Source organism: Rhinoraja longicauda, chromosome 31 (assembly GCF_053455715.1).
Source record: "Rhinoraja longicauda isolate Sanriku21f chromosome 31, sRhiLon1.1, whole genome shotgun sequence".
NCBI classification, from domain to species: domain Eukaryota; kingdom Metazoa; phylum Chordata; class Chondrichthyes; order Rajiformes; family Arhynchobatidae; genus Rhinoraja; species Rhinoraja longicauda.
The window spans coordinates 13,270,647-13,392,542 of NC_135983.1; the positions used below are offsets into that span (position 1 = coordinate 13,270,647).

Consider the following 121,896-nt stretch of genomic DNA (forward strand, 5'->3'; position numbering starts at 1 on the left):
TTGCACTGTTGCCGGTTCTCGACTTCTATCTTCCTGCGAGAGTTTTGCATCTGCCAACAATTACAAGGATAAATACTGGCAAAAGCCAACATAGCTCCTTACTCTTCAATTTACAACAAATTTTAAGGAATCGTCGTTATGAAAGGATATTAATTTTTGCAATAGTATTTTTCGCTGTATATTTTGGTCTACTTTAATTGAAAAATCATCAATTTTCGTTCTTAGAAGTCAACTTTGAAGATAAAAAGGATCAGCTAAAAAAAATTAAGTGATGGAGCTGGCATGTGTCCTTTGAAAGAATTGTCAGTGAACAGTACTGCGTAGAACACAGAACAGTACAACACAGGAGTAATCCACTTTCCATAACACACTATCCTCTGCTTCCCACAGTACACCTTCTTAAGACTGAAGCACCAAAGATGGCAAAACCATTATTTCTAATTCTGGATTGAAAAGGTAGGTGGGGAACTGGGAGGGACGAGGGGTGCATTGTGGAGAAGAGAAGACAATGGGTTGTGGATGATGTTTGAAAGAGAAAGGTGTTAGTCAGTCAGTAGAGTGCGTCAGATCAGTATATCAGGGTGCGGAGCAGACCCTGTTTGGCTGAGGGTAGCTGATGTTGGCTGGTGACTGGGGAGATGGGATGGTGTCAGACATGTTATTGAAGGGTGGTGAAGCCTTAAAGAGAGATTGGGGGGGGGGGGGGGGGAGTGTTGGGCAATGGTACCGGTGAGCACGTTCCACTGGTGGTGGACCATAACCTCAAAGGCCAGTTGGGCGATAGACGTAGAGTTGATGGTCATATTTAGATGGGGCGATTATTGCACTAACAAGCACGGACTCTGTGTCTATTAGGGTCTGGTTGGGGATGGGTATGGGTTTGGAGGATCTAAAGAAAAGTTATTTAGGATAATTTACTTAAATGGAAGGAGAATTCCCAGTGTATTTTGTGTATCCCACTTCTTGGGACTGGCTCAAGGTGGTCCTTTTCAACATCTGTCCAAACAGTCTGAATGAATGAATGAATGAATGAATGAATGAATGAATGAATGATACTTTATTGTCACACGTGACAAGTCACAGTGATATTCTTTGTTTCACATACCCAAGGTATGTAAAGAGTCACCACATAAAGGGCGCCGACAAAGTTATAAAGTATTCCATTTTAACTATTCTGCGAAGAGGTTTGTCATCCTGGGAAGGGATTGCAACTTGTACTCCATGGAATCACTCCTTCCACCCATTAGACACTGACTATGCAATCACACAATGCAGAGTTTACAACATTACAGCACAGGAACAGTCTCTTGTGCCATCCTGGGTGAGTGGTGGAAACTGGGAGGAGTTGATGGGATTATGGAGAGAATAAAATAACATTTGTGTAGATTGGTGTAGCTGGATGCCTGATGATCAGCACTGACTTGGTGGGCCGAAGGGCCACCTGCTGCAATTGTCTCTATTGCCTGCTGCAATAGTCTATATCTTTATGACTGAAATCCAGAAGCATTGTTCTTCACCTGTGGGATTAGTATTAGCTCCCCACGATTAGCTAATCTCTTTGTTCGACCCCACAGGAGTGCACAGCCTGTAACGAACTGTACTGAGGTTCTCAGAAGGATGACAGATTCAAATCCTTCAAGCACTGACCTGTTGCAAGGTGCCCAGTTTGCTGCTGTTGCCCCTGATGGATGGGTTTGGCCAGCACCCACCAACACCCACCCCTCCATCTCCTGGCTCATCCCAGAGAGCTTCAGGGGGAAATCTCCTGCAACATTCAGTCTGCAACACATACCATCATCAATGTCCTCCTAGCCCAATTGTACCATTAGAACATCGAACGTACAATGGTACAGCACAGGACTCTTAGGCCCACAATACATGTGCCGAACATGATGCCAAGTTTAACTGATCTCATCTACCTGTATATGATCCATATCCCCCTATTTCCTGCACTTTCAATGCCCATCAAAAAGCCTCATAAGCCCCACTATCTGCCTCCATCGCCACCCCTGGCAATGCGCTCAAGGCCCCCACCACTGTCTGTGTAAACAACATGCCCTGCACATCTGCATTAAGATTTCCCCTTCTCAGCTTATAGTTATGTCTAGTGTTGGACATTTCCACACTGGGGAAAAGAGTTTCTCTCTGTCTACCCTATCTATGACTGGAGCGACTAGGTTTGTATACACTGGAATTTAGAAGGATGAGAGGGGATCTTATCGAAACGTATAAGATTATTAAGGGGTTGGACATGTTAGAGGCAGGAAACATGTTCCCAATGTTGGGGGAGTCCAGAACCAGGGGCCACAGTTTAAGAATAAGGGGTAGGCCATTTAGAACCGAGATGAGGAAAAACTTTTTTAGTCAGAGAGTTGTGAATCTGTGGAATTCTCTGCCTCAGAGGGCAGTGGAGGCCAATTCTCTGAATACATTCAAGAGAGAGCTAGATAGAGCTCTTAAGGATAGCGGAGTCAGGGGGTATGGGGAGAAAGCAGGAACGGGGTACTGATTGAGAATGATCAGCCATGATCACATTGAATGGCGGTGCTGGCTCGAAGGGCCGAATGGCCTACTCCTGCACCTATTGTCTGTTGTCTATTGTCTATGCCTCTCGTAATTTTATATACTTCTATCGAGTCTCCCCTCAACATTTGACATTCTGGAGAAAACAAATCAAGTCTATCTAAACTCTCCCTTGTAGCCGAACCCCTCTAATCCGGGCAGCATCCTGATAAACCTCCACTGCACCCTCTCCAAAGCATCCACTTCTTTCCAGCAGCGGGGGCGACCAGAACTTCATGCAACATTCCAAATGCGGCCTTACCAATGTCCTTTAGAGCTGCATCCTGACTTTCATACTCAATGCCCCAGCAATGGTGAAGATAAAGCAGCGGTGTGTGACAGTTGAATAACAGCTGACTTCCCTTACTCTGAGGTGGTTACAAACTGTTCACATGTAGCCATTGAGGCACAAGGGGTCTGCTCTCGACAACACGAAGCGTTTCTACTTTGTTAAGAAGGGTCTCGACCCGAAACGTCACCCATTCCTTCTCTCCAGAGATGCTGCTTGTCCCAATGAGCTACTCCATCATTTTGTGTCAACCTTCGATTTAAACCAGCATCTGCCGTTCTTTCCTACACATTCCCTCCACTCCATTGCTCTCCAGCTGCTCTGCCGTATCATTGAAAGGTTCATTCAGTCTCGCAGGCAGCTGTCACCACGCCTCCCTCACTCAATGACCGGTCCACCATCCTCCCAGGGCATCCTCCCAACCACCCCACCCTTCCGCCAACATTAGATGAAGCTTTTCAAAGGTTTCAGTACAGAAATTCAGGGAAAGTTATTCCCTCTGGTCATTGAACCAGTAACTAGGGAGTTCACGCAAGATCATCATCAAAGTGAAGGAAAATCATCTTCCAGAAGAATTTTAGGATGTAAACACCCGACCAGAGAGAATGGACTGCAGTAACTCTTAAAGGCAGAGCAGATAAACATATGAGATTGCCATGTAATTATAGGAAAAGGAGACGGAGATTAAAACAATTGCATAAACGCAATGAGCTAAATTCCTTCTTCTGTGCAGCAAAGTCTGACTGTGAAGGAAGGGAGCTATCGGGCATTTCAGGTTGCATTACGCAAGATGAAGTCAGTGCTAATAATTAATTACTTTGTGGGCCCAGTTAATTTGACAGCCATCCCAGCCACGCTCAAATTATCAGGAGGGGAATAATATTTAAAGTCTGCTTGTTGATGTTATGAGGTGTCTAAACATACGTGCCCATTGTAAATTCAAAGTAGCGGCAGATGCTACCAATTTTAAGTCTGCCAAAATATTATTGCAAACAGATTTTACATAGTGCCCATCGGAATCTTCGGAGCATCACAGCCAATGAAAGTTATTTGGCAACTTATTCGATACCATGCTACAGTGCTGTTCTTCGAGCTTTTGACCTCGGGAGATTGTATTTCCTGCCTTACCTTTCCAAGTATTTAAAAGGCCTTTGCTTTACTGTTACAATTTGGCCCAAAACTATTCTATAGACCATATCTTCAAACAAGCAGTCGGATTAAGTAGAATTTAGGATTAAGGGAGATACAGGCCCTTTGCTTGGGTTACACCATTTAGTTTAGTTTAGAGATACAGCGCGGAAACAGGCCCTTTGGCCCACCGAGTCTGCGCCGGCCAGCGATCCCCGTGCACTAACACTATCCTGCACACCAGGGACAATTTACAATTATACCAAGCCAATTGGCCTATAAACCTGTACGTCTTTGGAGTGTGGGAGGAATCCAGAGCTCCTGGAAAAAACCCATGTGGGTCACAGGGGGAACGTACAGACAGCACCCACAGTCAGGATCAAACCCGGGTCTCTGGTGTTGTAAGGCACAACTGTACCACTCTGCTATCATGCCGCCCTGTGAACAAATAGAGTGGGTCCCTCAAAAGTCAGTATGAATCAGAGCCACAGATTTGTGAGCCAAATACCGAATGGTGTAAGAGATATAGCATTAGGACAATGGGATTGCAACTTTCCCAAAAGTTCCTGAGATTGTCTTAGTGCAAGGGATTAAGATGGAAGGGAATTTGTTAAGTGCAACTGAGTTTTCTGAGACCACATGCAGAGTCCTTTTAAGAAGGGGAAATATTCAACCTGATCCTGGGAAATGAAGCTGGGCAAATGGTGGAAGAGTCAGTGGGGGACACTTTGGCAACAGCGATCACAACCCTGTACATCTCCAGAAAATGATGGAAGGTTGATCCTCATGTATTGCAGTGGGAGAAGGCTGATTTCAATAGGGTTCAGAGAGGACCCGGCTAAAGCTGCAAACAAACAAACTGCGGGAGGAATTCTGCAGGTCAAGAGGCATCTGATGTGCTACAGTGAGAATTATATTCTGCACTCTGTATCTTCCCCTTTCCTCAACCTGTTTTACTTGAGTTTGACTTGGTTGTATTTATGTATATTATTATCTGATCGGATAGCATGCAAAACAAAGCTTATCACTGCACCTTGGTACACATCTCAATTGTAAACCTAAAATCTAAATTTGCAGGTGGGGGGGGAAGTGTATGGGGGAAGTGGGGGCTGCCATTGGTGAGGGGGGGGGAAGTTGGGGGAAAGGCATGTTGGCATTACCAGTCAAGGCCATGCTTCAGGATTGAAAGTGTAGGGAGAAGATAGCCAGTATGTAGAAGTGAGAGGGAGTGATGGGATAGCGGCCAGTGTTTGACAATTAGAAGCTGAAAAAGAGGGAAGATGGCAGAGGAAGCCAGGTGGAAGATGGGGTGAGTGGAAACTGGGATATCTTGAAATCACGTCCCACCAGGTTCAAAAACAGCTTCGTAGAAACATAGAAACATAGAAAGTAGGTGCAGGAGTAGGCCATTCGGCCCTTCGAGCCTGCACCGCCATTCAATATGATCATGGCTGATCATCCAACTCAGTAACCTGTACCTGCCTTCTCTCCATACCCCCTGATCCCTTTAGCCACAAGGGCCACATCTAACTCCCTCTTAAATATAGCCAATAAACTGGCCTCAACTACCTTCTGTGGCAGAGAATACCACAGATTCACCACTCTCTGTGTGAAAAAAAACTTTCTCATCTCGGTCCTAAAAGACTTCCTTCCCCCTTATCCTTAAACTGTGACCCCTTGTTCTGGACTTCCCCAACATCGGGAACAATCATCCTGCATCTCGCCTGTCCAACCCCTTAAGAATTTTGTAAGTTTCTATAAGATCTCCCCTCAATCTTCCCTGCTGTCCCTGCTGTCAGCTTCTTGTTTTGAAAAAAAACACGGAATTTAAGATTGCAGGTGGTAATTAAGAAGAGGTGACCCGAAACGTCATCCGTCCATGTTTTCCAGAGATGCTGCCTGACCCGCTGAGTTACTCCAGCACTTTATGTCCTTTTCTGTAAGAACCCACATCTGCAGTTCCTTGTTTCTACAATTAAGAAGATTAGTTAATGGGCGAAAATATAATTCCACTTTTACAACATCCTAGTTATGAATGCAAATTGAGTTTCTTTCATTGAGATGGCTAGAGATGGTATATATGTTAAAATTATTTCTCTGTTCTAGCTATCTGGGAGTAATTCTATAATGTGAGATATAAAACATGAAAACATGATTTGAATAACTCTTCCTGGATTTCCTGTGTCTTTTGACCTCAAAGTGTTGCTTCATTCATAAAAATGAATTACATTTACCCAGACGGCTTTCTAGCATGTGCTTTCAGAAGACAAAATGTCAATCTCCCTCTACCTCACAAGGGCAGGAGTGAATTGAAGGAACATGTGATGGCAGAGAGCATGAGAGATAAACTGAAAGATTAGTTGTCAAATCTCTGAAGTGAAGTAGCTGAATGACTGTGTCACAGCATCACAACAGACTGTCTGCTCATCTGGTTTAAAGTGATACATTTAATGTCAAATTATTCACTGAAAAATAATCTGTAAATTAATAGATATTTACATCTTTACTGGCAGAGAATTTCATACAAACTGTTCATTGTAAATCAGATTGATGATGTTGACCTAATCAAATGTGATTGGCATTGTAGAACAGTACAGACACAAAAGTACTGGGGTACCTCAAAGGGTAATATTTCAGGTCGGGACCCTTCTTTGGCACGAACAAGAGTCTCGACCTGATATATCACCTATCCGTGTTCTCCAGAGATGGTGCCTGAGCCGCTGAGTTACTCAAGCACGTTGTGTCTTTTTTTGTCTCCGTGGTAGAGTACAGCACAGGAAAATGACCTATGCTGTCCTTGCCGAAATGGATGCCAAGTTAAACTAATCTCCTCTGCCTGCGCGTGATGCATATCACTCCATTTCCTGCATATCCATGTGTCTATGTAAAAGCCTCAAAACACACCACTATCACATCTGCCTCCATCCACCACTATCCCTGGCTGCACATTCCAGGCACCTATCACTCTCTGTGTAAAAAAACTTGATCCTCACATCTTCTTTAAACTTTGCCCCCCCTCACAAAGCTATATCCTCTCGTCTTTGACATTTTGACCCTGGGGAAAAAAGGCTCTGACTGTTTACCCCATCTATGCCTTTCATGATTTTATATACTGCTATGATGCCCTCCTCCCTCTCCCCCATTCCATCAGCCTCCGATGCTCCAGAGAAAACCATCCAAGTTTGCCCAACTTCTCCATATAGAAAATACCCTCTAATCCAGGCAACATCTTGGTAAACCTTTTCTCCACCCTCTCCAAAGCCTCCACATCCTTCTTGAAATGTGTCCTATAAAGCTGCAAGATGACTCTTTTATTGAATGCCCTTTTGGTAAACTTGAATTCCAATGACTGGAGATGTTGGTCTTATGGTTCTGTGATTCCAGTGAGGAAAAAGGTTAATATTCATAGAACGTAGAATATAGAACATAAAACAGTACAGCACAAGAACAGGCCCTTGTTTAATAGTTATGCCTCTGGGTTAAGATGTGCTGAGTGAAACAAGCCTACGTGCTTTCCGAGAAAGGTGCTGGTAGTGAAAATCGAGGGTGAATCATGGCTATGAGATCTTGTGAAAGGATCAAGGCTATATTGACAGGCACATGTGTCCACCCTTTACATTTATGGACTATTGAATGAATGAGCAGTGACATATACCCAACGCCCACTCAAAAGTAAGTTCATGCTTTCAGAGATTGACATTCATGGAATAATTGGTTCAGTTAGTGAGGGCAACAACCTCAGAAACACCCATGAGCTCAGAAGGTAAATAGCGCCTAATCTTGTCAATAATCTGAACTGCTCCAGCTGCATAAGATGGCACCAGATACTGCCAGCCTTCAACCTTGAATGAAAGAACTAAACTGTTTGCTCCTTCCTCTCTGGATATTGATGCTGCCCTTCAGTGACATCACTCCCAAAACGCACCAGTTTCCTTATGGATGTTGACAACACTCAGTTGCACCTCATCACCACTTCTCTCAACCCCTCCAGTGTCTGACTTGTTGTGTAGTTCGTCCAATATCCAATCCATCATATTCGGAAGTCTGGCTAAAAGTTGGAAAAGATCAAAGCTTTGATCTTCAGCCCGTTCCACAAACTCCGATCACAAGACTCTAACTTCATTCCCATGTAAAATTCACTTTCCTGAATTAAAGAACAGAAATACAGTGTCTTACAACTCTAAATAAACTTTGTTAAGAAATGTAAATTCACAACGGATTTCCCAATTGGGCATTTTATTGAAGTGTTTCAATAACCAATTCACGAGCTGACTTTTTTAATGTCAAATATATACCATTTATGCTTATTCCTCTTCGGAACAACACTAATTCAACAACTTCATCTTCAGTGAGGCTTAGACCTTAGGTGCTGTCAGTTCGCTAATGAGGTTGTGACTGGCAAGATTTTCCCAGTTACTGCGACCTTAAAGCACGGTGTGGATAATATTGGCTGTGGCAATCATGGTGACTTGGTTCGATTGTATGACTGATTCCTTCTGAACTGCTGCTTGAGGTTTATAGAACACCTGTTGCACAAGGAATATCACCGAGTCTGTTTAATCTCTTCCTCTTTTGCATTGGTGGGTGGGCAGAGTAAGTCTGGGGGTGAGAATCTATGCTATTAGCTGATATAGTCAATTAGAGATATCATATTTTGTTGTAGTAGAGATGGTTTCTTTTGTTGTTTTAGCTAATATAAAATGAATGCTTATTTTAGTGGAAAGCAGTAAGATGGATGCTTGTGGCAGAAATGTTATCCTTGGGAACAGAATGTGTTTGTCCCTTTACGAATGATAAGGAGTGTACAGAAGAGATGGGGCTATTGTCCTCTCCCACTCTGTCTGACTGTGAGTGCTGTGTATTGAAACAGTAAAGCAAGGTCATGCAGCTACGAGATTGCTCGTCTATAGAGATAAGAAAGTTTCTTTCTTAGTAACAACTCCTTATTTGGGTGCGTGTGAAAGTAGGAAAAGTTTTGAATCCACTCTAGGTAAATTGATGCGTTTCTCTAAAAACATGTGACTTATATTAATGGTTTGGTTTCTGAGCATGTGACCTGTATCAATGATTTTGTCTTCTCTGTAACCATGGGAATTGTATTAGATGTGTAATTGGTCCTTGTATTAGATGTGTAATTGGTCCTTGATTTCTTTTTGTCACACCTCTCTTTTTCTGTATAAAAAGTAAACAATCGCGGAGAAGTTGTTCTTCCCCTCCCCTGAGTTGAGATCTTTTCAGACACTAGTACTGAGTCTGGAGATCCTCTTGGGGAAGAACCCCATGGTGGAATAAATCTGATGTGCTAATCCAGTATCACGTGTGATTAGTCAGACTGAAGGTAAAGAGCTTGATTTAACAGGGGGGGTTTCATGGTTTGCAGGCTTCTTCAGTTCCATCACCTGAAGAAGGGTCTCGACCCGAAACGTTACCCATTCCTTCTCTTCAGAGATGCTGCCTTACCCGCTGAGTTACTCCAGCATGTCGTGTCCATCTTCGGTTTAAACCAGCATCTGCGGTTCCTTCCTGCATATCACAACCGTGCGAACGTATCCATCTTTATGAAGTGAAGGGAATTCCGACCCGTCAACATCCTCAGGACGGCCGACTGTGTTATTCCTGGCAGTGAGCAAGACTGCGTTGTGCGGCTGTCATCTGCACCACCTCTGTTTGTCCTGGCGCAAGAAGTGAACGGTTGGCTTTTGGCTGATGAATTATCCGCAGGGACTCTGGTCTGGACCTCACGCACACAAGAACCACAGACCTACAATGGAATAAAAACAGAAAATGCTGGTGTTAATTTCGTGTTTTCCTCTCTGTATTTGCTGCCTGACTTGATGAATCTTTGTATTTTAGATTTCCAGTTTTAAATTTTCACTTTAATTTTAATTTACAATAGAAGCCAGACTACCAGAAGGGATCTTACGCACCACACCCGTGTGTCTTTGCTAAATCTCTCTCTAGCAGCACCATCCTGGGTGTGCATGGCAGTGCCCAGCGGAGTGAAGGTTATCACTGAAGATAGACACAAAATGCTGGAGTAACTCAGCGGGTCAGGCAGCGTCTCTGGAGAAAAGGAATAAGTAACGTTTCGGCTCGAGACCCTTCTTCAGACTAGAGTCATGGGAGAGGGAAACTTGAGATATACAGAGGTATAAAGAACAAATGAATGAAAGGGATGCAAAAGGACAAATCAAAGCCAGCAATGATGATCAAGGAAAGGTTGAGCCCACAATGGTGAAGATTTGTGACAGCCCACCGCATGGTGAGACAGATAAACAAGAGGTACAGGAAGAAGATGGTGGGGGTATGAGGGTGGGGGAGGAGTGACAAGACAAAATAGAAAGAAAGAAAGTCAAGGTCAGATAAATTGTACTTTCCCTTAGCCCAGTGTTCTGAGCTGTTTAATTGTGTAGATATTAAATGGTGGATGCATTTGCAGAATAAGTTTGAGAATAGATTTTGGTGTTTTTGTTTGATGTTGTATTTGTGTTTACACCAGGTTAGGACTGTAGGACTATTGGAGAACAGAAAATGCCGATTGAAATCAGTTATTGTTCTCCAATAGTGGCTACTAACAGAGTGCCAACATTGTTTCTTTCATTGGGTGTTTCTGCACCATCAACACTCCTGTGGCAAACACCATGAGTAGAAACAGTCAAGATGCTACCAACTCCTGTCCAGTTTGGAGATACAAGGTGGACACAGGCCCTTCAGCCCACCGACCAAACCCGACCAGCAATCACACGCACACTTGTTCTATCCTATGCACTTGGGACAATTTACAGAGGCCAATTAACCTACAAACCTGCACGTCTTTCAAACGTGGATGGAAATCGGGCCACCCAGAGAAAACCCAAGGGTGAACGTACAAACTCCACAAAGTCAGCACCCGTAGTCACGGTCGAACCGAGGCCTCTGGCATTGTAAAGCAGCAATTCTACCACTGCGCCACTGTGCCACTCATATTCTATAGAATAAAGGTATAAATTCAACGTTCCTGCTGACAAGTATGCTCATTTAATTCTCTTTTGCACCAGAAGGGGAAAAAAGCATTGAACGGCAACAGGGCAGAAAGTGCTAGAGTAACTCAGCAGGTCAGGCTGCATCTCTGGAAATAACGTTACCGACTGAGACCCTTCCGTGTGAGATGTCTTGGATGTGGGTGGGAAGGGACCGGACAAGGGGGGAGAGGATGGAATCGAGGTATGTGAAGATGAGTTCAGTGGGGCAGGAGCAGGCAGAGATGAAAGATCTGCCCAGGCAGTCCCGTTTGTGGATTGTGGGGAGGAGAAGGAGGCAGTTCGGGGCAGGGGAACAATAACGTTGGAGGCTGTGGAGCAGAGATGGCCAGAGGCGCTGAGATCAGACACTGTTTGGGAGATGATGGCCTGGTGTTTGTTGGTGGAATGAGGATCAACAGGCAGGTAAGAGGAAGCGTCCGAGAGCTTTTGCAATTGCAATTGCTGCTGTTTTCTGCTCTTTGCCATTTGCAAGGCTTTAAAACCTTCTTATTTCTTGTCACCCAGCAGCCCTCGATTAAGAGACTGCAGCACGGAGAAAAGATTGTTTTTCACTTCAACACTAGGAATGATGCTAATCCACTGATTATTGACCACATGGTCAGCTGATGTGCTTTAGATCCCTGTTGGAAATCGTTCAGTACGGTGGGCTCCTAAAAAGTAATTTAATCTTTAAAGTGCATGTGTGTGCCATATGTAAAACCCCAGAACCTGAAATAAAACCAATGAATGACATCTTACACCACAATGTGAATCAGGAATGTGCTAATAACCTGTTAAACTATCACCTTGCCCCTTCGGAGTTTCAAAGCCAAATTCCCTGAGTTAGTTCACATGGGAGGTCACTGGAAATATCAATGGGAGCTTAACGCATAAGTTTTCTTGGACATAGTGATTCGACAGGAGACTGGTAATGATGTATGTATTGCCTTTATGATTAATTAAACCACTCATGGTTATAAAAATCCTGAATTCAAGACCCTGAAAGTTAATTTTCCTCTTATTTCCTGACATCTGTTTCTTAGTGAATTATGTAAGAAATAATCTTGGTTTCTGCTCATTTCTTCTTGCAAATGGGGAGTTAATTCAGTAACCCATTCATTATGACCATCCCAGTCGGATTAACAGTTTGCATTCTTCGGCCTTGGCTTTTCATAACCTAACGCTTCAGACATTTATTGCACATTTTTCGGTGTATCAGAAAATGCATCAACGCTCTTGCTCCTTCCCTCTGGCCATGCATTGACTCAATGTGCCTTAAACGAGCTTTGTATCTTCTGATATTGACAATGATTCAATTGCTCTTCATTTGCAATGATTCCTCTCTTACTTTCTGTGTTGAACTTCCTTCTGTCTGCGTATCTCAATTAAAATGATCCCCATTTCCTTGTATTCCTGCTCCAACCTCGTGATCGACAAGGCAGCCTCTTCATAGCGAGCAATTAAAATAAATCATCATGCTCTTTTCCTCTTTCAAGTAATCTTCAACGTCTTATGAAAGACTCAAACTCCAAATTCAAAGATGTGTCCTGCAAAAGACAAAAGTGCTGGAGTAACTCAGAGGATCAGGCAACAGCTCTGGGGATCGTGTGTAGGTGAGGTTTCGGGTCGGGGCCCTTCTTCAGAGTATGAAGAAGAGACCCAACCTGAAATGTCACCTATCTATGTTCTTTAGAGATGTTGCCTGATCCTCTGAGTTACTCCAGCACTTTGTGTCTTTTTTTGTAAACCAACATCTGCAGTTCCTTGTTTCTACATGTCAAGTCAATTTATTTGTATAGCACATTTAAAAACAACCCACGTTGACCAAAGTGCTGCACATCTGACTAGGAAAAAAAAAAGAAACATACAGTGGCAGGCAGCCAAACACAACGGCGCGGCCATCTTGAACAAAATGTTAATTCAATCACCCACAGTCCAACAATAAAAGCACTAAACAGGCACCCAAATTACCCAACCCCAAAAACCCCCCAAAACACAGTCCAACAATAAATGCATTAAATAGGCACTCAAACCACCCAACCCCAAAAAACACACAAAAAAAGAAACATCCATCAAAGAAACATCCATCACAGTGAGTCTCCTCCAGTCCTCTCTCTCCTCACTGTGATGGAAGGCCACAATGTCTTTCCCTTCTCCCGCTGTCCTCGCCCGCAGTCAGGTTGTTGTGGTTGCAGGCCGCACCGGACGGTCCACATCGGGCCGAGCCCAAGGCGCGTCGCGTCGCAGCCGCTCCCGCAGCCTCCGAAAACGGCCGGCTCCGCCGATGATAAGTCCGATCCGGGGCGGGCGAACACGATGCCGCTGTTGCTGCACGTCGGGGCAGTCGTGGCTCCCGACATTGAAGCCCCCGCCCAGCAGAGAAATATCCCGCGGCCATCCTAGGCCGCGCCGGACGGTGAAATGTCCGCGCCCCAAGCCCCGCGATCCGGGGCGGGCGAACACGCTGCCGCTGCCGGAGCTCCCGATGTCGGCATCCACGCGGCCCGAGCCTAAGGCGAGTCGCAGCCGCTCCCGCAGCCTCCGAAGACGGCCGGCTCCGGTGATGGTAAGTCCGATGTCTGTCCTAATCCTGGCTATGCCATAGCATAAACCACAGGAAACAATTTGCTTGTCCTGGTACTCCTAAAGACATTGTAATTGATAAAATCCTAGTTGGGACACTTAGTAAGAGTGCAATAAAATAAAATAATTCAGGGAATACTGCACAGATCAGACAGCATCTGTGGATGATCAGCCATGATCACGGTGAATGGCGGTGCTGGCTCAAAGGGCTGAATGGCCCATTCCTGCACCTATTGTCTATTGTCTATTGTCTAAGAGAGAAATATATTTAATCTTTCATCATCTTTTATTTACTATGTGGAGGTGATATGGTATATTCATTTAAGATCTCAACTAGATAAAAATGTGCTATTTTTGTGGACCCACCCACCTGTCTAACCATCCTGATAGTGCTCATAGACCATCCAGACAGATGAGTAAGATTAAATTGTACATGATCTCCCTCATTAACCTATCAACCAGATAGTTTTAAAGTAGCATCTCCCCATGGCATCCTTGTCTTCACCCCATCCTGATATTTCCTTTGTCCTATCCATCACCCTGCCCTCTCTGCAACCTAAAACTAATTTGTTTTCTTGCTTTCCCATTTCTGAAACATTAACTCCACTCTATTTCTCTTTCCACGGATGCTGACTGACATGCTGTGTGTTTCCAGCATTTTGTGGCATTACCTGTTAATATTGCAAAAAAAACAATTAACTTTATTTCACAGACGAATGACAAATAGTGCATGTTATAAGCAATGCTCTGTGTCCTCGTAGTCTAAATATAATGAATCCTGGTTCTTCTGACTTCAACCAAACTTCCCTTGATTTATAAACTTCATTATCTGTCTGCATCACTGAGTCTGTGTTTAACTTCCCGTATCCATGTGCAAAAGAAAGATCTGCTAAAGTGACTCAAAAGAATATTATGGACTGGTAATCGCCCATTATCATGGTAGAGATGTTTGCAGGTTACCTGGAGAAGCCAGTGGGTGGTTTATGGATCACTGTCTTTGGAGGAAATAAACTGAAAGCCCGACTCGCTGGGAGTAAAGTCATCTCACAGTCCTTTATACTTATTAAAAAAAACACTTCTTACCAGTAGCTGTTGCCTCCCACATCATTCAAAGGAAAATGTATTGTATTGTGACTTGAGAGAAACAACAGCTGGTGAAGAATGTCGGAGGAGGCATGGGGAAAGGATCAGAGGGGAATGGGGAGTTTGGAAAACATCAAGGAAACAGTTGTTTATGCGTTGTTTATTTATTTACAGTCAAGGTATTGCATTCGTATAGATTTATTTAATATGCATCTGCAGCTGCTCAGCTGAGCTAAGTTCCATCGCACCTTACAAGCCCACAATCTCCACCACCAAGGACAATAAGGAGAAGAGTGCAGGTTCCCTTCAAGTCACAGAGCATTCTGACTTGGAAATATATTACCATCCTTTCATCGAAACTGAATTTAAACCCTGAAACTTCCTAACTAGCAGCATTGTGGAAGCACCTTCACAAGGAAGACAGCAGTGTTTTCATGGAAACAGCGCGCCACCATTTTCTCATTGGCAATTCAGGTGTTTAACAATTTGAGTACAAGGGATTGCAAATTTCTGCACTTGTTGACAAACAAGTCGAGATTGCCTTCTGCTAGAGCAAGCGTTCCCTGGGGGAATCAGCTCTCAGACAAGGCACCAGGTTGAATCGGGTGAGAGGATCTGAGACTCCATTGACCTCAATTATCGACATTTTGCCAAGAGGAGAATGAAATTGGAGGAACAGCATCTTATATTTCGCTTGGGTAGTTTACACCCCAGCGGTATGATCATTGACTTCTCCAACTTCAGATAGTTCCTCTGTCCCTCTCTTTCCCCTCCCCCTTCCCAGTTCTCCCACTGTCTTCCCGTCTCCTACCACATTCTATCTTTGTCCCGCCCCCTCCCATGACATCAGTCTGAAGAAGGGTCTCGTCCCAAAATGTCACCCATTCCTTCTCTCCTGAGATGCTGCCTGACCCGCTGAGTTACTCCAGCATTTTGTGTCTACCTGACATTTTGCCACGGGTGACTTTAACATGCAGAGGCACAGAGACTGCAGATGCTGGAATCTGGGGCAAAAAACAAAGGGCTGGAGGAACTCAGCGGGCAGGCAGCATGTGTGGAGGGAATGGACAGATGGCTGTTTGGGTTGGGAACCTTTGTCAATCTTTAGCTTCACTCTGCTCAGGATCATACCATTTTGTCTCAGCATTTTAAAGGAGTATTAACACCTGCCTCAGGACAAAATATCTATTTGTACATTTAAAACCTACTTAAAAGTGGAATTGCATATTATCAAAATATTTCACAATGAATTGTAGAATTTTAGCATTGAAGTATTCAGCCTGAATAGTGTCGTATTGAGAATATTTTTTTTTGGGAGGTGCGTTTTGTTCTCCAAATAATCAACAGTTAGATTTGTAGAGTTCTTTATTCTTCATTACAAACCTGAATTGAAACAATCGGACAGGGCGTTTTGACTAATAGAAAGAGACAAAGGGTCTTCTCTCTTTCTGCCACAGAACACAGCCAACACTCAGGCCAGAATGATTTCCTGTGCAGAATCCGAAGCCACTGAGCCGTGGCTGGGAGCGGTGGCTGCCCACTGACAGAGGGGAATTGTCCTCTGCCAAGGTCGTGCGCACTGCTCGAGACTTCCCGGCTTCCTGTGGTTGGAATGTCCTGGGGATCATGGGACTACATTTCCCACACACACTGTGGGTGGCTAAGGCTTCCTGCCAGCAGTAGATGCTCTTGCAAGGCTCCGACGGAAAATTCCTCTTTCACCAGAGGGTTTCTGCCCTGACTTCAATGACCAAAAAGATGTTTCCTTCAGCAACTTATTTACAGTGCAAAAGCACAGTGAAGCGTTTATGACCAAGGTTCCACAAGGATAAGTGATCAGGCTATCAAGGGGGGGGGAGGGGAGAAGAGGATATAAAGAGGATGAGCTAAGGTGATGATCCCTCCTGAATGCTTCATGACTCTGGCAGCGACAGAACTAGGCTATGTGCAAACGTGCAGACATTGCACAAATAAGATGCATCTGAGTTGGGACCCAGCCCTTGATTGAGGGAAGCAACATGCTCATTATAGAAACTTGGATGATGTGCCATGACTGAAAATTCCTGTTTGTTAGATTACAATTAAAACATATAGTACGTGCTATTACACCAGGATAATTGCTCCAACTAAGAAAACCATGCCCAAAGTCGAAGTACTGTTTAACTAAATATACCAACTTATGATAACTGTGTTCTGAGCCCCATGCTCTACTCCCTCTTCACACACGACTGTGTTCCTGCATTCGACACCAACACCATTGTCAAGTTTGCAGACGACACAACGGTGATCGGGCTTATCACCAACGGGGATGAAACAAACTATAGAGCGGAGGTGCAGAACCTGGCGGACTGGTGCTCGGATAACAACCTGTCCCTAAATACCACCAAGACCAAGGAGCTGATCATCAACTTCCGTAGGTCACATAACGGGGAATATGCCCCGATCTCTATCAACGGGGACAGTGTGGAGAGAGTGTCCAGCTTCAAGTTTCTGGGCACTCACATTTAGGAGGACCTAACATGGTCCAATAACACTGCTGCGCTGGTCAAGAAGGCACAACAAAGACTGTTCTACTTAAGAACACTGAAAAAGTCTGGTCTACCCCAACAGCTGCTGACGACCTTCTACCGCTGCACCATCGAGAGCATCCTAACGCATGGCATCCCTGTGTGGTACCTCAGCTGCACGGAGGCAGAAAGGAAAGCTCTACAGCGGGTAGTCCATAGAGCTCAGAGGGCCATCGGAACACAGCTACCAGACTTGGAGGGCATCTACAACACACGATGCCTCAGAAAAGCCACCAGCATCCACAAAGACTCTTCACACCCCTGCAACAGTCTGTTCGAACTCCTTCCATCGGGCAGACGATACAAGGCCTTCTACGCCCGCACCTCCAGACTCAGGAACAGCTTCATCCCCAGGGCCATAGCTGCTATGAACCGGTCCTGCTGAGCCGGATGGCCACAACGCATAGATCAACTTGCACTTTACCCTGTCTAAAAACTGTTACAACTGTTTCGTTTCGTTGGGTTGCTGTTAATTACTTAAATTATTGCATCGTATGGGAGGCGCATTCCCAATCTCGTTGTACCCCTGGGTACAATGACAATAAAGATATATTGTATTGTATTGTATTGTATTGTAAACAGCTACCTACATGTTAACAAGCTCATTAAAAAAAACAATTCATGTAGATGCAAGTATATAAGTACGCTCCATAGTTTACTAAAATGCACACACGTTTATGCACATGTGCACACATGTACACAAACAGATGCAAGCATATACACATGTACACACAATACATACCCGCACATGCATTCACATACACCTACACACATATATACACATGTAACTGCACACATGCACACAAGCACAAAATATGTATGCACATATGCACAAGTGCATGCACATGCACACACACACACACACACACACACACACACACACACACACACACATGCATACAATTATATACATGCCCACAAACATATGCATGCATGTGCATATACCCAATGTATTCATTAATAGTGTTAACCACTGAATGAAGGCAACTATTTTCAAATGAAGGAACAAGAGATTGCAGATACTGGTATCTGGAGCAGTTGCTGCAGTAACTCGGCAGGTTGAGCAGCATCTATGGAGGGGGGACAAGGATGACTGATGTCTTGTGCCAAGGCCGAGCACAAAATGGGTTGGCTGAATTATCAGGCTGGGAGGTAGTTCATGCTGAAAGACTCTCAGAATGGAAAACAGTGGTTGCTTGAAAAAAAAAAAAGTGTTGTCCTTTGCCAATGGAATTGTTTTTGTCTAAAATTATGTCTGTCCATGAAAAACGAAGACATTAATTTGGGTTTATGCTTAAACTGGATACATTTTCTGCTTGGTATTCATTTTAAATGACTGCTTACCATAGATGTAGAAAAGAGGCAGTACCTCTTCCTGATATCTGTAATTCAAAAACATTCAAAATTGTCAAATATTTACATATATTAAGAAATGTTTTAAATATTTTTAAAGTTTTATATAGACCCAATTGCTTACTTGTAATAGAACATAATAGAACATTGAGAACTATAAACATAAACAGCACATAAATACCAGTGATCTACAATCCAAAGTTATCTGTTATCCAAATTCCAATCAACCCCACAAATTTCCGATTTGAGATATTTTTCTGCAATAAAGTCCACGCTGACAATCCATTGTAAATATTTCGTTCAAAACTTTGCTACAAGTTTCTCGCAAGCATCTTAAGCATTTTTATTCTGCACCACTTGCAAAATATAACTTTAACAAAATAGTCATCATCGTTGACTCCAATCTTGTTTATCATTTTACGGTGGGTTCTTGATGTGGGGGTGTGGGGGTCTTGAAGTGGGGGTGTGGGGTGGGGAGTGGTTTCCCACGGGCACAGAGGTCCCCAGGAAGGGAACAATGAGATGAACCATGGTTGCAGTGAGCAGTGTGTGTAGACACACACTTTGTGGGAATCACTGATTTTGTGGGAATCACTGATTCCCACAAAAAGCCAGCAATTTGTGGCACTATGATCACAAACACGGAGCCAACCATCGACTTCTGCAAGAATTTCAAGTAATTGCTGCAATTGAGCACTTAAAGCAAATTATCATATCATATCATATCATATCATATATATACAGCGCGGAAACAGGCCTTTTCGGCCCACCAAGTCCGCGCCGCCCAGCGATCCCCACACATTAACACTACCCTACACACACTATTTAACCAAAAGATAAGGATGGTGCTTAAAGATGTCGGATCTTTTTTTATATGTTTCACAAATCATTGGCCCAGCTTGGAAATTCCATGTTATTTTTTTAAAGTTCTGTTAAAAAAGAATGAATTCCTTTCTTTTCCTTTAGTTTTGTTTGGCTTAATCTATTTTTTGTTTCCATCAGTTGTGTATTGCCCCATATTTCTGGGTGAATTGCCCCATATTTCTGGGCAAATTGCACTGCTCTACCAGTGTGAATGTCTGAAATACCGATGCATTTCATTGGTCCCTAAATTGCGTGTGACCTGCACACACACTCATGCTGCCAAGCATGCAGCAGTGGCATCAATTGTCACGTAACATGCTTTTGACTTCACCAGTGTAAGTCGCAGTGTGAACTGTCCTCTCTAAATAGCACGAGCCGCGATTGAAAAAAGCTGCAAGATGGCCCACTTAAGAGCTCCATTAAAGGACAGAGTGTGCACAGTTGAGTGGTTCACCAAGGAGGAGAAACAATGGATTCAGCTCTGATGCATCGAGGGAGCAGGCCCCTCAGCATTTTGCTGATAATTCACTGCACTTCTCCTCAGTTCCGATCCTCTTCCCAGTGGAAGATGGCACATAAAAAGCACGTGCTGTGTGATTGCCTGTGTGCTGTGAGTCCTGCTAGAATTATTTCTGGTTGGCATTAACGCGAGCTCATCATAGACACCAAAAGCATTGTGGGATGATTTCATTTGCAAACCAATGACAATTAATATATTCTGAGGCTGGCATTCTGTAGTGTAGATTTAGAAGTAGAAAGCATGTAAAATTAAAATGGATCAGCATCTTGTGCCAGGTATAAACTTAGACAGAGGTAGATGTATTATCTGAATCTAGTTGTTTCCGAACATTTCATGTTCGATTGCAAACAAGTTTATTTGAATATTCAAGAAATCAAAACAGCTCCATATTAAACATTCAAGGCAAATATATCCTTAATTATATATATATATATATATATATATATATATATGTGCGTGTGTGTATATATATATACATATAATAAATTGACTGAGCAGGAGATTGGCAGATTAATATAATGTCAAGAAATTCCTCCTTTTTTTGTCTGGACTTTTAAAAATCAGCTTTAAAATTGAGGTAATGTTCCATTTTGATGTCCAAAGGACTGGATGTTGAGGGATTTGTGTGGTGCCTGCAAAGCACAGAAGTACAGGCACAGAAAACGGAAATGCAAACATCATGTAGCTTTTTATTGTAAATTAATTGGAGTAGACAGTGAGGAAGTCTGCAATTTGGTCTCTTGCTAAGGAAGGGTGTACTTGGCTTGAAGAGGATATAATAGACCATTGAAAGAATGCCTCTTGTGATGAAGCATCCTGTGGTTCTTGAAATAACTGCAAATGTAAACTAAGTGTAATCTGCTCACTGTTGCCACACGTTGGCGTAGGATTACACAAATGACGGCATTTGAACTCTACCTTCCACAGAAGCCTAATTAAAATGAAAATACATTTTCAAGTATTGACCCATCCCCGTCTCTCTTTTCCAGCTTTCTTTCCCCTACTCTAATCAGTCTGCAGACGTGTCCCGACCCAAAATGTCATCTGTCCATTCCTTCCACAGATGCTGCCTGACCCACTGAGTTGCTCCAGCACTTAGATTTTTTGCACAATAACTTTAAAGTAACTGCAAAGACTGCAATAAAACAAGAGGCACAAATAATGGTTGGGAATTCCCCAAGAGTGGTAAACTGGTCACGCTTGGCCCTGTCCCATGTCGAAGTTCAAGATTATCTTTTGCAAATGTAGTCAATCTATTTCCTGACTGAACTCATTCCTTTCTTAAAGGTGACATAATATAATCTGCTGGAAGATCTCAGCAGGTCAGGCAGCATCTGTTGAGGCAAAGGGGTGGTTAACCTTCTGGATCAAGACCTGCATTAGGACTGAGATTGTAGAGGGATGGTAGTCAGTGTAAAGAGGTGAGAGGAGCTGGTGGGTGCCAGGTGGAAGCTAATAAGGGATGGATGGTGGACAGATGGGGCTAGATGGGGAAGGGCGACAAGGGTAGAAAAGGTGAACAAAGGGAGGGGAAACTCACGGGTGGATCAGTGAGTGTAGGAAAGAAACAAAGGGAGTGTGCACTCCCCAAAACTGGAAAATCCAATGTTTGTGCCACTGGCTGTAGATATAGATAAGGTGCATTCTCCTCTTAACCTCACTTTGACAACATTGGCAGTTAAAGCTATCGTAAGCACAACATTTTATGACTGCCCAGTTGCATCAGGACAAAACTTTTATTAGAATAGGGCACGAAGAAGGGTCTCGACCCGAAATGTCACCCATTCCTTCTCTCCAGAGATGCTGCCTGTCCCGTTGAGTTACACCAGCTTTTTGGGTCTACCTTTAGAAGTTTTCATTATGTGTGAGAAAAAAACATTTTCACATTTCCCCAGCGTTATTAGCTGATTCCGAGCATTTTCATATTCTGCGATTTGTTTATGAAACCTTGGCTGTGATTGTCTGAAGGAGGCAGGTGATAGAAGATGTAAAGGTATTTCTTTATGGTGCAATCTGCCCACAAAGATGTGAGCAGTACTTCACAAACCCAGTACAGCTCAGTGTTATATATTGAAGCAAATCTGGTTAAGCAATTTTGATCTATATTTTGAAATGTTCCCCTGTGTTCCATCATATTCCATGAAATATTTATTTTACTTCCTGTTCGTCTACTTCCTTTGCAGACTGGAACATAAAATGAAGGACAGGGAAAACTGCAAAATTAAGTTTTTTTAAAAACATGCATTAACAAAGCTTAAGGTACCGCAGCATTACAGTTGCACTGGTGCCAACAAGGTCCCAGTGTTCAATCCATGTTTAAAGACCCATTCAATCTACCTTTAGTCACTATCGATGATCCTCTGCTTCCATCTGCACAGGAGATTTCCATTCAATTACTGGACTGCTGGATACAGCAGGAATAGAAAACAAAATGTTTCCTCAGGGATGCCTTGTACTTCCATACACCATGTTGAAAAATATTTTACAATGTGGCCGGGATGTATGGACTTCAGCAATGTAAAAAATATTTCAAAACCGTTTAAACATATGCCCATAAATCTTCTCCAAAAACAACATCAAATGCAGATATACATGAGAAGGAAAGCAAATGCTCTTTGGTCACACAGTAAATGATGTCAAATTCCTCTTCATGAAGCAGGATTAGGTCATTCAAAAGCATGATGTTGGGCAATAGTCTGAACCTGATGATAATGCTTTGTAAAGTACTTCATATTGATTAGTACACGTGTCAGAGGTTACGGGGAGAAGGCAGGAGAATGGGGTTAGGAGGGAGAGATAGATCAGCCATGATTGAATGGCGGAGTAGACTTGATTGGTCGAATGGCCTAATTCTGCTCCTATCACATTGTGATCTATCATCTTTGCAATAAATATCTAGTACAGTCACAAATGGGCCCAAAATATCGTCACGGATCACAGAGTTGTACAGTGCAAAAATGGGCCCTTCAGCAAGTCACATCCATGCCACATGAAGCGGATAGAATTACAACTTTTAAAAGACATTTGCACAGATATATGATAGGAGGAGTTTCATTGAATATGGGCCAAATGCAGGCACATGGGACAAGCCCAGGGTGCCAAACTGTGCCTTAACATTCTGGCCCAGTATACCATGCCTTAGCAAAGTCAATAGACAACATCTACCTCCCTGTGTTCATCAATTCTCTGCGTTATCTCCACTAAAAACAATCAAATTAGTGAGACATGATTTCCCTTACACAAAACTATTCCAACTATCCCTGATCTGTGCATGTCTTTCCAAATATACACAATTCTAATCTCTTGGAATTCCTGCCTCTCCAATAATTTTACTTCCATTGATGAAATGGGCTGTTAGTTACCCAGCTTATCCCTGCTGCCCTTCTTAAGTAAAGGAACAATATTAGCTATCCTTCAGGCTTCTGGTACCTCACCTGTAACTAACAAAGATGCAAAAATCTCTGTCAGGGTCCAAGCAATCTCTTCCCTTGCTTCCCATAGTATCCTGGGATAGAATTTATCTGGCCCTGGGGATTTATCAGCCTTATGCATAACGTCAACCTTTGCCTGACGTCAAATATCAAAATTCTACCCACATAGCCTCAATGGATGTAGGAAAATAACTGCAGATGCTGGTACAAATCAAAGGTATCACAAATTGCTGGAGTAACTCAGCAGGTCAGGCAGCATCTCAGGAGAGAAGGAATGGGTGACGTTTCGGGTCTGAAGAAGGGTCTCGACCCGAAACGTCACCCATTCCTTCTCTCCTGAGATGCTGCCTGACCCGCTGAGTTACTCCAGCAATTTGTGATACCTAGCCTCATTGGATAATCCCTCAAGGACATTCTATATAAGAACTGCCGCGATGCCCTCCCTAAACAGCAGTGTAATCCTCACCCCACCCTTCCTCTTTAGCATCCCTCTCCGTCACGTGTGAAACATCTACACCCTGAGCATTAAGTGGCCAGTCCTGCCCCTCCCTCAACCATGTTCTGTGGTTGCAACGTAATGAAGTCAAACGTCCGCTCAGAAAACATAATTGTAATGAAATTAACTTTATTGATGAAAGGTGAAAGTCATTTATTATGCACATATAGTATAATTAGGAGTGGCACAGTGGCGGTGTTGCCTTACAGCACCAGAGTTCCGAGTTTGATCCTGACTACGGGTGCTGCCTACACAGAGTTTGTACGTTCTCCCTGTGACCATACGGGTTTTCTCCAGGTGCTCTGGTTCCTTCCCACATTCCAAAGGCGAGCAGGTTTGCAGTTAATTGGCTTCTGTAAATTATCACCAGGATAGAACTAGTCTATGGGTGATTGTTGGTCACCATGGACTCAGTGGGCCAAAGGGCCTGTTTCCATGGTGTATCTCCAAATTAAACTAAATGTGCAGATAATTTTTTCATCCTTGGTTTGAGCTTGGATGGAAACTGGGGAAAAGAGGAGGAGTGGGCAAATGGGAGTCGCCCAGAATGCCAACTTGGTCGGCATGGACTAGATGGGCCGATCAGCCTGTTCCAATGCTGCACAGTTCTATGATTCTATGGCTGTAACTCCATGTGCAGGGTCACTGCCAACATCCCAGGAACTAACACCTTGGTGGCAGTGGAATACACAGGCAGTTCAGATACAATTTTTAAATACTGACTAATATAAACTTTTCACCTATCATTGCTAACACTGAGTAAACATAGAAAGGGTTGTAAAGGGCACGGCAGTGTGCCAGTCAAGATCGGGCTGTTTAATGGTTTTTAATTGATTCCTGTTGGTCTATAAATGCCTCTCCAGGAGCGACCAGAATTTTCCCATCCACTCTCAAGCTCTCCATGTCCCCTGCCCAGAACTCCCTTCCCCTTTTAGTTCCCTCTTCCATCTGGCCTCCACTTCACTGAAGGCGTCAACACCTCCAGGGTGCCATTTATAAACGATGTCAGTGTAGTTAAAGCCACCCATTGATACAGAGATCAGAGAAACTGCTCTCCTTCATTTCCCATGACACAGTAGAGACCTACAGGCTTTTTCTTTATCAGCTTCTATTATTTTAAGTTCAGAAGGAAAATTTAAATAAACCTTTCTTTTACTGAAGTTCACCATTGATTTTATAATACATGGAGTTCGTTTTAATGACATTTGGACAATTTCAGAGAAAGGAAAATGGTTTTTTTTCATTCCTGCTAGTGGAGCCACTGCTTCACCACTCCAGCGGGCCCGGTTCAGTCCTCGTCTCTGTAAGGGCTGTGGGCCGTTTCACTCAGTCCATGGGGATTTCCCTGGGTGTTCTAGTTTCCTCCCACATCCCCAAAGATATGTGGGTTGGTTGGTTAATAGGACGCTGTACGGTACATCCAGTGTGCAGACGGATGGTAGAATCTTGAAGGAGTTGATAGGAATCTGGGGACCATAAAAAGAGATCCATGTAGTATTTATGTTCTATAGGTGGTTGGTAATTTGTATGGACTTCGTGGGCTGAAGGGCCATGCAGCATGAGTCTAGAAATGTTTCAACGTGGAATGCCTCAACCTCCAATTTACAATTGTTCAACATGCAAAAGACCTGTAATTGATTTTTTTTCTCATTTCTGCAGGTTTTATCCTTTTCTACCAGGCATCGTGTTCATGCTACCACGAGTGCATTCATAATATAAGGGCTATCACTGATGCCTTTCACTGGTTCATCACAGGCACACTGTAGGAGCCATTTTGCATTTATTAGTTATTTTTGGAAATTATTATTACCTTGTATCCTGCTGTAGTTTGGACACTATAGAGTTAATACGATGCTTACGTAGGGTCTGGGCGTGGCTAGAGTTACGGCAGTTTGGGTACGTGCTAGAAGTGTGTGTGAGCCGGGAGGGTGCTGACAGAGGTTCAGCCAAAGGCTCCGCCAAAGGATTCATTGGCCAAGATGTAATCGGTTGTAGATCTTATTGACAAGAAGATTAATACAGATCCCGCCGAAGTTATATCTGGCAGTTCGTATCAATCGCATAGACTGTGGTAAGATATGGAATTTTACCTAGCAAATCAATAACCAGTCGATGACAAGAGATATGCCAATATGTTTATTGCGCCTTCAAATAAAGAAGACTAACTATTCAAATGTCGAGGAGGGTCTCTGTTATTGATAGCTCGAGTTATAAGCTTATCGCTCACCCGGTCTATGCAGGTGGCAGCTTGGGAGCTAATTGATAGACGAGAAGCTGGCCGTTACATCGCGTAAAATTCCATATCTTACCACAGTCTATGCGATTGATACGAACTGCCAGATATAACTTTGGCGGAATCTGTATTAATCTTCTTGTCAATAAGATCGACAACTGATTACATCTTGGCTAATGAATCCTTTGGCGGAGCCTTTGGCTGGACCTCTGTCAGCACCCTCCCAGCTCACACACACACTTCGAGCACGTACCCAAACTCCCGTAACTCAGCCCAGCCCCCACGTAAGCATCGCATTAACTCTATGGTGTCCAAACTGCAGCAGGATACAAGGTAATAATAATTTCCAAAAATAACTAATAAATGCAAAATGGCTCCTACACACACCTCTCCCCACCATCGACAGCATCTACTCAAGGCACTGCCTACGCTTCACTGAAGGCGTCAACACCTCCAGGGTGCTATCAATGGGTGGCTTTAACTACACTGTCATTAAAACAATGCTGAAGAAGGCAGCCTCTATCACCAAGTATCCCCACCATCCTGTCCTTACTCCCATTTCACTGCTGCTACCGGGTGGGAGGTACAGAAGCCTGAGGTCCCTCACCACCAGTCAGGAACAGCCACTTTCCTCTAACTATCATATTTTTGAACCAACCTATGCAACCTAATCCAATGGAACACTGTGACCACTACTTGCACTACCATGGACTTGTTTTTTTTGCACTGATGTCCTGGGGGGGGGGGGGTTTCCACAATCTTTTTCTTTTTACTGCTCTGCAGAATTTCTGCAAACATTTATGTGTCATTTAAATTTTTGTGTGTGGTGTGGGTCTCTGTGCCTGAAATGCTGCTGCAAGAAAGAATTTGTATTGTACCTATGCCTGAATGTACTCACCTCTCTGACAATAAACTCGACGTGAATGAGTAGCCGCCTCGGCACTTTAACTTAAAACAATGGAGATTCCAAACTCAGCAGGTTTTCTCAAATTCCTACCTGTGCCTCACCCAGTGGAGCTTGCCTCATCCCCCAGCTCAGAGACAGATGTAACCCTCACCTTACCAACTCGCGAAGAACTTATCCCAGCTTTTCCATGTGTCGTGTAAGTAATGGTAGATACTCTTCTCCACCAAAGTGAGACCGAAGCTGGGGTGGAGGGTATCGCACCGAGGAGTCCCCTGCAACCTGTTTCTCTCGCGGTTCACAGACTCGCCAGCCGCCTGCCACTTTTGCGGGCCGGAAGGGTCTGTGTACCACGTGTACATGGAGTGTGTGAGGTTGCAGCCCCTGTTTCAATATATAAAGGGGCTGCTCCTTGCCTTCTGGCTGCGCTTGTCACCCACCGTCCTCATCTTTGGACACCCTGTGCGTAGCAGAGAAGGTAGGGCCGAAGATGCCCTGGTTGGGTTGCTCCTGGGCCTGGCCAAGCTGGCCATCCGCGAGTTGCGGCGCCAGGCGGAAGAGGGCTCTGCCCGAGCCAGCTGCCTGCCCCTTTTCCGGGGTTACGTCCATGCCCGGGTGGTGCTGGAGAGGGACTAGGCGCTGTCCATGGGCACCCTGGGGGATCTCCAGGACCGCTGGGCACCGCGAGGGGCGGGATGCATCCTGGATATGGATTGTAATATAGTTGTATAATAGTTTCATTTGGTATATTTATTTGTATTGTATTCTGGTGGTGGGTTCTGTTTTGTTTTATTGCATTGTAAATATTATTTTTAAATAATTGAATACATTTTTTGATTAAAAAAAGTGAGAGCAGAGCTGGAACCGTGAAAAATGGTGGGAAATTCTGGACACTTCCTGATTTTGTCCTGTGATGGTGTGGACTGAATCCGGATCTGTTTTCTAAATTGTATGAGAGCACAGACTTCCCAAAAAACTGCAGGTTGCTTCAACGTACATCGGTCCTTGCATACAGCTGTCTCATTCGCTCTGCAGGAGTAACATTGGCCAGTGGTACAGGATGCTGTAAACACAACAGCTTGAATTTATTGAGCTACACTCCTCTGAAGTCTTTGTCCAATATTAATGAGGAGATGCGGAGGAAGATTCCAGTTCCTGATCCAAATTGTATCGTTTTCCCTTTCAATTATTCCAGTGCACGACAGAACATCCGTGGGAATAGTTAAGGAGTGAAAGTTGGGGGTGGGGGGGTGTGCATGGTTTATGCAAAAAGCCGACAGAATTTAACTTTGTTCAGCTCTGTTTTAGACCTTTAAGACATGGATGGATTTGCTGATGATTCACTGCACTGCACATACTGTCATGTTCACTGTGTTCACAACTTGTAATGTTTTCAGTACTTCTAGCTACTGTTTGTATTTTCCTGCAACAATGTTAGGCAGTGTACCAGCAATTTGCGTTCCTTATAACACACTGCATATAAAATCAAACTGCATAGTTGAAAAGTAGTAATTTGGTTAAGAAAGTTATGATCAATCTAATTGATGGTAAAAGACTGATATAGAAATATAGAAAATAGGTGCAGGCCCTTGGAGCCTGCACCGCCATTCAATATGATCATGGCTGATCATCCAACTCAGTATCCCGTACCTGCCTTCTCTCCATACCCCCTGATCCCTTTAGCCACAAGCGCCACATCTAATTCCCTCTTAAATATAGCCAATGAACTGGCCTCAACTATCTTCTGTGGCAGAGAATTCCACAGATTCACCACTCTCTGTGTGAGAAAAAAAACTTTCTCATCTCGGTCCTAAAAGACTTCCCCCTTATCCTTAAACTGTGACCCCTTGTTCTGGACTTCCCCAACATCGGGAACAATCTTCCTGCATCTAGCCTGTCCAACCCCTTAAGAATTTTGTAATATATGCCCTCGTCAATCAGATTCAGATTTTGTATCTTGTTTTACTTGTATTTTTTTGTTAACAACAGCTAAAGGAAAATGCGATCCTCAATGACCGAGATGTAGTCTAGCACCAGTCTCAGATGGCCTCCAGTGAGCCAGAAGACACCACAGTCGCCCACTCCAGGGACACCTAGGTACTGACAGATGCTCAGAGGTGGGACAGGGCTACGAAGTCAGGAGTCAAGAGTGTTTACATGTCATACATCTCGCAAACGGAAAAAATGTGATCCGTACTCGGGTTTGTATACACAGTACTCATAGAAAACATAATAAACAAAATAACATTCAATAAATAAATAATTTCTGCTACAAGAACCTACTTGAAAAAAAAAGTGAAAAGACTCCTCAATCCCCTCAAACATCAGCTGGAAGTTCAGAAGGAGAAGTTGATTTCCGAAATCCTTCTACAGAATTGCCTTTAATGGAGGAACACAGGGAACAAATGGAAAAGTCAGTATTAGCTTCAGTCACTGAAGTTATCTCTAAAGTGATACGAGAGGAGAATCTCGCGCTGGACAAAAGCCTCTCTGAAAAAATTAAACAAGGTAATGATACGCTGATGGGGAAAATTGGTGACTTAACCAAACGTGTGGTCGAAGTTGAGGAGGATTTAAACAAGAAGATTAAGCGGGTTGATAAGGATTGTAATAAAAAACTGGATGCAATGCTAAAATCTACTGAGGCGTCTATGGAAGGAATGGACAATACGATAATTGAGATGGCTAAGGAGATAAAGAGATTAAAAAAGGAACAAGAAAGTACTGGGAGGGAGCTTGCTAAAATGAAGTATAAATGTACGGACTTGGAAGCAAGATCAAGGAGACAAAATTTGAGGTTAATTGGAGTAAAAGAGGGAAAGGAGACTGGACAAAACTTTCAGGAGTTTGCTGCCAATTTACTCAAACAAGTACTTGATCTGTCTGAAGCCCCGAGAATAGATATGGTTCACCGGGTCCGACGTAAGGCTCAAGCAAGCTTAACTTCCCCCCCAAGACAGATTATTCTGAAATTCTATGACATTTCAACCCTGGAAGGAATTATGAAAAAGATTCCATATGGGGTGAATTTGATGTTTGGAGAAGACAAATTAAGATTCTTCCGTGATTTGCCAGCCGAAGTCATGGAAAAGAGGGACAAGTTTACAAACACGAGAAGGCTACTGAAAGAGGTTAAGGGAGTAAGATATGGGATAGTATATCCTGCAAAATTGCGAATTACTTATAACCATGTTGAACGTGCATTCACGGATCCAGAAGAGGCATTTAAATATGCACAAAGTATCACAAAGGAGGACTACTGATCATTATGAGTTGGTCTCCTACAATAACACCGAGGAGAAACGACAAAGAAAGGATTGTGTTTCTGTTTTTGTTAAAATGGTGATTCTTCCTCGAGGCATTGTCTAGACATTTTATCTTTGGAATGTTAATTCAAGGTCGGATTTTATGTTTCATTTTAATAAAGGATAGACGAGGACGAGAAACTGTGGCGGGGAAAATAAATTGAGAATTGAGAATAAATTGAGAATATAGTGTAATATAGAATACTATTAGTGGACTTGTATATAGAAAATTATGATTTAAGAAACATATAATTACATACTAACATACTAACATAGAATATAATTAATAAAACTGTAATATTAAGGCATAGCTTAACTATAGATGATGTATATTTCATGATGTTAATTATTTGCTAATAAGAATAACGAGTTAAATATGATTGATAAGTATTAATAACATGCTAACATATTTTATGGATATAGTAGACTTAGTCTAGATTGTGCGTAAAGGGGGGGAGGAGACTCAGATACTTGGAAGACATCCAAGGGTCTGAATCTGGTTAACCCCTTGGAACCCGCTGTTGTCTGATACAAAAGTTTGAGACTTAATGGTAATAAATCTAGGTATATTGATAGATATGGATATATAAATAATATAATTACTGTTATATCTAAGTATATACTCAATGTTGGAAACCTCTTTGAAGATACATTCTAATCTAGCTATTGGAGTGCGTTTTATTTTATATATATATTTTTGAACTTTGTATCGCTCGCTCTTCCAATTAATAATAATTGGTAAAGGGGGCAGAGCGAAACATATAAAAACATCTACGGAAGTCAACAAGAATTTTTCTACCACCTGTTGGTGGTCTGTTTTTAATTATAATATCTTTATTTTTGGATATTATAATATCACTTTTTGTTTGTTAATTATCTTTCCACGACTTTACACTTTCTGGTCTTTTTCAAGGTTTATTCTGAAGGGGAGATGCCAACAAAACGTAACAGTTGGGGATGACCATCCTTCATCTGGAGTTATAAGGTTTTTGGTTGCACCATATGAAGTAAAGGTATTAACATGATTCATAATACAAGACGATAAACAAAAGAAAACTGGAGGAATCACATTTTGTAGTTGGAATATAAGGGGTGCTAATGAACCAATTAAAAGGGGTAAGATCTTTGCCCAATTAAAAGCCTTAAACAGTGACATTATTTTTTTACAAGAGACGCATCTGAAATATCAAACACAGATAAGACTGAAGGCAAATTGGATTGGGCAAACATACTACTCTTCATTTACTTCTAAATCTAGAGGCACGGCTATAATCATTCGTAAAGGTATACCATTTAAATTAAAGAATACAATAGCAGATAAAGAGGGGAGGTATGTCATAGTTACGGGAGAAATTTATTCTACTTCGCTTACTTTGATAAATATTTACGCTCCTAATTTTGACAACCCCCAATTCTTTAGTAAAATTTTGGATATAATTTCAGAACTTAACCATCAAAATGTGATAATAGGGGGAGATTTGAATTGTGTTTTAGATCCATATTTGGATAAATCAGCAAAACAAAAAAGGACTAACATAAAATCTAAAACTAGTGAACTCCTAAATACATATATGAAAAATACTAATATAACAGATGTATGGAGGATCGCTAACCCAGTAGGTAGGGAATATTCATTTTATTCAACAGTACATAAAACATATTCACGTATAGATTATTTCTTAGTGGATACAAAACTAATTCCATATACATATAATTCTAAATATCATAATAGTATTATTTCTGATCATTCCCCGTTAACTTTTTCTTTAAAATTAGAAGGAATGCCTGATAAAAATTTGTTTTGGAGGTTTAACCCCCAAATTTTAAACAACACACAAGGTTGTACATATTTAAAAGAGCAGATGATATTCTTCTTTGAGACAAATGATACACCAGATATTTCACCCTCCTTATTATGGGAAACCTTTAAGGCATTTATTAGAGGAACTATAATCTCATATCAAGCTTTCCAAAATAAAAAGAATAATACTGAACAATCGCAGTTAGAACAAGAAATTAGACAACTAGATTTAGAAAATGCCAAAGAGCCAACTATAGATAAACATAATAAGATAACAATACTAAAATATAAATTAAATAAAATTTTATCGGCCAGAATAATAAGATTATTTCAAATTACAAAACAAGAAAATTTTGAATTTGGTGATAAACCACATAAACTCCTAGCACGCCAACTGAAAAAACGGGAAACAGAAAATACAATTACTAAAATTAAATCAGACAAAGGGGAATTACTAACATTACCTAAAGATATTAATAAAAGATTTGCTCAATTTTATCAAAACTTATACACATCGAAAACCTCTGCAAATAATACTCAAATTACAAATTTCTTAGACAATTGTAATCTTCCAAAATTAAATATGGTGGAACAAGAGGGATTAGGAGCTCAGATTACACTACAGGAAATAGAAGAAACAATAAGTTCGTTGAAAAATGGCAAAACGCCAGGACCAGATGGCTTTAGTAATGAATTCTATAAAAGATTCTACGAGATAATTTCTCCACGGTTGCAAGATTTATATATATCCGCTTTTAAAGAAAATAAACTACCAGAAACACTAACTGAGTCAACTATTATACTTATACCAAAAAAGGATAAAGATCTAGAAGACCCAGGCTCATATAGAGCTATTGCACTCCTAAATACAGACCAAAAAATATTAGCAAAGACCCTAGCGAGAAGATTGAGTAAATATATTAGTAAATTAATAAATCCGGACCAAACAGGGTTTATACCAAAGAGATACTCATTTAACAATTTGAGACGGCTGTTTAATATAATGTACTCACATAATACTGAAGAAGAACTAGCAATTATTTCATTGGATGCAGAAAAAGCTTTCGATCAAGTAGAATGGCAATATTTATTTAAAGTATTGGAAAAATTTAACACGGGAGATAATTTTATCTCATGGGTAAAATTATTATATGATAAGCCGACGGCTAGAATACTGACTAATAATATATTATCCCCGAAATTCCAATTAGCAAGGGGCAATAGGCAGGGGTGCATGTTATCGCCCCTGCTATTTGCACTAGTGATAGAGCCTTTAGCTGAAAGTATAAGAAGTCATCCGAATATTTATGGATATAATACCAAACACTCAAATAATAAAATTTCATTATATGCAGACGACATATTATTATATATTACAAATTCGCAAATTAGCATACCAAATATACTAAATTTAATAGAGGAATTTGGTTCTTTTTCAGGATATAGAATAAACTGGAACAAAAGCGAAATTATGACGATAAAACCTCAAGAGTCGACACATTTGCTGAAATTTCCTTTTAGAATTACAACAGAAAAATTTAAGTATTTGGGCATCCAAATTACTAGGAACTATAAATCATTACTTAACGCAAATTATATGCCTTTATTAACTAAATTAAATGGGTTGATTAAATTTTGGAAAACACTGCCAATGTCTCTAATAGGCAGAATAAACGCGATAAAAATGATCTTCTTACCACAAATATTGTACCTATTTCAATCAATACCAATATACTTACCTAAAAAATTCTTTAAAAAATTGGATTCTGATATTATAAATTTTATATGGGATTATAAATCACACAGAATTTAAAAAAAACACTTGTGTAAATCTAAAGAATCAGGGGGACTGACACTCCCTAACTTATTGTATTATTATTGGGCAGTGAATATTAAAAATATAATCTACTGGTTGGACAGTTCTGCCCAACAGGTAGATTGGATAAGAATGGAGAAAGAGGATTGTTCCCCTTACAATATAGGAGCGATCCTTCTTTCCCCGATAAAACTGAACAATATAATATATAAGAAGAATCCAATTATTCATAGTATAATACGAATTTGGAAACAAATAAAACTAACTTTAAAATTAAGAAAATTATCGTTTCTTTCTCCAATAGCTAATAATCCTTCATTCAAACCATCTATTATTGATACAACGTTTATCCATTGGGAAAGAATAGGAATCAAAACGATGGGAGATATGTATGAAATGGGAATTTTTTTACCATTCCAACAATTACAACTAAAATATAATTTGAAAAGTAATCAATATTTCAAATACCTTCAAATTCAAGATTATTTGAAAAAATATATACAAGGATATCAAACCTCAACCCTAGACTTATTGGAGGAAGGAATGAATAGAAAGGCAGAATCAAGCAATTTAATATCTTACTTATATAATATAATTCTAAATATAGAAACACCAACGACAGAGGCAATTAGAAGGGACTGGGAACAAGAGTTATTGATAAAAATTCCGAACGATAGATGGGATAAAAATTTATTATATGTAAATAAATGTTCAATGAATGTAAGACACAACCTAGTTCAATTTAAAATTTTACATAGATTATATTATTCGAAAACTAGACTGAATAAAATATTTTCAAATGTTTCCCCCATCTGCGACAAATGTCTAACTCAAAAAGCCACTATAGCACATTCCTTTGTCTATTGTACAAAACTGTATAAATTTTGGAATGAAATTTTTGGAATTTTTACAAAACTATTTAACACAAAATTGAACCCCAGTACAGAATTGATTATCTTTGGATCAATGGAAGAGGGAAGTAAACTAACTATATTCCAAGAAGCTTTTCTTAATTACGGTCTAATAACAGCAAAAAAACTAATACTCAAATTTTGGAAAAACGCACCTACGCCAACATTCAAAATGTGGATTTCAAGCATGTCTGAAACGTTACATTTTGAAGAAATGAGATTCCTCCTATTAGGCAAAGTAGACCAATTCTTAAAGACTTGGTCTCCTTTTATCAATTTTTTGCAAGCATATGGTGCAACATAACATAACCTTAGAAATTAAACGGTTTAGAACCGGGTGACGGATGGGCAAAAATACGAGATAGGTAGATCTCCCCTAATCTTTCTTTTCTTTACTGTCTTCTTTTCTTTCAATCTTTTAACTTTTCATCTCTATCCTTTATTTCTTTTGCTTTCTGTTTCTACTCGCTTGACTATCTATTCCGACACTCTTTATTTCTTATTTCTTTCTTCTCTCACTGTTCTTTTATTATTAAATCAAAAGTATGAAGTTGTACAAGAATGGAAATATGTATTTATGTATTAGGTACTCAAGTACCACACTATTGTACTTACTTCTAACAAAAATAAATTAAAAAAATAAATAAATAAATAAATAAATAAATAAATAAACAATATTAGTGCAAAGCAAGACCTCGCAGTCCCTAGTGCACTAACACAGTTCATATTTATATTTTAATTGGTATTTGTAGTGTTCAAGAGCCTGATGATTGTTGGGAATAAACTGTTGCTGAACCTGGGTTTTTAGACTCCTTTAACTTCTTGCCGATGATAGGAGTGAAATGAAAGCGTGGCCAGGGTGGTGTGGATCCTTGAAAATATTGGCTGCCTTTTTCAGGCAGCGTCACCTATAGATTCCGTCAATGGTGGGAAGGACAGTACTCATGATAGACAGGCCAATGTCCACCACTTTTTGTAATCTCCTTCAAAAAGTGCACTGCAGGCTTTGTCTTTGCACTATTATGGTCTGGTTATCGAGTTTAACTGGTTATTAATTTACTGTATTATTGATTCATGTATATTTACATGTGTTTATTGCATAGAGAGAGTTAGACTTAACTCTTAGGGCTAAGGGAATCAAGGGATATGGGGAAAAAAACAGGAACGGGGTACTAATTTTGGATGATCAGCCATGATCATATTGAATGGCGGTGCTGGCTTGAAGAGCCTACTCCTGCACCTATTTTCTATGTTTCTATGTTTCTATTAATGTGCGTCTGTAGCTCCAGGAGGTAGGAATTTCATTGTTCCATTGCCGGATCATTTGACAATTAAAAACTCTTGACTCTTTGACTCTTGAAATTTGGTTCAGATGGACCACAAACAGTCTGGTGCCCAGATCTGTGAATGCCCACTTTGGCCTGACCCAGGAACACACTGACAACTGAGGAACTGTGAATGGAACTAGGGAACTGACCATTGTGCGATCAGTGAACATCCCCACTGATGACATTATTTAGTCTCGAGATACAGGCCCCACGACCCACCGAGTCCGCACCGACCAGCAATCCCCGCACACTAACACTACCTTACAACACACTAGGGACAATTTACATTTATACCCAGCCAATTAACCTGCAAACCTGTACATTTTTGGAATGTGGGAGGAAACCGAAGATCTCGGAGAAAACCCAGGCAGGTCACAGGGAGAACATACAGACTCCGTACTGACAAGCACTCGTAGTCAGGATCTCTGCCGCTGTAAGGCAGTAGCGCTACCGTGCCGATGGCAGCAAGATCATGGATTAGGCAGCTGAAGATAGTTGGGCCTTAGATTCTGCTCTGAGGAACCCCTGCAACTCTAGAACTTAATGTGCAAAAATAAATAGCTGCAAAAATAAATGATTGAATATTAAACAACCTCTATTTCTATGAGATGGAAGTTAAACAGGAATTCCACTTGAGATTTCAGTCTGTCATCTGGAAATAGATTATAAACTGTTACACATAGCAACCTAATTCAAAGATCAGTGACCCACTGTTAGAATAAACAATAGGTCAAAGTGGGGATGGCTCAATGTTAACTATTTAATTTCTACTTTCCTGACAGTGGCCTTGCCTTGATGTGCCGTCTAATCGAAATGTTTATGGCCGAGGAATCTTCTTCCAGGCACACTCAAAGATTTGTTGTTTAAACTGAAAACAGAATATGCTGGTAACACTTAGCATTTAACATTCAGAAGCTTGAGTTATTATTTTGTGCTTTGTATCATGCAGAGCCAGTTACGGATGTAGCCACAGAGAAGCCTAGAAATGAAAACATGATCCTGTCCACCTGGAACTTGTACTACACCAGAAGATACACGCAAAAAGCTGGAGTAACTCAGCGGGTCAGGCAGCATCTCTGGAGAAAAGAAATAGATGACGATTCGGGTCGAGACCCTTCTTCAGACCAAGAGTCAGAGGAGAGAGAACCGAGAGATATGAAAAGATACGTAGAACAAATTAGTGAAAGATATACAAAAAAAACAGATCAAAGCCAGCAATTACACTAGTACTATTGTCCGTAATATCATATCATATCATATCATATATATACAGCCGGAAACAGGCCTTTTCGGCCCACCAAGTCCGTGCCGCCCAGCGATCCCCGTACACTAACGCTATCCTACACCCACTAGGGACAATTTTTACATTTACCCAGCCAATTAACCTACATACCTGTACGTCTTTGGAGTGTGGGAGGAAACCGAAGATCTCGGAGAAAATCCACGCAGGTCACGGGGAGAACGTACAAACTCCTTACAGTGCAGCACCCGTAGTCAGGATCGAACCTGAGTCTCCGGCGCTGCATTCGCTGTAAAGCAGCAACTCTACCGCTGCGCTACCGTAATGTTAATGCCATTTAATTGCACGGACATTGTACTGTAATTTACAACATATATTGTTACTGAACAGGTTCCCTAATGAGAAAGAGTAGGAAAAAAATTGCAGATGCTGGTTAAAATCGAAGGTAGACACAAAATGCTGGAGTAACTCAACGGGTCAGGCAGCATCTCGGGAGAGAAGGAATGGGTGACATTTCGGGTCGAGATCCTTCTGAAGAAGGGTCTCAACCCAAAACGTCACCCATTCCTTCTCTCCCGAGATGTTGCTTGACCCGCTGAGTTACTCCAGCATTTTGTGTCTACCTTCCCTAATGAGAAGGTGTTTATACATTTATTCCTCTGGCACAATATTTAGCTTTGTTATTTGTGAATCCTTTGTCCTCATCTTTCTCCATTTTCTTCATTGTGCTTCCTTCTTGAATCAATTTAATTCTATTTTGAAATTACTCTCCCCCAAAAGCCAACTGTAAAACATCTCATGTTTAATAAATTTCATACCCCCTTGTGATCTGAACTCAAGAGAACAAAAGGATGGCTTGTATTCATACAATGTCTTTCACTTCCCTTTCAAGATGTTCCAAAGTACTTTACAAACAAGGATGTACTTTCAGAGGCACAAGGAACTGCAGATGCTGGAATCTTGACTAAATACAAAGTGCTGGAGGAACTCAGCAGGTCAGACAGCATCTCTGGAAGACATGGGTAAGTGACGTTTCAGATAGAGATCCTTCTTCAAGTTGTAGTGGGGATGCATCACAGCATGGTTTGGGAACAGCTCGATCCAAGACCGCAAGAATTTGCAGGGAATTGTGGATGCAGCCCAGACCATCACACAAACCTACCTCCCTTCCATTGACTCCATCTACACTTCACGCTACCTCGGCAAGGCCACCAGCATTGTCAAGGATGAGTTTCACCATGGTCACTCGATCTTCTGACTTCTCCTATCAGGCAAGAGGTATAGAGGTGCAAAAGCGCACACCTCCAGATTCAGGGACAGTTTCTTCCCAGCTGTTATCAGGCATCTGAACCATCCTATCAACAAAACAAAAAGTGGTCCTGAACTACCATCTACCTCATTGGAGACCCCCGGACTATCTTTAATCAGACTTTACTGGATTTATCTTGCACTAAACGTTATTCCCTTCATCCTGTATCTGTACACTGTGAACGGCTCAGTTGTAATCATGTATAGTCTTTCTGCTGACTGGATAGCATGCAACAGAAAAGCTTTTCGCTGTACCTCGGTACACGTGACAATGATAAACTAAACTAGTCGCTGTTGTGATCTAGGAAATGAAGCAGTCAATTTGCACACAGTGTATCCTCAAGAACTGCTGTGTAATAATAACCAAATCATCTTATGTCAGTATATCTGCATAAGAAATAAGTAGGACCCAACTCTCCTTCTCAAACAAGTGCCTTGTAGGATTTTTGATATTAAATAAACAGGGCGGCCCAGTGGCTCAGCGGTGGTGTTGCTGCCTTCCAGAGAACCAGGTTCGATCCTGACTATGGGTGACTATCTGTACGGAGATTGTACCTTCTCTCCGTGACCTGCGTGGCATTTCTCTGGCTGCTCCGGTTTCCTCCTACACTCCAAAGACGGACAGGTTTGTAGGTTAATTTGCTTGGCATAATTGTAAATTGCCCTTAGTGTGTGTAGGATCGTGTTAATGTGCGGGGATTGCCGGTCGGCGCGGATTCAGTGGGCCGAAGGGCCTGTTTTCGCGCTGTATCTCGAAACTAAACTAAAGACACTAAACTAAATCTCGAAACTAAAAGGACATGAGTTCAATGTCAAACCAGAGGGCAGCACTGCCAACTCATTCATTCTGCTGCACGGTGCTGGGGTGGGATGTGGATCTGCCAGGTCCTCGCAACAGAGGCTTGGTGTGGGGGCTTAATTCCACTCGGGCCACAAGGAGACAGAATGGACCCCTCACCCAGCTTTGTATTCCCAGCTACACCTCACACCATGTCCATGTGGGTAGAGCCATCCCCACCACAGCTGTCATGAATATCTCCTGGCTTAGAGTCATACTCATAGAGACACATAGAGTCATACAGTGTGGAAGCAGGCCCTTCACACTGACCAACATGTCCCATCTATAGTCCACCTGCATGCGTTCGGCCCTTATCCCTCTAAACCAGTCCTATCTATGTACCTATCTAAATGTTTCTTAAACAGGCGGCACGGTGGCACAGCGGTAGAGTTGCTGCCTCACAGCGAATGCAGCGCCGGAGACTCAGGTTCGATCCTGACTACGGGCGCCGTCTGTATGGAGTTTGTACGTTCTCCCCGTGACCTGCGTGGGTTTTCTCCGAGATCTTCGGTTTCCTCCCACACTCCAAAGACGTGCAGGTTTGTAGGTTAATTGACTGGGTAAATGTAAAAATTGTCCCTGGTGTGTGTAGGACAGTGTTAATGTGCGGGGATCGCTGGGCGGTGCAGACTTGGTGGGCCGAAAGGGCCTGTTGCCGCGCTGTAGAATCTAAATCTAAATCTAAATCTAAATTGCGATAGTCCCTGCCTCAACTATCTTCTCCGGCAGCCCGTTGCATACACCCACCACCATTTGTGTGAAAACGTTACTCCTCAGGTTCCTATTAAATATTTCCCCCCTCAGCTTAAAGTTTTAAGTTGCTTACTGCAACTGGGAAGCACATTGGCTAAAAGTTCCTCGTCAAACTACATTGGCTAAAGTTCCTAGACAAACAACACCGATGGTGTTGGATTCAACAAATGGTCACCCTCATCTTCATCTCAGCTTGAAGCAGACCATGGTACCATCCATGTTCCCATCACCCATCCCCACACTCCCACTCACCCAATCCCCACACTCACCTCAACACTTGCAGAATTTGACCTTGCTTATCAAACCTGTGCAAATCCACTTTGATTTAAAAAGCAAAGCCTTAAGTGTAATCAGATATTAAAATCTCTTCCTTGAAGAATAGTTTATCAGATTGTGAAACCTTATTAAGTTTCTCTGTTCCAGTAATAGAAAAAAACAAATATTTGTCAGTAACAGTAACTTCTGCAATTCTCCCCCACCCACTCCACCCATCAGCTCCCTCTTTCCCACTCCCTTCCCTGTCCCATAAATTCCTGGTAACATTTGAAACATGTTTATTGAAAACAACAAAACAATGAAGAAGTGCATCCTGCTGCTGAAGTTTAGGAAACAAACTTCTTGAGCAGAAATGAATAGGTTCACTGGAACATCAAAGATGTGTGGTGTGTGGTGGGGCAAGGGAGGAAGTAAATAACCACATCAGTGGCTCTTCATTGAGAAATACATTGGAAAGGATGCACACAAGAAAGCCAATGTTCTCCAGGGCTCTGCTTTTAACTATACACAACTCAACACAAGATGCTGAAATCTGACCCAGAATATTAATCAGCAGCTTTAGCAGCCTCAGGACAGTGCAAGATGTTTACCATTTTTTGACCCCATCTTGGCTTTTGGCAGAACAACTGTCCAATAAGGTGAAAACTTGACCCGTTTGAAACATAAGCCGCTGGAGGAACTCAAAAGGTCAGGCAGCATCTGTGAAGGCAAATAGACGGACAACGTTTTGGGTCAAGGTCATAAGGTTATTAATGTTAGGAGCAGAATTAGGCCAAGTCTACTCCGCCATTCAATCATGGCTGATCTGTCTCTCCCTCCTAACCCCATTGTCCTGCCTGCCTTCTCCCCATAAACCTTGACACCCGTACTAATCAAGAATTTATCTATCTTTGCCTTAAAAATATCCATTGACTTGGCCTCCACGGCCTTCTGTGGCAAAGAATTCCACAGATTCACTCCTGATCCAAAACATCATCTGTCCATTTTGCTCCACGGATGCTGCCTGACCCATTGAGTTCCTCCATCAGTTTGTTTTTTTGCTCAGGATTCCAGCATCATCTGCAGTCTCTTGTGCTCCCATTCGTAAAAGGATGCTTTCATGTATATCAATGGCAAGTGGTTACTAAATCCAGCTTATAAAGAAGTCCCCCATCTAACAATATGAACTAAAAGTTCAAGCAGATAGAAAGTCGAAAAGCCAAAATAAACATACAACAAAGAACCAAGCACATTTATCATTGATTTTCAAAGTAAGTTCAGCTGTCATTATCCTTGACACTAGCTAGCCCTGGGAGACGATGGAAAATATTAATCAGAGAGATTTGCTAAATGGCATTTATCTCTTGCAGCTGGTGTGAACATCTAACATGCTGAGGCAGGATACCTAATTTGTTCACAGCAGGGTAGCTACTAGAATCAGCAATTAGTGAGACTTTCCCAGGCACCCTTCAGTCCAAAAATACTTCTGCCCACCATTGTGAGGTCAGTCGCAACATGGCAGCAATGTTTGGATATTCACACATATTCCTCACTTGACATTTCTGCAGCATTTACCCATTGACCCCAATGGACTGAATCTCAGAGACAGAATGATACAACACATATAACGCCACTGAGAGGAAAAGATCTCTGAGGCTCTTAAGTGTGAATTGCTGATAATGAAACCTCTTTGAAAACTAAATGGAGAGCCTCAGTCCTTCAACTTTTCATTGGTGTTGGAGATTTTTTAAAATGTTTTAATTGACTTTTCAATTATGCCCTTAACTTTACGCTCATGGTCTCATCTTCTTTCCTCTTTATTTCTTTTTTATATCCAGTTTTGGCAATTGGGCATTGAACTCATGGATTCTAATTGAGTCTTTGCGCCGATAATTTCACAAACCTTCAGTAGATAGGTTCGGAAAATGGCCTCTTCACTCCGTTCCCAGACTCTTGATACCTCTTGCTGTTGTGTTGTCAGATTACACTTTCGTACAACTCGACAGCCCAAGAATTGAACCTCCAAAAGAAGCAATGGCAAACTCGGCAAGCGGCAGATGCTACAAGACTCAATCACGCACAGCCCAATGATTTGATTATGCTCTGTTATTCAAATAAAGGTGAACCAGAGTTATTCACTGTTATAAGAAAATAACTGCAGATGCTGGTACAAATCGAAGGTATTTATTCACAAAATGCTGGAGTAACCTTAGAAGGATGAGGGGGGATTTTATTGAAACATATAAGATAATTAGGGGATTGGACACATTAGAGGCAGGAAACATGTTCCCAATGTTGGGGGAGTCCAGAACAAGGGGCCACAGTTTAAGAATAAGGGGTAGGCCATTTAGAACGGAGATGAGGAAGAACTTTTTCAGTCAGAGAGTGGTGAAGGTGTGGAATTCTCTGCCTCAGAAGGCAGTAGAGGCCAGTTCATTGGATGCTTTCAAGAGAGAGCTGGATAGAGCTCTTAAGGATAGCGGAGTGAGGGGGTATGGGGAGAAGGCAGGAACGGGGTACTGATTGAGAGTGATCAGCCATGATCGCATTGAATGGTGGTGCTGGCTCGAAGGGCTGAATGGCCTACTCCTGCACCTATTGTCTATTGTCTATTGTCTATAACTCAGCAGGTCAGGCAGCATCTCAGGAGAGAATGAATGGGTGATGTTTCGGGTCGAGTCACTGTTCACTTATTCACTGTTATACCATTGCTAGGTTCCCGGGTGCCCGGAATCAAGTGGCATTTTCCTATGTTCGATTCTAATGAGGCCACGGTTGAAGTGGTGTTTTCAGTTTTGGTCACCATGCGGTTGGAAAGATGCCATCAAGTTGGAAAGAGCATAGGGAAGCATTACATGGATGTTGCCAGGACTGGAGGGAACGAGCTATAGGGAGAAATTGGGCAAGGTAGAGTTTATTCTTTGGAGCACAGGAGGATAAGGAGTGATCTTTTAGTGGTGTATAAAATCATGAGGTGCATAGAAAGAGTGGTATAGGAGAATGAAGAACTGGCGAAAACAGGTGTAAGGTGAGAGAGGAAAAAAAAAGGAACTTAAGAAGCAATTTTTTTCTCACAGAGGGTGGTAGATGCATGGAATGAACTGCCAGTGGAAGTAGTTCAGGCAAGTAGAATCAAGAATCAAGAAACTGCAGATGCTGGCTTACAAAAAAAAAGACACGGTGCTGGAGTAACAGGTCAGGCAGCATTCCTGGAGAACATGGACAGGTGACGTTTCCGGTCGGAACCCTTCTTCGGACTTTGTGGAATAGGAAAGCAGCAGGAATCACAGAGAAAGCAGTGAGAGAGAGAGTCTTGCAGAACTCCCATCAGAGAGAAGAGGAGAACCTCTTCACAGTAGGCATACCTTCAGGAGATTTTGCAGTGGATTAGTAAAATGTAGTAATAAGGTTTACAAAAGACTCTACAAATTGCTGGCGTAACTCAATGGGTCAGGCAGCATCTCTGGAGAACATGGACAGGCAAACGTTTCAGGTTGGGACATCTCTTCAGTACAATAACAACATTGAGAAGACTTTTCGACGGGTACACGGATAGGAAAGGTTTGAAGGCATATGAGCCAAAAGTGGGCACATTGGACTAGTTTAGATGGAGCATCTTGGTCAGCATGGAGGGGTTGGGCTGAAGGTGAGAGGTTCCTGACCTCGAGTTTATCACCATTCTGCTGCCTCTCAGATCACTTGCTAATCAGGGCATATTCAAACTGGCTATGGTTTCACCACAAGTTTCACAGAAGAAGGAAAATGAAAGAGAATCAGAAGGTTTCCGAAAATACATAGTGGCACGAGTGGGCAGCATAGTGGCACAGCTGTAGTGTTCCTGCCTCACAGCTCCAGAGACCCTTGGTTCAATCCTGACCTTGAGTGTTGACTTGGAGGCTTTTGTATGTTCTTCCTGTGACTCGTTTGCGCCCATATCCCAAAGACATGGGCATTTGTCGGCAGATCCATGCAGGAGTTTTCTAAAATATAATTCAGAATGCTTGCCTCTACACTCCTCATTGGAGACCTGTGATGTTTTAGAAAACTCCTGCATGGATCTGCACTGAAATATTTCTCCAGATGAAAGAATAAAGAAAGTGAAACAAAATTAGAGGAGAATACATTTTTTGCTTACACCTCACATGCTCTCCGTCTCCTCAATAACTTCCTTTTTCCAGGCCCCCACTCCCTCATCTTTACTATGGTGTCCAGCCACTCTACACCTCCATCCCCCACCAGGAGGATCTTAAAGCCCTCCGTTTCTTCCCCTCGACCGTACAACCAGCTAATTTCCATCTACCAATATTCTCCACCTCCTAGCAGAGCTGGTCCTTACTCTCAACAACTTCTCCTTTGTCTCCTCCCACTTCCTCCAAATCCAACGCATAGCTATGGGCACTCACATGGGCCCTAGCTATGCCTGCCTCTTTGTAGGGTAGGTCGAACATTCCCTGTTCCAGGCGTACACTGGCCCCATCCCTGAACTCTACCTCCGCTACATTGACGACTACATTGGTGCTACTTCTTGTACCCACTGACTTCATCAATTTCACCACTAATTTCCATCCTGCTCTTAAATATACTTGGACCATCTCCAACATCTCCCTACCGTTTCAGGATCTCACCATCTCCATCACAGGAGACAGACTAGTCACCGACATCTACTACAAACCCACTGACTCTCATAGCTATCTTGACTACACTTCTTCCCATCCTGTTTCCTGTACAAAACTCTATCCCCAACTCCCAATTCCTCCATCTACACCGCATCTGCGCCCAGGATAGGTGTTCCATACGAAGGCATCGGAGATGTCATTCTTAAGGAAACGGGGGTTCCCCTCTTCCGTTATAGATGAGGCTCTCACTAGGATCTCTTCAATATTCTGCAACTCCACTCTTGCTCCCCCTCCCCCCATTCGTAACAAGGATAGAGTCCCCCTTGTCCTCACCTTCCACCCCATCAGCCGTCGCATACAACAAATTATCCTCCAACATTTCCCTCACCTCCAACGGGACCCCACTACTGGCCACATCTTCCCATCTCCACCCCTTTCTGCTTTCTGCAGAGACCGTTCCCTTCAAAACTCCCTGGTCCACTCGTCCCTTCCCACCTAAACCACCCCCTCCCCAGGTACTTTCCCCTGCAACCGCAGGATATGCAACACCTGTCCCTTTACCTCCCCCTCGACTCCATCCAAGGACCCAAACAGACTTTCCAGGTGAGGCAGAGGTTCACCTGCACCTCCTCCAACCTCATCTATTGTATCTGCTGTTCCAGATGTCAACTTCTCTACAGCGGCGAGACCAAGTGCAGACTCCTCCGCTCACTGAACACCTCCGCTCAGTCCGACTCAACCAACCTGATCTCCCTGTAGCTGAGCACTTTAACTCCCCCTCCCATTCCCAATCTGACGCTTCTGTCCTGGGCCTCCTCCATTGTCAGAGTGAGGCCCAGCGCAAATTGGAGGAATAGCACCCCATATTTCGTTTGGGCAGTTTGCACCCCAGTGGTATGAACATTGACTTCTCTAACTTCAGGTAGTCCCTGCTTCCCCTCACTATCCCTTCCCTCCCCTTCCCAGTTCTCCCACTAGTCTTCCTGTCTCCGACTACATCCTATCTTTGTCCCGCCCCCTCCCCTGACATCAGTCTGAAGAAGGGTCTCGACCCGAAACGTCACGCATTCCTTCTCTCCCAAGATGCGGCCTGACCCGCTGAGTTACTCCAGCATTTTGTGTCCACCTTCGATTTAAACCAGCATCTGCAGTTTTTTATCCTACATATTTTTTGCTTAGTTTAGATATCCAGCATGGTAACAGGTCCTTCAGCCCACCGAGCCCATACCAACCAACGATCACCGCACATTAACAATTCCCAACACATACTAGGGATAATTTACATTTTATACCAAGCCAATTAAACTACAAACCTGTATGCCTATGGAGAGTGGGAGGAAACCAAAGATCTCTGAGAAAACCCACGCAGATCACGGGGAGAACATCCAAACTCCATACAGACAGCACTCGTAATCATGATCGAACCCGGGTCTCTGGCACTGTAAGTTAGCAACTCTACCGCCGCGCCACCGTGCCATCCAAATAATTCCAAATAACCTGTCTTTTAGTGACCGTCGTGCAATTGGTTTGGCAGTACAGTTCCTGTGAAGCTGCAGTAATTAATCATCTGATCTGGTTTCTGAATGCTTCATGCTTAAAAATGGCCAAAGGTGTGATTTAAGCTTGATTCTGAACAAAAGCTTTATAAGTCTGCCATCTTGTGGATTTCCCCTAATTCCAAGCAATATAATTTTTTGAATAAGATCATTCTACTTTGTATTTTGTTCCTCTCACGCTTACTTTGTCTGCCACTGTGTAGCAATGTCTGATCATTCGTTTTCTCTGAGGCAGCAGGGGTTATTGGGCCTTGCTGTTACTGTCTGGTCTTTGACAGGGGCCATTTTTCTCCGTTTGGATGGTGATAAGGAAGATTGCAAGAAATAATTAAATCTGTCTGACGGATAGAGCTCAGCCTCTGCCTCTTTCATCTTCACAATAAAATATTGCTGCAGAGGGTGTAAGTCAGCTTCAACTCTGGAAATGCCTCACTGAACGCACCAATGTGGTGTAAATACTAAACCTTTTGGTGTCTTGGTAATCCGGGCATGGTGCAATGGAGGGTAAGAGTGGTACCTGAATGATGTACCAAAGATGCAGCAGAACCCATGGAACCATGCCTCCACCAGTGTCGGTGCCTTAAGGAGAAGGGAAGAGAAAGTTGATAAGAAAGATCCACTGGGAAATTTCTGCAAAAGGACCTTTGGTTCAAGAGTTAGGTTACTGAGCCATCTTGGGATCCACCAATTTATGCCCCGGGCCTCCTCCACTGTCAGAGTCAGGCCAAATGTAAATTGGAGGGATGACACCTCATATTTGGCTTGGGCAGCTTACAACCCAGCGGTATGTAAATTGATTTTGCTAACTTCAAATAAACCTTGCATCCCCTCTCTCTCTCTCTGTCCCTCCCCCACCGTGGTTGTCGTACTAGTATTACTGTCGTCCTGTTGAGTTCCACTGCCTGTATTAACTCATTATTAATGAGATTAAAAGTCTGTAGTCCCTTTTTGCTCCGGTTTATTTCTCTCACGCGTTTAAACCGTAATGTTGTATTCTTAATGTGTTAATGTTTTATGCTTTATGCTTACTTGTTTACTGTATGTTCGTGTTGTGTCGAGCAGAGCACCAAGGCACGCTCCTTGCATGTGTACATACTTGGCCAATAAACTTATTCATTCATTACCTATCCCACAGTCAACAATGGACCAGTGTGGGCTCCACATTTCCATGATTATCATTGCTTTCTGCAAATATTCCATTCATTTGCCCTAAGTACTGTCTACATCTCTTGTTCCTCTTTCCCCTGACTCTCAGTCAGAGGAAAGGTTTCAACCTGAAACGTTACCGATTTTAGGTAATGATAGGAGTTAGTGGTGAACTTTAGGAAGAGAGGAACACCCCTGTCCCCTGTCTCCATCAATGGTGTGGATGTGCAGTTTACCAGGGAGTACAGGTACCTTGGAGTGTATCTGGACAGTAAACTGGACTGGTCCAGGAACGCTGAGGCCCTGAACAAGAAGGGACAGAGCCACCTGTACTTTTCGAGAAGGCTCCACTCCTTCAATGACTGCAGCAAGATGCTGCAGATGTTCTACCAATCGGTGGTAGCCAGTGCCATCTTCTTCGCTGCCGTGTGCTGGGCAGAAGGGCGAAGGCCACGGAAGCCAATAGGATTCACAAATTCATCAGGAAGGCTGGCTCCGTCCTGGGGGCGGAATTGGATTTATGGGAGGTGGTCTTGGAGGAGAGGATGCTCCTCAAACTGCGGGGTATCCTGGACAATACAGCTCACCCCCTCCATGACACACTAGTCAACCTAAGGAGTACCTTCAGAACAGACTGGTTCCACCAAGATGCAGGACAGAACACCACAGGAGATCCTTCTTCCCTTGGCTATTAAACTGTACAACTTCTCCGCCTTCGATCGTGGGGTAGACTGAGTCTGACTCCACCCCCCCACCCCCCAATCTTTGCACATCCCCAATCCTTTCCACTCGTTACTTTAATTTCATGTTTCATGTATTTTTATAACTGTTGGCAGATCAATTTCCCTCCTGGGATAAATAAAGTTCTATCGTGTCGTGTCGTGTCGTGTCGTGTCGTGTCGTGTCGTGTCGTGTCGTGTCGTGTCGTGTCGTGTCGTGTCGTGTCGTGTCGTGTCGTGTCGTGTCGTGTCGTGTCGTGTCGTGTCGTGTCGTGTCGTGTCGTGTCGTGTCGTGTCGTGTCGTGTCGTGTCGTATCGCGTATATATATACAGCCGGAAACAGGCCTTTTCGGCCCTCCAAGTCCGTGCCGCCCAGCGATCCCCGTACATTAACACTATCCTACACCCACTAGGGACAATTTTTACATTTACCCAGCCAATTAACCTACATACCTGTACGTCTTTGGAGTGTGGGAGGAAACCGAAGATCTCAGAGAAAACCCACGCAGGTCACGGGGAGAACGTACAAACTCCTTACAGTACAGCACCCGTAGTCAGGATCGAACCTGAGTCTCCGGCGCTGCATTCGCTGTAAAGCAGCAACTCTACCGCTGCGCTACCGTGCCGCCCACGTATTTATTTTCTCCAGAGATGCTGCCTGACCCGCTGAGTTACCCCTGGTTTTTGTGCAACATCTACACCATATTAGAGATCATTTGTAAGCTGAGAGACTGATATAATAATATCAATAATATTTTATGATTTATATTGTTCGGGCCTTGATATGGCAATGTTACAAAGCACAAAGTTTCAGTTGTGAAAATGATTAAATGGGCAGCACAGTGGAATAGCGGTAGAGTTGCTGCCATACAGCGCCAGAGATCCGGGTTCAATCCTGACGCCTGCTTGTCTCTACGGAGTTTGTACGTTCTCCCCATGACCTGCATGGGTTTCCTCCGAGATCTTCGGTTTACTTCCAAACTCCAAAGACGTACAGGTTTGTAGGTTAATTGGCTTGGTATGATGTTAAAAGAAAAATTGTCCCTAGTGTGTGTAGGCTAGCGTTAAAGCGCGGGGATCGCTGGTCGGCACGGATTCGGTGGGCCGAAGGGCCTGTTTCCGCACTGTACCTCTAAACTAAACTAATCTAAATATAGTTCAGTCATTGTGGATATGATGGCATTGTGGTTAAGTCACTAGGCTAACAACAGAGCCTTGGATGTTAATCAGAGACATGTCTATAAAATTAAAGACTTTTAAATTCACATAATGAAATGATTCTGGAATGAAAATCTAGTATCACTAATTGTGATCATAAAACTACTAGGTTGTTGTAAATATTTACCATTCAATAAAATCCTTCAAGGAATAAAATCTGCCATCAAAATCTGGTCCATTAATGACTCCAGATCATTGATGTTCTTCTCAGTTCAGAGGGATTTAGGGATGAATCACCTGGGCAAATGGGATGAGCAATGGCAAATGGAGTTTAATTCAGGTGAGTGTGAGGTGTGGCATTTTCAGAAGTCAAGCCAGAGCAGAAAATTCACAGTGAATGGTAGGGCCTTGGGGAGTGTTGTAGAGCAGAGAGACCGAGGAGGACATGTACATGGCTGCCTGAAAGTGGCATCACAGGGAGATAGGGTGGTGAAGAAGGCTTTTGATATGCTGCTCCTCATGAATCAGGAAACTGATTATAAGTTACAGCTTTACAAAACGTTGGTGAGGCCGCACTTGCAGTACTGTGATCAGTTTTGGTCACCCTGCCAGAAAGAGTGCGGAGAAGATTTACGAGGGTGTTGTCAGTACTCAAGGGCCTGAGCTACAGGGAGAGACTGGGCAGCTAGGATGTTATTACCTCGAACATAGGAGGATCAGAGGCAATCCTCCAGTGGTGTATACAAACATGAGGGGAATAGATCGGGTAAATGCACAGTCTTTTGCCCAGGGTAAAGCAATCAAGAATTACACAGAGGTTTAAGGGGAAAGATTTAATAGAATCTTGAGGAGCAACCTTTTCCACACAGAGGGTGATAGATATAGGGAATGAGCTGCCAGAGGAAGTGATTGAAGCAGGTACAGTAACAACATTGAAAAGACATCTGGACAGGTACATGAATAGGAAAGGTTTAGAAGGATATGAGCCAGGCACAGCAAATTGAACACGCTTATAAGGGGCATCTTGGTTGTTATGGATGAGTTTGGCCAAAGGGCCTGTTTCCGTGCTGTGTCTCTCTCTCTGACCTATGACTCTCGAAGTGAAAGGGCTACAGGGTCTTACTGGACACAGCTTCTGGAATTATGATTATTCTCTCCTCCACCATTTGACTCCATGCAAGCAACAGCAAATTTAGAACCAAAGTCCCTGAAGTCATGGTGTTTTACATGGGTAAATGTTGCTGCCGGCCACATGAGCTGGCACAACACATAGTTTGTGTTAAACTGATAATGGAAAAGAGGAATAAAGTTTTACGCAGAGGAATAAAGCTGAACGCAGAAGCTAAGCTGCAGCTTAAGACACATTCACATGTATGATTGGAAGCCTCCGAATGGAAGAGTTAAGCTGAGCTGACCATTGAGGAATAACCCAGTACAAATGTTGCTGCTGACACGAGTATTGTACCCTCATTAGGATTCCACGGGCGTGCGGGTGCTCCCGACAGTAAACACTCAGAACAAATCCTGTTTGTTTCTCATGTTGACAAAAATAGTCAATGGCTTCCTTTGTCTCCCTGTGGGGTAAATTGCTGCTTTGGATCAGGAGCTTTCTTTTTGGGCAGTTGCTTCAGTGAAACTCTGATCTGCACGTTAGCTGGACTAGATCTCGGGGCTTTATAAAAAAGCATGACTTGTGCTTTCCTACATCCTCCAAAGTTGAGAAGAAAGCGAAAGGCTTTGCTTTTGACAGCTCAGCTCAATAATTTAAGAATAGGATTATCTGTAAAACTGGGAAGCTCTCCTCCGTCTCTCTGGGTGCTGGCTTAAGCCTGATGTCAGCGTGTTCTTAAAGTAAATGCGGCCAAACTGGCTCATGGCCCTGGCTTGTGCCAATGATCTTACTCAATCAATTTGGCGCAGACTGCAAGCTTTAACATTACGACAATGTACTCAGCTGGGGCTTACTAATAATTCTGTTGGCTTTAAACCCCCTTTAAGGTGGCAAAAGCACCAATCATTTCTATGCAGAAAAATAATCAGCAACCCTGGACTCTGATAAAAACATGGAATATGGAACAGCCCATCACAGCAGCAGGCTCTTCGGTCTACATTTTGCCAAGCTAAACTGATCTGCTCAGCCTGCATGTGATCCATATCTCTCAATATTCTGCATATCAATGTTCCGGTCAGAAAGCCTCATAGACACTGTTGTTGTACTGGATTCCACCAGCACCCCAGGCACATTCCAGGAACCAACCACTCTCTATGTAAAAATCCTGCCCTGTACATCTTCTTTAAACTTTCCCCCTCTGACCTTAAAGCCATGACCTTGAGTCTTTGACGTTTCCTCCCTGGGTAAAAGCCTCTGACTGTCCTCCATATCTATGTCTCTCATAATTGTATATACTTGTATCAGGTCTCTCCTCAGTCTCCATCTCTCTAGAAAAAAAAATCCAAGTCTTTCCAGTCGCTCCTTATAGGTAATACCCTCTAATCCAGGCATTCTTCTGGTAAACTACTTCTGCATTCTTTCCAAAGCCTCCACATCCTTCCTGCAATGTGCCAACCAGAACTGCACACAATACTCCAAATGAGGCCAAACCAAAGTCCTGTAAAGATGCAACATGATAAATACTCAGACCTGTGAAATGTCTAATACATTCAAAACCTGAATACGTTATTTGTTGGTGGCATTATCTTGCATCACTTGATTTTTAATCATTCATATTTGTTTTTTTGGAGCTGCAGAATTACTCCCCTGGTGACTGGAATTTCAGAAAAATGTTACCTCTCTCTCTCTCTCTCTCATATTCAATAACTAGATACCTTAACCAAGCTGTTCCACAATATCCCAGGGCACCACAGTTGAATGAGCAGTCGAACGGGTATTCCAATGGAAACTAAAAGCATGACAGCATGGCAGCTGAAATGCTTTTGACTTGGCTTAATATTACCAGCAAACTAATGTCCACTGGAATTCAAGGCCAGTCAATTGGCAAGTAGATTACCAGTGATCAGCCAGCTTTAGTCCAATAATATATTCCTTTATTCGTCCCACACCGGGGAAATTTACAGTAAATTCCATAACTTACCCCTGCCAGCTTGCAACTAAGTTCCCTGGACATTGGTACAGGATATCCCTGTGGACAGACAATGCCCAATCGATTTTTCTTAAAAGTAAATTCTACCAAAGTGGAAAATTCGGAGGCACTTAAACAAATTGGTGGGTCATTGTGCACATCAGCTCATCAGCTGAAAATCATGGCTTTCTTAATCTTCAGCTTCATTACACACAGTGAGGGCTGAAAGTGACAGTAAGAGAATTGATGTCCTGAAAAGCTGTAAGTTGTAAAAATGACTGGAAACATTGAAGAGGAAGTACACAGTGAAAACACTGCAAAAATAATTGCAGAGGCTGTATTTTTATTCCCGTTTAAGAGGGAGTTTTAGATGTTCCCAGGAATGTTGTAAAATCTCTTGCTTATTTCTCTTCAATGTCCGCAGGAAGTGTTCGGACACAGAGTTCCACGTGGCCGATAAAATGTGGCAATAATTGAAAGTCTTTTAACAGAAGAAACAAATGTCTGTAATGCTGTCATTATGCTGCTACAAGCACTGATCCAGGGGCATTGAAACCTGATTTTAAAAAAGTGGAACAATGAGCACCCAAATTACATCAACCCTCATATACATTCGTGAGCATGGACCAAATTTTCCACTGACAGAAAGTTTTATTTTAATTCAGCATGATTTGGAAAAGTGATGATCAGCGGGAAGAAAAAACATATTCAATAGACAATAGACAATAGGTGCAGGATTAGGCCATTCGGCCCTTCGAGCCAGCACACCATTCAATGTGATCATGGCTGATCATTCTCAATGTACCCCGTTACTGCCTTCTCCCCATATCCCCTGATTGCGTTATCCTTAAGGGCTCTATCTAGCTCTGTCTTGAATGCATTCAGAGAATTGGCCTCCACTGCCTTCTGAGGCAGAGAATTCCACAGATTTATAACTCTCTGACTGAAAAAGTTTTTCCTCATCTCCGTTCTAAATGGCCTACCCCTTATTCTTAAACTGTGGCCCCTGGTTCTGGACTCCCCCAACATTGGGAACATGTTTCCTGCCTCTAACGTGTCCAACCCCTTAATAATCTTATATATTCCGATAAGATCCTCTCTCATCCTTCTAAATTCCAGTGTATTCAAGCCTAGTCGCTCCAGTCTTTCAACATGTGACAGTCCCGCCATTCCGGGAATTAACCTAGTAAACCTACGCGGCACGCCCTCAATAGCAAGAATATACTTCCTCAAATTTGGAGACTAAAACTGCACACAATACTCCAGGTGCGGTCTCACTCGGGCCCTGTACAACTGCAGAAGATACTCAACTCCTCTTGTTATGAAGGCCAACATTCCATTGGCTTTCTTCACTGCCTGCTGTACCTGCATGCTTCCTTTCAGTGACTGATGCACTAGGACACCCAGATCTCGTTGTACGTCCCCTTTTCCTAACTTGACACCATTCAGATAATAATCTGCCTTCCTATTCTTACCACCAAAGTGGATAACCTCACACTTATCCACATTAAACTGCATCTGCCATGCATCCACCCACTCACACAACCTGTCCAAGTCACCCTGCAACCTCATAGCATCTTCCTCACAGTTCACACTGCCACCCAGCTTTGTATCATCTGCAAATTTGCTAATGGTACTTTTAATCCCTTCATCCAAGTCATTAATGTATATTGTAAATAGCTGCGGTCCCAGCACCGAGCCTTGCGGTACCCCACTGGTCACTGCCTGCCATTCTGAAAGGGACCCATTTATTCCCACTCTTTGCTTTCTGTCTGCCAACCAATTTTCTATCCATGTCAGTACCCTACCCCCAATACCATGTGCTCTAATTTTGCCCACTAATCTCCTATGTGGGACCTTGTCGAAGGCTTTCTGAAAGTCAAGGTACACCACATCCACCGGCTCTCCCCTGTCAATTTTCCTAGTTACATCCTCAAAAAATTGCAGAAGATTAGTCAAGCATGATTTCCCCTTCGTAAATCCATGCTGACTCGGAATGATCCTGTTACTGCTATCCAAATGCTCCGTAATTTCGTCTTTTATAATTGACTCCAGCATCTTCCCCACCACTGATGTCAGACTAACTGGTCTATAATTTCCTGTTTTCTCTCTCCCTCCTTTCTTAAAAAGTGGGATAACATTAGCTACCCTCCAATCCACAGGAACTGATCCTGAATCTATAGAACATTGGAAAATGATCACCAATGCGTCCACGATTTCTAGAGTCATCTCCTTAAGTACCCTGGGATGCAGACCATCTGGCCCTGGGGATTTATCAGCCTTCAGTCCCATCGGTCTACCCAACACCATTTCCTGCCTAATATTCACAGGTCCATTATCTAGTGTAGTCACAAGGAACTGCAGATGTTGGATTACAAAAAAAGACACAAAGTGCTGAAGTAACTCAGCGGGTCAGACAGCATCTCTGGAGAACATGGACGGGTGATGTTTTGGGTCAGGACCCTTCTTCGGTCCCGACCGGAAACATCGCCTATCCATGTTCTCCACAGATGCCGCATGTCCCACTCAGTTACTCCAGCACTTTGTGTTCGTTCTCGAATGTGTTTGAAGCCCCCAGGTCTCATTGGCAAGGTATTGAGCAGCTGTGTACCCTTATTGGCCAAAATCAACAGTTAATCAGAAGGCAGCCGCAGATATTTGTGCAGAGGCCACTATTGACTCTGGAGGTTCAATGTCAGGTAGCTACATCCTGGTGGGATGGTTATGGCTGGTGTTGTACAATGAGCATAGCAGCACGTTGGCACAGATGGTAGATCCACCGCCCCACAGCTCTAGCGACACATGTTCAATCCTGACCTCAGGTGCAGTCTGTGCGGAGTCCTTGTGAGCAATATGGGTTTCCTCCAAATGCTCCAGTATTGTCCCACATTCCAAAACAATGTGGGCTGTTAGGTTAATTGGATGCTGTATATTGACACTGGTGTGTAGGTGAGTGATGGAATCTGACAAGGGTGATGGGAATGTGAGGAGAATAAAATGGGATTAGTGTCGGATTTGTGTAAATGCAAACTTGATAGTTGGTGCGGCCTCAGTGGGTTGAAAATGTTTCTGTGGTATATGATTCTGTGACAATGTCAGAATATTAGTCTCTCTTCCAAATTTCTCATTCCAATGTCTCAGAAATTGCTCTATCACCATGCTGGTGTAATATAGTTATTATAACTAAATGGTTGAAAATAACCCAGGGGGCAAAAACCCTTTCCTGGGTGGCAGTCTCTTCACAGGAGCCAGGCAAAGCTTCTTTCCAACTTATGCTTACAGGGATCACCAAAACCAACAATACAAATTCGAATGATGTCGATCAAGCTTTTGATGTAAACCTGTACAGAATAAGAAGCCTGTTCCCGAATAATTGTTTAAATATAGAAACATAGAAATTAGGTGCAGGAGTAGGCCATTCGGCCCTTCGAGCCAGCACTGCCATTCATTATGATCATGGCTGATCATCCAAAATCAGCACCCCATTTCCGCTTTTTCCCCATATCCCTTGATTCCGTTAGTCCTAAAAGCTAAATCTAACTCTCTCTTGAAAACATCCACTGAATTGGCCTCCACTGCCTTCTGCAGCAGAGAATTCCACAGATTTACAACTCTCTGGGTGGAAATGTTTTTCCTCATCTCAGTCTCATCTCATATATATGTATCTCTTGAAATTAAAAAATATCTACATAATAGGCCGGGAAGTATATCAAGTTGAAAATGTTTATCTCGTTGTGGGACTTAGATGTGGTTAACATTCTTGGTATTACGTAGTTCTCTAGCCTTGTGCGTGATGCCATCTGCAGGACCCATTCACAATAGCTCACAACTGACTGTATCTGTTGCATGACAAGGTGCTCTAGTACTGCTTTTTATGTGAAAAGGAATCGGAGAGTATTAGAAAATGTTCATCTCAGCGTAAGAATGAACTCTGTTCTGTTAATCAACTTTACGGCTTAAAATACTCTATGATGGCCAAAGGTATCTGACAGTGACATCTGCAAAGCTTATTCGCAATGTAGGTATAATTTTCCACAACTTTGTTGTGTAACACATTGGAAACTACACAAAGAGAAATCCTAGGGTCTTTGGAAACATTCAGATCACTGTGAGACTTACCCTCTATTTTGTTAATAGTCCCTCTAATACTAAGTACTCCACATCATCTACAGGCATCTAACGTTGCAAGCAGCACCATCCGCAAAATTCATTCGCATTGTGTGAATTAACCTCCATGAACTTTCCCTGACAGATTGTCAAGTATTTCACTTCATGTGAAGAGCTTTTCTGGAGTACTTGGAAATTGTAATCTCATTGTAATACTTAACAGTATTTACTGTAATCGATAGCCTTTGTATTCTAAAATACTCTGCATCATCTAAAACATCTATTGTGTGCCATTATTTGCTCGCTGGCCCACAATGTCTGTGCTGAACATGATGCCAAGACCGTTTCTTATCTACCTGCACATAATCCATATCCCTCCATTCCCTGTCCAAAAGTATCTTAAATGCCACTAACGTATCTGCCTCAACCACCAATCCCGGCAGCATGTTCCAGGTACTCACCACCCTTGTACGTCTACTTTAAACTGGTGAAAAGCAATTCCAGAATATTTGGACATGTTTACCTTGTTGTGAAACTGAATGGTTTTGCTTATAACCTTTCTACAGTATTATGAACGTGTTCTATATAATTTAGAGATATCTAACAGGTATGTGGCATCATCTGAAAAGTTAATTTACTCTGTATGAACTATCTCCCATCAAATGTTGAACAGATTACAAACTATTTCCTTTAATGTCAAGAGCAATTCTAGAGTAGAATTCTAGAGAAATGTGCATGTCATGGTTAAACTTAATTCTGTTTATTTAATAGTCTTGGTAGTAAGAAGTACTCTGTATTGCCCTAAAGGCTTTGCACATGCTACAAAGCTCATTTGCAATGCATCAGCTAAATCGATTTCTTTTTAAGCAATTTTTCTTTCTGTGGAGAGTAATAGTGGAATAGTTCTGATGAAGGGTCAGAACCTGAAACACTGATCGTTTCTCTTTCCACAGATGCTGCCTGACCTGCTTCGCTTTTCCAGCATTTTGTTTTATTCCAGCAGCTGGACTTCCTTTTGATTTTCATGTAGTGTTGATTTCACTGCCATTTTTCGTCCACGAATGCTAACCTTGAAGAAGTTCTGCTCTGCTTTCTGGCATGCTTTGCACCTGCCCGTTTTGCCTTCAGTCTTCGCAAAGGCATAGATAAAACTTTGCTTCCACATAATGAACGTCTCCGACCCTAACTCATTCCAATGGATTTCTATTCAATCCCCATGCTTCACAAGCTATCCGCTGTTTCTCCAGGTAGTTTTTTTTCACATTCAAATCTCAAAGCTTAATGCCATGTTCTGGCACATGCATATTCTTAACCTCGCTCTGATACATCACTCAGTCTATCTCAAAGCTGTAGTGGTCTTCACTTCCACTTCATTCTCCACCACTTTGTTGCAACAGATGACGTTTTCCTTCCATTCTAATGTCAAAGAGTGCAAATCTCAAAAACTCTTGGATTTCTGTACCCTTACTAATTCTTCTCTTCCTGCCCCTAATCTCTATCCCCCATCTTTCCACCCCCCCCCCCACTCCACTGTGCCATGTTTTAACCATCCCTTGTGGTTGGTTTCCTCTCTCTGATCCCAAACTAGAACAGAAATTCTGTCAAAGGGTTGCAAATCCAAAACATTGACTGCTTCGGCTTCCACAGTTGCTGCTTGACCTGCTGAGTTTTTTCCAGCAGTTTTAGTTCTTCTTACTAGAGTAGTTCTCATTGTTCATCTCATTGCAGGACCTCACTCTGTTTCAACCATTGAAGCACACGTATGTTATTAAATGAGAGAGCACAAACATATCCGCTAAAAAATGTCAGCACTTCCTGCTATGATCCTTGATTCTATTTATTATGTGATAAATTGTAAACTATTTCTCTTTGTGAGAAGGACTTTGTGGTGTAGTTGGAAACATTTATCTTCTTGACATAATCAATTCTGTTTGGTTAATAACCATTGCAACATGAACTACTCCATCTTATTGAAAGTAATTTAAAGGAGGGAATTGTAAAACTTAATGGCTATGTATGATAAAACTTCCATCACTTGCATCCAGTGGTTGTACAAGGGCCTGTCCCACTTAGGCATTTTTTTAGGCGACTACAGGTGACTAGGCTGTCGCCACACGGGGTGTCGCCTGTATGGTCGTGAGTAGTCTCCAAAGAGTCGTAGCGTTTTTCTGGTCGCCACTGGATTTTGAGATGTTTAGAAATTTTCAGCGACTGTTAGTTTGACGCCAATGATCGTAGCTTGACGTCTCCTGACGTAGGTGCTGTCGTAGGTTGTCGCCAAGTTGTGGCCAGGTGACGTAGGTTGTCGCCAGGTTGTAGCCAGGTGACGTAGGCTGTCGCCAGTGCTGACTTCGGTGAATTCCAATGGCGACTACCTACGTCAACCCATGTCATACGGCGACAGGTACCGGCGTCAAAACCAGAAGCCAAAATGACGTGAATTGTCTTCAGTTGTCGCCGACAGGGTCGTAGCTTGTCGCGGGTAGACGTAGGTTGACTTCAGTTGTCGTAGGTTGTCGCCTGTGTGGTCGTAGGTTGTCGTAGGCGCGGTCGTAGGTGGACGTCCTCAGTTGCGACGATTGGGTAGCCGGTTGTCGGTAGCTTGACGTCGACTAGGCGGTAGGTTGTTGTAGCTTGTCGTAGACATTGTCGTAAGGGGGGTCCAATCGCTGTTTTTTCGGCCACCTGCTACACCTTTAAGGGTCTGTCCCGGTTACGTGATTTTTAAGGCGACTGCCCGCAACTGTCAAAGTTGTAGCAGATCGCCGAAAAACTTTTTTTTTTACCCTACGACAATGACCACGACAATGCCCGCGACAAGCTACAACCTACCACCTAGGTGACGGCAAGCTGCAGACAACTGGCGACCCAGTCTTCACGACCTAGGACGTTCACTACGACAGGGACCACGAAGAGCTACGACAACCTGCACTTATGTGGAGGTGTCACAAGCACAACTCAACTCTTTCCAGGAAATAAAAGTGGACTGAAAATGGTAAGCCACACATAATGAATGGTAGAGTCCCAGGTAATATTAAGGAACTGGGAGATCTTGATGTCCATGCCTAAGGATACCAGAAGGTGGCAGTACAGATTGATGTGCTGAAGAGGCCACATGGGCTATTTGTCTTCATTAGCCAGAACACAGCCAGGATAGGGAGGGAGCGGAGAAGGGGAGGGCGTAGAAGTGTGGGGGGGGGGAGGGGATGAGGAGGGAGAGAGGTTAAAAAGAAGAGAGGGAGGGGTGAGAGGGGAAGGAAGAGGGAAAAGGGGGTAGGGAGAGATAAATGGGGAGGTGGGAAGGGGGAAGGGAGGAAGAATAACATGGAGGAGAGGTTTGTGGGTGCTATGGCCTACTCCTGCACCTATTTTCTATGTTTCTATGTTTCTATTGAGAAGATATTGAGGGGAGAAGGAGGCGTGCGGGGTTGGAACAGTCAGAGCGGGGATCTGGAGGAGAGTGGGGAATTGAATGGATGGAGAGGAGAGCAAGACTGGTGAGGTGAAAAGAGGAAATCAAGACTTGCTGAAATTTAATGTGGTAAAGGGGAGAGGGGAAATGGGGAGTGGGAGGGAGAGTGGGCTGGAATGAATGGGAGTGGAAGGGAAGGATCTCGATGGATGGTTGAAGGGGAGTTGTGGCTGTTGGACAGGTGGAGGGAAGTTGGGGATGGAGTGGGACTGGAGAGAGGGCATGGGCGAGGTTTGGAGTGTCTGGAGCAGAGGACAGTGAAATGCAAAAGGGGAAGTGGGAAGGGCCATGGAAGCAAAGAGTGGGGATAAATGGGTCCCTTTCGGAATGGCAGGCAGTGACCAGTGGGGTACCGCAAGGTTCGGTGCTGGGACCCCAGCTATTTACGATATACATTAATGACTTAGACGAAGGGATTAAAAGTACCATTAGCAAATTTGCAGATGATACTAAACTGGGGGGTAGTGTGAATTGTGAGGAAGATGCAATAAGGCTGCAGGGTGACTTGGACAGGTTGTGTGAGTGGGCGGATACATGGTAGATGCAGTTTAATGTAGATAAGTGTGTGGTTATTCACTTTGGAAGTAAGAATAGAAAGGCAGATTATTATCTGAATGGTGTCAAGTTAGGAGGAGGGGGAGTTTAACGAGATCTGGGTGTCCTAGTGCATCAGTCAATGAAAGGAAGCATGCAGGTACAGCAGGCAGTGAAGAAAGCCAATGGAATGTTGGCCTTCATAACAAGAGGAGTTGAGTATAGGAGCAAAGAGGTCCTTCTACAGTTGTACCGGGCCCTGGTGAGACCGCACCTGGAGTACTGTGTGCAGTTTTGGTCTCCAAATTTGAGGAAGGATATTCTTGCTATGGAGGGTGTGCAGCATAGGTTCACTAGGTTAATTCCCGGAATGGCGGGACTGTCGTATGTTGAAAGGCTGGAGCGATTGGGCTTGTATAAACTGGAATTTAGAAGGATGAGGGGGAATCTTATTGAAACATATAAGATAATTAGGGGATTGGACACATTAGAGGCAGGAAACATGTTCCCAATGTTGGGGGAGTCCAGAACAAGGGGCCACAGTTTAAGAATAAGGGGTAGGCCATTTAGAACGGAGATGAGGAAGAACTTTTTCAGTCAGAGAGTGGTGCAGGTGTGGAATTCTCTGCCTCAGAAGGCAGTGGAGGCCAGTTCGTTGGATGCTTTCAAGAGAGAGCTGGATAGAGCTCTTAAGGATAGCGGAGTGAGGGGGTATGGGGAGAAGGCAGGAACGGGGTACTGATTGAGAGTGATCAGCCATGATCGCATTGAATGGCGGTGCTGGCTCGAAGGGCTGAATGGCCTACTCCTGCACCTATTGTCTATTGTCTAAGAGAGTGTCAGGAGGTCGAGGAAGAGAGGTTAGGGCATTGGTCATTACTTGACCATGATATTGTTGATATCACTGAGGGAAGGCCAGGACAGCCACCCAAAGATTCCTGGTCATGACAGGGGAAAGATATAAAAGAGATCGCTTTGCAGAGTTAATTAAGAAATCCAGAGGTTAAGAAAGGGGGTGACTAGAAGGTGAGGTGTGAACAGCGGTGAGAAAAGCGAGAGGTGCGGAATGGAGGGCGTGGAAGGGTGGCAATGGTAGTGCAGAAAAGTAAGGAGGGGAGGGGAGGAGAATCATAGGTGTACAACGAAGAAGAGATTATAAAGAGATGTGTGAGGTAGAGAGAGGGGTAGCACAGTGGTGGGAGGAGGGGCAAATGTGGAGCGGGGGAGGCAGGGAGTGGATGGGGCGGAGGAGCAGGTGATGCGGGTTGGATGAGGATTGGGAGGTGGAAGTGAGACAGCAGTGTCAGGAAGGATGGGAGAGGAGAGGGGAGGATACGGTGAGAGGGTATGGTAGGATTGTCTGATGAAAGGCAGAGGAGAGCGGTTGGATGTTGGGGAGATTGGGACAAGAGGGAAGTTTAGGGGAGGAGCAAACGTAGATCAGAGGGAATGATGAGGGGGACGAGGAGGAAACGGACGGAGTTAGGGGGAGGGAGAGTTTGGAGGGTGTAAAGTGAGGATGAGGGTGCAAAATGGAAAGGGGTTGAGAAGGGGGGAATATGGAGGGAGGGAATGTGGAGGGGGTGATGAGGAGGGGGTGATGAGGGGGGGTGATGAGGAGGGGTGATGAGGAGGGGTGATGAGGAGGGATGATGAGGAGGGGTGATGAGGAGGGGTGATGAGGAGGTGATGAGGGGTAATGAGGGGGTAATGAGGAGGGGGTAATGAGGAGGGGGTAATGAGGAGGGGGTAATGAGGAGGGGGTAATGAGGAGGGGGTAATGAGGAGGGGGTAATGAGGGGTGATGAGGAGGGGTGATGAGGAGGGGTGATGAGAGGTGATGAGAAGTGATGAGGAGGGGTGATGAGGGGGGCTGGTGTGAGGGTGAGGATGGAAGATGAGGAGGGTGTGAGGGGGACTGAAGGAAATGTAGAGAGGGAGAGGAGCTGCTGAGGAGGAGGAGATGTGGGGGAGCTGAGGAGGGAGACTTGAAATGGGAAAAGAGGAAAATTAGGAGTAAGGAGGGGAGATGAGGAAGGGTGTGGAAGGGGAGATGAGGGATTTAAGGGGTGGGGATTGAGGAGAGTACTGGGATGTGATGAGGGAATGTGCATTGTGGAGAGGAGTAAATGGAGTGAGAAGAAAGTAGGGATGAAGGGGAACAAGGAGGAAGAGGAGGTATTGAAAGTTAGGAGAATTAAGGGAAAGGGTTGAAAGGGAGATGAGGGTGAGAGGAGGCGGAGTGGCTTGAGGACGAGGAAAGGGAAATAGGGTAGGAGTGAGTGAGGAGTGAGTGAAGAGGAATTGGGAAGGAGGAAGAATGGGAAGGAAGTGGGGGAATGGGGATGGAGGGTCTGAGTAGGAATGGGCAGGGAATGGGGAGGGAGTGTGGGTGAGTGGGGAGGCATGGAGAGGGAATGAGAAACGGGGAGGGAGTGAGGGGAATGGGAGGAAGTGAGGTGGAATGGGGAGGGAGTGGGGAAGAAAAAGGGAGTGAAGATAAGTGTGAGGGGAATGGGGAGGGAGCGAGGGAATGGGGAGGTGGGAGGGAGTGAGGAGCCAGGAGTGAGAGGGAACGGGGAGGGAGAGGGAGTGAGGGGGATCGGGAGTGAGAGAGGAGTGAGGGGGACAGGGAGTGAGTGAGGGGAGGGAGTGAGGAGGGAGCCAGGAGTGAAGGGGACAGGGAGGGAGTGAGGGAGATGGAGTGAGGGGGATCCAGTGTGAGAGGAGTGAGGGGGACAGGGAGGGAGTGAGGGGGGCAGGGAGGGAGTGAGGGGGGGAGGGAGGGAGTGAGGGGGGGAGGGAGGGAGTGAGGGGGGGAGGGAGGGAGTGAGGGGGGGAGGGAGGGAGTGAGGGGGGGAGGGAGGGAGTGAGAGAGGAGTAAGGGGGGCGGGGAGCCAGGAGTGAGGGGGCAGGGAGGGAGTGAGGGGGGCAGGGAGGGAGTGAGGGGGGCAGGGAGGGAGTGAGGGGGGCAGGGAGGGAGTGAGGGAGGGAGGGGGGCAGGGAGGGAGTGAGGGGGACAGGGAGGGGGGGACAGGGAGGGGGGGAGGGAGGAGGGGGGAAGTGAGGGGGACAGGGAGGGAGTGAGGGAGAGGGAATCCTGAGGAGTGAGGGGGACAGGGAGGGAGTGAGGGGGGGGGGGAGGGAGTGAGGGGGCAGGAGTGAGGGGGACTTGGAGGGAGTGAGTGAGGGGGAGGGAGTGAGGAGGGATCCAGGAGTGAAGGTGACAGGGAGGGAGAGGGAGTGAGGGGGATCCGGAGTGAGAGTGGAGTGAGGGGGGCAGGGAGGGAGTGAGGGGGGCAGGGAGGTAGAGGGAGTGAGGGGGGGAGGGAGGGAGTGAGGGGGGGAGGGAGTGAGGGGGGGGAAGGGAGTGAGGGGGAGGGAGGGAGTGAGGGGGGAGGGAGGGAGTGAGGGGGGGGGAGGGAGTGAGGGGGAGGGAGGGAGTGAGGGGGAGGGAGGGAGTGAGGGGGAGGGAGGGAGTGAGGGGGGGGGAGGGAGTGAGGGGGAGGGAGGGAGTGAGGGGGAGGGAGGGAGTGAGGGGGGGGGAGGGAGTGAGGGGGAGGGAGGGAGTGAGGGGGGGGGAGGGAGTGAGGGGGGGAGGGAGAGGGCAGGGAGGGAGAGGGAGTGAGGGGGGGGAGGGAGTGAGGGGGGGAGAGGGAGTGAGGGGGGGGGAGGGAGTGAGGGGGAGGGAGGGAGTGAGGGGGAGTCCGGGCCTGGAGCGGGGCCGAGGGGGTGGGACCAGCCGCTGGCTCACCGCCCGCCCGCCCGCAGGGGAGGCAGAGCTGCGGCTCGGAGCGGGAGAAGAGAGCGGCGGACTGAGTGAGGTACAGCGAGCCGAGCCGGGCCGGGCCGGGGGGGGGGTGGTGCTGGGCAGCGGCAGCGGCGACTCTGCGGGGTCCGGCCTCGGCGCCAACCAGCGCCCGGCTGTCGGGCCCGGGGTTCGCGGCTCCCGGCCGGAGCAGCGGCCTGCGCCGGGGCCTGCAGCCTGCCGTGTGGGTAGGTACTGCGGCCCGGGCTCGGCGCTGCTCTGGGGGAAGGCCCGGCGGTGTGTGAGGGGGGCAGCAACATCAACATGGCGGGGGGGGGGGGGGGGGAGGGGGGAGCAGGCCGGACAGCGGCCGGTCGTCATCAGCTCAGACTGCTGGAGGGTCGGGCACCATCTGTGGAGGGGACGGACAGGCGATGTTTGGGGTCAGGACCCTCCCTCTGCTCCATTTACACCTCCATTCCCCACCAAGAAGGTCTCAGGACCCACCTCCACTTCCTCCACCTCCACTTCCACCACTTCCTCCTCCACCACTTCCTCCACTTCCACCACTTCCTCCACCTCCACTTCCTCCACCACTTCCTCCACCTCCACCTCCTCCACCTCCACTTCCTCCACCTCCACCCCTTCCCAGGTACTTCCCCCCCTGCAATCCCAGGAGATGTCACACCTTTAATTAGTAATCCCAGGGAAATTGGTCGAATTACCCTCCATCTCCTCCCTTATCTCCATCCAGAAGCAGACCTTCCAGAGGTTCACAATGCCTCTCCTCCAACCTGGTCAGTCTGAAGAAAGGTCTGTGGACCCAACACTTCTCCTTTTCATTCCCTCCACAGGGTGCTGCCTCGCCCGCTGAGCTCCTCCAGCAGTTTGTTTTGCTTGAGATTCCAGTACCTGAAGTTCCTTGTGTGTTCCCAGAGGGAGAGTGTCTGTTCCCATCTCCCAGCCCAGGGGAGCACCAGGCAAACCTCTGGGATCTGTAATGAAAGGTGGAATAGCATGGACAGGAATCTGAGACTGAGCAGAGTCATCAAGTATTTACAAGAGGAAAATCACTGAAAAGGGTCAGTGTTGTTCCGGTCGCCCCAAGATGTGGAGGCTTTGTAGATGTTGCCTGGATTATAAACAATAGACAATAGGTGCAGGAGTAGGCCATTCAGCCCTTTGAGCCAGCACCGCCATTCAATTGGATCATGGCTGATCACTCTCAATCAGTACCCCGTTCCTGCCTTCTCCCCATACCCCTCACTCCGCTATCCTTAAGAGCTCTATCCAGCTCTCTCTTGAAAGCATCCAACAAACTGGCCCCCACTGCCTTCTGAGGCGGAGAATTCCACACCTTCACCACTCTCTGACTGAAAAAGTTCTTCCTCATCTCCGTTCTAAATGGCCTACCCCTTATTCTTAAACTGTGGCCCCTTGTTCTGGACTCCCCCAACATTGGGAACATGTTTCCTGCCTCTAATGTGTCCAATCCCCTAATTATCTTATATGTTTCAATAAGATCCCCCCTCATCCTTCTAAATTCCAGTGCATACAAGCCTAATTGCTCCAGCCTTTCAACATACGACAGTCCCGCCATTCCGGGAATTAACCTAGTGAACCTACGCTGCACGCCCTCAATAGCAAGAATTGAGGATTAGAGGATATTACTATAAGGAGAAGTTGGGAAACTTGGGTTGGTTTCTCTGCAGTGTCTGGGGCAGAGTGAGACCCAAGAGACATATATAAAATTATGATTGGCATAGGTCGGGTAGACGGTCAGGATTTTTTTTTCCAGGGTGGAAATATGAAAGACTAGAGGGCACAGCCTTAAAGTGAGAGGGGCAAAGTTTAAAGGTGATGTGTGGAGCAAATCTTCAATACAGATAGTGGTAGTCACCTGGAACATACTGCCAAGGGTGGTGGTGGAGGCAGATATGATAGTGGCATTTACAAAGCTTTTAGAAAGGCACATGGATACACAGGAATTGGAAAGATATAGATTAAAAGTGAGCAGATAGGGAGAAATTGTGTTGTCGACAAAGGTACAACACAGGACTTTGGGTAATGAAGTGGGAGCATACAAAATTGGGGTTAATGGAGTCACAAAAGGACAAGTTACAAGTGCAGCAAGCAATTACGAAGCCAAATGGTACGTTAGCCTTTATTACTGGACGATTTGAATACATGACTAAAGCTGCCTTATCACACCTGGGGTATTGTATGCTAATTTGATCGTTTCATGTCAAAATGAATATATATATATCATAAGGGGGGTTTATTTTGTTGGTGGTGGATTGTGAATGCTTGTGGATGAGGTATCTATCAAGTGGGCTGCTATGTCCTGCATGGAATCATTGTATCAGGCCACTTTAGTGTTGTTAAAGCTGCACTCATCCAGGTAAGAGGAGAGTATTCCATTGCACTCCTGACCAGAGCCTTGTCGATGGTGGACGGGCCTTGAGGAGTTAGGGGGTGAGTTAATTGCCGCAAGATTCATAGCCTCTGACCTGGTCTTGTAGCCACAATGTTTATATGGCTGCTTCAATTAAGCTTCTGGTCTCGTGTAATAATACCTAGGACATTGATAGTGGGGGTAATGGCATTGAAGGTGGGGTGGGGGGGATTGTGACAGATTTTCTTTTGTTGCACTTGTTTGGTGCCAATGTTACTTACCACCCTTCAGCCCAGGTCTAAAAAACTGAACATAATATTCCAAGTGCTGCCATACCAACATCTTTTACAATTGTAACATAACACCCCAACTTCTATACTCAGTTCCCCATAACCCTTAACACCCTTACTAATCATGAATCTGTCATTCCCCACCTTAAAAATACCCAATGACTTGGTCTCCTCAGTAGTCACTGGCAGCCAACCACAAAAAGCCCCCTTTATTCCTACTCTTTGCCTTCTGCCACTCAGCCAACCTGTTCATGCTAATATCTTCCCTCTCGTACCATGGGCTCTTATCTTCTTCAGTAGCCTCAGGTGCATTATCAAAGGCCTTTTGAAATTCCAGGTAAACAACATCCACTGACTCTCCTTTGTCCATCCTGCTATGTACTTACTCAAAAAATTCCAACAGATTTGTGAGGCAAGATCTCCACTTCACAAAGCCATTTTATGGCATCCAATACTTCCTTGCCTATAATACAGACTATCATCTGGACATCACCATTAATCCTAAAGGCATCGCTATTAAGACATCACCATCGTTATCTATGATAGTAGCCTGTGCTTGCTGTTTCAAAGGTACTGTTGGAGGGTTCAGTGGATGGGAAGAACGAGGAAAATAATGAGACCTTCCACCATTGACTCCAACTACACCTCACGCAGCATTGGGAAAACAGCCAACACAGTCAAAGACCTTTCCCAGCCTGGTCATTCCTTTTTCTCCCCTCGTTCAGCTGAAGATTTATGGAAGCTTGAACGTGTGCACAACAGACTCAGGAACAGCTTCTTCCCCTCTGTTGTCAGGCTTCTGAACGGTCCTTCCATAAGCTAAAGTACAGCTTGATTCTCCTCTGGCTCATTATGAACATTGGACTTTCTCTGGGGAACTGTTGTGCTATAAAACTGAGAACTATATTGTGCACTCTGTATTTTTCCCTTCGCTCTACCTATTGTACTTGAGTGTGGCTTGATTGTATTCATGTATCATATTATCTGATATGATTGAATAGCTTGCAAAACAAAGCTTTTCACTGCGCCTGGATGCACGTGACAATAATAAACCTAAACCTTGAAGAACAAAGCCTCGAAGGGAATCATCATCAAATTTTGACTGGGCTGTTCAGGAGTTGAATCTGCTGGCGCTTTTACCAAGGGAAGGTGGATATCAGGAATTAGTAGCTGCAAACGAACGGATGGTGGGGGCTGCGATATCTTGTGAGGCGAGAATTTTTGGGATGTTTGGGGTAGTAAAGCATTTAGAACAAAAGTAAATGAATGGAGTTGAGATATAGACGTGTCCTGGTCCAAGTAAACGCAGGAGCTGCCCAGATGGGTGAAAAGCCTCCTCTTGCTTTTAGTGTTCATAACATTCAAGGAAAAGCCGGGAGCTGGGGGCTGCATTTTGACTATCTGTATGATAGCTTCAGCTTGGCAGTAAGCCAAAGGCTTCTACCACTTCTTTTTCTGCAGCCGCAAGTACTAGTAATGCCTGTTTCCCAGTTTGCGAAATTCCACAGATACTGCTGGGAGGTGGGAGAAGGACAAGAGGCTGACACTGTAATTTGTGATGAACTTGGAGCAAAGAGAAGCAGTTCCATGACCTAAGCCATCTGTTCTGCTTTCTCAAGCCATATTTTTTGTCTTCTCGGAGTGAATTGTGCCTGAGCTCCAGCCAGACTACATTCAGAGTTTCAGCTGCAGTCAATTAGCCCACATCATTCCTCCCCCACCCACTCCCTGCAAACACAACTATTAACACTTCGATGCCTGAACAACTGCAGATAGTTTGTTCCAACAGCCATGACACCTTCTAAATGGAACAGAGGGTGAAGGATTTGCTTACGTGGACTAGCTGGGTTGTTCTTGCGGTAACAATGATTGAGAAGTTATTTCCTTTAGGGTAGCACAGTGGTGCGGTGGTAGAGTTTCTGCCTCACAGCGCCAGAGTCCCGGGTTTGAACCTGGCTATGGGTGCTGTCTGCACAGAGTTTGTACATTCTCCCCGTGACCGTGTGGGCTGTCTCCGGTTTCCTCCCACACTCCAAAGAGGTTTGTAGCTTAATCGGCTTTGGTAAAATTGTAAATTGTTCTTCGTGTGTTGGATAGTGTTGGTGTACGGGGTGATCATTGGTTGGCATGGACTCAGTGGGCCGAAAGGACCTATTTCCGTGTTGTATCTCTAAAGTCTACAGATACAAAAGCATGAATAGTTTTAATGGAGTAGGTAAGTGAAAAGCTGTTGGAATGGTTGGTAGCCAGAGTTACTGAGATATGCCCACCTTCAGCCCACCTCGTCCATGCCACCCATCTAGGCTAGTTCCACTAGCCCATGTTTGGCCCATATCCCTCTAAACTACACCTGTCCAAATGTCTTTCAAATGACCAAGGAAAGGTGTAGCCCACAATGGCCCATTGTTGACTGCGAAAGAGGTGATAACAAAGGGTTACAAACGGTGAAACCAGCAGGACGACGAGGGTGGGGGTGGGACAGAGAGAGGGGGAATGCAAAGGTTACTTGAAATTAGAGAAATCGTTATTCATACTGCCTGGTTGTAAGCTTCCCAAGCAAAATATGAGGTGCTGTTCCTCCAAATTGCGTGTCAAGCAAAATCTGCAAAGGGATAGTTGCCGTTCCAGGTCAATGTCCTAATGCAGAGTCTCAACCCAAAACGTCAACCATTTCTTCCTCCGCAGAAGCTGCCTGACCCGCTGAATTCATCCAGCAGTCTGTTTTTTTTACTCCAGCTTTCAGCATCTGTGGTCTCTTGTATCTCCAGAAGTGAAGGGTTGGCGGCATCAGAAAGGAGGGGAAACGATTAGACTGGGGAGTAGGGAAAGGGAACAATAAAGAGGTGGTACACAGGGGTGGAGTGGGGAACCGAGGGCATAATCTGGAATTTGTTTTGAGTTGTTAGGACATAGCTGAATAATGTGAAATGGGAAAGTAGAATGCCAGCAATAAATGCTCAGATGGGATGGACGGCATTGTAGAGGAGCCCGAGGATAAATTCAATACTTTGAATGCAACCCAACCAAAGTTTTATGAAGTTGCAACATGACCTCCAAATGATTATACTTAATTACTTGACCAATGAAGGGCTTAAGTTCTAAGTCTTCTTTATACTACCTGTACAGAGTTTGTACATTCTCCTCGTGACCGCATGGGTTTTCCCTGGGTGCTCTGGTTTCCTCCCACGCTCCAAAGACATGCAGGTAAATTGAATATCACTATACCTTAATTGGTACGCATGACAATAAAAGACCTTTGAACCTGAGGTTTGCAGGTTAATTGGCTTCTGCAAAAGTTTTAAGTTGTCCCTAGTTTTCATGCTGTATCTCTAAACTAGACTAAACTAAATTTGCTCTACCGACTGTTTGGAGGTGTATCGTATAATCCCAACAAAGAGATCGCACCCTTTTTATTTTTACACTCTACTCACTTGGCTTTATTTGAAGACCCTTCTAAGACATCCTGTACCATACAATGGCCATATCTGCTCTATCTACTGGTACATTAGCACTATCCAACACACTAGGGGACAATTTACAGAACCAATTAACCTGCAAACCTGTCTGGCTTTGGAGTGTGCGAGCGCCCTGGGAAAACCCACGCAGACGCAAGGACAACGTACAAAGCCCATAAAGACAGCACCCATAGTCAGGATCTAACCCAGGTATCTCGCTGTAAGGCAGCAATTCTACCACTGAGATCACGGAGAGATGTAAGAGGAAAAGGTTTACAGTAGCAGGGGATTTCAACTTCCCCAATATTAAGTCACCTCAGTGTGAAAGGATTAGGCGGGGAGGAGTTTGTAAACTGCATCCAGGTGAGCTTTTGTTGTCAATTTGTGGATGGACCTACTCAGGATGAGGTGTTGCTGGACTTATCACAGGAAAGGAAACTGGGCAAGTGGATGAAATGTCAGTGATCTGGCATTTGTCCATCATCTGCCTATCAAAACCCCCCTCACCTGTTTCAACCAGTTACCTGCCAGGCTTTGTACGTCCTTTCTTCTCCCTTCAGGCTTCCTTTCCCCACCTCCACAATCGAAAATCAGTCTGAAGAAAGGACTTGACCCGAAATGTCGCCTGTCCATGTTTTCCAGAGATGCTGCCTGACCTGCGAAATCACGCTAGCACTTTTGTGTCTTTTTTTATAAACGAGCATCTGCCGTTCCTTGTTTCTGAGTGTCAATGGTGATAGTTACCACAACTCTGTCACTTTCCATGTTGTCATGGAAAGGGGTGAGGATAATTGGGAAATGATGTGTCTGAATTGGGCAAAGGCCAATTTCAGTATAATAACGCAGGACCTCGCAAGTGTAGACTGAGAGCAACTACTTGCAGTTCGATCTACATTTTGGAAGTGAAGTCCTTTAAAAATGAAATAGTGAGAGTTCAGGGACAGGGTGTTCCCACAAGGGTGAAAGGTGAGTATAAGAAAATAACTGCAGATGCTGGTACAAATCGATTTATTCACAAAAAGCTGGAGTAACTCAGCAGGTCAGGCAGCATCTCGGGAGAGAAGGAACGGGTGACGTTTCGGGTCGAGACAGCATGTTTCAGGTGAGGACAGCATGTCCAGTGAACACTGGATGTCAAAGGATATCCCAGCGCTTGATAAACAAAAATGGAAGCATGTGGTAGATACAGAGCACTGAAAACAGGGTGACCTCAGGTGCTGTTTGTGTGGAACTTGCACATTCTCTCTATGATTGCTTGACTTTCTCTCGGGTTCTCTGGTTTCCTCCCACAACTCAAAGGGTGCTTTTTGGTCGGTTGATTGGCCTTTGTAAACCGTCCCTGGTGTGTAGGTGAGTGGTGGAATCTGTGGGGAGTTGACAGGAATGTGGGGAGAATGAAATGATGTTAGTGTAGCAGTAGTTAAAATGGTGGGCTTTGTGGGCCAGTGGGGCCTCTTTCAGTGTTGCACAACAATGTGATTCTATGACTTTAATAGAAGGAAGGTCAGATGAATACGTGGCAGAAGAGATGGAGCAGAGGGGAGAGTCTCAAATTCCAGGATCGCTTGTACCCTTTCTGGGGAAGGTGGGAATGGTTGGTACAGGCTGCATCAGTTGCATCTGAAGTGGAACAGATCCAACATGCTGAGGGGAGAGGGAGGTGTTTGTTAGGATTGTTGGGGAGGGTTTAAGCAAGTTTGGCAGTGGATAAGGACACAGAGTAGGAGTACAATAGGATGTGAGGAACAGCCAGTTATTGAAAGGAAACTAAGTCTGTCAAGCAGAGCATAAGCTAAGGAGGAGTGCAAGACTTGTCTGCATCGATTTTAAAGCAAAGATCCTGACTGGTAAAGCAGATGAACTGATACTGTTGCAGGTGCTGGAAATCTGGAATAAAAACAATCCAAGGAAGAATGTTTTCATCCAGAGAGTGTTTGGAATGCTTTGCCTGAAGCGGTGGTGAAGGTAGGGAATCTCTTGGCATTTTGAAATGTCAAAACATGGACAGCCCGGGATGATTGTGGAAAGTGGGTTGTATAAAAGGGATTTGATGACAGGCATGGCCACAGTGAACCAAGGGCCACTTTCACTGCTGTATAACTCTGTGACTCTACACAACGTGGAAGATAAGCAGTGGCTGGCATTATGGTTGATGTTTTGTAATTCTCAACAAAGATAAATTCCATTTGGAAATAAAGACCGCAATGAGGAAATTCTGTACTTGGCTAACCAGGGAAGTTACGGTCAGTGTCTAAATATATGCGTACATTGATGGGAAGATTTGTTGTAAACAAGAGGATTGGGAAATGTTTAGAAAACGGCAAAGGATGACTAAAATAAGAAAATATAAATTTTCAGACAAAACTAGCAAGTAACCAGTGGCCTTTAATCAAGAGGGGCAGCAGGGATGAGCTAGTTACTGGCCAGCGAGTTTAATGGCAGGTACGAAAGTTATTGGGGGGAAAAAATCTGAGGGATGGGATTAATCTACACTTGGAAAGGCATGGGCTGATCTGGGATAATCAGCAGGTATACGGCTTTGAAAGTTCAGCAAGGTGTGAAGGCCCGTTTGACTTGATTATTGAAGTACCACATTTTTTAGTGAGGGTGGTAGAAACAACGTGGAATTAAGTAAGACCTCTGACACCTCCCACGTGGAGAGCTGATCCAAAAGATTAGAACCCATGGGATTTAAATTGACATATTGGATCAAATGTTAAGAATATATACTCATACAGCATGGAGCCTATTGGCTTGGTAATTGGAGGCAATTGGGTGATGGTGGAGGATTGCTTTTGTGATCAAAATACTGTGGTACAGTGATATACCACAGGGATCAGTGCCGAGACCTCTGCTGACATTAATTATTTGAATATGAATGTAGGAGGTATTATTCATAAGTTTGCAGATGACATGAAACTCAGTGATGTTGGTGGTAGGGAGCAGTTGACAGTGAGAGGGAATAATATTGATTGGCTGGCAAATTGGGCAGTGCGATGACATATGGACTTTAAGAGAAACAAGTTGGTGAAGGTGGCAGAGAAAGGGGTGAAACACAGGAACTTGGCAGATAATGTGAAATAACGAATTAGTTAAGGGGACAATTAAGATTAGATTATGCTCTCCAGGATGTTCCTGAATTATGAGAAAAGGTTGAGCATACATTCATTGGAGTTTAGGAGCATGAGGTGATCTCAATGACACATACAATATTGTAAAGGGGCTGGACAGGGAGGATGGTTCCCCTTGTGGGAACTTGGGAGGGAGGGGGTGGGTTTCATCATTTCACATTAAGGGGTCACCCATTTAAGACACACTTGAGGGGGAATTGCTTCTAGATTCATGAATCTGTGGAATTTTTCTACCCCAGTGAAAGCTGAATTGTTGAATCTGTTAAAGCCAAGAGAGGCAGATATTTTGGACTACAGCAGAATCCAAGTTTGTGGGGGACAGGCAGGAAAAGCAGCTGAGGCCTAAATCAGATTAGCTTTGATGTTGTTAGGTGGCAGGGCAGACTTGGTGGGACAAATAGCCTACTTCTTCCATTCGTATAAGAAAATAACTGCAGATGCTGGTACAAATCGAAGGTATTTATTCACAAAATGCTGGAGTAACTCAGCAGGTCAGGCAGCATCTCGGGAGAGAAGGAATGGGTGACGTTTCGGGTCGAGACCCTTCTTCAGACTGAGGAAGGGTCTCGACCCGAAACGTCACCCATTCCTTCTCTCCCGAGATGCTGCCTGACCTGCTGAATTACTCCAGCATTTTGTGAATAAATACTTCTTCCATTCGTTCTGTTCTTGTGTTCATTTTGTCATATCTTCCTCACAGTGCGGCACGGTAGCGCAGCGGTAGAGTTGCTGCTTTACAGCGAATGCAGCGCCGGAGACTCAGGTTCGATCCTGACTACGGGTGCTGTACTGTAAGGAGTTTGTACGTTCTCCCCGTGACCTGCGTGGGTTTTCTCGAGATCTTCGGTTTCCTCCCACACTCCAAAGACGTACAGGTATGTAGGTTAATTGACTGGGTAAATGTAAAAATTGTCCCTAGTGTGTGTAGGATAGTGTTAATGTGCGGGGATCGCTGAGCGGTGCGGACTTGGTGGGCCGAAAAGGCCTGTTTCCGCGCTGTATCTGAAATATGAAAATAAATAATATGAAATCCTCCAACAATTGACTGATTATGACTAATTAATGCAGCATAATGCTACTTCAGCTATTAAGAGGGGTGAAGATTAGAATTTCTGTGTGTTGAAGTGCAGTGAAGTGGATGGCAAACTCAGCTAAACTTGTGCAGTGTTTATTTTCCATTACATCTGAGAGAGTCTCATTGTCTTGTGACTCAACAGCTAAAATGCCCAACGCAATCTGTTGTGCGGAAGGAGACATTGGGGTTAACAGAGAGATTATTTATTTGCAAACTGGCCTAAAGTATTGCCTGCTGATTTCATCCCAATGTGCAAGCCAAGGTCTCTTCACTCCTCATACTTGTTCGAGATTCATTGTGTAAAGCACGGTTTCGCACGTTTTTTTTTCTCTGGTCTGATTTCTGGGGTTCAGCAAAAGCAGGGTGAGTTACGTTCTCTTACAGGAGGTGACCGACACCACCAAATTGTCCGCGACCTTTTAGTTTACAAAGTGACATCAGTTTATTGGCAGAGAGAGAATTTGAAAGAGATCTTGCAGAGGAATTTGCAGCCTGCTGCCAAGTCCGTGCATGCACAGCATTGACCAGAGCTATTACATCCATCACTGAGTCAGGGGAGACTCAGGACTTGGGCAACACAAACACAAGAAGGATGAAAACAGAGCTTGTTATTGTACAGCTCCCTGGGTGCAGACTCAGAGGCACCCTCTGGCTTCTTGCTCTTTGGTTCATTTTCCGTGCAATTATTACTTTTATTCCTCGCTATTTTTTTTTCCTAGTATATTCTGTGCCTGATTGTTCCCTAGTATCTGTTCCTGGAAGTTTTTCTTTTTCTTTTGTCACTGATTCCCCCCGTTAAAAACGTATTTCTTTTTCTCTTGATGTTCCTGGTGACGTTCCCTCGTTCACATTCTTGATTAATCTCTACGATCTGTTCCTGTGGTTGATCTATTGCAAATGTCCACAATGATTATTCGATGGTTTATGTCGTCAGTGATAATTCTTTGGTTCCTATGTTTATTCTGTTTATTTCCTTTTACAGAGATGTGAACCTCCTTTGTAAGAAGCTCCTTTTGCTGCAAAGCCATATCTCTGAGCAGTGCCTTCCCGACCATAATGCTTTGGTGCTTCCTATTGATACTTCACTATTTTGGGAATTCAAACGCTCAAGTCAATCCTGGTAAGAAATTCTGGAAATCTCCAATGTTGAGTTGGTAATCTTGGTTCAGTAGATTTGAGGGATTTATTCGTGAAGGCGATTGCTTGAAGTCCAATTCTTCTGCTGGTAACCAAGCGAGTGACGTAGCTAAACAGTGAGAGAATGGCTGGGAGTGTCCATTCCCTGGTCAGCGCTGGTCTTATACATGAGGTGATACAGATCCTAAAGTGTCACAGATGGCTGTGAAGGCCTTCTTTGGGTATTCTTAAAGCAAAAATTGAAAGAAACTTGATCAGAAAGGTTGTCAAAGATTACGGGGAGAAGACAGGAGAATGGGGTTGAGAGGGAAAGATAGATCACCCATGATTGAATGGCAGAGTAGACTTGACGTGCCGACCAGCCTAATTCTGCTTCAATGACTTATAAATTTGCGTATGACCTGGTGACTCAGCTATAAACATTGAAAAACATAAATAAGCCTCTATTGGCATTCATCGTCCTATTATACATTTCCTGTTGGCAATTGCTGTCTGTGGTCACATGGGTAGAGTAAGGATTTGGATAAGCCAAGCCAAGGCTTCAAAGCTTGGAGCAGCAGAGAGGGAAGAGTTCAGAGTCTCAGAACACTAAAGAAGAGGCAATTGCACCTTTTTTAATTTTGGAAACATGGTCATTGCTGTTGAGGCTAGCAATTATTGCTCAGCTCCGGATACTCGGAGAAAAGCGGTGAGCTACTTGTATTACAAATAGTAGATGCAATTGAGAGAATTGCTGGGCAATTTCTGTGACTAGTCAACAAATCTCTGAGGGACTGCAATCACATATCACAAAGAAATTTAGCCCTTAGGAGGGTGCGATTTGATGCACGACATCCATGCCAGCCAAAGAAGCCATCTTGTGAATTTAATTTCCCACAATCTTGGGTCATCAAAGTGCATTTGAATTATAACCTGGGTTTCCTCTATTCACAATTCAGACAGTGAATTCCAAAGCGCCACGACTAAATGAAAAATTCTTCCTCAGCTTTGCTCTAATCCTTCTACCAATTACCCGGCACCAAGTCAATTGAGAAACTCACCTGGTCAGGATGGGGCAGGCATTTTCACCGAAGAATATTGATGAACCCTTTGGATTTTGTTCCAACAATCCACCTGGGTTCTGGGCAGAGAGTGTAGAAAGCTGGGAGTATGATTTTAGTGAATGAGGGGATTAGAGAAGTCAAGATGGTGGATGTTGCACCAGCAGTTAGAAATAAACGGGTTCGGAGAGGGTGGAAGGCTGGTGTGGAGACGGGAGAAGAGGGCTTCACTGGGAGATGAGGACTCCTTTCCATAGAAAAAAGTAAGGAGGCAGAGGTGATGGAGGAAGAGCTCTACAACATGGTGGGCCTGGAACTCATTGAGTGTGAGCGTTCTGCGTAGGTTATTCCAGGATAGTTTGCCTGGAATTGCCCAAAAGATTGAGAAACTTACATGGACATATATTTAGTTCCAACAACCATCTGCTTTAATTTTAAAATTTTTGGGGTAAGGATTGGGTCTAAAGCCTGGCTCGGTCAGGCTGGAGGGAGAAGTGTGAATGGCCACATGCCACAGCTGGACAAAGTGACGCCACCAGACCAAAAATCATAAGAGGGATAGATAGGGTGAATGCACAGAGTTTTTTACCCAGAGTAGGGTAAGCAAGAACCAGAGGATATAGGTGTGAGGTGAGAGGCCAAAGATTTAATAGGAACCTGAGGGGCAATTTTTAATCTGGTGGTGGGTATCTGAAACATTCAGATAGTTGAGGCAGAAACTATAATAATATTTAATAGACATTTGGACTTATACATGGACTGAAATTTTGAAACTTGGAAAGAGGTACTTGGTACTAGGAAAGGTTTAGAGGGATTTGGGCCGAACACAGGAAGGTGAAACCAGCATAGATGTGACGTGGCCTTTTAAGAAAGATCTCTGTGTATAACCATTTACAAATATTTTTTCAAACATATTTTGAAAGATATAATTTTAAGCCGCATCCCGCCCAGTGAGGGGATTGGCAGCGTTCCTTTTCTAAAATTGATTTTTACAAGAATTTGGTGGTTTTATGGTCGTCATCACTAATGCTGATTGATTTAATTAATGGCATTCTGCAGTTGTTGTGGTGGGATTTGAAGATGTGTCTCCAGATTATTTGTGTTGGAGCTGAACAATTATGCTACAGTACCCTTAGAATTAAGTTACGCAAATTTAGTGTCGTTAAACAATTATTACTTTATGCAATAAACCAATTTTCGCCTTTATTAGTAAAACGGAGCTAGATTGCATCCCTGAAATATATTGATTGGTGCAGTTTATGCTTGGATTGGAGATAGCTCTCACTTTTAAAAATTAACATTCAATTCTCTTTCACGGTCTGCAAGGGAAGGGAAGATGATTAGTCTCTTACATTTGGTTCTGCTGTACCATGTGTTTGCGGCTGGTCTGTGCACTCATCCCACATATCCTGTCCATGTCCCATATCATTTCATAGCTTCATTTAACGGAGTGAGGGGGTATGGGGAGAAGGCAGGAACGGGGTACTGATTGAGAGTGATCAGCCATGATCGCATTGAATGGCGGTGCTGGCTCGAAGGGCTGAATGGCCTACTCCTGCACCTATTGTCTATTGTCTATTGTCTAAAAGTTTCCAATTGTGGAGAGTTCCACGTTTCTGCCTCCCTCCAGTGTAGGTACTGCTGTTGAATGTTATATGGCAGTGGCTAAAATCTTTGCTCGAAATTTCATTGCATGGCACTTGTGTGTTATGAACTTATTAGAATCAACAGACAAAATGTTGGCACAAATGGGCAGTCAACGTTTTGGGTTGGGACCCTTCATCTTTTTCATTAGGCCTTGGGAGACTGTTATCCAATCTTAGATAGACACAAAAAGCTGGAGTAACTCAGCGAGTTAAGCGACATCTCTGGAGAAAAGGAATCGGTGATGTTTCGGGTCGAGACCCTTCCTCAGATTCCTGTTATCCAGATTTATTTGTGCTTCTTGACGTGAAGAACTGTATAAGGAAATTGACACTTCAATGATCAGTCTATATCCTCACTTCTCACCAGATGATGAAAGTGCCTTTCATTGATGAAGTCAATTAAGATTGTTGGGTGTGGAACACTCTGAAACCTCTCAAGTGATGTCCTGAAGCTGGAGTGATTGTTCTCCAATAACCACAGAACTCAGTCAACCATAGCACTGTAGTTCTTGTTAGGCACAGCCTCAGTCAAAGCAGAATTCTATATTGTCTCCAATCTTCAGTTTTATTCTTTGCCTCCAAGTGCTTTTGCGGGCATCTGAAGTTGCCCCATATAGGCTAGTTCCATTTGCCTGCATTCGGCCCAGACTCTCTAAACAGTTTCTATCCTTGTACCTGTCCAAATGTATTTTAAATGTTGTTATTGTACTTCAACTATTTTCTCTGGTAGTTCCTTCCATATACCCACCACCCTCTATGAAAAAGTTCCCACTCACTTCAAATCTGTACCCTCTTGTTCTGGATTCCCTTAGTCTGAAAAAAGACTGTACATTCACCCTATCTATTCCCCTCATGACTTTATACACCTCTATAAGCTCATCCCTCAGCCTCTTGCGCTCCTTGCCAATAAAGTCCTTGCCAGTTCAAACTATCCCAATAGCTCTGGCCTTCGAGTCCTGGCAACGTTCTGGTAAATCTTATCCACGCACTTTCCAGTTTAATGGTGCCTTGCCTCTCATAGAGTGAGCAAAACTGAACACAGAAGTGCAGTCTCACCAACGTCCGTACAATAATGACGTAAAGTCCCAACCCCCGTTCTTAATACCCTGACTGAGGTGACTCACCTCGGGTAGGCCCAGTCTGGCAGATGTGTCTTTCAGGCCTTGGCCAGCCATGGCACTACCAATGCTGGGTATTTAATACTTGCCTTCCACCCACCAGCCCTGGACTATATTCTGTACCTACTTTTGCACATGAACGTAAGCACATATGAATTAGGAATAGGTGAATGCTGCTTGAATCCTGGAATCTGCTCTGCCATTCAAGTAAGATTATGGCTAATCTGATTGCAATCTCAACTCCATGTTACTGACTATTTGCAGTAACGATTAGCCTCTCCCCACCCCCTGCACCCCAATTGCTCAGCAAATATCTGTCTACCTCTGCCATTAAAAATATTCCATATAGTGCTTGCACTGCCCTTTAAGGACGAATATTCGCATTGCCCTTTAAGGAAGAACATTCCAAAGACTCTCAAATCTCTGACAGAAAACATTTGCTTTATCTCTGCCTAGTTAGTAAACTGTGACCCTGGCTTCTAGATACTTACACAAGACAAACACTCCCCCCCCCCACCCCCGCATCAAGACTTCTAAAAATCCCCTATCACTCTTCCAAACACCAGTAGCCGGTATATCGGAAGCATAATTTTGTGTTCAGTTACCCTTGCAATAAATGAAGGTTTTCTTAATAATTTGTAACACCTGCCTTTAGCAAATCATGAACTAGGACACCTCGATCACCCCTGCATCTCGGAGATCTGCATTCTCTTACCATCTAGATAATATACTTTATATTTTTCCTGCTGATACGCACAACTTCATATTTTCCCATGTTGTACTCCATTTACCAGATCTTTACCTAGACACTCGACTTACCTTTATTCCTTTGTAGCCTGTCCTCATCACAACATACATTCCCACCTGTCTATGCGTTTCAGCATATTTAGCAATCATACCTGCAGTGCCTTTTTGCAAGTCATTGACAAGCATTGTAAAACGTTGATGACCCAGCACTGATCCCTGTGGCCCACTACCTTGGAGACACAAGAGACTTCAGATACTGTAATCTGGAACCAAAAAAACAAACTGGTGGAGGAACTCATTGGGCAGCATCTGTGGAGGGAAATGGACAGTTGACAGTCCTTTACCCAGGGTAGAGGAATCAAAAACAAGAGGGCCATGTTTAAAGTGAGAGGAGCAAGATTTAATACAAATGAGGGGCAATCTCTCACTCAGAGGGTGGTGGGTACATCATATGAGCTGTCAGAAGAGGTAGTTAAGAAGGCAGGTGCTATAACAACATTAAAAATACATAGCATTTAAAGTACATGGGTAGGAAAGGTTTAGAGGAATATGGGCTAAACGCAGGCAAATGGGACTAGCTTAGATAAGGGGTATCTTCGTCAGCATGGACAAGTTGGGCTGAAGGGCCCGCTTCTGTCCTGTATAACTCTATGACTACGACTCTAAGGCATGATATGGATTGTGGGAGAACTCCCAAGGTAAGTCCTGCTACCAACCATTCCATCACCACCATCGTCATCACACTTCCACCCACCACCTTGCTGACAGCAAACACCTTTGGCAGCCACCCAGTACCACGATCAACACATGTCAGACATCTGCATCTCATCCCAATCCTTTCTGGCTGCAACTCCAGCGGCCACGTTTACCTCACGGGAAAGTGCCCATTGGAGCTTCCATTCCAAAGCTCTTTCCGTCTGGAAAATATTTCAGAGGGATTCAGGTTCCCCTCCCATCTTGGCACAGAAATCTGTTGCTGTTCCTTCACGGCTTTGTCAAAATCATGCTGCCTGCCAAGACTGTGGAAGTAGCTTCATCCTTGGGCTGCAGCTGTCCGAGCAGGAAAGCTGCCAGGAACTCCGCAGGGAAATTGGGCTGGACGTTTAATGCTGGCCTTGTCATTGACATCCACTGATGAAATGAAGGAAATGGTAGCTTCATGTAATTCCTGACCATAGATGTGTGGCTAATTAGTTCCCTCTCTCGTCCATATCGAAGAGCTTAGGATAACTTGTTAAATAAGATACATTTAACACAGCAAAATGGTGGAAGCTATTGAAATGATCTGGATTGTACAGTCTGAAACGGTCCAGGTGGATGGGGTTTTCCAAAAGTTGAGAGATACAGCATGGAAACAAGCCCACCGAGTCCACTCTGGCCATCGACCAACCCTTCACACCACTTCTATATAATTCTATACAATCACAATATTTCTATTTCTCATCCACTCCCTGCACACTAGGGGCAATTCACAGAGACCAATTAATCTACAAACCTGCAGGTCTTTAGGTTGTGGGAGGAAACCGGAGCACCCAGAGGAAACCCACGCGGTCACAGGGAGAACGTATAAACTCCGCACAGACAGCACCCAAGGTCAGGATAGAATCAGGGTCTCTGGCGCTGTGAGGCAGCAGCTGTGTCACAGTGCCACTCTTGAAATATCAGCATTTGTATCCCAAATGATCGTCTGCTGTGCTCTAAGGTCCATGTAACACCGTTTCGTGACCTAGATTGAGGGGCATATTGTGCATTATTGATACATTGGGATTTATTCTGTGTGGAACTTAAAATGTAATTTTTCAGTCCTCCGATAGCCTTTTACTCTTTATTCCTACAACCTGCAGGTCTGTGCCGCTATGCATTGGGAATGCAGGATGGCACGATCCGAGATGAAGACATCACCGCCTCCAGTGAATTGCACGCGTCAACTGCGGCCCACTTTGCCAGGTACGGTCCCACTGCATCTTTCTGTTGTTCATTATTAATATTCATGATTTGGATGTAAATGTAGGTGGCATGTTTGGTAAGTTTGCAGGTGACACTAAAATTGGTGGTCCAGTGGGCAATGAAGAGGTTATCGATGATTGCACCAGGATCTTGATTTACTGGACCCATCGGCCAAAGATTGGCAGATGGAATTTAAATGGGATAAATACGAGATGTTGCATCTGGGGAGGACAGGTCAGGTTAGGTCAGGTCTGGACCTGTACCGTAAATGATGGGACCCTGGGGAATGTTGAGTAACAGTGAGACCAAGGGGTGCAAGAACATATTTCCATAAAATTGGTGGTACTGATCGGCTTAGACAATAGACAATAGGTGCAGGAGTAGGCCGTTCGACCCTTCGAGCCAGCACCACCATTCAATGTGATCATGGCTGATCACATTGAGGTGAAGAAGATTTTTGGCATGCTTGCCTTCATTGGTCAGCGTATTGAGTTGGCCTGTTACAGCTGTACAAGATGTTGGTACGGCCAATGTTGGAGTATTGTGCACTTTTCTGTTTGCCCTTCTTTAGGAAGGATACCATTAAACTGGAAAGGGTGCAGAAACATCACCGGTTCTGGGATTTTTGAGTTATAAGATGGGGCTGGATTGGCTGGGTCTTTTTTGCCTGGTGTGTAGGAGGCTGAGGGAAGATCTTTTGGAGGTTTATAACATCATCAGGAGGCATAGATAAGGCAAATAGCCATGGTTTTTTCCCTTGGGTAGGATGGTCTAGAACTTTTTTTTTTATTCGTGTCATCACACAACTGTTTGCCAATAGCGAGCAAATTTTAGTGCCACGTGGTTGGCCTCTGCAAGATCCTTTACAGTGCATGTGTCAGGCAGCATGTCACAGCTCAGGTGATGTTCTGTAGTCTGGATAGTGGTAGCAGGATTCGCAGATATTTGTAGAATCTTACAGGGACCGTGACGAGAACGCTCCTGCTACGGCCCCCATCTAGAACTAAATGTCATAGATTTAAATGGGAGGGCAAAGATTTAAAAGGGATCAACGGGACAACACTTTCACACAGAAGGTGGTGGTTGTATGGGACAAGCTGCCAGAGGAAGTGGTAGAGGCAGGTACATTTGTGACATTTAAAAGACACTTGGACAGTACATGGACGGGAGAGGTTTGGAGGGATACGGGCCAAGTGCAGGCAAGTGCGTCTAGCTTGGTTAGGCATGGATAAGTTGGGCCAAAGGGCCGGTAACCATGCTACACGGCTTTATGACTCCATGAGGTGATTCAAGCTGTGTTTTGCTCTCAGTTGCAGTTTGGTTAATGCAGTACTTTGCCACCTCCCGTTCATGGGTTATTGCAGTGCCTTCCTTCTCACTGCTGGATGAAGGCTGTGCCTTGTTTTTTTACTGTGGGTGGCTTTACACAGAACCATGCTGCCTGCTCACGAGTGGCGATAACCTGCGCGAGATAACCACTTATGAGGTGTTTGCGCAGTAATCAACCAGAACCAGAACCAATAGCATGCACGTTCAGTGGCGATTTGTAAGGCAGAGAAAGATAGATTCTTGATTAGTACAAGTGTCAGAGGATATGGGGAGAAGGCACGAGAATGGGGTTAGGAGGAAGAGATAGATCAGCCATGATTGAGTGGCAGAGTAGAATGGCCTCATTCTACTCCTATCACTTATGACCTTATGACATTGCTAGAATTCAGGATGATGTCGCCTTACCTCCTCCTTAAGATAATGCCCCATCAACTCCTGCAGATGAGTTACATTAACCCTTCATGGGAGCTAGCAAGGCTGTATTAACCTGATGGGTCAAAGTACTGTCTTGCGATCTCTCGGGATGGGTTAACGTAACCCAGTACCACTTCCTGCTGGGTTCATGTGGAATCTTGCAGCCTCCCGTGATCAGTTACTACAGTCCCAGCCGCCTCCAGCAGATGGCTAGTGTACAGCATTGACAAGAGTGTCTTTCATTGGTTTTCAGACTGGAAGAGGAGCGAGGGGACGGAGCCTGGTGCCCAGTCGTTCTGCTGTACCCAGACTGCACGGAGTACCTGCAGATTGACCTCCGCTCCCTCACCTTTATCACCCTGGTTGGCACACAGGGGCGGCACGCCTTTGGCAATGGCAACGAATTTGCTCGTGCTTACGAACTGCAGTACAGCCGGGATGGAATTCGCTGGATCTCCTGGAAGGATCGGTGGGGGCAGCGGGTGAGGAACCGGCCTCCTGTAGACCACTTGCTGCTTTCTTAGCACGTTGTATTTCTGTGGAGATGTTCAAGATGCCTGGAAAGCAATGAAGTACTTTTGAAATGCAGTCACTTGAAGCTAAAGGTTCCTTGAATAATTCCTTGCAGCGATGCTAACTTTTAACAGTGTGCTTCTAAGGGTTTTTTTTTAGCCTCTTTATAAACTTGCCCATTTCTTCCCTTTCAAATATTTATTCACTTTACCTTCATTCGTTATTTTTAAACCTGGTTTTGGATTCTGCACTCCAGACTATTGTTTGCTCATCGTGGCTGATGATTATTATATTATTAAATTATTATTATATTATTACATTCTTTCATATTATTTAAACGTGAGAGTTTACCAAACAGAAAGAAGAACACAGGAGCAGAGTTTGACTACCCACCATTTGAGCCTGTTCTCCCATTCTTGAAGATCACGGCTGATCTTCTTGCCCCCGTCGCCATTTACCAGCAATCATAGAGTCATGGAGTAAACTCCCTCGAGCCCGACTGCTCTTTGTTTATTCCTATCCAGATTAGTACTCCCAAAGAGCATCACCTCACACTTATCGGCATTGAGTTCCATCTACCATTGAACTCCATCTGAAGATCAAGCAAATATTCTTTTCCGCTCAGATTTGGAAGTCAAAGATTGTCATGAACTACTTAGGCAGAGGTGGAGAGGTGAAATGTTACTGCCAAGAGAGAGTAATGCAGAGTTAAAGTTGTGACCGGATCGGCTGTGATCTTATCAAAATGCAAGGCTGACTTCAGAAGCTGCTTGTCCTACTCATGCTGATCAGTAAAATACAACTCATTGATTCAATTCAATGATTCAATGAGACTTTATTGTCACATGTACCTAGGTACGGTGAAATTATTTGTTTTTGCATACAATCCGATAAAATCACACAGCAGACTTCACCTAGGCAGTACGCAAAGTGTTGCCAGGTTTCTGGCACCGACAAAGGTTCAAAAGCTCATTATAGCAACACTGAAAAAAAGAATAACGTGGCTTCTGCATCTTTTGCCAATTTACCAAAAACCATGGCTCTGTTTATTATCTTCCTTATTATATAATTTGATCATCTTAGTTTGCTCTGGCCCAAAGCAATCGCCTTAGAAAGAGCTCTGTGCTCTGCATCTCCTCCTCTGATTGGACCTGCCACCCCCACTCCATTTGCACCTAGTTGCTGTAACCCTGGCTGGGTATTTGTGGGAATTGCAGTAAGTTGTCGTGCTAATAACTTATTAGTGTTCTCCACCAATCCACTGGCGCTTCTGTATCCTCCCCTACCCCTGCAAAGCAACTGAGATGAACAGTGGATGATAGATCGCATTGTAGATCAGACACGATTGTGTCTATTCAGTGTTAGATGAAAGGTTCAGATAGAAGCCCCTTTTCATTGGGGACACTGGACTTGTCCTTGATCAATTGTCATCATAACCTGTGGACGTTCTTTCTACCCGCAGGTTATCCCCGGAAATGTCAATACCTACGACATTGTTCTCAAGGACATGCGGCCTCCTATCATTGCTCGCTACGTGCGAGTGATCCCGGTGACAGAGCAGCCCACCAGCGTGTGTATGAGAGTCGAGCTCTACGGCTGTGCCTGGACTGGTAAGTCCGAGTTTCCCCCAATATTCCCGTGACCTGCTTTGCTTTGGTAAGTTTGGGGAATGGATAGGAGCTTTTTACCTAGACCAGTTAACAGGGCTGTGAGATTCCCACATGGGTCCTGATAACAGCTGTTTATCAGAATTTACAGTTCCTCATATTCCACACAATCCTCTTTTCCTGGTGCCCCGTTTTCCACACTCTCCTATTATCTCCCTAAGAACAGTAGGGCGGCACGGTGGCGTAGCGGTAGAGCTACTGCCTTACAGCGCCAGGACCCGGGTTCGATCCTGACTAAGGGTGCTTGTCTGTACGGAGTTTGTACGTTCTCCCCGTAACCTGCGTGGATTTTCTCCGAGATCTCCAATTTTCTCCCACACTCCAAAGACGTACAATTTTGTAGGTTAATTGGCTTGGTGTGAATGTAAAATTGTCCCTAGTGTGTGTAGGATAGTGTTAATGTACGGGGGTCGCTGGTCGGTGCGGACTCGGTGGGCTGAAGGGCCTGTTTCCGCGCTGTGCTAAATTAAACTAAACTAAACTAAATTCCGGCTGGTTTCTCTGTTGAACTCAGTTATTTTCCTCACATAACTGTGTGCATCTCTGTCATCTCTCTACTCCAAGGAAAACCCAGAATCCAGCCTATCCAGTCTTTCCTCGTAACTGCAAGAGTGCCAGCACAGATACCTCTGGTACATTCCTAGTCACAGGATTCCTGTCACATAAGTAATCGTCTGCTATCACTCTCTGATCCTGTTTTGGATCCAGTTTACCTGTGCTACTGAGCGAGTCCAGCATTTTATATTTTTATTTCAGATTTCCAGCATCTGCAGCTTTTTTTGATTTTCCCGATCACACGATGTTCAATTGCATTTGTAACTCCTTAGCAAATAAACAACCCATCCCTGCATGTGGGCAAGACCTAGACAACAGTCTGACATGAACTGGTAAGTGGCAAGTAACATTTTGCCACAATGGCACCAGGCAGTGACCATTTCCAAGGGGAGAGGCACGGTGGCACAGTAGTAGAGTTGCTGCCATAAAGCGCCAGAGTCCCGGGCTCGATCCTGACTACGGGTACTGTCTGTACACAGTTTGTATGTTCTCCCCGCGATCTGCATGGGTTTTCTCCGAGATTTTCGGTTTCCTCCCACACTCCAAAGACATACAGATTTGTAGGTTAATTGGCTTGGTGTGATTTTTTTTAAATTGTCCATAGTGTGTGTAGGATGGCTTTAATGTGCAGGGATCGCTGGTCAGTGTGGACTCTGTGGACCGAAGGGCCTGTTTCTGCACTGTAACATTAAAACTAAAGGAGAGAGTCCCATCATCTATCGTTGACCTTCAATGGTATTAGCATTTTTGAGAAGTCACTATCCAGGTGTCAGGCCTCCATTGACCAGAAACTCAACTGGAACTCTACCTTATTTACTATGACTTCAACAGATCAGAAGTTGGATATTCTGCAGCAGTTAGCTCACCTCCCCACACCCCAAAACCTTTCTATAATTCATTAAGCATAAGTCAGGAGTGTACCTCACTTGCTTGGATGACGAATGCAGCAACAACAATTCTCAAGAGGCACAACTCTATCCAGGACAGTGCAGCCTGTGTGATTGACCATGTTAGGGCCAACAAACCCTAAACATTCATTCCCATCTCCACAGGTTCACGGTGACTGTGGTGCTGAGCTCTTTCCAAAATGCACTCTAGTTCCTTACCCAGGCTTTCTGAAAGCACCTCCCAAACCTGCAACCTCTAATACCGACAGGATTTGGTGGATGCAGATTCTCCTCAGAGTTGTCCACCACCCTCATTTTGAAATCACTGGGTCCAAAACCTGGAACTCTCATCAATAACATTGTTGGGGCACTTTCACCAGTAGGGCTGCAGCAGTTCAAGAAAATAGCTCACACACCAACTTCTGCAGGAAAATTAAGGATGGACAATAAATGTTGGCATTGCCTACAACACGTGAATGAGTGAAAAAATGTGGGTGGACAGCAAGCAATCTTTGCTCCTGTCCGCTGTCTTCAAGGCAGAGCAGAACGGTTTTTTTATCAGTACATTCTCAAGGAATAATGTACTCGAGATATGATAGCTCCAGCTCAAAACTGAGGCAGGATCGTGGAACTAATGATCATTCATACCTATGCCTAGATGGTCTCTATTCGTATCGTGGGCCCGTGGGACAAACTATTGGGAAACCAGGGTCAGCCATCGTCTACCTCAACGATTCCACCTATGACGGTTTCCAGGAATCCAGGTGAGAGTTACAATGTCGAAAAAGCAATGAATTTACCTGTTGTTTCTTGTTGACTTTCCCGCAGGCAGGATTAGTGCTGTTGCTAGTGTTTCTGCACACTGCAGAGATTATCAGGGGCCACCTTGCCCTGGATTATTCCTTGTGGAACACAAGAGGATTTGGTGTGGCCATACCCATCCTCGCCCAGACATGAATCCCTTATCATGTATCTATACACAGTAAATGGCTCGATTGTAATCACGCATTGCCTTTCCACTGACCGGTTAGCACGCAACAAAAGCTTTTCTCTGTACCTCAGTACACGTGACAACAAACTAAACTGATCTGAGATCAGAGCATTGTTATCCCTCCCATACAGCAGATCCAAGAATCATACGGCATAGAAATAGGTCCTTGGGACCCAACCCACCCATGTCGACTAAGGTGCCCCATCTTAGCTAGTCCCATTTGCCTATATTTGGCCCATATCCCTTCAAACCATTCTTATATACATACACCTAAATGTCTGGGCAGAAGAAGATATCCATTTCTGTACGTCTGACAGATGCAGACAGATGTATAGGAAGGAACTGCAGATGCTGGTTTAAATCAAAGATAAGAAGGATCTCAACCCGAAACATCACCCATTTCTTCTCTCCAGAGATGCTGCCTGTCCCGCTGAGTTACTCCAGCCATAATGTGTCTATCTTGATGATGCAGACAGATGTTTGTTTAACACGTTTCTTCTATCAGGAATAGGGTCTGGAAAAGCATTCCATCACCTGTGCTGCCTGCACCTCTGGTGCAGATGTGCCAGATATCTCTGGCCCAGGCTGAGCTGATAGGGACCCTCTGCTTTCTCCAGCAGAGGTGGGGGATTCCAAGTGTCGACACAGCTGATTGAGCACTGAGCAGGGCAGACAAAGTAACTGCAAGGTGACTGACACAGGGATTAGAATTAACAGAAACTTGACTGCCTCCCTCGGCCTTTCTGCTGCTGAATCATGTGGTCCTAAAGCCACTTGTTGGAGAACAGACAGGATCCCGTCCTGAACTCTTTGAAGCCTTTTAGTGCGTCCATCCTTTAGTGCGGAAGATGAGATGAATTGTGAGGGAGAAGAAAAACAGGAAGCAAAATGAAGCCAGTAGGGCAGATAGATGGGAGTAGGGGATGGATGGAGGTGTAGGTCAATGTGGAAGAAGGTGGTAACATTGCTACAGTGAAATATTCCTCCCTGCAGCAGAAGTGGCTTTCCCCCATTGCAGAGATTTCTAAAACTAGGGGACATAGGTTTAACGTCAGGAGTAGGAGGTTTAGAGAGGGCCTGTTTCTGCCCAGTGTGACTCTGAGGTGATGGGAGAACACTATGGGTGGAGGGAGGTGTGAGATGACAGTGGTGGCATAGTTCACAAGAGGATGATTCATTCAGGAGGGTGGGAGATGGGGGTGGAGACAGGTTTGTGGTAGAGTGAAGAAGATAATGGGGAGCAAATTGTAGTCAGTGTCAGAAGCAGAGAGTGGAGCTGAGGAGACAAAGAGGAAGGATAAGCAGGGGAGAATGATTGGGCCAGGGTGTGCAGTGGTGTTTGCAGTGGTTGGGTTATGAGAACGTCCAGGGAATGAGATCTAGACCAGAGTGCGGTTCAGGAAGATAAGCCAGTGTTGTTTCCATTTTGATGTTGGGCTACATTTGGGGAGTGGGAAAAGGGGAATCTTTCACGTTAATCCCACCGATAACCCCTCCAGTGCAGAATTGGCAGTTGACCTCATTGAAGATGTTGCCAGTCTGTATCCTGGCTCCATTCTTGATCCCCAGCTGAGTGCATAATGGCCATCATCCCACGACCTCATCTTCCATTGATGGAACGATGATCAGTAGGTGGGTGGTAGTGGTCTGAGTCCCCCCCGTTACCCAGGTTTCCATAGACCTATCCCATTGCAGGTTCTAATGTTGAAGGAACTGAAGCAAAAGGTCAGAGAACTTACCTCCTGTAATGTGCGCATGGTGCCTCTCTCGATGATGGGTGGCTGCGGAGATGGTTTGCTTTCACCTGCGGTTGACTGAGAGAGAGGCCTTACCGATGGCGTCTTTGGCTTAGGAACAGCTATGGCGGCCTGGGTCAGCTGACGGATGGGGTGCTGGGGCTGGACAACTTCGCTCAGAGCCATGAGTATCGAGTGTGGCCAGGGTACGACTACGTGGGTTGGAACAAGGACAGCTTCCACAGCCAATACGTGGAGTTGGAATTCGAATTCGACCAGCGTAGGAACTTCTCAGCCATGAAGGTCAGCTACCAAAGAGTACCCAGCATGGAGTCTGCATGACCAGTTGTTTGCCCTTCCCTTCCAAACCTGTCACCCATTCCTCTCCGAGCATATCCTCCATCCGTATCCTTGGCTTCCACCCAAAGGTGACCTCCGTTTGTAGGTCAAGTACCGACAGCTAAAGATCATTCCTCCTCTTTAATTAGTTTAGTTTTGTTTAGAGATACAGCGCGGAAACAAGCCCTTCGGCCAACCGAGTCTGCACTGACCATCGATCCCCGCACATTAGCACTACCCTACATGTGCTAGGAACATTTTAATATTTATACCAAGCCAATTAACCTACTAACCTGTACGTCTTCGGAGTGTGGAAGGAAACCAAAGATCTCGGAGAAAACCCACACAGGTCACGGGGAGAACGTACAAATTCCGTACTGACAGCACCCATACTCAGGATTGACCCGGTTTCTGGCGCTGTAAGGCAGTAGCTCTACTGCTACGGCTCTGTGCCTCCCTTGCGTTGTCTCCTTCTCACAACCACTGCTCAGACTAACTATCTGCTTATTATTCTGCTCTTCATTGGTGTCCCAAAGACACTGTGTTCAATCACCACACCAACTCCAAGCACTGCCCCGTCCCGTCATTGTTACCTGTGGCCCTGTAACTCACTGTCACAGATGTGTTAGCAGTATGTACATTCAAGTCTCCTTGTCTTCTGAAACTGCAGTTACATACAATGATAAGCAAGAAGCATTTAGCCTCACAGGTGACTGGGTAACCACTAAAGCTGATTAATTCAAGTTAGGTATCAGAAGCCCAGTACCTGTGAATGTACATCAGTGGTCCCATTTTAAAGTGAGCTGAGCACCATGTCCTTTGACTGCAGTAACCACAGGATGTAGATTTTGGTGAGTAGGTGAGTTCATTGAAGTTTGGGCAATGGTGACAGAATTAAGTCAATTGCTTAAAATAAATATATGTTAAAAGAAAGGCCTGGCAGGGCCAGTGATGATTGTAGCTTTAGTATCTGGGTGTTGAGATGCATGGTGACCATATCTGCAGTAAGTCTCTTCAGCCCACCGAGCTTCAGCTCAGAGTTGATGAGCTGGAGCTCGAGAGTGGGGCACTGCAATGCATCAGGGAAGAGCAATCCTACCTGGATACTTGATTCCAGGAGAAAAGAACACAAAATGGAATGGGTGTAACATTCTTAACAGGTAGAAATGTCCTTCCCTGTGCATCTGCTGGCAACTCTGGTTCAGCCTCATCACTGTCACACAGCATTAGCAGGGCACCTGAACTAATGGTACACATAGAAATAAATGAGTGGAATCTGAGCCATTATGCAAACATAGTTACAATGTAAACCAGGGTTAAATATTCTAGGATATTTAGAAAACATCAGCAATATAGAAAATTAAGAAATATAGGCAGTGGGGACAAGGATATTACCTCAGAAAATCAAAAGTAAAATAATTTGGGGTTGGGTTGAGAAACAACAAGGAGCAGAACCATTAATGAGAGTTGTGTATCGGCCCAAACAACTGTGGAAAAGCAGAGTGCAGTATATATCTGGAATTTGGAAGTACATGTAAGAAGGCTAATGCAATAATCGCAGGTACTTCATTTCACAGATAGAATGGGCCAATCAAATTAGCATTGATCTGTTGGGTGCTGTAATCATGGAGCGTACAAGATTTTTTCACAAAATGCTGGAGTAACTCAGCAGGTCAGGCAGCATCTCGGGAGAGAAGGAACGTACAAGAGGTGGCTTGCCAGGTCAATATTTTGCACAATCAATGAGAAAACAGATCTGGCGTTTTGTAATAAGAAAAGGTTAGTTATTGATATGGAAATGTAAAAGGCCTTTAGAGAATGATGATCATGACATAATAGTGCCTAATACAAAGATTTAGAGAGATGTGGTTCAATCTGAAATGGGAGTCGTAAATCTGAATAAAGTAAACTGCAATGACATCAGCTTGGAGCTGGAATAATGGTCTTTCAGTTGATAATAAAATAAAGATAGCATTAGATGAAATGACAAAACCTATTTAGCTGCCACAAAAAGCAGTAAGTGTGTGGATTAGGAACATTCCAGAAATTAGCGAAGGAAGCACAAAGTTATTGATAAGGAAAAAGGAAAGTCAGATATCCAGGGCAATCCAGAGAAAAACATAAAGCCATATTGATAAAGGTTCTACAGAAATGTAAAAAGGAAAATATCAGCTAATTCTGAGCTAGAACTGATTAAATTGGGGGATATAGAAATGGCAGAGTTAAACAAATATTTTGCCTGGCTTTGTGGAAAGATCCTCTTGGAATCATGAAGAACTACAGATCTGAAGTGAATGCGGAACAAAAGAATTGGCATTAAGAAAAAAGAAGAATTGAGGAAATGAATGGCACTGAAAGGCAATAATCCTATGGACCTGATGGCCTGCAGCGGAGGTTTTAAAGGTGGCAGCTTGATGTAAAGGGTCCACTGGTTGTTGCTTCCCAGCATGACACAGATTCTTATACAATTCCCACACGTTGTAAGTGACATATGAAGCCCCACTATTTTGGAAAAAACGTTGAGAGAAATCAGGCAACTTTCGCCAACTAGCCTGATATCAGTAATAGGAAGCTATAATTAAGGAAGTGGAACATAATAAAAAGGTTGGATGAGGTCAACATAGATTTATGAAAGGGAAATTACATTTGATAAATCAGTAAGTATTTTTGGCAGTAAGTAGCGGAATAGATAAGAGTGAACAAATTGATGTGCATGTGGGCTCTCAAAAGAGCTTCAATAAAGTGACGTGATGAGAGATTATTACACTAAATTATAATTCACCAAATTGGGGGGTAATAGACACTTGGATTGAGAATTGGCAGACAGAAAGCGAAGAGTAGGAATAAACACGTCAGTTTTTGGGTTGGGGAGATATACGATGAGTGGGATGCGGCAGAGTTCAGCACTGGAGTCCCGTAGCTGTTTACTATCTAAGTCGGTGACTGGGGTGAGGGAATCAAATGAACTGATGATGCAAAGCTCGCTAAAGTGTGGCCAATGAGCAGGATGCAGAGAGATTTAGATAGGTCATGTGAATAAGAACTTCTCCTCAGTCCTAGATAGTCAGCCTGTTTTTCTGAGACTCCTCTGCCCATCGGACATGTCCTTCTCACTTCCCTGGGTCCCCTCCCACCTCCCTCACCCTCCCTTTCTTCCAGTTACCTTAACACCTCCCTGCATTCCCCTTCAACCTCGCTGCCTCCTTCCCTCTCTTGCCAATCCCGATCACATTCTGACCCAGTTGCCCTTTTGTCCTTGCCCCTCTGAAGAAGGGGCTCAACCCGAAACATCACCCATTCCTTCTCTCCAGTGATGCTGCCTGTCTCGCTGAGTTACTCCAGCACTTTGTGTCTTCCCCTCTCATGAGCTCCTTCTTCCTCTCCAGGTTCACTGCAACAACCTGTACACCAAGTCGGTGAAGATCTTCCACCGTGTTGAGTGTTTCTTCAAACAGCAGTTGGTGGGAAACTGGGAACGTGACACTGTGGGGGTGACCACAGTGATGGACGACAAGAACCCAAGCGTCCGCTTTGTCATTGTGCCCCTGGGGCAGCGCGTGGCCAAGGCAATCCTTTGTCGCTTCCACTTCGCTGATCGTTGGATGTTGTTCAGTGAGATTTCCTTCCAGTCATCGATTGCAGGTAGGAAGATGGCAGCATCCCATCTGGACCTCACAAGCGATGTGCAGGGATGCAGCTAACGTTCGCCAGGCTTTTCGGACCATTCTCCCTTCTCCCCGTGGCTGGAGAGGGATGTCTAGGAAATCGTAGCCTGGTGACGTTGGCTGCCCACTGCCACATAAACAGAAACCTCAGCAGGTTGGGCAGCATCATTGGGAAGAGAAACAGTTAATGTTTCAGGTCTAGGACTTTCCATCAGCACTGAGAAAGAGAGTAGACGCTAAACAAGGTGGCAGAGAAGTGGGGGGGAGGGGGGGGGGGGCGCGGAAGAGAGGAACAAAGATAATTTTCTAAGCGGTGAAATAATGTAGCAGTTAAGAACGTCATATTCTTCATCTGTATAATAGAACATAGAACAGTACGCACAGGAATGGGCCCGTCGGCCCACAATGTCCACGCCGAACTTTATGCCAAGTTAAACTAATCTCAATAGACAATAGGTGCAGGAGGAGGCCATTCGGCCCTTCGAGCCAGCACCACCATTCAATGTGATCATGGCTGATCATTCTCAATCAGTACCCCGTTCCTGCCTTCTCCCCATACCCCCTGACTCCACTATCCTTAAGAGCTCTATCTAGCTCTCTCTTGAATGCATTCAGAGAATTGGCCTCCACTGCTTGGATGTGACATCCCTCCATTCCCCGGATATCTAAAAGCCTCTTAAATGCCGCTATCGTATCTGCTTCTACCACCACCCCTGGCAGTATGTTCCAGGCACAAACCACTCTCTGTGTAAAATACTTGCCCCACACATCTCCATTAAACTTTGCCTGCTCACATCTAGTCTTGACTTTTCAAACCTGGAAAAAAAGATTCTGAATATCTACCCTTTCTATGCTGCTCATAATGTCAGGGAGTTCAGGAGTGTTGATGTACCGAGGGACCTTGGTACAAGTTCATAGCTCCCTGAAAGTGGATAGGGAAGTCAAGAAGGCATTTGGCATGTTGCCTTCAGAAGCTGAGACAATGAGTGTAAGATTCGGGATCCATGTTGCTGCTGTTCAAAACGTTATTCAGGAGCACTTGGAGTATTGTCTATAGTTCTGGTCGCCACACCGCAGAAGGATGTGTTAAAGGAAGTGGTCAGGGCAGATAGAACTGCAGCATTTAAAAGGCATGGTACATGGATTGGAAAGGCATAGAGGAATGTGGGCCGAATGCAGGTAAATGGGATTAATGTGCTAGGCATGAAGGTCAGCATGGACAAGTGGGGCTGAAGGGCTCGTTGCTGTGTGGTACAAATCTCTGCCTCAGAGCATGCAATGTTTTTTCATCAGATTTGTTCTTGAAGTGAGGGGTTACCAGGTAGGTCTCACTGAAATTCAAGAGATCAGCAATTTATGTCATTGAGACATAACGGAATGTGAATCTCCTTTCATGGCGTCATACAGCACAGCCACAGGCCCGTTGGCCCAATTTGCCCATGCCGGCCAACATGCTCTTTGCTTGTCCTACCTGTCTGTGTTTGTTTGGCCCCTATCCCTCTAAACTTTTCCTATCCATGTACCTGTCCTAATGTCTTAGAAATGTTGTGTTACTTTGCTGGTTCCCTTACTCTATTTCTGTGTGTGCTAATCCCTGCACCATTGAAGTTTCCACTTCCCTCCATCCTTGACAAGTGTTTTTTCTTATTGTTGGACAGCGTTGATGGAGTTGTAATTTATTTTGATCTCTGTTTGACAGACATTGGAGATACCAATCCTTTGGTGGAATACTCTCAGCCTCACCGGAGGGAAGACTGTTCGCAAGTGCCAACAAGTTCCAGTACTCCTAAGTTGGACGTAGCCCAAGGGTTGGGGATTGAGCCGAGAACTAGCTCTCTCCCCACACAGACGGTGAAGGAATCTCCAAGTCCTGCTCTCACAAGCACTCCTAGTGGTCTGATGACTCTGAGCCTTGGTAAATATTTTTTGATTTTGCAACACTCATTCACTTGTGCCTGCCTCTCCACTGCCTCCACACACCATACCCACTGACCCACTGACCCTCCCTGTATAAAGTCTGCCCTTTCCAGACTTGCTCCTTCACTTGCGATCTGCAGTCTCCCCCGCTTACCATCCTTCTCATCGCTCCATTAGTTTAGTTTCGAGATAGAGCGCAGAAAGACCCTTCAGCCAACGGAGTCCATGCCGAGCAGCTATCCCCACACACTCACACTATCCTACACACACTAAGGACAATTCACAATTATAACAAGCCAATTAACCTACAAACCTCTATGTCTTTGGAATGTGGGAGGAAACCGGATATCCTGGAGAAAACCTGCGCAGGTCACGGGGAGAACGTACAAACTCCGTACAGACAAGCACCCGTAGTCTGGATGGAACCCGGGACTCTGGCGCTGTGAGGCAGCAACCCTACTGCTGCACCACCGTGCCGCCTTCTGTGTACTGTCAGCTGTAACGTCTGTGGGCCTTGATGTGGTGGGAGTGGTTAGTGTTGGAGAGGTTATGTTGTACGTTGCCCTGCACTGTTCATTGAGCTGTTTGTTTCCCTCTGCAGACAGTTCGCCCTCCCCCACTATCATCAGGATGAACAAGGCCGAGGCCAGCAAGACCTCCACCTTGATCGGTTGTTTGGTGACTATCATCCTCCTCCTCCTCATCATCATCATTATCATCCTGTGGAAGCAGCACTGGAAGAGGATCCTGGAGAAAGTGCGTTGCTCTTCACTTCCTCCTCTTCTCCCACTATCTCACCACAGCCGGGCCGGCCCTCTCTGCCTCCCTTTTATCTCCCATTCCCCACTGGAGAAAGTGCGTTCCTCTTCACTCCTCTTCTCCCACGATCTCACCACGTCCGGGCCTACCCTCCCTGCCTGCCTTTCATCTCCCATCCCCTCTTCTGCCCGCCCACTCCACATAAGGACACAAAGTGCAGGAGTAACTCTGTGGGTCAGGCAGCATCTCTGGAGGACATTGATGGATGACGTTTTGGGCCGGGACCCTTCCCTAGATGGTGATCTCTGTGTTCCTTGTTCGCCCACTCCCACCCCTTCCTTCCCCTATTATTAACAACAGACAAAGAAGCATAATCAGCTTCCAACTGCTACATTAACACATTTGATTTCACCCCTTGAGAAATATTCTCTTTGTTGGAATAAATTAACACAGAAACAGGCCTTTCAGACAGTCAAGTCCGTGCCAACAATTAAACACCCATTTACACTAATCTATTTTGTTTTCACCAGCTTCCAACAGTCATGCATTAAAGGTATCTTACAGTGGCCAGTTTACCTACCCGATCTGCACATATTTGGGATGTTGGAGGAAACCTACATGGTTACAGGAAGACTCCCATAGACAATAGACAATAGGTGCAGGAGTAGGCCATTCGGCCCCTCGAGCCAGCACCACTATTCAATGTAATCATGGCTGATCATTCTCAATCAGTACCCCGTTCCTGCCTTCTCCCCATACCCCCTGATTCCGCTATCCTTAAGAGCTCTATGTAGCTCTCTCTCTCTCTCAGTGAAGAAAGCCAATGGAATGTTGGCCTTCATAACAAGAGGAGTTGAGTATAGGAGCAAAGAGGTCCTTCTACAGTTGTACCGGGCACTGGTGAGACCGCACCTGGAGTACTGTGTGCAGTTTTGGTCTCCAAATTTGAGGAAGGATATTCTTGCTATTGAGCAGCGTAGGTTCACTAGGTTAATTCCCGGACTGGCGGGACTGTCGTATGTTGAAAGGCTGGAACAATTAGGCTTGTATACACTGGAATATAGAAGGATGAGGGGGGATCTTATTGAAACATATGATAATTAGGGGATTGGACACATTAGAGGCAGGAAACATGTTCCCAATGTTGGGGGAGTCCAGAACAAGGGGCCACAGTTTAAGAATAAGGGGTAGGCCATTTAGAACGGAGATGAGGAAGAACTTTTTCAGTCAGAGAGTGGTGAAGGTGTGGAATTCTCTGCCTCAGAAGGCAGTGGAGGCCAGTTCGTTGGATGCTTTCAAGAGAGAGCTGGATAGAGCTCTTAAGGATAGCGGAGTGAGGGGGTATGGGGAGAAGGCAGGAACGGGGTACTGATTGAGAGTGATCAGCCATGATCGCATTGAATGGCGGTGCTGGCTTGAAGGGCTGAATGGCCTACTCCTGCACCTATTGTCTATTGAATGCATTCAGAGAATTGGCCACCACTGCTTTCTGAGGCAGTGAATTCCACAGATTTACAACTCTCTGACTGAAAAGGTTTTTCCTCATCTCAATTCTAAATGGTCTACCCCTTATTCTTAAACTGTGGCCCCTGGATCTGGACTCCCCCAACATTAGGAACATGTTTCCTGCCTCTAACATGTCCAACCCCTTAATAATCTTATATGTTTCGATAAGATCCCCTCCCATCCTTCTAAATTCCAGTGTATACAAACCTAGCCGCTCCAGTCTTTCAACATATGACACTCCACACAATACCGGAGGTCAGGATTGAACCAGGGTTTCTGACACTGTGAGGCAGCAGCTTTGATCGCTGTCCCACTGTGCCTGCACCCATCCCTCCTTCATCTATTCTCCTACTGAAAACTTTTTTTTCTCCCTTTCCCGGTTCTGACAAAGTGCTTTTGGACCTGACACGTTAACTGCTTCCCCACAGATACAATAGACAATAGACAATAGACAATAGGTGCAGGAGGAGGCCATTCAGCCCTTCGAGCCAGCACCGCCATTCAATGCAATCATGGCTGATCACTCTCAATCAGTACCCCGTTCCTGCCTTCTCCCCATACCCCCTCACTCCACTATCCTTAAGAGCTCTATCCAGCTCTCTCTTGAAAGCATCCAACGAACTGGCCTCCACTGCCTTCTGAGGCAGAGAATTTCACACCTTCACCACTCTCTGACTGAAAAAGTTCTTCCTCATCTCCGTTCTAAATGGCCTACCCCTTATTCTTAAACTGTGGCCCCTGGTTCTGGACTCCCCCAACATTGGGAACATGTTTCCTGCCTCTAATGTGTCCAATCCCCTAATTATCTTATATGTTTCAATAAGATCCCCCCTCATCCTTCTAAATTCCAGTGTATCCAAGCCCAATCGCTCCAGCCTTTCAACATACGACAGTCCCGCCATTCCAGGAATTAACCTAGTGAACCTACGCTGCACGCCCTCCATAGCAAGAATATCCTTCCTCAAATTTGGAGACCAAAACTGCACACAGTACTCCAGGTGCGGTCTCACCAGGGCCCGGTACAACTGTAGAAGGACCTCTTTGCTCCTATACTCAACTCCTCTTGTTACGAAGGCCAACATTCCATTGGCTTTCTTCACTGCCTGCTGTACCTGCATGCTTCCTTTCATTGACTGATGCACTAGGACACCCAGATCTCGTTGAAGTCCCCCTCCTCCTAACTTGACACCATTCAGATAATAATCTGCCTTTCTATTCTTACTTCCAAAGTGAATAACCTCACACTTATCTACATTAAACTGCATCTGCCATGTATCCGCCCACTCACACAACCTGTCCAAGTCACCCTGCAGCCTTATTGCATCTTCCTCACAATTCACACTACCCCCCAGCTTAGTATCATCTGCAAATTTGCTAATGGTACTTTTAATCCCTTCGTCTAAGTCATTAATGTATATCGTAAATAGCTGGGGTCCCAGCACCGAACCTTGCGGTACCCCACTGGTCACTGCCTCCCATTCCGAAAGGGACCCATTTATCCCCACTCTTTGCTTTCTGTCTGTCAACCAATTTTCTATCCATGTCAGTACCCTACCCCCAATACCATGTGCCCTAATTTTGCCCACTAATCTCCTATGTGGGACCTTGTCGAAGGCTTTCTGAAAGTCGAGGTACACCACATCCACTGACTCTCCCCTGTCAATTTTCCTAGTTACATCCTCAAAAAATTCCAGTAGATTTGTCAAGCATGATTTCCCCTTCGTAAATCCATGCTGACTCGGAATGATCCCGTTACTGCTATCCAAATGCTCAGCAATTTCGTCTTTTATAATTGACTCCAGCATCTTCCCCACCACTGATGTCAGACTAACTGGTCTATAATTACCCGTTTTCTCTCTCCCTCCTTTCTTAAAAAGTGGGATAACATTTGCTATCCTCCAATCCACAGGAACTGATCCTGAATCTATAGAACATTGAAAAATGATCTCCAATGCTTCCACTATTTCTAGAGCCACCTCCTTAAGTACCCTGGGATGCAGACCATCAGGCCCTGGGGATTTATCAGCCTTCAGTCCCATCAGTCTACCCAAAACCATTTCCTGCCTAATGTGAATTTCCTTCAGTTCCTCCATCACCCTAGATTCTCCGGCCCCTAGAACATTTGGGAGATTGTGTGTATCTTCCTCAGTGAAGACAGATCCAAAGTAACGGTTTAACTCGTCTGCCATTTCTTTGTTCCCCATAATAAATTCCCCTGTTTCTGTCTTCAAGGGACCCACATTTGCCTTGACTATTTTTTTTCTCTTCACGTACCTAAAAAACCTTTTGCTATCCTCCTTTATATTATTGGCTAGTTTACCCTCGTACCTCATCTTTTCTCCCCGTATTGCCTTTTTAGTTAACTTTTGTTGCTCTTTAAAAGAATCCCAATCCTCTGTCTTCCCACTCTTCTTTGCTATGTTATACTTCCTCTCCTTAATTTTTATGCTGTCCCTGACTTCCCTTGTCAGCCACAGGTGTCTCTTACTCCCCTTAGAGTCTTTCCGCCTCTTTGGAATAAATTGATCCTGCAACCTCTGCATTATTCCCAGGAATACCTGCCATTGCTGTTCTACCGTCTTCCCTGCTAGGGCCTCCTTCCAGTCAATTTTGGCTAGCTCCCGCCTCATGCCTCTGTAATCCCCTTTGCTATACTGTAATACCGACACTTCCGATTTTCCCTTCTGCCTTTCCATTTGCAGAGTAAAACTTATCATGTTGTGATCACTGCCTCCTAATGGCTCTTTTACCTCTAGTCCCCTTATCAGATCAGGATCATTACACAACACTAAATCCAGAATTGCCTTCTCCCTGGTAGGCTCCAGCACAAGCTGTTCTAAGAATCCATCTCGAAGGCACTCTACAAACTCTCTTTCCTGGGGTCCATTTCCAACCTGATTTTCCCAGTCTACCTGCATGTTGAAATCTCCCATAACCACCGTAGCATTACATTTTTGACTCGCCAATTTTATCTCCTGATTCAACTTGCACCCTATGTCGAGGCTACTGTTTGGGGGCCTATAGATAACTCCCATTAGGGTCTTTTTACCCTTACAATTTCTCATTTCTATCCATACTGATTCAACATCTCCTGATTCTATGTCACCCCTTGCAAGGGAATGAATATCATTCCTTACCATCAGAGCAACCCCACCCCCTCTGCCCTCCTGTCTGTCTTTTCTATACGTTGTGTACCCCTGAATATTCAGTTCCCAGCCCTGGTCCTCTTGTAGCCATGTCTCAGTGATCCCTACAACATCATAATTGCCCATGACTAACTGAGCCTCAAGCTCATCCACTTTATTTTTTATACTACGCGCATTTAAGTACAACACTTTAACTTTTGTATTTACCTCCCCTCTCACATCGGTCACAATTGGCCCTGCCCTTAATTTCTTTTCCCCTCTAGAACTTCTGTTCCCCTTCTTCCGAGAGTCTTTTGCAATATCTCCTGTATTCCCTTTTTTTACCTCATCTTCATATTCACAATTTGTCAACCCCTCCCCCCCACTACTTAGTTTAAAGCCACAGGTGTCGCACTAGCAAACCTGCCTGCCAGAATGTTTGTCCCCCTGCTGTTAAGATGTAACCCGTCCCTTTTGTACAAGTCACCCCTAGCCCAGAAGAGATCCCAGTGGTCCAGAAATCTAAATCCCTGCTCTCTGCACCAGCCCCTCAGCCATATATTCATACCCTTTATCTCTCTGTTCCTGGCCTCACCAGCACGAGGTACCGGTAGCAGTCCAGAGATAACCACCTTCGACGTCCTACTTCTCAGCACTTTTCCCAACTCTCTAAACTCCCGCTGTAGCACCTCCTTCCTCTTCCGCTCTTCCGTCTGAGTGTTACATCCACTGAATCACATCCACTGATTCCCTTTATCTATTCCATGAGTCACTTACTCAAAGAATTCCAACAGATGTCGAAAAAGATTTTCCTTTCATAAATTTAGGCTGCTTTTGCTTAATCGTTATTCTTCCAAACTGCTTTCTCCAATATAGTTTGCAACATTTTCTCAACCATAGGTGTTAAGCTGGTTAAGTCAGAGAGTATGAGAAAATAACTGCAGATGCTGATACAATCGATTTATTCACAAAATGCTGGAGTAACTCAGCAGGTCAGGCAGCATCTCAGGAGAGAAGGAATGGGTGACGTTTCGGGTCGAGACCCTTCTTCAGACTGATGTCAGGGGGCGGGACAAAGGAAGGATACAGGTGGAGACAGGAAGATGGAGGGAGATCTGGGAAGGAGGAGGGGAAGGGAGGGACAGAGGAACTATCTAAAGTTGGAGAAGTCGATGTTCATACCACTGGGCTGCAAGCTGCCCAGGCGAAATATGAGGTGCTGTTCCTCCAATTTCCGGTGGGCCTCACTATGGCACTGGAGGAGGCCCATGACAGAAAGGTCAGACTGGGAATGGGAGGGGGAGTTGAAGTGCTCGGCCACCGGGAGATCAGTTTGGTTAATGCGGACCGAGCGCAGGTGTTCAGCGAAGCGATCGCCGAGCCTGCGCTTGGTTTCGCCGATGTAAATAAGTTGACATCTAGAGCAGCGGATGCAATAGATGAGGTTGTAAGTCAGAGAGTTGCTGTTTTCTGTCCATCCTGCCTTAAAGTATGTTATCATACTTTCCACCCTTCAATCTTCAAAGGAGCTTTTAGAATCGAGGGAAGAAGATAAGCAATTAATCACCATCTCAAAGCCATCTCTTCCAAACCATTAATGATCATCACTCCTTGGGATTTATCAGCCTTTAATTCCATCTGTTTCTTGTACGATTTTTCATGATCCAGCTTCTATGCTCTGGGTGGGTTGTTATGATCCTTCCTGTGTTATCTATTGTGGGCTGCACTCTGCGATTTGTCATGGTGGCTGAACACAGTCCATGTCTGAAACTCTGCTCGTTTCACAAGGCTCCACGGAAAATCCTGGAGGAGGACGTGACTGTGCGCCTGTCCCATTGTGACGATGCCATTGTTATCAACAACCAGACTCAGATATTCCAGACCAATCCCACGTACGAGAGTGTGTTTCCATTGGATCTGGAGTACCAGGAACCTGCCAAGCTGCTGCACAAGCTTCCAGAGCTTCCTCAGAGTGCAGAGGACTCAGGTTAGTACCATGTTCCCAAAAATCCTCTAGCAATGGCTGCACTCCTGGCCCCTGTTCCCCTCCTCCTACCCCGCTCTAGCTCCACATCCGGCCCCCATTCCCGATTCATGTATACCAGCTGGACACTTCTTCACTTCTTCTTCACTTCTCCACTCCTTCCCATTCCTGCTGCACACAGACGGCTGTGGAGCCCAAGTCAGTGGATATTTTTATGGTGGAGATTAACAGATTCTCCATTGGTAAGAGTGTCAGGAGTTATGGGGAGAAGGCAGGAGAATGGGGTTGAGAAGGAAAGATCATTGAATGGCGGAGTAGATGGACCCAGTGGCCTAGAACTTATGAGCATGAGCACCTGGCACCTGTTACTGTGTCCACTTCCAGCTGCACATCAGGCCCCCATGTTCCCACCAGCACACTGCCCGCATACATGTCCTTCGTTTCAATGCCAAAGTGGCAAAAAATAATTGAAAGGAAGAAGTCTAGAAGACTAACCCCAATGGGGTCCATCTGTCGGCAAAATGTGTGGAGCACAACCCCATCAGATGCTGCGCTCACGACCATCATCACGAAAGGAGATTGGTCGCGCTGCGCAAAAAGGTTCTCCCAGATGTTTGCCGCAAGGAAGGTCATGTCTGGGAACCTTGTCAGTGTCTTCTCCCGGTTGCTGACGAGCTGCTTCCTGAATCGCAGCATGGAATCTGTCCATCCAGAGGTACAGATAAAGGCGATGCTATTAATTGAATGCATAAAATAATTAGCCCCAAATCTCCCTTGCGGCCCATCCTCTGATTTGTCCTGCCCACCAGTGGTTAGACACAAAGTGCTGGAGTAACTCAGCCGGTCAGGCAGCATCTCGGGAGTACATGAATAGGTGACGTCTCAGGTCGGGACTCATCACTGGTTGTTGCTCTTGGTCTCCAACCTACCACCGTTGCCTGTGCCAATGTCACATAGACAAGACGGAGTGACCTGAGGAGGGAAGAGATGGCGCTGGTTAACCGGAGCGCGGTGAGTGAACCAAGGAAGGTGTTCCGTCGTATCTCGGTGATAGCCTGATACTTCCTTCAGTCCTTTATTCAGTCTGCAGCGGGGACTACGCAGAACCTGACCTGACAAAAGGCGCCAGACACCAGTGTTTCCAGAGCATAGTATCCCACTACGCAGAGGCCGATATCGTCAACCTGCAGGGCATGACGGGCAACAACACGTACGCAGTCACAGCGCTGGACATGGACTCTCTCCTCAAGAAAGAGCTCAGCGTGGGGGAGATATCCCGACACCAGCTGCATTTCCGAGAGAAGCTGGGCGAGGGCCAGTTTGGTGAGGTGAGTGTCATCACACCCACAAGCTGCTGTGGTTTATGCTTGCACAGAATCCCTGCTCCTCATGAGACTGATAAGTGACCATACCCTCTCTGGTGGGCGGGAGGGGAGGCAAGTGCATGAGTGTTGGGGTGAAGGGATTGGGAGGTGGGGAGTTAGTGTGAGTGAGTTTGGGCTCAGTAAAGGCAAGAGGGATTGGTAAGAGTAGTTCATAAGAGGAATGCGAACATGAGGGTTTTGGATCAGCTGGTTACTGAGAAATAGGGTGTCTGTGCAGTCAGTACGAGCAAGGCTAGTGTGAATGGTTGTGCTATTGGGAGTGAGGCTGTTGATCGGGGAGTGACGATGTGGTAAAAGTGGAGGTGAGCGTGTTGGCTATTGATTAAGGAGGGGTTGGTGGGAGTGAGGGGAGAATGGGTTGTCGGTGAGAGGGTGTCAGTGGAAGTGGGGGTGTTGGGAATGAGGGTGTGGGGTGTTGGGAGTGAGGGTGTGGGGTGGGAGTGAGGGTATGGGTGTTGGGAGTGAGGGTGTTGGGAGTGAGGGTGTGGGGTGGGAGTGAGGGTGTGGGGTGGGAGTGGGTGTGGGGTGGGAGTGAGGGTTTGGGCTAGGAGTGGGTGTGGGGTGGGAGTGAGGGTGTGGGGTGGGAGTGAGGGTATGGGTGTTGGGAGTGGGTGTGGGGTGGGAGTGAGGGTGTGGGGTGTTGGCAGTGAGTGGATGGGACTGAGGGTGTGGGGTGTTGGGAGTGAGGGTGTAGGTGTGGGGTGGTGGTAGTGTGGGAATAAGGGTGTGGGGTGGTAGTGAGGGTGTGGGGTGGGGGTGCGGGTGTGGTGTGGGAGTGTTAGTGGGAGTGAGGGTGTGGGGTGGGAGTGAAGGTGCGGGTGGGGTTGGAGTGAGGATGTTGAGAGTGAGGGTGTGGGGTGTCAGTGAGGGTGGGGGTTATCAGTGGAAGAGAAAGGAGGAAGGGATGTTTGTTTCCTTCGGACATTGACAATTGACACTGCTGGAGTGACACTGCCTGTGTCTGCTCCGCAGGTCCACTTGTGTGAAGCCGTCAGTGTGCATGAAGTCTCGCAGCCTGATTTCCTCAACACTGGACACAGTTCGTTACTGGTGGCTGTAAAGATGCTGAGATCAGATGCCACAACACATGCCAGGTACTTGCTTCAGTCCCATCCACCCCTGATGGGGTATGAACCAGTGAGGCAAAGGGCAGTGAGTTTACCCCTTGACAGGTGAGCAGTCTGGGCCTGAGATACACTGAAAACTAGCCATCACGGATCCCATAGATTAGTCGCATGCAGAGGACGTGTGTATTTCCTGATCCTCTGGGATCGTTCCTGTAACCTTGCCAGCCAGCATCGTGAGTAACAAAGGGAAAAAAAGGGTGGCACTGTGGAACAGCAGTAGAGTTGTGCCCTTACGATCCTGACTACGGGTGCTGTGTATGGAGTTTTTACGTTCTCCCCATGAACGTGTGGGTTTTCTCAGGGAACTCCAGTTTCCTCCCACATTCCAAATGCATACAAATTTGTAGATTAATTGGCTTTGTAAGAATTGTAAATTATCTCTAGTTTGCAGGATAATACTAGTGTACGGGGTGGTCGGCATGGACTCGGTGGGCTGAATGGCCTGCTTCCGCGCTGTATCTCTAAACTAAACTAAAGGTGTCCTGTCGAGCAGCCTTTACACAGGAGTGGTCCGGGTAGGTGGGCCAGGGTAAGGTGGTGGGTGCTGGCATTGAGCAGGGCTGGCAGCTGCTCGCTCCCATTTAACCCACTCTGCAACCTTCCAGGAATAATTTCCTCAAAGAGGTGAAGATCATGTCACGGCTGAAGGACCCAAACATCATCCGGCTCCTTGGAATCTGTATCCGTGACGACCCTCTCTGCATGGTCACTGAGTATATGGAGAACGGCGACCTCAACCAGTTCCTGTCCCAACGGGTGCTGGAGAACCACTTCACCTTGGCAAACAACCTCCCCAGTGTAAGGTAGGAGTCACCGATCTGGGCAAAACAATGTGCAGTGGTTCTGGGAGTGGACTGGGTCCTGGAGAGGAGCCATGCTGCTCTTTTAATCCTTGTGATGCCTCAAAGAGGCCTTTCAACCAATGAAGTCTTCATTGGTTCTGAAATGTCACCCTCGTTTGAGAGTTGATTATTGGCCAAGACTTCGTTTACCTCTGAAATGGGCAGGATCTTTGAGGGTCCCATAGGGACAGAGCAGAATATCGCCTAAAAATCTCTTCTGAAAACCAACAATGTGTAGTGCTTGTGCAGGAAGGAACTGCAGATGCTGGTTTACACCGAAGATAGACACAAAGTGCTGGGGTAACTCAGCGGGTCAGGCAGCATCTCTGGAGAAACAGGATCAATTACGTTTCTGATGGGAATCCTTCTTCAGGCTAGTGCAGGTGCATTGTTTTTTTGTCTCAAACAGACTCGCCTAAGGTTCAGAAACCAAAGATTTCTGCACGAAGAATGTAATATTGTCAACGGAGAAGGTTTGAGTGAGATGCTGCATTTTCATATGAAATTGATACTCTTAATTGAATGTATAAAATAATTAGTCCCAACTCTCCCAAGAACTTAAATTTCTGGACTTGTGATGTAGTTAAAAGGGGTTCCAAATAGTATTTGGAATAGATGGGGTGAATGCATGGTCTGTCAGAGGACATCGGTTTAAGAGGGGGGGGGGGGGATATTTAATAAGAACCTGAGGGGCAACATTTTTACACAAAGGGTGGTGGGTATAAGGAACAAGCTGCCAGAGGAGGTAGCTGAGGCAGGTCCTATCACAACGTTTAAAAGATATTTGGACAGGTACATGGATAGGATAGATTTAGAAGCATATGGGCCAAATGCAGGCAGGTGGGACTCGTGAAGATGGGGGATGTTGGTCAGCGTGGACAAGTTGGGCTGAAGGGCCTGTTTCCACCCTGAATGACTATAAGTTCTCGCCTCTCCTTGAGCGTTTCCACGCTGTATCTCTAAACTAAGCTGATTCGGAAACCATGATCTCAATTTCTGGAACTGTCTAGAGAGAAGAAATATTAACCCTGATCAGTCCCCTGAGAATGTACAATGTTTTGGTTGATCTCCTTTGATTCTTCTAAATTCCAATGATGTGTGTCCTAATCTGTTCTGACAATCCCAACATACTGTAGAAAATGTTCTCTGCCTTGTGTCAACAACAAATGTGACCAATGGTTAACTGAAAGGGTATTTGTCAAGGCACAACTATTTGTTATATTTATAAATGACTGGTTGATAGGTAAGTCAGCTACATTTTGATATCTGCAAATGACACAAAGAATTGATGCTCCAAACAGTTAAACTGCAAGAATAAAACTCAAAGGAATGGTTATAGATTAAGTAAATGAGCAAAACTATGCCAAATAGATTCTAACTTGGCCAAATGTCTTCAGAAAGAACAAAATATTTACAATGGTTATGACAACAGCCCTGGATACGATGCCCTAAGGATTATGTTGGTCAGAATAGAGCATAGATGTTTGAACACTAGCTGTACTCAAATAAATTACGAGGTCGTATTCAGGGGGTTATCGTGTCTGGACTGCCGAAGCTTGAGATGAATTGTTTGCAGATTAAAGATGTATAAGAGGTCTGAGACTGAATATAGAGAAACGTTCTACTGGATGGGGGTTTAAGTACGGGAGAGACAGCATACAGATTGAAGCCAGGGCTATTGAAGGGTGGTTCTCGGTAACAACTCTACATGCAGAAGGTGGTGGAACTTTGGAAATGACTCAAATGGCAGTCGATGTGGGTCAATTGTTAATTTATAATCTGAGTTCATTGCTGGGCAAAGGTAGGTGCGTGGAGTGGGATTACAGATTGGGTGTGATGTTGTTGAACAATGGAACAGATTCTTGGGGTAAAATGGACTATTCCTGTTCCCGTGGTCCTAAGATATCAAAACATGAACAATGAATGCTGTAGCAAACAGCAATGGTATCATTATATAGAACAGGGATAGGACACTACACTGGGAACTAAATTTGTAGCAATGCAGAATCCTGGGACTGCTGGAAACATCAACATGCACTCTCTGAGGTGAGTGCAGAGTGACACGGTGGCATTACTGCCTCACAGTTCTAGTTGTCCAGCTTCTATCCTGACCTCCAGAACTATTCGTATGGAAATAAGCAGAGGAACGCGATTGATGGGATTGCTCTGAGAGCCAGCATTGACTGGATGGGCTGAATGGCAACCTCCCATGTCATAAGGAAAAAGAAAATAATAATATGAAATATGACATATGAATTTTTTTTGTTTCCGGTTATAGGAAAAATTATTTATGGGGAGTTCAGTGACTAATAGTTCAGGTCAAGTTGAATTTACCAGCGCAAGCATAAGTACAGAGAAGTACGGGTGGAGATGCATTACTCAGACAGCACATAAAAACATAGACATAAATGATTCAGGAATTACACAGAAATTCTGCAAGACAATGAAAAGAAGAAAGGCAAAACATTAGTGCAAAATACAATTAGAGGTGGCACAACGGTAGAGCTGCTGCCTTACAACGTCAGAGATCCGGGATTGATCCTGACTGGATGATGTCTGTATTGCGTTTGTACGTTCTCCACGTGACTGCGTGGGTTTTCTCCGGGTGCTCCGACTTCCTCCCGCACTCCAAAGACAATACAGTTTTGTAGGTTAATTGGCTTCGGTAAAATTGTAAATGGTCCTGAGTGTGTCGGATAGTGTTGGTGTACACGTGGTGGTCGGCGTGGACTCGGTGGGCCGAAGGGCCTGTTTCCATGCAGAATCTCTCAATTCTAAAGTCCAACAAAGTCAAGTCCATGGTAGTGCAAGAGATGGGCCATGGTGTTCCGTTGTCGAGACAAGATTAGGGTTGTGCGGATTGATTCAAAATCCTGATGGTTGCAGGAAAGTAGCTATTCCTAAAACTGGTCGCATGGAACTAAAGGCTTCTGGTGGTGTTTTCAAACCCATACAGAGGGCAATGGTGTCTATGCTTTAATACATCATGTAAGGACGAGGAGGAGAAGTGACACCATCGCACAACATACTGTACAGGAGGAAAGGGGATTTAAGGGTTAAGGTGTATGTGACCAAATGCTACATGAAGATGAACTGTCACTAAATTAAAATGCATACCTCAGATGCCGGCAAGTCTACCTCTGTGTAGATGCTGGCTTGAGATTGCAGAAGGGGTGTTGTAATCTTACAAAGGACAGGATACGGATACAAAGGAAGAGCACAGAGTAGACTTGACCCTCTTAACAATTACCACAAGGTTGAGCCCCAGGAAGATGTGTTTATGTTAATAGACTGAGCCTCGTTACAATCACTCTAAAGTTGAGCACCAGGAAGATGGTTAACCTCGGACAATGGCCAGTGATAGTGGGTGATGATTCATTGAACTCCCATCCTCTTGCAAGACCACCTGTGTGGGGTGTCTGGTTCTGTTATCACTTCTAGAAACCCATTGTATTTGGTGCATAAAAAGGTTGCTGAAACACTCTGTAAGTGAGTGGGGTCTTCGAGTGACTGCTAGTATGCGAGCATATTGCTAGTATGCGAGCATATTGCTAGTATGCGAGCATATTGCTAGTATGCGAGCATATTGCTAGTATGCGAGCATATTGCTAGTATGCGAGCATATTGCTAGTATGCGAGCATATTGCTAGTATGCGAGCATACTAGTTGCAGCTCTCCCACTCCCGCTGGCGTAATAAAGACTCTAATGTTTTACCACTTTATGGTATTGTTGTCTGTCTATTAGAATCGAACTTTAACAATACCACCACCTAAGAATTAAATGAATATATGTTGACATTGTATGTAAACTCAAAGGTGATTATGATGTGCCTGCAGACTGGCTCTGTGCTTGGTGCTGGCGGAGTTGCTCACGGTTTACTCTCGTGTCCCTTAGCTACCGCTGCCTCCTGCACATGATGACACAGGTTGCCTCAGGCATGAAGTACCTCTCCTCGCTTAACTTTGTGCACCGGGATTTGGCCACACGCAACTGCCTGGTGGGGAACCACTACACTATCAAGATCGCCGACTTTGGCATGAGCCGCAACTTGTACAGTGGTGACTATTACCGTATCCAGGGCCGCGCTGTGCTGCCCATCCGGTGGATGGCATGGGAGAGCATTCTGCTGGTGAGTGCAGACGACGATTTGCTGCCCTCGACGTTTTTATCCCGAATATTCCATGAATTTGTTTGGAGTCCCACCTTGCACAAGAAGGACGAATATGCTTCCTTGGATAGTGTCAGGGGGAGGGTGATTCATCAGAGCAATGTATTAAGTCCAAGTATATCAGTTATACATATCAGAAGTATATACATTCCAAGTATATATTGACTATTCCAAATTCAAGTGTATACATCGGAATATAAATGATTTGGATGAGGGAATTAAATGTTATGTCTCCATGTTTGCAGTCGACACAAAGCTGGGTGTGAGAGTGGGTGTGAGCTGAGGAGGATGCAGAGAAGCTGTAAAGCGATTTGGACTGGTTGAGAGAGTGGGTGAATGCAATGTGATGTGGAGAAACATGAGATAATCCACCACAGTGTTGAAAACAGCAAGGCAGGTTATTATGTGAATGATGAGAAATGAGGAAATAGGGAAGTGCAATGAGAGCTGGCTGTCCTTGTGCACCAGTTGATGAAAGTAAGCATGCATATGCAGTGGGCACTTAAGAGGATGAATGTTATACTGGCCTTCATAGTGAGAGGACCTGAGTATAGGAGCAGAGATGTCTTGCTGTAATTGTACAGGACTTCAGTACATTTTTAGTCCATTTAACTGAGTGAAGATATTTCTGCTATGATGGGAATTCAGCGAAGATTCACCAGACTCATTGTTGAGACTAATGTATGGAGAGAGGTTGGGCCGACTTTGCTGATACTCACTAAGGTTTTGAAGCTTGGGAGGAGATCTCATAGAAACAAAATCCTGATGGGACTGATAGCTCAGATGGCCGGGCAGTCCATGACCAGGGCCTCCTAAGGTCGGGTTAAGCCATTTAATATCACCGAGCATTTCTTCACCCAGGCAGTGTAAACTTTTAGAATTATCCACTACAGAAAGCAGTTAAAGCCAAATCATTATATATGTTCAAGAAGGGGGTGGACACAGTACTAACAGCAAAATAGATCAAAGGATCAGGAACAGGGTTTTGCATTACGATGATCAACCTTGATCATTCTGAATGGTGGAGCAGGCTCAAAGGGCCAAAAGGCCTATTCCTGCTCCTAATTTTTATGTTTTTATGAACAGTGAAAGACTTACACAGAGCCAAACCAGGGTCAAGATCCTGGTACCAGAAAGCTTGCTCGAAGACGTAAGCTTTGAAGAGACGAGAGGCACAGGGAATCCCAGAGCCTGGTCACCGGTGGTGAGTGGGAACTGGGGAGGTGAGCAAACCAAGTGGGGTGATGGGCCCTTGTAGGGCTGATGGAGAGGGTCAAAGAAGTGGAACGGGAAGACGTCTGAGGTGTTGCCAGTGTACATGAACAAGTACATATTTGTGGGCGAACTCACCTTGAAGAAATTGAGGTGAAGGGAATCAGAGTCTAGGATGAGTGGTGGTTGGAATGACTAGAGGTTGACCAGGGGATAACAGAAGCACGGGTACGGGTGGGGAGGGGTTTACTGGCGTGCTGGGGGATCTCTGATCAGACTGTCACTGAGCACAACACATGTCTTTGCAGGGAAAGTTCACCACAGCCAGTGACGTGTGGGCCTTTGGAGTCACTCTGTGGGAGATGTTCACCTTCTGCAGGGAGCAGCCATACTCCCAGCACTCTGACGAGCAAGTCATCGTGAATACCGGAGAATTCTTCCGGAATCAGGGCAGACAGGTAAAATATGAAGAGCTGTCTGAACATTGTGATCATCTGTCTCTGAAATAAGTGGGACCTGATGCTTTACACAGAAATCCCAGCATGTTTCACCACCGGTGAAGTAGGCTTTTGAATTGTGTCTCTTTTATAATGTAAAAATCGTGCCAGTCAATTTATGCACTGCCAACATCCTACAGAATGTGTTTTGATAATGTGTTGATAATGTTTTGATGTATTTTGATTTACAAGCTAGATGCAGGAAAAATGCTCCCAATGTTGGGGGAGTCTAGAAACAGGGGCCACACAGTCTTAGAATAAAGGGGAGGCCATTTAAAACTGAGGTGAGAAGGAACTTTTTCACCCAGAGTTGTGAATTTGTGGAATTTTCTGCCACAGAGGGCAGTGAAGGCCAAATCACTGGATGAATTTAAGAGAGAGTTAGAAAGCTCTGGGGAACCAAGGAATATGGGGAAAAGTTGGGCACAGGTTAGTGATTGTGGATGATCAGCCATGATCACAATGAATGGCGGTGCTGGCTCGAAAGGTCGAATGGCCTCCTCCTGCACTTATTTTATATGTCTATTTTCTGTCTAAAGAGAAAATAAATCAAGTTTCAACAGTAAAAGCATTGATAAGAATAATAGGAAAAAAAATATTTTTTAGAAAATTCCATTGGGTTTTTTACATTACCTAGGAGGGCAGCTGGAACTTGTGATGATGTCTCATCCAAAAGATAGCTCATCCAACAGTGCAGCAGTACTGCCCAGCGACCCAGCCCACCTGGTCTTATCAGGAATTACAGTGGATCTGGGCAGGTGGTCACATCATGTGACATATGATGAACGAATGGGTCGACTAGGCTTGTATTCACTGGAATTTAGAAGGATGAGAGGGGATCTTATAGAAACATATAAAATTCTTAAGGGATTGGACAGGCTAGATGCAGGAAAAATGTTCCTGGTGTTGAGGGAGTCCAGAACCAAGGGTCACAGTTTAAGAATAAGGGGTAGGCCATTTAGGACTGAAATGAGGAAAAACGTTTTCACCCTGAAAGTTGTGAATCTGTGGAATCCTCTACCACAGAAGGCAGTGGAGACCAATTCACTGGATGTTTTCAAGAGAGAGTTAGATTTAGCTCTTAGGGCTAACGGAATCATGGGAATGGGGAAAAAGCAGGAACAGGGTACTGATTTTCGATGATCATATTGAATGTCGGTGCTGGCTCGAAGGGCCGAATGGCCTACTCCTACACCTATTTTCTATGTTTCTATGTGCATTAACTAAGGGTGGATGGATTTGAGCTGATCGAGTATATCTGACCACTCTATGCTCTCTCTCTCTCTCTCTATACAGATTTATCTGCCTCAGCCTGTTGACTGCCCAAATCAGATGTTTGATTTAATGATCAGCTGCTGGAGCAGAGACATCAAGGACCGGCCAAGTTTTGAACAGATCCACCACTTGCTCCAGCAGCAGCTGGCCAATGAATCCTAGCTGTTGGATTATCGGCCATTGCTTCTGTACACCAATGGACAATTCATCTTCTTCGTTGCTGCCATCTCTGGTGCAAGAATTGGCCAATGGTGGCTACTTGTGATGAGCTCATTATTTTGTGCACTTCTTGCTCGAGCCCTGTCTTAACACAGCTTCATGTCTGCTGACTCCACGTACTGACAAAATGGCCAATAACTGGCTCAAGACGGCCCCTCTCCACGCAAATACGGAAGGGACGAGGCATTAAGACTGTACCAGGGCTGGGATTATTTGGCCAAGTGTCAGTACATTGAGGAAGCTGAAACATTTTGAGAACTTGGGAGTTTCAGGCTGGAATAGCCTGAAGTTGGCCAAGTGACGTGCACAAGGCCAAAGCTTTATCACACAAGACTACTTTCCTCTATCATTCCCTGTGGCAATGACAAACACTGGTCTCCTTCTGATGATGATGTTTCCTCACACTGGGGGTCTGAAAGTTGTAGCTGGACGGAGAAACCTGTGGGGGAACCTGGTGACGGACGTGCCTTAGACCTAAGAATGTAGACACGATCCCCAGTAACTTTTGAGGAGATGTCCATCAGCCTAAAGGAGAATATGGTGGTGCTGTGGTCACAGTTTATTAACTTAGGACAGATTGTACTTTATATGCGATGGACTACTGTGCAATGAGTGGCAAGCAGTGGGATGTCCACGGTTGACATGGCATGTTGCTAATGATGGGCTACTTCCACAAGTGACTGATCGGCTGACACTTTGACAAAACAATTGATGCATATTGCATCTGCACTGATGTTGCATTCTTTCAACGCTGGTGCCTTTAATGTGAGAGCTGTTCACAGATCTTGGACTCCTGTGGTGGAAGCTTGGGAGGGGGGGGGCGGGGTGCAATCTCTTTGAAAAGTTAGCGATGGGTTGGGTTGGACTGCTTCCATTTCACTAAGCCTTCTTCCCCACCGGACATCCAACGTCCTTGAAGGTGGGTGAAGTCATACATTTCAGCCTTACGTCCAAGACAGCAATCCGTATGGGGTGTGGACCCAGTGAGGGACCGGGGGCTGGGACGATGAGTTTTTGGACAATTGGTGCAGTAGATCCACAGTGTTGATGCACTATGATGTTAGACCTGGCCAGAGTGCCTATCACCAGGGCCACACTCTGAAAATAAAAGGTTAGCTATTCAAGCTTGAGAGGAGAAGAAATATCCTCGCCCAAAGGGTAATAGATCTTCAGAATTCACCTCTCCAGTGGTGCTGCAGAGAATTAATCATGGGCATATTCAAGTGGGAAATGGATAAAATCTGGACAATAAGATCTTTGGGGATATAGGTTAATGCAGAAAGTGGTGCTGGAATAAAAGATCAGTCAGGAACATATTGACTGGCAGAATAGGTCAAAAGGGCCAGATGGCCTGTCCCTGCTCGTTCTCTGTGCGCCACTTCATTCAGTTAAACCCATTGAGTATCTCGGCACCCCACGCTGTGCTGTTAATTCAGGTCAGGCGGAACATTCGGCCTTTCGAACCTCCTCTCTCCTTCATCCAGATCATGGCTGACCTTCTACCTCAGTGCCATTTTCCTGCCCCATTTCCAAATATCAGGATAGACTCAAAGAGCTCGAGTAATTCAGCAGGTCAGGCAGCATCTCTGGAGAAAAGGAATAGGTAACGTTTTGGATCAAAACCCTTCTTCAAATCTCAGGATTCCTTTGGTAACTAGTTGATCCATTGATCTCTTGTTTTAAATGACCGAGCATTCACTGTCCTCTGGAGGAGAAAATTCCCAAGCCTCACCATTCTCAAGAGTGGGGAAATGTCTCCTTATCTCTGTCCTAAATGGTTGCCCTTATTCTGAGACTACTGTTCCTAGACAACTTAGACAGGAGAAACATCCTCCCTTCATCCAACTTGTTGAACCTTAAAAGATTTAAATGAGATCTGTCATTCTAAACTCCAGGTAATATAGTGATGAATGCACGAGATAAATGCAAGTCATTTTGTACTCATGTTGACCCAGTTAGGATCCAACAGTTGTACAGTATAGAAACAGGCCCTTCAGCCCAACACGTCCATGCCGACCAAGATGCCCATCTAAGCTAAGTCGCATTTGACCCTTATCCCTCACAACCTTTCCTATCCATGTACCTGCCCAAATCTGGCTTGGAGATCAGTAATGGTCCCATGAAGTGGGCGGCACAGTGGCGCAGCGGTAGAGTTGCTGCCTTACAGCACCAGAGACCCGGGTTTGATCCTGACAGGTGCTGTCCATACATTGCTGTCCGTACTTTCTCCCTGAGACCGTGTGGGTTTTCTCCAGGTGCTCCTCCCACACTCCAAAGACGTACAGGTTTATAGGTTAATTGGCTTTGATAAAATTGTAAATTGTCCCTAGTGTGTAGGATAGTGTTAGGGTATGGGGATCACTGGTCGGCGCGGGTACGTACGGTGGGCCTATTTCCACGCTTTATCTCTAAACTAAACTTAACTAAAAGTGAGGTACTATTGGAGCCAGAGTTTGGGAAGTCACTGGCAACAGACACCACACAAGGAGAGGGATGTCCCTGATTCAGTGGGTGCGTAGAAGGATGGCAATGAAACCTGTCGGGAAACTTTCCACAGTGCATCTGCAGAGGTTTGTTAAGAGTATGCGGAGGCATACCAAATCTCTTTAAACTTTGAAGAAAGTAGAGACCCAGCATCAGACCCAGTTCTTCATGTTTGCATCTTAGGAGCACTGCAATGGACACCGGCCTCAGGCAACATGGAGAGGAGGCCCCATGAGTTTGAGGAAACGAGGGAGACATCCATGAGGGAAGTGAGAAATCCCTTTAGCATAGAGGGTGTGAGTGACAGAGATCACAGAGGCTTCAGGGCAGCCGGGAGAGCAGATAGGTTTCTGGTACTGAAGGGAATTAAAGATTAAGGAGTCAGTGCAGGACAGTGGCACTGAGGTAAAGAATCAACAGTTATATTGCAGGGCACAGCAGAAACAAGGGATCCAATGGTCTCCAGCTTCTGTTTATGTCCTTAAAGATGGGCCAGGCAGTGGGCCATTATCAGTTATACGGAGTGAGAGCTTTACTGGTGATGGCAGGCATGAGGAATGAGAGTGTGCTGGATGGGGAGAAACAGGCCTTGGTTGGTGTTGGTTGGGGAGTGAGAAATGGGAGTAGCAGATAATTCAACCCTTTATGTCAACTCTGCCCTTCAGTACGATCACTAATCTCAGCACCACCTTTGTGCTCAATTCCCTTAATAGTCCATTGGTAGCAGTCTTGAATAAATTTGGTTACTGAGCATCTATACCCTTGTGTTAAGAATTCTAAATATTCACTACCCTTTGAGTGAAAATAGATCTTCTCATCTTCATCCAGAACCAGGAATGTCTGGTGTTGACAGCACATTCGTGGTTCTAGCTTGGAATAGGTCGTCCTAGCATCCAGCCTGCCAAACCCCGGAAGATTTTTTTTGTGTTTCGGTGGTATATTTCTTCCAACCTTTTGACAATATGGATTCTTTAACCTGTCCTCCGAGGACAATTGCCCCCATCCCAGGAATCAATTTGGTGAACTTTGGTGCACTCCTATTGCAAGTAGGTCAGGAGACCAGACCTGTAAATATTTACTCATGGTGCAATTTCAGTGAGACATCTTTACTCTTGTACTTAAATCCTTTTGAAATAAAGACTGACGTACATTTTACCTCTCTAGTTGTGTGCTGTACCTGCACCTAGGTTTCGTTTATTATTGTCACGTGTACCGAAATACAGCGAAAAGCTATTTTGTTGCGTGCTGTCCAGTCAGTGAAAAGGCTACAGTGTACAGATACAGGATAAAGGATATAAAATTAAGTGCAAGATAGTCCAAATAAAGATAATTGGAAGTTCACCAATGAGGTAGATGGAAGGTCAAGACTGGTGAGAGGATGGTTCAGTTGCCGGATAACAACTGGGAAGAAACTGTCCCTGAATCTGGAAGTACGTGTTTTCAAACTTCGGTGATCCATGTTGTTAGCAGTTTCTGTTGCACCTGTCCTGAAGGCCATGTTCCTTTGCTGTACTGTTTTATGTTCCTCTGGGTATGACTTAAATCTTGGAGAGGCAGGGTGGAGCTGGGCACTAGTCATAGTTGACAAGGCAGCACAACACAGAACGTGTTAAAAACGTTTATTGAAGCTGACCAAGCATCGCCGCTTGGTTTGGGAACAGCTCTGCCCAAGACCGCAAGAAAGTGCTGAGAGCTAACGATGTAGCCGAGTCCTTCACACAGACCAGACTTCCCACCATTGAGTTCAATCTTAACCTAATCACCGGGATAGCAGACATACTCTATGCAAACTGCTCCTGAAGTTAAGATAGAATCTGTCTCTGGTTCTGTGAGGTTGTAGCTTTTTGAGAACTTTGGAAGGCAGGCCATAAACCCCAAGAAATTAATTGGCTTTGAATCCTACTAATTTCACAGATACTATTTATTTTGATATTGCTAATTTCCTGCAGCTCTTTCACTTTTGATCTATTGTTGTCCACAAGTTCTGGGAGTTCCCGTTATCTTCTGTGAAGACCGATACAAAAAATGAGTGAGCACGCAGTTGGAAGTGAGCCCCGGGGGCTCAGATAGACACTTGGCAACTGTGGCAGGCCGTGTACGCGATCACTTCCAACTGCGTGCTCACTCATTTTTTGATGGCATTCCAGACTTGTATGTGGACTAACCCTGTATCACCTGACTTGAACGCCGTAGATCTGGTCTTCATTGGATTCTGGACCTCTCGGTTCATCCAAGGCTTCTGGTTAAGGGAACACCTGGATGGTCTTGGCAAGAATACCCTCCTCTACACATTACCCGAGGAGGTCGGTAGCAAACTTCAGGGCCATTGCGGAGTCCTTGAACATTGCCCAATCTACCAACTCCAAGTAGTCATGAAGTCACTCCTCTGACTCCCCTGACCAGTTCTGTACAATCTTCACCCTGGAGCTGTTCTCTTCCTTTGCTGCTATACACAGGAAGGAGCACAGTCATGATTTCCATACCTTCATTTGTATCTTGTATGGGATCCTCAGACCAAGTCACTGAGGCACTAAGGCACTATTCCACCACATTTTCACCTTGTCCTATACCATTGTTACCTTATCTGTCCGTATCTACCCAAAACTCTATAAAATTCTCAAGTCAAATTTGCCCCTCCATGAGTTGCAGGGGCACCCACCTACCTCACTGCATCCTGTATTGCTACCTCCCTACGGACTTAAATCACCCCCATACACTTCAATCATTTCCCACACACTCCCTTATCTTCTCACCCCTATTCTGTCAGTGCTCACCTTTACATCTCCCTCCTGTTCTACCCCCTGTGGATACACACAAAGTGCTGGAGTAACTCAGGCAGCATCTCTGGAGAGAAAGGATGGGTGATGTATCGGGTCGGGACCCTTCTTCAGACTGCGGCGTCGGTCATGACACCAGATCAACAATAACAACACTGGCACTCGTAAGATGAACTCATGCAATAGGCTTTATTTCCAATGTCAAGAAATAGTGTCAGTCTGTCTTTCTATCGATCTATCTATCTTATCTACCAATCTATCGGAGGTGGACACAAAGTGCTGGAGTAACTCAGCGGGACATCTCTGGAGAGAAGGAATGGGTGACTTTTCCGGTCGAGACCCTTCTTCAGATTGATGTCAGGGGAGTGGGCGGGACAGAGATAGAATGTAGTCGGAGACAGTAAGACTGGTGGCAGAACTGGGAAGGGGGAGGGGATGGAGAGAGGGAAAGCAAGGGCTATTTGAAGTTAGAGAAGTCAATGTTCATACCGCTGTGGTGTAAGCACCCAAGCAAAATATGAGGTGCTGTTCCTCCAATTTGCGCTGGGCCTCACTCTGACAATGGAGGAGGCCCAGGACAGAAAAGTCAGATTGAGAATGGGAGGGGGAGTTAAAGTGCTGAGCAACCGGGAGATCAGGTAGGTTAAGGCGGACTGAGTGGAGGTGTTCAGCGATACGATCGCCGAGCCTGCGCTTGATCTCATGATGTACAGGAATTGACACCTAGAACAGCGGATACAGTAGATGAGGTTGGAGGAGGTGCAAGTGAACCTCTGCTTCACCTGAAAAGACTTGTCGGGATCCTTGGATGGAGTCGAGGGGGGAGGTAAAGAGAGAGGTATTGCTTCTCCTACAGTACCTGGGAAGGGGGTGGGTTGGGTGGGAAGGGCCGAGTTGACCAGGGAGGTGCGGAGGGAACGGTCTGTGCAGAAAGCAGAAAGGGGTGGAAATGGGAAGATGTGGCCAGTCGTGGGATCCCATTGGAGGTGGCGGAAGTGTTGGAGGATTATATGCTGGATTATATCCGAGGACATCTCATACACGAGGAGCAGGTGAATTGGTCCAATAACCACTGATTGGACCCAGCTGTGGCTCGTTTTGGCTCTGGCAATTAGCAGACATTGCTAATGATGTTGATCGTAGGCTTCCTCTGGCCAGTCAGATGGGGATAGGGATGGGGATTGGAGGCACCCTAAGGTCATCACAGCCCCCTCCCCCCATTTCAGTTTAGTTTATTGTCGTGTGTACCGAGCGAGGTATGGTGAAAAACTTTTGTTGCGTGCTATCCAGTCAGCAGAAAGACAATACATGATCATAATCGAGCCATTTACAGTATATAGTTACATAAGGGAATAAGATTTAGTGCGAGGTTAAGCCAGCAAAGTCCGATCAAGGATAGTCCGAGGGGTAGATAGTAGTTCAGCACTGCTCTCTGGTTGTGGTAGGATGATTCAGTTGCCTGATAACAGCTGGGAAGAAACTGTCCCTGAATCTGGAGGTGTTATTCGCCAAGGTAGTACGACCCCTTCACATTTCTTACCCCTTACCCCCAATCCTCACCCTCGACACTCTACTGTTCCTCAGAGATGCCAGCATCAAGTTACCGCAAGCCCTTCTACCACCTCTTCGACTCTCTTACCTCAACAGGGGCGAGCAGGTAAGCAGAGCCGGTGTCCGTTTAACGGCTGCCTTCTCTAACGTATTCACCGGCTGATGAATCTGAAACCTGAACGTGGCATTCCGGATTATCGAAGATTCAGTGAGAGTTTTTCAAATCCACGGTATTTTGTTCTGCGTTGAATTACTGCACGAGATCTGAAGTTGGGGTGGGATGGA

At 44.9% G+C, this 121,896-nt stretch overlaps 1 protein-coding gene across 5 annotated transcripts; it reads left to right on the forward strand.

Moving 5' to 3' along the window:
- The first annotated feature begins 64,698 nt into the window (after positions 1 to 64,698).
- Positions 64,699 to 118,423, forward strand: LOC144608538 (discoidin domain-containing receptor 2-like). 5 transcript variants are annotated; one of them, XM_078426439.1, is made up of 17 exons: positions 64,699 to 64,781; positions 76,034 to 76,171; positions 82,584 to 82,686; positions 84,683 to 84,911; positions 86,405 to 86,552; positions 88,710 to 88,815; positions 90,895 to 91,081; positions 94,504 to 94,759; positions 96,482 to 96,697; positions 97,301 to 97,455; positions 103,878 to 104,076; positions 105,157 to 105,401; positions 106,431 to 106,552; positions 107,191 to 107,388; positions 111,323 to 111,557; positions 113,117 to 113,266; positions 114,602 to 118,423. In XM_078426439.1, the coding sequence occupies exons 2-17, from the start codon at positions 76,108 to 76,110 to the stop codon at positions 114,740 to 114,742; spliced, it is 2,754 nt and encodes a 917-aa protein (XP_078282565.1). In that variant the 5' UTR covers positions 64,699 to 64,781; positions 76,034 to 76,107; the 3' UTR covers positions 114,743 to 118,423. The 5 variants fall into 5 exon arrangements, with proteins under 5 accessions (XP_078282565.1, XP_078282568.1, XP_078282569.1 ...); XM_078426442.1 differs by having other exon boundaries at positions 90,901 to 91,081; XM_078426441.1 differs by lacking the exon at positions 64,699 to 64,781 and adding an exon at positions 64,936 to 64,953.
- Positions 118,424 to 121,896: the final 3,473 nt, after the last annotated feature.

What these genes read in the sequence shown, in the direction of transcription:
- LOC144608538 (XM_078426439.1), top strand. Translation starts at nt 76,108, where the DNA reads ATGCTTTGGTGCTTCCTATTGATACTTCACTATTTTGGGAATTCAAAC. An exon ending in AGGATCGGTGGGGGCAGCGG is followed by an intron (nt 84,912 to 86,404) that starts GTGAGGAACCGG and finishes TTCTACCCGCAG; the next exon opens with GTTATCCCCGGAAATGTCAA. An exon ending in CTACGGCTGTGCCTGGACTG is followed by an intron (nt 86,553 to 88,709) that starts GTAAGTCCGAGT and finishes ACCTATGCCTAG; the next exon opens with ATGGTCTCTATTCGTATCGT.